Consider the following 122,006-nt stretch of genomic DNA (forward strand, 5'->3'; position numbering starts at 1 on the left):
CAGGTCCGCAGGAGAAAGTATCACTAGGCCCAGTTGAGCAAGGCCATCTGATCCCCTCTAAGGAGCTGGTAATTCTCTGTTAACTGAGTTGGTCAGATATGAAGGCCTTAATTTTAAGTTTTAAGGGCGTAAAGTCCCAAATAGTTCAGATTAGACACATAAGAGTTATACGCTTGGTAAGTAAGACCTTTGGTGAGGAAGTTCCAGCAGGTTTCTGTTTACGACGCCTAAGGTCCATAAGTTTATGAATATTGGTGAGCTACTTTTACCGCAGAGCCCAAGTCTAGTGCCCGAACAAGGCCCAATTTCATTCCCCTATAGTGTCATCCATATGAGTTGCATGAATAATTAATTTTACATATTATTGATTATTATCAACTTATTTTTAAGCATTAAGGATCCACCAATAATGTGAGTTTATTTTTTCGGACATGCTATCCCAGGATCTACAGAGGTTACGTAGAGCCTTGAGGAGTTGAATATTAGTATCGATAATGTAAGCTAATTAGTAATCTAAGCGTGATTTGTTTTTAATTAGTTTTAAAAAGACTCTAAATCTTATAGTGGAAAAAAGCAAAGTGGATGGCAGAATACTTTGAACTCCACAAGTTAGGTGGTTCTAATGACTCTTGTGTGCAATTACACCACTATAGAGAATTTCCCATCTAATTCCTAATTGGGCATAAACAGGACATCTAACCATTGGATTACGGTTAGGGAGGGACTTAAGACTCTCCTGGTGTAATTAAGCAGAGGGTCCTACATCACTTGGGATTCTCGATGACATGTTTTCTATGCTAATTCAATGCCACTTATAGTATTACGCCAAGTGTCATGTTATTATTTACACTTGTGTTAAACCAAACCAAGTTGAATTATTAGAAAATTAAAGTGTAAATAATAATAAGACACTTGGTGCAATACTTTAGGTGACATTGAATTGACATAGAAAACATGTCACCGAAGTGGGATCCTGAGTCTAGGAAAACAAAAACTACCATTCCGCATTGGAACATGGCGAGCAGAGACGCAAGTGAACATGTTAACAAAATAAGAGCCGTCAGTCTGATGCGAATGATTTGCTTTTGATACGAAGAATATGAGCCAACTTTCCTTCCTTGCGTGAACAATAACTCTTCTAATACGTATCTCAAATACAAGTTCAACTTCCTCCAGTCCATCTCAAGAAAAAATATACTGCAGAGAAAGGACACTATGGCTAGCAGTATTAAATTAGGATCCTAACATCATATCTTAGACTATGGCTTGGAAAAGTTAATCCTTATTCGTTTACATTACTGTCATAGAATTTTCAGTAAGCACTTACACTAACCCTTTCACTCTCGTACTTAAAAAAAAACTTAGTTAAGCATCATATCTTAGACACTCATTGGACAATTATATATGGTTAGTAGTATTAAATTAGGATCCTAACATCATATCTTAGACTATGGCGTTGAAAAGTTAATCCTTATCTTAAAGCCTATATTATGGCTAGCAGTATTAAATTAGGATCCTAGCATCAAGTCTTAGACTATGGATAGAATTTTCAGTAAGCACTTACACTAACCCTTTCACTCTTGTACTTAAAAAAAAAAGCTTAGTTAAGCATCATAATTGTAGGTTCCTCCAAATAAATTTGGTGCGTAATTTTTCTTTCTGTGCATACAATGGTAGGCACAAATTAACTTATATTTATAATAATATAAATTGTAGATTCCTCCGGTTGCTAATAAACATGTTCCAACGCAATAGGATCGATTATTTCGTACGTTACTTCTTTACAAATTTGGATTCCCATTTTTTCGCGCGGAGAAGTCCAAGAGTCTTACGCAACAAAATTCCTTTTTTCTTTTTTTTTTTTTAACTAATAAAGATTCGTTCATATATAGCTCTGTCTGGCATTCGATCACCGTTAATTGGTCAAATAGATACTAACAGATTCTGAAGAAAGAAGTGAATCTTTTTTCCGTGTGTATTCAATTCCCTTTTCATACTCAGCAGTCAATACAATAGAGAGAAGAAGATAAATAGTGTGCCATCATCATTCTCCTCTCAAGTCTCAAAAGGCAGGCAATCTCAGCTGACCATCTTCTGGCTCTCTTCGTAAGCTTTCAGGTGACAAAACTTCATGCATTGTCAGTTCTTTCATGGGTTTTGGTTACTATTTTTGTCAGTTTTGTTTGCTGATTGTTTTTGTCTGGTGTAAGGACACCGATATCCCTTTGTGGTGAAAGTGTCTTAAGAAAGCGATTTCGTGTTTTATGCGATGGATGTGTCTGTTTCCTTGAATATTTTAGAATCCCAATACTTCCATGACAATGGTTTTTATTTAATATAAAAATTGTCAGAAAAAAACACTGAAGTTATCAAGTTACCGTCTGCAGTAGAGCAGCCATAACAATGGCGGATATGAACGGCTCTCCAACGCCTGCCAGGCTCGAGGTTTGTTCTCTTATTCTACTTCTTCTTCGTCGGCATTTTTTTTAACAGGCATTGAGATTTTATTATGTTTTCTCAGAGTGCCAATTTTCTTGAAATTTGGCTTTAATTTCAGGGGAAGTTGACTGCAATTGTGGTGTGTTGGGTTCTTGGATTGGGAACCCTTGTTGCTTGGAATACTATGCTGACCGTTGGAGACTATTATTATGCATTATTCCCGGTAAGTAGTATCTCCGGCATTGTTTTTTTTTTGAATCATTCTATATAAATTCGTGGTTTGATTATGAGATGAATTCATGTTTTCTTCCTTGAGCAAATTGATATATGTTTCTGCAATTTCGTGGCCTTTTAATTTTCAAAGCTGGCCTTGCCTTTCAGAGGACTGTGTTTATGGGTAGATCAGATCGAACTTTCTTAATGAACCATTGAGCCCTAAAAGTTGCAGAGACCTTTCAACTTCTCCAAGGAACACATGAATACAAAAATGGCCACTATTATCATGAAACTTTCCTATATTTATTTTCTATGACGGATTCTCCCGTGAACGGAAAAATGGCCACTGGAGGCTGAAAATTACTACTGCTTTCTGATTTACTGCTTTCTGATTTCCTTATTTTACTATTCTTTTCCCTTATTTTCAGCGGTATCATCCTGCAAGGGTACTTACCCTTGTTTATGAACCATTTGCACTTGGAACGATTGCAATACTTGCATATAAAGAAGCTAAGATTGATACAAGGAAGCGTAACTTGGCAGGGTTTACTCTTTTCTTCCTGAGCACATTCGCCCTCCTAATTGTAAGTTTGCCATTTTGCAAAAATTGCAGTTCTTATTTCACGTTTCTTTTTCTCAGCTATTTCTCTTTAATCCTGGCTTTAAATGTTTTCACTTTTGGCAGCTGGATTTAGCCACCTCAGGAAAAGGAGGAATCGGAAATTACATTGGTATATGCATCATTGTTGCTGTTTTTGGCATAGCAGATGCCCATATTGAAGGTGGAATGGTTGGAGACCTCTCCCTCATGTGTCCCGAGTTCATCCAAGTAAAAGATTGCTGCATACCCAGTTCCTTCTACCTTTCTACTAAACATGTTCATGAAGTTAACTATCATTCGTTGTTCTTGGAATCACCTTGCAGTCATTCTTTGCTGGTCTAGCTGCCTCAGGGGCTTTAACATCTGCATTAAGAATAATGACAAAAGCAGCCTTTGATAAAACAAATCATGGTCTCCGCAAAGGCGTCAGTATGTTCTCTTCTTTCAAACTACATAGATTTAGAAAATGTTGTCATGTGTTTTTGTATTTTTGACCTCCTTACTTTTTCCACTATCTGGATTTAAGTTAAATTCTCCCTTTCTCGGATTTGGGAGGGTGGGGGGGAGGGGCGGGGAACTGAGAACACAGGAATATATGTTCACATTAAGTTAGTCCAAATGGGATAATTCATGCAAATTCCAGTGATAGATAATACCCAGATATGGTCACATTAACTTATCGAACGCAGGATGATTCGTGTAAGTATCAATATAGATGGAGACTATGTGGATTTGGCAGTCTCTCTGCAGAGTTGGTCCTAGCATAATTAGGTACAGCATCACAGGTCAAATCAGATTCCAAAGCTCTGCTGTTCCTATAATTGAAAAGACACTGCACAACTGTTGGCCTTCTGAAGTTGTAAATAATCAGCTTTAGTTAGACTAGTTTTTCGAGTCCCTGATTATGCTTATTCTTCATTAAACTTGCATACTAATCATTAGTCCCTGTTTGTACACAAGAACTTCAATTTGATCAAGATCTGTTGGACAATTCTTCAAATTTCTAAGATATATATCAGTGTGTGTGTGTGTGTGTGTGTGTGTGTGTGTGTATGATGTTTCTAATATTCTGGCTTTGATGCTTGTGCAGTTCTATTTCTGGCCATCTCCACATTCATTGAGCTTCTGTGTATTTTCCTCTATGCATTCGTCTTTCCTAAACTACCTATTGTGAAGCATTTCCGTGCAAAAGCTGCATCGGAAGGATCAAAAACAGTTACTGCTGATCTTGCAGCTGCTGGAATCCAGACACAGGCAAGTCAGGAGTACAAGTAATTTTTGGATCTAATACTTGAACTTTTACTGTCTAGCTTGTAATGCTGAGAAAATCTTTTGTTGTCTGTGAAGGGTGATAATGATGATAAACAGTTGAACCGGCTGAGCAACAAACAGTTATTTTTTCAAAACATTGATTACGCATTGGGCGTGTTTCTTACATATGTCCTCACTTTGTCTATCTTCCCTGGATTTTTGTACGAAAACACTGGGAATCACAAATTGGGATCATGGTAAGTGCTCATTTGTCAATGAACTATGATTTATGTTCTATGAAGTTTTTGAACCAGCCATGGAGTTAGATTGCTGTGTACAAATTTTGAATAGGCATTGCTGATAGGTGTTCACGTCTCTGTAGTAGTTACTATCATTATCATTTTTGTTGGTCTTAGGATTTTGTTGCTTGATGCGTTGTTTTTCTGTAGATAAGGAGTCTCTTTGCTATACAAAAAACGTATTTATATTGAAGTTGAACGCATGAAGATTCACCACAGTTCTTGAAATACTCATCTACAGCAGATAAAGCCTGCAAAATACTTAAGCTTAGGAAAAACAACATCAGCAGAAGATTTATATGCTCTTTCCTTTCCTAAAGAAAATGAAATTACCTACAGAGAAAAGAAACTGAAATCAGTTTGGAAAAGGAAAAGAAAGGAAAAGTAACTTTTGGATACTTTCTGAAAACAAAACCCTTATGACAGATTAATCATCTGCTAACATCGAGTTCCACCAAAATTATTCTGCTGCAGGTATGCTATCGTTTTGATTGCAATGTACAATGTGTGGGATCTTATCGCTAGATATATTCCTCTAATTGAATGCCTCAAGATAGAATCAAGGAAAGGCCTTATGGTGGCAATAATATCTCGTTTGCTGTTCATCCCTGCATTCTACTTCACTGCAAAATATGGTGATCAAGGATGGATGATAATGCTCACATCCTTACTGGGATTAACCAATGGCTATCTTACAGTCTGTGTCTTCACAGCAGCCCCTAAAGGTTACAAGGTTAGTGCAACTATAACTGAATTAATTCATTCGTTTTGATACTGTTTATCATCTAACATGCTTAAAATGCATAAACTTTGTTGTTTCATATAGGGTCCAGAGCAAAACGCATTAGGGAACTTGCTAGTACTATTCCTTCTTGGAGGTATATTTGCAGGTGTAGCCCTGGATTGGTTGTGGCTTATTGGCAATGGAAGTTTCTGAAGGTGCAACACTTGTATTCATCCCTGCATTCGAAGTGACACTTCCCAATTTCGAATAATGATGCATACGTTGCTGAGATAGGAAGTGGAATGAAGATAGTCGATTGTTACCAAATGTTAGATGATAGATGTTTTATTTATAGAATCTGTTGTTCAAGGTTTTGGAAAGGCATCATTTCTTTTCGTCACATGGTTGAATTCTTGAAAAAAAAAAAACCCGGATAGTTAGTACTTTGATAAATATATTTTACCAATGAAGAATTGTACATAGAATTGAAGTACTAGTTCATTCTGTTCTTTCATTCGACTTGCTCCAAAAATATGAGAATTTCTTTTTTATGATGATTAGGTCTTCTCTCACTTGCTAAGCTTGATGCTTTACATTTGTACTACAAAGATTAAAAGGAAGAGACCAAAAAAAAAAAAAAAAAAAAAGAGGATAGAGACAGAGAGAGAATGAGGAAACAACTCGTAGAGCTGTTAATCGAGCCGAGTATTTGGCTGCCGAGCTCGACTCGAGTTTAATTCGAGCCGAGTTCGACTCGAGCTCGTTAAGAAAACGAGTTTTAAAATGTGTTCGAACTCGGCTCGTTAAATATACATGTGGCTCGAGCTCGAGCTCGAGCTCGACTCGTTTGTGATAAACGAGTCGAGCTTCACGAGCTCGAGCTCGAGCTCGTGCAAATTAACATTAATAAAAATTTATAATTTTTAATTTATATAATTTTGATTTCTAAAATGACAAATATGCCCTTCATTAACGAGCTCTAACGAGCTACTCGAGTATCAAACGAGCCGAGCTTACTCGGCTCGTTAACTAAACGAGCATGTTTCGAGCTCGAGCTCGACTCGTTAACCAAAATTAACGAGCCGAGCTCGAGCCTTAACGAGTCGAGCTCGAGCCTTAACGAGCCGAGCTCTAACGAGCTTTCGAGTTACTTGATTGGCTTAACAGCTCTAGAAACAAGGGATGAGTAGAGAGTCGCAAAAATTTTTCAAATGAATTTTGATACAAGGCTAAAAAACAGAATAAAAACATCCAAAGTTCATCCCTTTATACATTTTTAATCAAAGGTCTACATTGCTGCTGTCGAACTACGTTGCTTTCATCTCTTTATTTATAATCTTAATAAGCAAGATGGTCTAATGCTACAATGTTTAAATAGAAAATAAAAAATGTAGAAAGTTATCCTCTCCCTGTCATTATTGTCGTTTTTATCCATTTTGTGTCAGCAATAGGACCCTCAACCCACTTGCTTGATTTACACTAACCAAAGATTTTCTCGACAAATGAAAGATTTTCTCGACAAATGGTAGATTATCTATTCCTACTTCATTGCACACTTTGTAGTAATATGTCATAATTATCTATTCCTACAGTCCTTAAATTTCGTGCAATTAGTAATCACACGCTACAAAGTCATCGAACACCTTCAGTCAACCGATACACGTCACATTCCACACAAGAAAACTTCAACAAATAAGTAGAGATTCTTCCCTTCCTTTACGGAAAGGAAAAGATTGAAGATTCTTTCCATGGGAACAGCACTCAAAAAAGATTCTTAGCATTTCGACTCCCCCGTGCCCTTCCAAGAACGCAGTCACAAAAGATTCCTAAAAGTTCACAAAATGCCACTCTTTTAAAAGTATTCAACCTTTTATCAGTCTACTTCAGTGTTTTCAGATTTTGCATTGGAGTCAACAATAAACTTCCAACAATCATTTGCAACTTGCAATACCAGAAAAGAACCAGACTAAGGAGTCACGTAGCTCCCGGCTTTTAATCTTCAAACAATTGATAAGGTTTCTCTTTTTATTTTTTTATTTTTTCTGATTTTTCATAATATTTAGTGTATAAATGTTTGAGCTACAGTAGTGTTGCTTACATGTGGAGCTGGGCCTGCTGTCTTCTTCACGGTCATTTTTCCTCTGCCTGGTTTTTCTTCCTTTAGATATTAGTACTAATGTTAGTTATTGCTTTCTGAAGCTGCCAATTCTACTGGACCATCATTTCCAACAAGAAAGGCTCCAATAGTCTCTCTAATATATCGAACCAATAAACAGGTTTGAAGTACGATTCAGTTTTCCAGTATTATCACTTGTCAAGGTTTTTCTCTCTGAAGCTTTTCTGTAATATGTCCTTTAATGCAGTGCCAAAATGTCTTGATTTAGACACACAACTATGAATCTGAGATTTCTTATTCGGCCCTTTTCTTCAAAGGGATTGAAGATAAGGAGTCTTACTTTTAGTGTTATGCTAGTTGCAGGCTGAATTAATTCTTCGAAAGTTAGCTGCCTGCTAAGAGACGAACAGCTATGACTGAAGCTGGCTCAAGTGGGTCTCCCACTCCAGGCAGGCTTGAGGTTCATCCCAACATTGTGCATTAGAAATGGAATGGTATTAATTGCCAATTAATTCTTGACTGGAATTGTTTGATGATTGGCATCAGGGAAAACGTGCTGCGATGGTAGTGTGTTGGTTTCTTGGACTGGGATCACTGGTCTCATGGAATAGTATGCTGACTATTGGAGACTACTATTATGCCTTGTTTCCTGTAAGTACTCCTATGTGCTCTGTAATCCTTTTTGATACAAAACACCACTTTTTGGTCTGGCATGTATGTTATTCTGCGCAGTCTTTAGTTCCAAAATCAATGAGCTAGGAATTCTGTGTAGACTTTCAATTTGAATTTTCTGAGGTGACTTAATTTAGAAGTTGCACAACTTGGCCTACTTTTGTTGAAAAATGATGATGCAATGAGACATCAACATGACGAAATGCCTAAACTGTTGCGCTGATGGATTTTTCTGTACTGGATGTTGGCCCTGCCATGAATAATCTCTCTGCCAGCCTTGAGTTACTACTAGCTAGCAAAACTTGTGGCACATAAACTGTTGCAGATGGATACATAATAAAAGAACATTCATGATAATCTAATCTGTACTGGTAGGCAAACACTTTAATTTCCCATCAATGATAACCAATTTCTAATTCCCAATTTTTTCTGGGCCTCAAGGCGAACTGATCATATCTTCAATATTTTGCCATCAAGTTAGTTCATCTAGAATGAGTTGCATTTGGAAGAACTTAACATTGGTTTTCTCCGTTTCTGTTTGAAGCACTATCATCCTTCAAGGGTACTCACCCTAGTTTATCAACCATTTGCCGTTGGAACAGTTGCAACACTTGCATATAATGAGGCAAGAATTGATACCAGAAAAAGAAATTTAGCAGGATATACTTTGTTCTTTCTGAGCACATTAGCGCTCCTACTGGTAAGTTTTCATTTCAGCAATGTTTAGTATTCAATGTCTGAGTTATTTATTATGCATTTATTTTGATGTTAAACTCCGCAGCTAGATTTAGGCACATCAGGAAAAGGAGGACTAGGAAATTATATTGGCATATGTATACTTGTTGCTGCTTTTGGAGTTGCTGATGCCCATGTCCAAGGAGGAATGGTTGGAGACCTATCCTTGATGTGCCCTGAGTTCATCCAAGTCAGTCTTAAAATCAGATGTTCCATTTACTCTCTAAGATTGTATTTCTTTCATATTGTTTAGAAGTACTATTCATAGCACACGCGTTTTCATTTTAATCTTATCATATGTAACTATGCAGTCCTTCTTAGCTGGTCTTGCTGCATCAGGGGCACTCACATCTGCTTTACGGCTAATGACAAAAGCAGCCTTTGAAAATTCTAATAACGGCCTTCGCAAGGGAGTTAGTACGTAATTTTCTCTTCGTGCTTTGTGAACTTCCAGGCACTTACATGTCGTCTCGTTCCTGAATGATATGGAATTCTGTTTCTCCAATTTGCAGTTCTATTTCTTGCCATCTCGATATTCTTCGAATTCCTATGCATTCTGCTGTATGCATTCATCTTTCCTAAACTGCCAATTGTAAAGCATTATCGTGCAAAAGCAGCTTCAGAAGGATCAAAAACTGTCTCAGCTGATTTAGCCGCTGCTGGCATCCAGACCGAGGCAAATGAAACAGTACGAAAGTTTCTTTTGATCTATATGTCCAAGTTTCTGATGAACTGTTCATTTGACACCTTAAGACAGCTTTTGCCATCCATGCAGGTCGATGATGATAAATATCCTGAGCGCCTGAGCACCAAACAATTACTCTTTCAGAACTTTGATTATGCTTTGGACCTCTATCTGATTTATGTCCTAACTTTATCTATCTTTCCTGGCTTCTTATATGAAAATACTGGACACCACAAGTTAGGCTCCTGGTAAGTGATAAAATTCTTTCGTGATTCAACCTGTTAGGTGGTTACCTTTATCTTATGTCAAGTAGGATGAACTGATCAATAGTTTTGGAGAATCAAATACAGCTATCCTATACATTCAAACACTAAAAAAAATGCTATTTATTCATCGCTTTGATAAGTTTTTCGACTTAGACACCTCCATTTTTTGGTTATCCATTATTACTACTAAAAGTTTAATTGCTTTCATTTTACTATCACTTAGTCCCCTATTTTTAGCATGCTGCTCATACAAATCCATGTACAGGCTGTCCAATTAGCCATTTCTTGAATTAAGTTCCCATCAACCTTATTTATTTGAAAGATTTGAATAGGGTGGCCCCGATGTAGTAACTATATTCACTTCATTGATGGTCATCCCATCCCAGGTATGCTGTTGTTTTGATCGCAATGTACAATGCGTGGGATCTCGTATCAAGATACATTCCACTCATGGAATGCCTCAAGTTAAAATCAAGAAAGGGCCTCATGCTGGCAACATTATCTCGTTTCTTTCTCATCCCTTGTTTCTATTTCACTGCAAAATATGGTGATCAGGGATGGATGATATTTCTCACGTCCTTCTTGGGACTGACCAATGGTTATCTCACAGTATGCGTCCTCACTGCAGCTCCAAAAGGGTACAAGGTTGGTCAAATGTAGATCATCATGAATGAGTCTCAATTTCGTCTTAATTGCTTGGTTTTATCATTGAGTTAATTGCTTTGGTTTTCCTCTGAGCAAGAAAATTTTACCATTTTCTGGTACTGCAGGGACCTGAGCAGAATGCACTTGGAAACTTGTTAGTCGTATTTCTCCTTGGTGGCATATTTTCTGGCGTAGCCCTGGATTGGTTATGGCTTATTGGCAATCGGAAATTCTGAGGAGGCAATATTTTGATGATATTTTACCACGAAGCATCTGTAGGTGAGTGTTGAATATTGATGCATGGATAGTCGCCAGGATGTCTGTTAGGGGATGTCAAATTGTCTTTTCAAATTGCTATATATGCTGAATTCACAACTGAAATTGTTATGTGTTTTGTAAATCAAAAACCAGAACTCAATTCTTAGTGCCTTCCATACATATGTTCATTTTGGGCTAGGAAATTAAATGTGCCTGCTCCAAAAGATTATGGTTAGAATTATGGTACGGTTAATTACACTGAACCAACTCAACTATTACCTAAATTGCACTTTACTCCCCTTGATGATTTTTATTGGCACTTAAGTCCCTTTTTTTTTATATATATATATATATGTTAAAGGTAAAACAATCTGTGCTATTCTATTTCTTTCAGTTTTCCTTTTACTCTTTCAAAATTTTTTTCATTTTTTTCTTTTCTTATTTTCCCCTTCTTTTCATGCCACTTGCCACCTCTTTCCCTCTACTACTATTAGAGTGCTTACACTAGAATTTTTAATTTCTTTTACTCATTCCTTTATTATTTTGTTAAACTTCATTTGTTTTTAGTATTTACTATAGGGGAAGGTTGGGTTGGGTGTTAAGATGGGAGGAATTGTAAATACGAGATCTTGACTTCAAGATTTTCCACTTACCAAACAAAAAAAAAGTCTTTACTTACCAAACAAAAAAAAAGTCTTTACCATAAGCTCTATTCTACCGCACAATATATGTTCATATCATAAGCACATTTAATCAAGTTATTCAATAATTTATTTACACGTAAACTAATTAGAGTAAACATTTGCTCAATCATTAATAGCAAAACCAACATATTAATAGCGCATGCAAGAATTAATTGTTAACAAATTATTAATTTTGAATGCATTAAAAATGAAGAAAAACAGTACTAACTGATTTGTGTGCTTACAATTTTTATTGTAATTTATTGATCATTTATAAGCTGGACTTTCTATTTAGGAGAGGGTTGGCTTGATTGATAAGGGAGGAAGTATTGCAAGTAGGAGATCTTGGATTCAAACACTACCACTTACAGAAAAAAAAAAAAAAAAAAAAAAAGGCTGTGCTTTGTATTTATGTGTTTAAATAATTCACTATCTTAGACTACATAGGCTTTGCAACGTAAGAAACATAGATAATGTTATGATATAGATTTTGTTATTAATTGTTAATAATAAAAAAGGGAAAACTAAAAGACAAGAAAAAAAAAGGAAGGAGGAGAAAACAAAAAATGAATAGGTGAATAAGAACGAGAAAAGCAATTAATGTAGCAAAGATAATTTTGTCTAAGAATGTCATAAAGGGGCTAAATTGCCTATATAAAAACTTTAGGAGGGTAAATTACAATCCGAGGTATAATTGAGGAGGATTCAGTGCATTTTACCGTAAATGGCCAGCATCGTCTTGTTTAGAGCTTTAGACGTAGTTTTACAAAAATTTAAAATGTCAGCAATGAGTTTAAAACTAAGAAAATCGGAAAGTTATTTTCTCTAACACAATTAAGTCTTTACTGAACATTGAAATACGAAATATTCCTTTTTTCGGACTCCAAATATTGCATCCTGAACAAAAATGTAACATCACAGCCCAAATATTTTTGCGTGAAACAGTGAAAGAAAAAAACTCAAAATCTTTTTGGATAGACAACGTCGGCCGATTAATTTCCATTTTTTGTGCTCTACTACTAATTAGTTAATAAAGTAACTTAGTGGCCTTCTTTGATCTAAGTTGAAAGACCGAAACAGGAACAGTTGAATGTCAATGGTCACCATCATGGTTAGCAATATCGGCCGATACCGATATGTATCAGCCTGAGTCGTAACCGAAACGGAGGGGATCGGTACGATACCGAACCCCGAATTACGGATATTATCATATTCGCGGCGACTCGCTCTGACTCAATCGATATTGGCCGATTTGAATCCGTGATGCATGATATCAGTCGATATATTGGAGTCGATTCGAATATTTTTTCAAATTATGTCTTTTTGGTATTTTCTAATTTTAGTAATTTTTTCAAATTTTTTGAAAACTTTCATGTGCTATAACGTGCGTATCATCCGATATTCAACCGATATGCCGCGACGGATGTAGAACAACCGAAACCGTGACGAGACTGCAACCCGCGATGGCGAACCATGGTCACCATTTGATAAAAAACTAGTCCACTAATATTATCCATGCATGCCCATGCCCAATTTTGGTACATGGCTTTCACGCTTTTGCTACTTACAAATTCATAATGCAGATTAACGACTTCAATAAAATGTTATAAGCTTTCCCCTACGAACAAAGATTCTTGAATTGGATTTTGAGTTCCGTCAACTTCCTTGCTTTGTTAATGGGAATATGCTTAAACTACCTTACTTTCCCCATACTCCAACTTTTCTTTGCAAGAATGCGTGAATTGCTGGGCTAGTCTTCTCAATTCCTACGGATATTTTTACTTCTGTTGCGTCCGAAAATGTTCAAGTGTTGCTCACGTTGAGTTTTCATATAACTTAATTAAACCGTTCATGTCCTTCACCATCTTTTGTACGTCTACTCGTGGGCAAGCATCTCTTAAAGGTGTTCCTTGCATTTTTGTAACGTGGTTAAGGTCACATATTTCTTCCCTTCCTTTCAAGACCCTTTTTGCATGGAATGCAGATTCTTCTTCATAAATGGTCTTCAAGCTTAGCCATTTTCACAGTTTTAAGCGCTCAAGTTCTTTCTTCATCATTCTTTTGAAGTTAATAAAGAAATTACAAATCGTTAAGTCAGGAAAAAAAAAAAAAGATAGAGGGTAGAAGATGAAGCTTATTTTTACTAAATCATTCGGATGTGGAAGAGCATTGCAGAGGCCGGTTGGGCTTATAGTCAGAAATTGGCACAAAGAACCAGTTCTCGTGGCATGGAAGAAACCAGAGATTGGCTGGACTAAGTTAAACTTTGATGGTTCTTGCAAGTGCAGGACAGGGAAAGCAAGCATTGGAGGCGTTCTCAGAAACCATGAGGCTGAATTCTTGCTTGGATATTCTGAATTTATTGGTCAAAAGAACAGCACGATTGCAGAATTGGTCGCCCTTGAGAGAGGCCTGGAGCTTGTCCTGGAGGATGGTTGGAGCGATGTTTGGGTTGAAGGAGACTCCAAGTTCTTAGTTGACATCATTGCTAAAAAGCGACGAGTTAGTTGTGCGGAAGTACAAAAACACGTTGGCCATATAAACTCAATTATTCCAGCACTCAATAATTGCATGTTGACACATATTTATAGGGAAGGAAATAGGGCTGCTGATAAATTTGCCCAGATGGGCTATCATTTTGAAAAACCTCAAGTTTGGCGCCATAGTCCTCCGAAGGAAGTGCTGCGCATCGTACAGGAAGATGCGCAAGGTAAGAAGTTTATCAGAAGAAGAAGAAGATGAAGTGGATCTCACATGCTAGAATTTCTTTCTTTTCGTACAGAAGATTAGTCAGTAATATTTAGATTTAAGTGATCTAAATTTCTCTCCGTGGAAAGTGATCACCACTGTATGCAAAGGGATACCACAAAAACAAAGGAAATGTAAAGTCTTTCAATTCAAAGGAAATGTAACATTGTTGCATTTCTCACTACTGAAGAAATTCTCTATCAGCACACAGACAGCAAGTAACGGTGGTCCAATCTCTCCCAATCTTTTTCATAGAAAACCTGAATTTTTTATTCCAGATTTCAAATCCTTCTCATCCAAATACATAGACAAGCACAAGAATAGAACAAAGAACTCCCTGATGGCCTGACTGAAGCATGTCAAGGTGATGATGCCTTCCCTCCCTCCCTCAGATGTAGAAGCCAAAGAGTTTAAGTGACCACGTCCCTCTAACCATCCATCACACGCAACATGCAAAAGATAGCATATAACCAATGGTTAACTGGGAAAAATTAATACTGCAACCAGTGTTAAAAGCTGATCTTTGACAGTATAAATTATCAGAACTGATAAATCTGACTTCCACATGATCGAAGACATAATTGCCAATGTTGCTAAATCACCTTTTCTTTTGACTCGCAATTTTTTTTTTTTTCCACAGTTTCTTTCAAAGTCATCTCTACAAGATAGATAATTTTGCAAGTTGACAAGTTCGACACACATTATTTTCCCTTTTTCAGCATTCTCGTTAAGAACCAACAAATCAACATATCCAAAGAGCACAACTCTTACTACATCTGAAAGCTCAGCCTTGCCGGATGCAACACAATGCTTACTGGCCTGTTAACTTACTCACTGCCTTTGAAATACTACCAAAACCAAAAATCACCAATTAGGAATCATGTTATGCAGAGGATACAAACAATATCAAACTTCGAACACGTATAGCATGTCTATGAGAAGCAGCATGAATATGCAGATATCTGTTATTAATAGATGATGCATTAGCTGCACTAGATTTACGTATATTATCTCTACAACCTGCACCAACATGCAAAATTGGCAGGCACTCACTTATTTCAGTTTGAAAATCTGTTCCATTGAAAATTAAAACAAGAAAATAAAGGAATAGTGCATTAGCCCAGAACATAACCGAGAAAAGCAGTGAACTGGTGACTGGATAGAGGCAACACAAAGAAAAAGTGAAGGAATATCGATTAACATACTAATCTATGTCAGAAAAGAACAAACTAATTCCAGCCATATAAGTCGAGCAAGATGAATAACCACAACAAGCACAAAGAAAGAACCACAGAAAAAACTACACAAGGACATAGATGTACCATACACATGGTGTCACAACCTGAACCGAAAATACTCATCCTGCATTTATTTCCAAGTCCACAAAATCTCCTGCTATGATTACACTGAAAACAGTAAAAGAATCAGAAAATGCCAAATACAGTGAAAAATGAAGTGTGCAGTTAAATAATAAAAAAAATAAAAATAAAAACATGCATAGAGGGGCAGCAATGCCGAGCAGCAGAGTCTCGTAACTATTAAATGATAGCTGCAGTTGTGCAACTCAAGTGCATATTATATGGTTGAAAAGCCGCAAACTTTCAGAATTGTTAGCAAGCAGGAGAATACAATTCTAGGAAAGAAGCATCAGGTTACATATTGAATGCGACAATATCCAATTTAATAAACATTTAGGGTCCGTTTGTTTCGGGTAAAAATGTTTTCCAGGAAAATATTTTCCTAATTTCCCGTGTTTAGTTGCACAAAAGTTACTGAAAACATTTTCCTATATAAAATATTTTCACTCATCTTATGGAAAACAACTTCCCTTCCAAACTTACTGAAGTTGTTTTCCGAAATGCATGCGCCTGTAGTATGTTCCAAACTTATTGAAAACATCTTGTAGTATGTTTTTTTTTTTTTAGTGTAAACAGGAGGACTCGAATCCAAGACCTCTTCCTTACACTCCCTCCCCCGTACCACCCAACCCAACCCAACCCTCCCCCTAGTATATTCAAAATAAAAAAAAAAACTCATCCTGCTCATCCTATACTAGTAATTAATTATGTATAATAGGGACATTCTTTTCTAGAGAAACTTTCAACAGTGAGAGTGCAAGATATATGTCACAATAAGCATTGCATGTGATTGATATTTGACACTAAGTGGCCAGCAATTTATTTAATGCTTAAGGAGATATTTTTTATTCATATATACATTTCTCCAAGATTTTTTAAAGTTAAACAATGAGATAAATTTTTTTATTTTGCATGGGAAGAAATATGTAGTTATAATTTGTAAAAAGTAAATATAGAGATAAAAGTGAAAATATTTCAAAAGTTAAACAAACACCAGAAAAATGAAGTAAGAAAATATTTTCAATAAGCTAACCAAACACCTGAAAATGATGAAAGGGAAATGATTTTCATGAAAAATTACTTCCACGGAAAATATTTTTCCAAGGAAAACATTTTACTTCCAACCAAACAGACCCTTAGTATAACATACATCATGATATGTCTGTAAACACACACCCAAACAACTTTGTGTGTGTGCTTTTAAATGGATAAGGCAATACTTAAATGGAACTTATGCATGTACACCTGCATTGGAACTTATATGCATGCAACTGTGATGTACAAAGCACAAGCACATTGCAAGTAAAATATCATTTCATATTTGATAACTAAACCCTTTTTTTAAAAACACTAGCATTAGGATATACTCCAACAACTAACCTGGAAATAAATACAGTGGTGAATGGTGCAGATACCGTGGAGCGGAGGAGAAAGGCACCTCTATTACAACCAAAATTAGCTTTACTGGTTCCAGTCCAGCCATATGAATCAAAGAAGATTTAATACCACTACAAGCACAAAGACGAACAAAGAAAACACCATATGTAAGGACATTAGTGCTCCCTTAGAACTGGAGACACAACCAGGACTGAAAAATCCTAGTATTCAAGTTCAAGTTATCAAAAGAATAGCCCATAACTGAATGCTAAATGTCTGTCCGCCTATGTTTACAAGCAAAAAATTGAGAAACAAAGGTGTGAAGCCTGAAAGCAGCAGCAAATCAGCTTACTTGTTTCACCACAAATAATGAAGCAGCATTTGATATATGAAGAAAACTAACATTCTGAATATGCAACAGAGATACAAAAGAATCAGATCCATAAAGAGTGAAACCTCACCAGTATAATCTCCAGCTCTCTCTCTTTAGCCAAGTAAAGAATAAACTGTAAACAAGCACAGAAACATCCAAAAACCTCACCATTCAGAAAAGAAAGAAAAGACCAATCAACATCCCATGATACAAGTAATAGCATGATCTTGACTTACTATGCTGGACATATTTCACAAAGACTAGAGCAAAGATGAACCCGCTTCTTCCACAACTAAGAGAACCACCAAATGTAAACTGACAAAAACCTTGTTAATTGGCACACATAACATTTCTTTTTCCCAATATTAAACCAAACTGTTGTCTAGCACCAAAGCAACTCAAACCATATAATATGCACATATTACTCGAAAGCTAATCCCGGAAGCAGGAGAAAAAAAAAATTGCAAGTCCACTTAAATGAAAGAGAAAAAAGTTGCAAGTCACTTAAATGAAAAACCATTAAGAAAAAATTCCAAAATATGCAGGCAAGAAAACCTCTAGGGTTTGTAAGTAGGCATCAGTTTATATTGTAAAAGAAATCAGGCTCACTATTTAACAGCTCTTTAGTCCACAACTCTGCTTTCATAGAGCAAAAAACAAACAAAGCCTCGATGCAGGGGAAAAATGTACAAGTGAACTTTTGATAGTGCTTCTGAATACAACAAAAAAATCCACTTTACCAGGTACTGACTGGTGAAGCAAACCTAAAATTTTGTTTAATCTTCATAGACAAGTCAAATGCCATAAACCAAACCAACATTAAGCGTTTCGACTTCTTTTAAATCTTGCAAGGGCTCCAAGGTGACCTTCATCCTCATCTTTTCCTGCTGCAGCATCATCACCATTTTCAGGGTTATCAGTCTCTTCTCTTTTCCGGATCAGACCTCCAAATACAGCATTAGGAACATCTTTTTGTGCTATCTCAACCTTGTCATCATCTTCAGAGTCACTTTCCTCGGGTAGTTCAACATCCTCCTTATTTTCTGTATCCTTAGGTGCTCCATCACCCACAGACTGTACACCAGCACTTACAAAGCCAAGCACGCGATTGGAATCTTTAGTTACAGCATCATTAGCAGATGGCAACAACTTCTTTTCTAGAGCTGCCATTTGATCATCAGCAACCCCAGCCTTCTTTAGCACATCTTTTGCTTCCTCAAGAGTCTGCATCTGATCCTTTTGCATCAAGTACTCAGGAAGAATAAAGTGAGTCTGGATAGAAGAACCAAAGTGGATTAGCACCTATGGATTTTTTTTTTTTGGGGGGAGGGGGTTGTTGGGGTGCAGCAGTTTATACTAGAGAAACCATAAAGCTTTAAATGTAACATCACAACATCTCAGAGGATCCAAAATTTTTGTACAAAAGAATAGAACCAAAACTGACTTAGAAGAGGAAAAGAAAAACCAGAATCTCCCTAGAAGCATAATAAGGAAGTAACTTCTCTTCCCAAGTCTTATGGTTGCCAACCACAAAAACAGGAAATAAGAAGTTCTTATGTTGTAGTTGATATGAGTAATTATAGAAGCAATATTTTCCCAATAGCATCTAAAGAAAAGGAAAATAACTCGAACAGGTTGCACTCCATTGAGATTCACCAGCAGGGACAGAATGTTTCACCAAACTTTGAAAAAAAAAATCAGTAAAGACAAAACACACCTGGCTATAGCTTGCAGAAACGCTCCTTTTAACACGAAGCATCTCACGGAAGGTGTCTTCGTTACCATGCTGCACTTCAAACTCATGCCACTTCGACCAGAAGTCAGGGTCAGATCTTGGGTCAGCAAACTGCGATGCATGCTTGTATAGTGCACGAGCACGATCAACTTCTCCAAGGCTCTTCTCAAGCTCAGCATACCTCAGGCACATGACCTTCACATCCTTGTCAGGTAGACCAGATTCAATTGCCTGTTCATATATTTCCCTTGTTTTCGGAACACCAAAAATTTCAGCTGCACGAGCTATGTAGATTTCATACATGCTTAATTTCTCAGCTGCTGGAACAGCCTTTGTAGCTTGATCGTAAACCCTCATGGCTCTCTTTGCAAGACCACAGTCCTCTTCCAACTTGGCATATTGTAGATATAATGGCTTTACAACCTCCGCAGGGGCCTAAATAAAAATAGTATTAATATCTTCACTTGATGCTTCAGCAGCAGTCCCAAGATCATCGAAACCACAAGAGACAATAAAGCAATCATATCAAAGATAAACCATAAACTATTTAAATGCATACTCTACTGGTATGAAAAGTCACAAAAAGTAGAAGTTCTTGCTGGTACAATGTTCATGGACAGCTGCTTAATATGGATAGATATAAAGAAAGTTTCAGGTGGTCAGCACTGCAGAAAATATTATGGTCTTCTATAGGACAATTTGCAGCATCATATTTCCAGTAAGGATCCCTACACTAAATACTTCAATGGAAGAATCCTTAAAATCATACAAGTGACTTTTACTGACTGCTACTTGCGCAATGACTTAGCAATGGTATATGAGTACTGGATTAATCAAATTAACTACAAAACAAAAACCAATACCAACAATGAAACCCATGCAAACAATAGAAAGAGACAACTGTTCTAGACTTTATTTTACAGGATGTCACTACTAATAGACAAAAAAAAAGAACTGAAAATTTAAAAACAAATGTTGTGTGTTAGTTTTGGACATAATCTTCATACACACTCTTTAAATTTGCCTTCTGTTTTCTTCTAAAGCTTGTTTCTTTTATATTAGAATGCCCCTAGAAGAAAGAAAAGTGAATTAAGATCAATACAAGTAATCACAGGCATGAAGCATACACCAGAATGCAAGATTCTGGAGAATGAGACAAATACTTCCATACCACTTCAACCGCATGCTCAAACAATTCTCGAGCTCGTTCTAGTTTTGACTTTCCATATCTCTTCACAAATTTGGATAGGTAAGTAACCCATATATCCTTTGCATGTGGATATTTGAAAATCTTCACACCTCTCTCGTAAACTTTGAATGCATCCTCAAAGTACTTATGATCCTGACAATTCAATAACAGAAATTTAGATCAACAAAAGCAAATAGAAATTAAGGCAAAGATTACCTTTTCCATTTAAAAGAAACAGACAAACATGAAGGAGAAGATGATGATGATGATGGAGAAAAATAAACTTTTGGAAGAGAAGGTCTGACAAAGGTCTACCTCTAACAGCATAGCATAGTTTATTATGATTTGGGGTGTGGCTATCCTCAGATCCAATATCCTCTCATAAACTGCACGAGTGGACTCCAAGGTTCCCAGGCTTTCCTCCAAGTCAACATAAAATGTCCAAAGTCTTAGGGATTTGTGAATCTTCATCTGCACTGGTTCATTTCCATCAGCTGCCACTGTAACATGTAGCAAATGTTTAGGCGCCATTGTACTCTTAATGCCCAATTATTATTAGAATAAAATGCATCCTAATACAACCAGCAAAAGACACAAAGTATTGCCCTTTGCTTTGCAGAGACCTTTTGCTCTTCCTTGTCTATTTACAATTTCCAAACTAGCACATCTCAAAATTATATATCTGTTTTTGAGAACCCTCTTTTGACCATATCTTGTAAATAAATCATCTTTAGAAAATGGGGATCATTAATCTACCGTAAGGAATTTTATACAACCCCTCAAGCTAGAAGCATACAAACCAAAATAACATTAGACATCTAGGAAAGCAATACAAGAAGTGTTAGCTTTTATTCCAATCAGATTCTTTTTATTTTCTTACCTCCCATTTTTAAAAATTTTGTGAACCATAATAGTTCGTTTCCCATGGAAAAAGAAGACATAATGTATTTGCAACCACAAAGTTCAACAAATCTCCAAATTATAACACAAATCTGTGAATTTTTTCCAAGAGGACAAAAGTACAGTGCAAGGTAAATTGGGATCTAATGTTTGAATCAGCAAAAACCACAAAAATCATAGAAATAACTGGCTTCATGCTTGAAACTACCAAATCCTGATAAAATCATACTGATGCATAATGTGCACTAGGACGAGGAGCAAAGAAGAACTCACTAAAGTGGTAAAAAGAAGCTATAAGACTAAATTAAATGCACACTTAATGCAGCATATGAATTGGTGCCCATTAGAATCATTACTCTACTAGCATCTAGAAGTTATTTGCAAAATATTTTCTTGAAATTTATGGTATGCTAGAGAATAGAACTGGATACATTCTTTCAAAAAAAAATAACTACTAGTTCACATGACACAGTATGCTAACTGACTTCAAAATACAGTATTGTCCTCTTGACACCTTTCTTGAATTCACAGCAAGAGAATAACACTAAGATACTTTGATTTCTGGTTACATTTCTAACTCAAGTACCACTTCTTTTCTGCTTTTGATATTCAATTATGTCAGTCCACAGCCAATTCTATACAGAAGTCAACATCATATGCACTCAGAATACAAGAAGCCATACATTTTATCAGGAATTGAATATATAAAAAAAGAGTAAGGATGGATTACCTCTTCGTTTGACTTCAACTGATGGCTCTGCAGTTGCACGCCTCATCAAGTCCAAAGCACCCTTAAAGTTTTTGTGTCTGAGTTCCATCTCCGCCCATTCACACCAGACGCTAGCCAAATGATCTACATTCTTGTAATTAACCTGCACCGCCTTGTCAAAAATCACCCTGGCATTTGCAATATCCTTGTGGGTCTCATAAAGCTTCGCAAATGCAACCCATAAAGTATGTGGCTTCCCTACAGCCTTCATGGGGTCAACTGTCCTAACTGCTTCTGTGTAAGTCAATATCTGCTTCGTGGGATTACCCTCAAAAAGCTTAACCCTCCTATGCCACTGCTCCACATTATGTGGATTCTGTCTAAGCAGCACACTGTTTGCCAGTTCTGGTCTTCTGTCCATCAAGTGCTCCAACCTTGCCAACCTCAAATCCACATCCTTATCATCATTCAACCAGAACATTTTAAGTTTCCTCTCCAACTTTCTTATATCCAAACGATCATCCTCTTCTTCTTCCTCCTCCCCACCCATAGTCTCATTACTATCTTCCTCATCATCCAGCTCACTGCCACTCATCTCCTCCATCTTTAAAGCAAGCATACTCTCCTCAAACTGTGAATAAGCATCAAAAATCACGCTAAAATCCCTAACCGTCACCACTGTAGTCATGCCTTCCTCAAAAATATCCCTCGCCTTCTCCACCAACTTCCTCCGAATATAATAATCAGCCAGAGATGTCCACAACCTTCCAACCTCATCCGTAAACTTCCTAATCCCACCTCTAATGATTGCATCCACATTCAACCCAGAGATATCCAAAGCGTGCTGAGTCAACAAATCACACAACTCCAACCACAGCCTGTGTTTTGTCTTGCCCTTTATCGAATAAAACTGATCATCATTCAGAACCCCAGCCAACCTCTCTGCAGCCTCCTGCCACAGCTCAGAATTCAACAAAAACTCTATAAAATCCTCAATATGGCCAGGATCATACTTCAAATACCTACGATAAACTCTAAGCGATGTCTCAATCGGAATCCCCTTTTGGCTAACGAAAAATAAATAAGGAGCCCATATTCGATCATGCTGAGTAACGGGCAATGCACAAAGCGCCCGATCAAAAGCCCTACGAGTTTTGGTCACGAGCTTCTGATTAGTTAAAGACTCTAAGTACATAATCCAAATGCGAGGCATTTTATGCATTGTAACAAGGGCCCGTTCGAAAGTATTATTCAGAGATTGATACTGAGAATGAGTAATTGGAAGGTTCCTAACCAGCTCAAGCCGTTCGCGAAGGTAGGCATGCCATAGCTTGTAGCTTCCGGGCAGGGCTTTTAGGGCTCGCTCATAAATTATGGCCCGTTTTCGAAATGGGGCTTCGGATCTGGCTATCAAGTAACGCCACCAAAGCTTCAAACTGAAGGGGTTGCGGAGCAGCTCTTCTTCGTAGGCTAAATCCTCATCAGCCGGGTAGAGTTCCTGGGGTATAATCGCCGACGGCGCCGGCGCCACCACTGCCATGGTAGGGATTTAGGAATTCGAGGTTTAGGGTTTGGAGAGAGAAGTGGAATTGGGGGGGGGAAGGGTTTAAGATTTTGGAAAGGAAGCTTGAATAGGACAAAACTGAAAACTGGCGAGAAAAAGAGACGAGGTTGGCGTTGGGGATTGGGGGGGGGGGGGGGGGGGGGGGGGGGGGGGCTTTGGGGTGGGATATTTTACCGCACCTCCACGCCAGACGTCTGAATTAGGCGGGAGCGTTTCTCAGGTAATAGTTGTTGTTGCAATCCGAATGAAAGAAACTTGTCGCCGGCACCACCAGTAAACCCCAAAAGCGTTGCTACAACATGAGAGAGATGATAAAGAGTAAATATTGAAGTTGACACAATAAAAATAAGAGGACATTTTTTGGAGCACGGGACGAGGATAAATAGTCATATTAGTTTGTTATAATTGACACAATTGAATGGATTTGAGATTGGTGCGAAAATTTGATCTCAAATTTGATAGGGTGTAGTAAATTGCTTTTTTTTTTTTTTTTGATAATTAGAGTGTAGTAAATTGTTAAAATTAAAAGTTTAAGGGGCAATCTACGATTTTGAAAAACTTTAGGATTATGAGCAGCAAGTTATCCCTCGTTCTGGGAAATGTTTTGTTGTACTAATTAATTAACACACATGATACAATTGAGAAGCAAGTTATTGGGTTCTTTCGCTCTCTCTTGTAGTTCTTCGTCAAGTGGTGTCTTGAAAGGAAATTAACGAGTAAACAGCATTGTTTCAATTCAATATTAGTTAAAATTTGACTTTAAAAAACTCTGAAAAAATTTGTGATTAAATTGAAATTTTAAAATCTTTAGCATGCAAAACCATACTCTATATGAAGCGTTCACTTCCTGTACAGCTCACTCTCTTGTAGTTTTTCGTCAAGTGACGGTTTAAAAGAAAATTAATGAGTAAACAACATTATTTCAATTCAACATTTGTTCGAGTTTGATTTTAAAAAACTCTAGTAAAAATTGTGATTAAGTTAAAAAATCAAAATCTTTAGCATGCAAAATCATATTCAATATGAAGCTTTCACTCCCTATACAAAAATTTATATCACATTTAGTCAACTGTAATGTACCTTACCTTTAGTTTTCATATGTCAATATACAAAGTTTTGGCTCAAGTGGAACTGAACTGTGGATACTCTATTTTTGCTTATTCGAGCCTGTCAGGATCCTGGATTCAGCATTAGGGATTCTACACTCGAATTTGGGGAAAGAAAGAGAGAAAACAGAGTAGAAAAGAGAGAGAATCAGAATTAGTGAGAGAAAGAATGAAAAGAATGAGATTCTGCGATTCTTCTTGCCTGCCAATTCTGTTGAATGTTTACGTACAAATAAGTGTGGTTAACCGACTCTAACTAATCCTAACTGAATTGATAAACTGAATTGATACGCATGAAACGCCACCGTTTCACTTATTCTGAATGCTACTAATTGATCATGAAACGACACCGTTGCACTTATCCCTCTCCCTACTGATTTGTTTGATTAGTTACAAAACGATGCCGCATGATGGCTTAACTTCTGCATCCTGACATTGCTCTCCCCTTTAACAGTCTTGTCCTCAAGACTGAAACTGAGGGAATTGCGCGTGTATGAAGTCTTTGTCTTCCCAAGAAGCTTCATCCTGATCGAGTTGGCACCATTTGATGAGGTATTGTATCACTGATTGTCCATTTCGCATGATCACCCTCCGTTGCAAAATGGATTCTGGTTGTAGAGGACACTGGTCATCAATATCAATCTCAGGCAGTGTCGTTGAAATAGGCTGCAGAGGTCCCAATTTCTTCTTAAGCAAAGAGACGTGAAATACGGGGTGAATCTTTGCCTGTGCAGGTAATGCAAGACGATAAGCCACTGCCCCTACTTTAGCTACCACCTGAAAAGGGCCATAGAACCTTGCAGACAGCTTGAGGCACTTCCTGATAGCCACTGACTGCTGTCTATAGGGTTGAAGCTTCAGGAAAACCCAGTCACCCACCTCAAAAGTTCGTTCAGTACGTTTCTGGTCAGCAAAGAACTTCATTCTCTGTTGTGCCTTGAGGAGGTGATCCCTGATGCTGCTGGAGACCCTCAATCTCTCCTGGAGTAGGTGGGAAGCAGCTGGTATGATCGTGTCAAAATGAGGTCCTAAAGGCAAGGGAATAGGCTGGTACCCATACAAGGCTTCGAATGGAGTCATTTGCAGACTGGAGTGATAGGAGGAGTTGTACCACCATTCAGCTAGTGCTAGCCACCTGTTCCAGCGATGGGGTAATTCCCCAGTCATGCATCTCAGGTAGGCTTCGACACACTGGTTGAGACGTTCAGTCTGCCCATCAGACTGAGGGTGATAGGCTGAGCTATAACTCAATTCCGTACCTAGTAACTTAAAAAGTTCCTGCCAGAAAACACTTGTAAAGATCCTATCTCTATCAGATACTATAGATTCTGGGATGCCATGTAACCTGAATATGTGATCCATGAAGAGTTGAGCCACTTGCTTGGCAGAGAATGGATGCGCTAATGCGAGAAAATGTCCCACCTTGGTGAATCTGTCGATCACCACCATTACTGTGTCATAGCCTTGTGACTCTGGCAGACTCTCTATGAAGTCCATAGTCACATGAGTCCAAGCCATGCGAGGAACTGGCAATGGTTGCAATAGACCAGGGTAGTGCACATGCTCAGATTTGTACCTCTGACATGTATCACAGGCCTGAATAAGTCTGATAACATCCTTCTTCATCGTAGGCCAATAGAACAAAGCTTTTAACTTCTGCCAACAGCCCCTTTGTCCCGAGTGGCCCCCCACTGCTGATGCATGGAGTGCTTGGATGAGCTTGTCCCTCAATCCACTGGTTGAGCCTACATAAAGTTTGCCATTGTACTTCAGCAATCCCTTGTCCCACTCAAAAGGTTGGTGAGCTTGCGGGTCCAGCAGTAGCTGAGAAATAATGTCCTGGCATTGAGAATCTGACTCATAGCTTTTCTGGAGTTCTTGTATCCACAGTGGTTGGACAGTTGAAAGGGCAAAACATGATCCTGGTTGAGTAGAGTGTTCTTGAGTCGTACCATGTAATCTGGACAATGCATCAGCTGCCTTATTTTCTGTCCCCTTCTTGTATTGAATTTCATAGTCCAGCCCCAGCAGCTTGGCTAACCATTTGTGTTGTAATGTAGTAGTGAGCTTTTGATCTAACAAATACTTCAGGGATTGATGATCTGTCTTAATAATAAAGTGATATCCCACCAAATAATGCCTCCACTTGGAAACTGCCATCACTAATGCTAGCAGTTCCTTCTCATAAGCTGACAGTCCCAAATTTCTGGGAGACAAAGCCTTGCTCAGGAATGCAATGGGATGGCCTTCTTGCATCAATACAGCTCCAATGCCACTCCCACTAGCATCAGTTTCGATTGTGAAAGGCTTCTGAAAATCTGGCAGCTTGAGAACAGGAGCAGTACTCATAATATGTTTCAGTGATGTGAAGGCCTTCTGTGCTTCCTCGTTCCAACAGAAATTGTCCTTCTTGAGCAACATAGTAAGTGGTTTGCAGATAATGCCATATTGCTTGATAAATCTCCTGTAATAGCCAGTTAACCCCAAAAATCCTCTCAACTCTTTAATTGTACTAGGGACAGGCCAGTTGATAATGCTCTCCACCTTGGACTGATCCATGGACACTACATTCTCAGAGATAGTGTGACCAAGGTAATCCACAGTATGTTGTGCAAATGAGCATTTTGATCTCTTAGCAAACAGTTTGTGGTCCCTCAACACTGTCAGGACTATCCTCAGATGCTCTAGGTGTAATTCCAGGGTGGGACTGTATATTAAAATATCATCAAAGAAAACCAACACGAATTTCCTTAGATAGGGTTGAAATACTTGATTCATAAGGGCCTGAAAGGTTGCAGGTGCGTTAGTCAGTCCGAAAGGCATTACCAGGAACTCATAATGGCCACAGTGAGTTTGGAAGGCAGTTTTGTAAGTGTCCTTGGGTTTGACTCTGATCTGATGGTAGCCAGAAGTGAGATCCAGCTTAGATTTATACCTTGAGCCTGCTAACTCATTGATTAATTCATCTACGTTTGGAATGGGATAGTTATCTTTGATGGTCATTTCATTCAGGCGCCTGTAATCCACACAAAAACGCCATGTCCCTTCCTTCTTTTTAACCAAAAGCACTGGTGAGGCAAAGGGACTGTTGCTGTGAATGATAATCCCATGCTGCAACATGTCTGTGACCTGTTGTTCTATCTCACTCTTCTGGGAATGAGGGTACCTATATGGCTTCATTTTAAAAGCCTGAGACCCCTGTTTTAGAGGTATCTCATGATCTATTTCCCTGGCAGGGGGAAGGTCAGAGGGCGTCTCAAAAACATCAGCAAAGCCATCAATGATGCCTTGAACTTCAGTAGGCATATTCCCCTTCTCTGATTTCCCATTCTGTCCCATCCTCATTGCTAGACACATTTGCTTCTTATATTCAATAAAATTCCTTAGATCACTCCCCCTAATAAGATCCAAGTCACAATTCTCAGCTTGTCCCCTTAGCTGAACTACTTCCCCTTGATTGTGCAGAGAGATTGTTAATTGGTGAAAATCAAAAGTAATTGGACTAAAGCGAGTCATCCAGTCCACCCCCAAAACGATATCCCAGCCACTCAGGTCCATTACCTTTAAATCATAGCAGAATTTGTACTGATTGATCTCCCATACCACCTTAGGACATATGGCCTTACTAGTTACACAAGCCCCATTACCTACTACCACAGAGAAAGGTTCAACCATTCGATAAGGAACATCAAAGGCAATTACCTTTTCACTGCTGATGTAGCTGTCTGAGCTTCCAGTGTCGACTAGTATCAGCATTTCCTCCCCATCCAGTTTTCCTACCAGTGTTATGGTCTTCCTTTGCAATGCATCTGACAGCGTATGAAGAGACATTTCCATGATCTGTCCAGGATTGCCCGTGGCTTCATCTTGTTCACCTACTGCATCCTCAAACTCTGAATCCTCTTCCTCTTCTGTGACCAAAAGATTTAGGTGACCTGATTTGCACTGATGACCTTGTCCAAATTTTTCTCCACACTTGAAACAAAGTCCATGGCTCCTCCTGTACTGTAACTCCTGAGCTGATAGCCTTTTAGGTTCAGTATCTGCAGCAGAAATTGGCTTCCCTTTGAAAGAGGTATTCCTGAAGGTACTGATAGAAGGAACTTTATAGTGAGGACTATGGCTCTGTTGTTGGGAAGGACTCCTAGAAATTCCAAACCTGCCTTCAGGTGCAGTTTTCCAGCTTCTGGCCTGGAGTTTCAACGCATCTTCTTGTAATACAGCCATCTCAAGGGCTTCGGACAACGTTGCAGGTTTCAACATTTTCACCATTGTCCTGATCTCATTCTTGAGTCCACTGATGAAGCTAGATACAAAGTATTCCTCGCCTAGATAGGGATTCTTAAGCATCATAAGGGTCTTGAGCTCTTCAAACTTTTCCTGGTATTCCTCCACCTGTCCTGATTGTTGCAGTTTATTAAATTCTTCTACCACATCCCTGCCACATCTGTTGTCAAACCTTTTGTACAACAGTTCTACGAAGTTGCCCCATACTAGACCTGGTTTCTCCAGTTTTACTCCTTGAAACCAGTTATCTGCCCTTCCCTCTAAGTACATTTCTATAACTTCCATTTTATGATCTTCAGGAATTTGATAGTTTAAACAATACTTGTTGCATTTTCTAATCCATTCCCTCGGATTCTCCCCACTGAACATAGGCAAGTCAATTTTTGGAGGATTAGGGGCTAAGAACCTACCTACCTCTTTCCTGGTCATCCTGATGTTATCAGCCCCTACTGGTAGCCTCTGATTCATTGGTGGAGTTGGCAACAGCGGTGTTTGCTCGATTCTCAACCTGTCTTCCTCTAATGCCGCCTTCTCCTTGTTCACCAGTGCCTTCATAAAGGTGCTGAGTTCTTGCTTCATTTCTGCTACCAAACCTTCCATCCTCAGGTTGCTCCCTTCCAATTCCGTTCGAAATTCCTCCCTCATTCGCATCTGTTGTGCCTGCGAGGCTTGCAATCCTTCCATTACTTCCTGGAGCTTGAGATCTTGCTTCTTGATTTGTTCCTCCAAGGTTTTGAACCTGGTGCTTTCTGCCATGGAATTCTACTTCCTCCAAGGATCCGTCCTGCTCTGATACCAAATGTCAGGATCCTGGATTCAGCATTAGGGATTCTACACTCGAATTTGGGGAAAGAAAGAGAGAAAACAGAGTAGAAAAGAGAGAGAATCAGAATTAGTGAGAGAAAGAATGAAAAGAATGAGATTCTGCGATTCTTCTTGCCTGCCAATTCTGTTGAATGTTTACGTACAAATAAGTGTGGTTAACCGACTCTAACTAATCCTAACTGAATTGATAAACTGAATTGATACGCATGAAACGCCACCGTTGCACTTATCCCTCTCCCTACTGATTTGTTTGATTAGTTACAAAACGATGCCGCATGATGGCTTAACTTCTGCATCCTGACAGAGCCTTGTTGAACCAAACAAGTAACGTTGGAGCTGTGGATGATTGGATTGAACTTGCACGGTTGCCCTGAAGAAAATAAAAATCGTGTTTTTACCCTCTATTATTCTAAAAGTTCTAGTGAAGTCCTTTTAGAAATTAAAATTTGCCAAATTGGTAAAAAAAAAAAAAAGAGAAATCTTATTACAACTTTTTGTTCTTTCAAATGTAAACTGACCAACCTAAGACAAAAGAATTTTGACTTCGCCTAGGGTCTAAGCTAAGATTGTTCAAGGTTTCTATCGTACTCAATCTCAAGTTTGAGTTTTTCTGCTTAGTTTGGATGGCATGCAAAAGATGATGTAAATTACTAATTAGTGTAATAGTGATACTTCATTTAGATATTGAGAAGCTTTAATAGTTGTGACCAATACCTTTCTTCTTCTTCCCAGAAAAAAAAAAAAAAAAAAAAAAAGGTTCGACCATATCTAGGTTCTGATCAATATTAGCCTGTACTCACCAAGTCACACAGATATTGACATCTTGCTCTCAGGTTGACTGATAACATACCCTGCGTTATACTTATTGCATCTTTTGTTTGTAAGATTCGGTGGATAAGGGCCGAGGATAGTTTTTGTTGTCTGGTCTTCCATTTCCTTCATCAATGTGAACTAAAAAATGGAGTCTGCACCAAACAGATCCAGAAATTTCAGTAACTTCAGTCTATGTATGTTAAAGCTGCCTCTGATGTTTTGGCTAAACAGCTAGTCCAGCGCAGCAGACCATTTGAAGGCGCCCCCGCAGCACGTTACATGCCTATTCAAGACACGAGGAGTAGAATTAACGGAAAACCCCGCCTTTGGTCATTGACAATTGAAGGCGTGGACTTTTTATGAAATCCAAATTTCATCCTTTAGAAGTTACTGTTGGGGTCAGACGTTGAAGACTTAAGTGCGTTCGATAAAACTGAAATTTGAATCCATTCAATTTTGATGAAACTGAAATATGAAGTTTGAATCCATTAAATTATTGAATTGATAAGTATTAAACCAGATACATTTAAGTGTGTTTTACATTCAGTGATAAGTGAATAACTTATCACTTATTTTTGGGAGTAAATTTTGCCTAAAAAATTCAGTACCACTTAATTAATTCATATGTTCAATTTTTAGTTATCAGACACGTCTAAACATATTAAGATCTAAATTCATTAAATTTAAGTGCTGAATTGGATTATCAAACAGGACCTAATTAGTGTCGATTTCGACCTTTGAAATTGGTAAGAATAAAAGCCTTTATAACATTTGGCTGTAGAGTGTAAGGTGGTATTCATTAACTCAGTTTTGAAATATTAATTGCTTGTTTATGTAAAATAAATAAGATAAAATTTTATATGATATCAGTGTCTATATTTTTTTAATATTAGCAAGTTTAAATCATGCCACATAACTCGAATTCAATTTTGAAATTTAAATCATGCATATGTGTCAAACATTCAAAGCTGTTAGTGTAAAAAATTACTACACTGATTGTTGATTTATAAAAAATTAGTTCAAATAATTAATACCCATATCCTTAAATTACTTTACCAATGACATGGTATATAATATCGTTTCAATTTCTTTTGTTAGCAATTTAAGGATTTAAAAATTATTAGTCTCAGAAAAAGTAACCACTTGTACTATGATAAAATTTATGTAATTGAAATTCGAATATAGTAGCATTACAAATGTTGTAAATAGATTTTGCATATTCGTATGGATGTTTAAAATTCAGAGAATGAAATACCAATATTTTGAGGATAAGGTGATAGACTAACAATGGGTTGAGAAAATTAGCGATTCACAAGAGTTTGTAACTTTCAAAATCACAATAATCTTTCGACTTGCCTTTGATAATGTGCATACCGGCTGGCAAATAAACAAAGCATGAGTTTTACAAGGTTTAACAAAAAAAAAAATTTCCTTGATCATTCACGAGACGAATATAGACATACTGTACTGGAGACCAATGACACTAAATTATACTTGGTAAGGACTTTGCTTATGATGGAGAGAAGAGTCTTATTTCCTGTTAGCCCCCATGGAATAAACGTGAGTTTACAATTGTGCTTAGGGATGTCTCTTCAATTTACATTTGTGCTTATGATAGAGTATTTCTTTCTGTGTCTATATATATATATATATATATATATATATATATATATATATATACACATACATGCATGCATACATACACACACATGCATGCAGTGACGGAGCCGAGATTTTTTTAGGAGGGGGGCCAAAATTTTTTTCTAATAAAATTATTTTAATATATTATGTTCAAAATAATTTTCTTCTATTTAAATATATGACATCTAAAAATATCAAATATTAAATTTAATTATAAAGGTATGTCCATTCATAAATATGCGGTATAGTCATAACAAAAATTAACAAAAAAGATAACTTTTGATTAAATATCTTATAACATTACAAACCATCCAATTTGCACATTATGAGAAGATGCTCTCCAATATGTCACCTATGCAATATATATATATATATATAACTATGTAATATAAATGTAACTATTTTCAATTGAAAAAAGATAAAAGTTATGTTAACATAATTTGTAATTTCAACATCTTTTTTTAGAAGTAAATTGAGCTCTACGCTCTTTCATAGAATTAAATTCATCTATGATTGAATAACTGCTAAATTTTTCAGCAACTTCATTTTCTATATACACAATTAGACAATCATTCAAGAAATTATCTTCCATCTTGTTTCGGAGTTTTGTTTTGATTATTTTCATAATTGAAAATGCCCGCTATGTAGTTGCAGTTGATATAGGAAGAGTAATAACAAGTCTAATCAATATGTCAATAAGAGGATATATCACTGATTTTCTTGTTTTCACCAAATCTTGACATAACTCATGAATACCAGATAATTCTTGCAATTCTGGATGATTTGGATTGTCAAGCTCAAAATGTTGAAGTTCTATTCTTAGACGTACTAGTTCTTGCTTTTAACAATTATAAATTGGGTCTTTTTATTCTAATACATCACATTGGGTCAATTTACTGTGGAACATCAAATGATATGTTTAATTTTTGAATAATTAGTACAATAAAAATAAATAACTTTTTTTGAAGAAAAAAATTAATTCAAAGATGACTAATTCATATATATATATATATATATATATATATATATATATATATCAACTCTGATAATATAAACTAAAATTGTAAAAATTTAGGGGGGGCCAATTTTATTTTACACACATATTTACATATTATGAATTAAAATTTTCAAAGCCCCCTGGCTCCATCATTGATAGACTGTTAGGGTTTCTTGGTCATCGACCTCGATGTTATCCTGTACTTTCCAGTTTCCGGGGTCCCTTTAGGCCTTTACTCAGAGTCTTTCCCGTGTAGTATTCATTTCGCAATTAATAGACCCTCCATATGAGCATCCATCGGTCGTAAGGGTTTCTGGTTTCCTTGCCTCAGTCTATAATAGTTGTATACTACAATTTTCTCAAATCTGGCATAAGAAAGTAATTACTAGAGAATATAATCCCTGTATAGTTGATGCTACCCTTTCATGCTTTGAAGGAACGTACTGGAGGAAATAATGCTCGTTTTTATTTCAGAACTGTTATATTCTAGTGATTGTTTTCTTGATATTTATTATATATTCTACGGCTAAATATCCAATATGACAGTCACTGTACAGATCGATAACGAGCCTCACGTACGCATACCTTCTTTTCTTTTTCTTTTTTTTTTTTTTAAATTTACTGCATATAAATAATGCTTGCTTCCTCGGGGACCAATTTAATTTGTTCCATCCTCAGGAATTTTTCTGTTGCAATCTGCAGGTGTTTGCTATAACGCAAGCTTCAACAGCTCATCACATATATAATAGTAGGTTAGCAATGGTGCTGGTTTCCGTGTAGTACTCTATAATGGGAACAAGATGTCCTACAAAGATGGCCATGCTATATATATATATATATATATATATATATATATATATATATATATATATGCCACGGATTTCGAACATTGAACATTTTTTTATATTGGGTTTTACTTTGTTTAATTTAATGTGATATTATTGCTTTTTTGGGTCCATTTTTCGGTAATTTGGACCTAGTTTTTCATAAATAGCGCGACACTGGAAAATTGCTGACACAAGAGATGAAAGAAATTAAAGAATGGATTTTTCTGTCGATTCAGTTTGTCATCTCAGATACATATATTAACCTCGTCATGCAACCAGCTTTAAAACATCCACGATCCTACTGAAGCTGTCGAAGCTTGCTTTTACGTTTTTTTTTGTGGGTGGAACACTTGTCTGTCTGGTTATATAACTGCAAGTTTTCAACCTATCTTTTGCCTTTTGTCCATTTTGTTTTCCCCTCGTAGATTTCAGCTGATGATGATGATCAGTAAGCAAAACATAGTAGTACAACTTATCTTGATACACGGGATATATAAAAGCAAGTAGAATGAACCCGAGCATCTACTATACACATAAAATTCTGAATTCTAATTTATCATCCAGGCATCTTCTTCTTTTTTTTTTTTGGCTCATAATTCGGATTGTCCTTCTTGCATTTACAAGATTAATTAGCCTTAAAAGGGAAACACAAAAAAAAAAAAAAAGAAGAAGATTGGCTAGCATAATTTTTTGTCTCTAGTACAATATATAGGTGATCGGATTTGAATCTTCATGCAGGCCTAGGGTTAGCCAGACGGAAATTTGCATGTGTAAACCTGTTCATGGCAACCCCCGTTTGTAGTTTCGGGGCATTTATGCATGCATGTGAAGAAATTCAAATATGTATGTATATATTTGATGAATTATCACTGGAGTTGAGAAGGAAAAGAGGCATCAGGTGGGTGGGGTATATAGTCAAGACTAGAAGATCCTGATAGTCAATACTCGTGCATGCATGGATGGATGGAATGGATTGTTCAATTGTATCTGTTCCTTTATTCAATATTCAGTACATGATCAATTTAACTGGTGGAGTAATTGATCTGTTTAGTACTGATGATATAGTCCATCATATCGCTGGCAAATCTTTTACTGACATTGTTAGAATCAAAAGCTTAAATGGAAGTGTTTTTGTAATCTCAGACACGCACCTGGTCATCAAACCAGCTTGGCCTAGTTACTGGCCGGTTTCCTCAGTAACCAAGCCAGCTTGGCCAATGCTGATTTCAGACAAGAAGGCAAGAGGATCAGTTATATAAAAGCATAATGTAGGGGCACAGCTTGGACCATTTCTCCTGTAAAATTTGAATCATTCTTCTAGTGCTACTTATAATTTTGATCTGACTCCAATCTCTTGCACAATCAGGTTGTGTATTTAGGTTTCAGGGTCCGTGACAATTCAAAAGCCAAATGGGATTTGCATCAAAAAGCCTGTGCTGCCAAATGGGATCTCATCACATCAGTAGTTTCAGCTAGGACTTTACATCCGCATGCTTGAAGATTCATGTATACCTGCTGAATAGTTTTGCAATTGAAAACCAAAGAGGCACTAAATTACTGAATAGTATAACAGACAGCTCGGTACCCACCCACAAGAGGCCTCTTTTTAAAATTAAAAAAAAGAAAAAAAGAAAAAAAGATACTGCTCCAGCTCAAAATGCAATTTGAAGCGAAATAGTGTATTGGACATTGATGATTCTGATGTATACTTCTAATTTTCCCCATCCGATGGCACTAATTTACTGCAAAACTGCGGCCAAGCTAACTATTTCTACCAGCAATATATTTGCTAGTTCTTGGGCAGTTTCTTTCTGATCTTTGCAACGAAAATCATGATTCAGTAATCAACTGACACTTCACCATATTTGACAAGTAGTAGTAGTAGTATTTTTTTCTACTTTCACAGGTGCAACGCCACCTTCGAATTACCATCCAATCCATCTTCAAGAACCTAAATCACCTTTTCAGAAATAGAACTGATATGATATGCCTCCTAGTAAACTCCGAGCAAGGAATGCTTGTCTAAACACAATCATTTACCTCAAAATCCTGTTTTTTTCCTATTTTCACCAACTACTTTTCAAAGTTGCTCCCACATTTCATCATCCCTTTTTCGATCAAATCCAAGCTTTTCACCATCAATCATGAAAAGAACTACGAAATCCTAAAATCGACCATCTTTCATATACTCTATGCTTCTTCCCTTTTTAATTTCAGAGCATTCAGCAGAAATATCCATTTTTTTTGCATGCGTGAGGCCCTCCCTGTAAATACTACTGTGTCTTGCATTGGCAAGCCATTACGAGTACCAGAGGCTTATTTGGCTTTTGCGATAGACAGACTCCTGCCTAGACATTAAAATTGGAAGCTGATCGAATGTAACAGAGGCAAAAAATTAGGCTAATTAATTGTTTATCCATTGGGCGCATGTCATGGTCCAGAAGACTACATATCATGTTGATAATGAGCATCATGCGTCATAATGCAGAGTACCAACCATGCAAATTTGACAGCAAAATACACATTATCAGACACGTATAGTAAGTGACATTTCGAAATCTTGCAGACTGGCCACAGCCCAAAATGCACAATTGCTGCAAAATCCAGCCAACTACTACTAGCAATCTACTACCTTTGCACAATTACTGCAAAATGCAGCAGACATGCTACTAGCAATCTACTAGCTTCTGTGCAGTTCCCTCATCTGATCCTGAAAATCATGACTGAGAAACCTGCCAATTTGAAAGGACTTAGAAATCTTCCCTCCCTTCAGAAAAGAAAAGCCCCCAATTTTCTCAACAGATTTCCACTCTCAGAAACAATATCCATCTTTTTGACAAAAACCAAGCTATGCCTAGAAAACAGGAACTCTTATTGAAAAAAGAGAACCACATTCTTTGCCACTTTTCAAGATGTCATATCTGTTTCCAATTCTTGAACTACTGGCCAGACTCACCCTTCACATATCATCAGCCATCATCCCTCTTTTGATCATCCAACAATTCCACCACCAATCATCAAAACAACTCCAAAAACCCAAATTGATCATCAGCCAAAAAAATTAGTGTCAATCACAATCTTGAATATCCTCTCTCAATCACTGTACTGCATTCATTGTCTGATAAGGATCAAAATTCAACAGACACAAAATGACACATGACATTTCCAAGAAAATGTCGTATTAAAAACTCCCACAATGGCCCCCACTCATGCTTGTATACCAGATTAAAGATACAGGAGGATAAAGCTGGTGTAGAAAAATACGGATAAAATGATGAGAATAATAAAGATTGACAGTCCAATTAATTGATTGGTGGCAGCAGAGTCCAGTGTCCAGAGTCCAGAGCCGAGTCCCCCTTAGATTCCCACCTCTGAAAAAGTTTTTTCCCAAACAGTCTCCAACCCACCGCAGGACTCTCTCTTCGTCACTTCGCCCCGCTATTAATTAGTTAATTACCACTACCACACGCACTTCACGCACTGATAACCACAGAATCCACCTAAAACCCTAATTCTGTGAAAGCTCTGCTTTTTTTTTTCTGTGAATGGCTAAAAAGGAGGATATTCCGCCGGACGAAATCCGGTGCCGGAGAACGGACGGTCGGCAATGGAGGTGTACTCGGAAAGTAGTAGAAGGGAAAAAGCTCTGTCATATTCACTATCTCCAGGGCCGGAGAAGGCAGCTGAAGCAGAAAGTTCCGGAGTCGCTGAAATTGGAGAGGAAAAGCAAGAAAATTAGTAAGAAAGATGGGGAGAAAATCAGGGCTTGTTCGTCAAGATCATCGTCCAGGAGGATAGTGAAAATGGCGTTGGCGGCTGCCGTGAAGAAGAAGCAGAAGAAACGGTGCGTTTCTGAGGTTTTGGATGAGGCGTTGAGGAGGATGAAATTGAAGAGAGGTGATTTGCATTTGGAGTTGATCAGGGAGTTCTTGAAGAGGCAAGTAGAGAAGAAAAGGTTGAAGAAGAAGAATGAGGAGGAGGAGGAGAAGGAGAATGAGTGGAGTGGGGAGACTGAGTTGACTCGCGAGTTGCCAAATGGCATAATGGCGATTTCGCAGAAGAATTCCGACAATGCTGGTGGCCATGATGCTGTTGATGTGAAAATTGGAGAAAATTCGTGCTCGGGATGGAACACACAGAGGAGTTTTCGGTCCAAGAATATTGAACCCGTACCATTGAGTACAATGCAGGTTGTTGCAGTTGACATTCAGGATCTTAAATCGCTTATCTTGTTTAGTCATTTGTTTTTGGTTCATTTTCAGTTGAATTGGTGTACTTTTATTCTTCTTTTATGGCTATTGATTTTCTTGTGGAACTTTTTGGCTCCGTGGAAAAAGGTTGTACCATCTGTGAATGATTTGAGGAGAGTGAAGAAATGCCATTGGTGTAGGAGGAGTATTGGTTGTAATTTGATCAAGTGTTTGAAATGTAGGAAGCAACTCTTTTGTTGGGATTGTGTTAAGGAAAGGTACTTATTTTCTCTCTTGCCTTATTTGCATACTGCAGTTGTTTATGTTGATATATTTACGTAATTGTTATTTTGTTTTCTCTTGCATTTTTGTTGATCAGCATGCATGTTCTTGAAATAGAAGTTCTATGGACAAAAGTCAGAGTGACTTGGAGTTGGATGTGTAATTAATGGATTACCTTATTTAACTGGTTAAGCTACTTTAGAAAATGCAAAAATTATAGCCCATTCAAAAAAAAAAAAGTGTCTATTTGGATGCAAGTAATGTTTAATTGGTAGATTTGCTAGGATTAAAATGGACGAATAATTGGATAGAGTGTAAGAAGGTGATCAGATTTAGATATTACGAACCAGTATATTAAAAGAATTAGAACCTTGTTTATCCTAAATCTAAACCTGTCTGGGTTCTCTTTCCCAAGTATGCGATGATCGCTAAACTAACAAATTCACAATAAGATGAGGGGCTGTTTGGTCCCTACATTTTTTATTGTTAACTCAATCTCAATTGTAAACAGCATTTAGGAAAAAGAAATATGGAGCAATTAATAGTTTTAGTTTTCAAAATTGGAACTGTGTGGTTAGAAATGGACTTCTGTTTCTGACAGAAAGAGTAACTGATGTCTGGTCTAGTGAGAAGTTTGCTGATGGTTAAACTGTGTCATTCTTTTAGAGTTGCAATATATTCTGTTCCAGAAGCATACATGAGAATGTGTATTATTCTAGATTTGAACAGCTGTGTAATAATCACATTTGAACCGGACAGGTAATGCTGGTCTGGATTTTATTTCTCACATTAAATGGTGTACATTTTTCATTCTTAAATTAGTCTACATGTTTCTAATTAAAACCGGAGCCAAACTGAAAGCTATGGCATCTGACTGTGATCAGATACTTGGAGAAGAAAGAGATTAAGGTGGCGTGCCCTGTTTGTCGTGAAACTTGTAGCTGTATGATCTGCCTAAAACGTCGATGGAAGGAAATGAGTCATAAGGTTTGGTATATGAGATTTTAAAGTATGAATTAGCACATCCATATATGTACTTTTTGACTACTCAAGCTTCTACCTTTCTGCAATCTATTTGCAGGAGTTTTATAGGGATAAAAGGAAAATTGCGAAAATCCAACTACTTCATTATCTCATTTCCTTGCTTCTTCCTGTTCTCAAACAAATTAACCGAGAACAGAACATGGAGCTTGAGATGGAGGCCATGATTACAGGTACATACAGTAATTGGTAGAAATCAAGTTGTAATTGAGGCATCGAGCACCCTGTTTCAAGTTTCACGTGTAACAGGAGAAGTACCATCCAATATCCAGATTCAGCAGTCAGAGATGGGAAACAAGAAGTTATGTCGCTGGTGAGTTCTGAAATGCTGAAATGTTTTAATGCTGTTGAAGAATGTATACAACTGTCCTGCTGCGTGTTTTTTATGTGGTGTTTTCAATCCTGGATCAGCAACAATTGCAGAACTTCAATTGTGGATTACCATAGAAGCTGTGCGAACTGCTCGTATAATCTCTGCTTAAGTTGTTGCTGGGAATTTTGTCGAGGAAATTTATATGAGAAATTTTGTTCCAAAGGTTGCAATGGTAGGGAAATTCATCGGTCTGCTGGTGAGCTGCGATTGAAGATAAATCACATTAGCACTTCTTGCATAAGTTCTTGCAAGGCGCCCCTTTTGTCTCCGATGTCACTGAAGAGCTTGAAAGCTTGTTCTGATGGTAGCGTATTTTGTCCTCCAGTGGATTTTGGTGGATGTGGTGAGAGAAACCTTGATTTAAGATGCATTTTTCCCTTAAGGTGGATGAAAGAGCTGGAAGCAGGAGCAGAAGAGGTGCTTCAGTGCCATGACTTTCCAGAAACTGCAGTTGTGTGTTCTTGTGACTCATTGTGCAAGGGAACTGAGGACAAAGTTGAAATTCAGCCACTGCAAAAGTTGGCTAAGAGAGTAGAATCCAATGATAATTTCATCTATTATCCCACTTTAAGTGATTTAAACAAAGAGAAACTTGGACATTTCCAGCTGCACTGGGCTAAAGGTCATCCTGTTATAGTGCGAAATGTTATTCGAAGAACATCAGTTCTGAACTGGGATCCAGTTGTGATGTTCTCCACTTACCTTGAAAGAACAATTTCTAAGTCTCAAAATAAGAAGGAAGTGATTGATGGAGCTACTTGCTTGGACTGGTGTGAGGTCAGTGTTTGAGTTTCTCCCTCTTTACATAACAGACATCTAGTGAACTTCATTACAACTGTTGTTGCAGCTTAACAATAATTTACATTTCAGTTTTACCATTGAAAGTTAAGTATGCTGTGAAGATGTTATTGATTGTCAGCAGGTGGAACAACTAGTTATGTGACGCCCAAATAAATTATAAATAAATTGTGGCTGCATGATTTTGAAAAGATATAAGATCTGATTACCAGCATGGCAAAGTCAATTTTGTATGTTAGACAATTTGCCATTGTCCTTAGATCTAGTGAGGCATTTCACATAGGATAAACAATCCTCATATCATAAATTACTGCATATGTCACAATCACATTTGTCTATGTTATTAGGTGAGGACTGCTGTTGTTCTTTCTTCTAATTTCTTTGTTTTTTCTTTTCGTTGTCTTTTCCACTTCTGGTTTCTGTGCAAAATTGGGCTTGCAAGGGTAGGTTTTCTAATGCTGCTTTGATGTTTGTAAAGCAAGCTGCTGGACAAGTAGAAATGAGAAATGTTCAAGTTTGTTGCCAAAGTATTCTGTCAAACTATGTAGGAGAAAGACCTATTGCATGCATTTGGATCTTCTTATGTCTGTCTCATGCATCCCACTTTCTTCTGGTGCTAGTTGAATCTCTTCTGTTACTGTATCTTTGTAGTTGAATCTTTTTCTATCTCTGTCTCAGTCATATTTTCTTTTCCAGGTAGAAACTTCTGCCAAACAGATATTCATGGGGTCAATGGTGGATGGCACACATTTAAATGTGCAGCATCAGACCCTGAAAATTAAAGCCTGGCTTTCTTCTAGCGTATTTCAAGAGCAATTCCCTTCTCATTATGCTGAGATCTTGCATGTTTTACCGCTTCAGGAGTATCTAAATCCAATTTCTGGCCATCTGAATATAGCACTCAAGTTGCCAGAAGAAGCGGCGAAACCTGAAATTGGTCCTTGTATTCATATTTCATGTGGTGGTCTGGAGGACTTCATGAATGCTGATTTTTTGACAAAACTCTGCTTTGACTCAAATGATGTGGTAAATTAATATTTTTGTGCACGTTCAAAGTTCTTTTACATTTGAATTTATTTGCCTTCACGGTCAGTACAATTCTTGTGAGTATGCAATTTAACTTGCTGCAATTAGGTTTCATTGTGGGAACCTCTTTTCTTTTGTGGAGCATTTTAATTGAGCTTACTGCTTGACAGGTCGTTTAAAGTTGTGACCAGCTAGGTAGGTGCATGTCATAATTTTCTGCTCAAGAAAACTTGTCATGGCAGTTCTGTCACTTTTTGATATGTTGCAATAAGGTGACCTAATATTTATTGGTTTATTACATGTTCATGTTTTCTTCAGTTACAAGCATCTTATTATCTAATTGTGAAATCAGACTGACCTTCCATATTTGCATATTAAGTGTAACAATAACCATTATTGCAAACACTAGAATACCCATGAATACAATTTCTTTCAGTTGAAATGACCTTTGCATCTGCTTCTCTCTTTCATTCTATATACTCTCGGTGACTGAGCATACTTGAGTGCACGCACTTATTGGCTGATACAGCGGAAGGCAGTCGTTGCTGGAAGCAGAACATTCCCTGGTGCTGAATACTTGGGGTTCAAAATAAATTGCAATTGATAGTGTGCTGTGCATGTTAAAGTGGATTTCGACCGTGTTATGTAGTTGCACAACATGCGGAAATACTCGTGCATGCCTTGTCTAATATGATTCTTCCCATCTCAAATTTCATTGCTTTGTTATAGTGTTTAAGAAGCAATGTGTGATTAACATTGTTCTTACGGTGGATATGTTGAGAAAATATTCTACTAGGAGGATCTGGGCTTCTTTGAACTTCATTATTGGAAGAGTTCATTTCACTTGGATAAAGGAAATGTGTACAATGTCTTTTTATGCTTTGCTGCCTTACTAGCTCTCTGTCTGAACATATAAAGGATTAAAGGAGGGCTGTCCTGCAACTGCAATAAAGAGATCATCATTGCTCCATCTGTTGCATGTGCACATAGACGAAAGCATATACATCGACCCACCTTTTGCAATAATATCTTGGCTATAGCAGCTGTACTTGTTGCTAAATCGTGGATACATGATTTTTTTCTGTTATCCTGCACTTCTTTTGTGCATCATCATTACTTTCAAATCCAGAATATTGGTTACTTCCTTGATTGATGTCTATGTTTTGGCTATCACTGCAATTTTTTGTTGATTTTTCTGTTGCTACTGACTATTTGTGTTTGACCTCTTGAGACTTAATTTCAGTTTTCTTATTTTATTAAGCAGTAAAATGAGTAGACTGAACATTCTACGGTCACTTTTAGTTTACAGTCACCAGGAACCATACACTGTTTTGGATAAAAGGTGGTCTTCATGTACTTGCATGTGATATCTGGTGTGGATAGCCATAGGAAAAGATCCTGTTTCAGTAGGCTTTTTGTTAATTAAAGATTTAAAGCAACACATCTACTGATATATGGAGGTGCTTGTATTTAATTTTCTCATCTAATCTTTTGAGAGAGAGAGAGAGAGGGGGGGGAACAAATAAATGATGTATGAGATTGTGCCCCTCAATTTTGCAGCTGTGTACTGGTATCGTCAGAACAAATTCTAGGTCAGTCCACAATAAATTGGCAGGAGGATGTGAAACTAATTAAGATATGACTTATAATTGCTCCTTGACTCATCAACTTTCAGTCTAGCTTGCATATCAAGTTAGGATTCTTCTGAAGTTGTAAAATTATTTGCAGCTAACTCTATCTGCATTTCAGGTTAATGTTCTTGCATGTGTTACGGATGTTCCAATCACCAGAGAACAGTTCAAAAATATTCAAACATTGATGAAGAAGTACAAGGGTCAAGACCATTCGCAATCAAGCAGAAAGAACAATAATCGAGGTCATTTGCCTTCCAGCAGTAATTCTACCGAAGTAAAAGGAAAATCATCTTTACACAGCGAAGAAAGTCAAGAATCAGGCTTGCAAGATATGATGGAAGAAAGGTTAAGCTTACCTAATGGAATTGCGAAAGTGCCTCTTTTCACTGGCAATTCAATTAAAGGACAAATATCATGCTTTGAAAATGGGAATATACCCTTTGATTCTGAAAATGAGTCTGAATTTGATTCTGAGTCCTCAATGCTTTGTTCTGGAAACATTCAAGGATTGGAAGATTCAGATGATGAGACTTTCTTTAGGGATATCGAGAGCTCAAGTTCTTCCTGCGAGAAACAAACAGCCAATCCATCTGGTGCTCAATGGGACATTTTCCGTAGACAAGACGTCCCAAAACTTCTAGAATACCTCAGACAGCATTCTGATGAATTAAGTTCTGCATACTGCTATGGTGGACATGTAATATATTCTGAGACTCAAGCTTCTCAAATAAGATGAGGATGTAAGAGCATCTTGATTAAGTTGTTTGTGTCTATTGCAGGTGGTTCATCCAATTCTGGATCAAAGTTTCTTCCTCGATGCATATCACAAGATGAAGCTTAAGGAGGAATTTGGTAAGCATAGTTTCTTCTCCGTTAGCTACTCTCTATCCATACGAAGAAGAAATATTGTAACCGAGGCAGTTCTTATTCGTACTAATGGTACTTCAAACATGGAACATTCCTTATCATGGAGCTGCTTTTCACTGTTGCCAGGTGTTCAGCCATGGACCTTTGAGCAACACCTAGGAGAAGCTATCATGATTCCAGCAGGATGTCCATATCAAATTAGAAAACTAAAGGTGACGTAAACCATTCAGTCTAGTGTTGCAGATATGATTGAGTGTGAAACTTTTATGGTTGCTCATAATTCCTTTGTGATTTAATTGCTTTTACCAGCATGGAAGGTTGTCTCCTGTAGAACATTCTCTAGAAGTAGCGAAAATTGAATATCAGTATTAAGCTCAAAACTGTCACAAAACTTCTATATTCTACATTTAGGGTTGTCCTTTGTTATAAAAATGTTTGCTTGACTTCATTGAAGGACAGTCTCTGTTACTCCATTGTGAAATCTTCAACCAAATTGCATTATTACTGAGAGTTTTGCTTCTTGAAATTTGTATTTAAGCATTGTACTTCTCGAGTAATAGTTTTTGGACCTGGATGTTTAAGGGTTCGCTATCATAGTTGCTAACTGAATGGTTTTCTATATCCTCTAAACTGCAGCCATGTGTCAATGTAGTCCTAGACTTCATCTCACCGGAAAATACAACTGAATGCATTCGTTTAACTGATGAAATCCGTCTTCTCCCACTGCGCCATAGAGCCAGAGGAAAAGTGTTGGAGGTGACTTTGGATCAAACTCACTACTAATTTACTTCTGCAGAATTTGAGCTGCATTTAACAGAAAAAGAAAATAACGTGGAATCACATCTACAGGTTAGGAAGATGACAGCATATGGAATCAGCAGTGCAATTGAAGAAATCCAAAAGCTAATGTGCACAGAGTAAGTTTTCTTGGAAATATCAAAACGTGACAAGTAGTTTGTCATGCTTTTATTGTTTTACCTCTATCTCTTAGCTATTGAGCATTCATTTGACATGCAAAAAAAAAAAAAAAAACGACTGGATAGCAACTCAGTGTCCGATTAAGACAATTGTAGGGGTCCATCTCAAGTTCTTAAATTCAGTTGGGTGAGTGGTGAATACACATTCTTCACCCTTCTCTTCCTCCCAACCCCCCCCCCCACCCCCCAAAAAATAAAATAAAATAAAAAGAGAAAAGAATTGAATGTAAAGGGCTGGTGGCTGTGGTTATGAGGTGTGAAAGGAAATATTAGCTTCTTGTTTACTGGAAAATTCTTGTCTGAATTTATGTAATGAGTATTTGGACAAAGAGAAAAATTATTAATTTACTTCCATTAGTAGTAGATCGATCTACATTATGGTCTAATTGTAGATTATGGTCCTCTTAAAGTAGTTCAATGTAGTGGATTACAAGTGCATCTTCTCTGACCAAATTGGTCGAAGTCTAGTATTTAGTCAATATCTGTCATCCTTACTGTGACGTATCATTCATTGAGGTTACTGGCTGTGATTCTTCTTGACTAGTAAGGCTTTTGGGTCCAAAGCAAGAACTCTGAGAATAATTATGAGATATCTTCATTGCTGTAGTTACTGGTTGTTAGATGGACAACATGGCATTAATTCATGTAAATGGCTAATGGAGTTAGATAAGAACAGTTTTTCTTCTCCAGTTGTTTGCTGACCCTGTTGAGTCCAGGACCGGTGGCAAGCTTGCTGAGTGATGATGTACAAAGGGTAGCAACTATACTTTAAGCAGCTTCTTGTCCGAAGATAGGAGCTTTCTTTTTGATAACTAATGGCCTTGTCTTGCTACAAAGCTTGTAACGCTGAAGGTCACCACATCAGTTAATTGATGGCCTACAGTTAAGCAAGGGTCTTATGCCACCAAACTTTCAGATTGTAAAGTGGTAGTAGTCCTTTGCTGAACGAAACACTTCGTATCTGAGTCTTTGCCTTACATTTCTTACTTCTTTTCATCTGTTTTGAGTTGGCATATACGTCATAATTTTTCTTTATTACTTGCAGTTATGTGTAACCTTTTGGGGTGCTTCGCTAGCTTGATAAGGCAAAGGTTGATTGCATATCAACTGGGAGGTATTTGACATTCAATTAGAGCTAGAGCTTTGAGCTTCACAGAGACATTTGGCTGCCCCGTTTCTCTAAAGGAGGCTGTGATTTGATTCCCTGATGGTTCAGGATAATTGTGCCTGTGTTCTTAGTATGGGTGCAGATGGGGGGATATAAGCAAAACTCGAGAGAGAGCTTAATCGGTGATAAAGGAGGTTTTGATTGAGAGAAGACTAATTTGTTCTGCGCTCTTTCCCAAAATCTCCTTTTGAGTGAGATAAATGATCCGCATCTTCAATTAATATACCGCGAGTTGATGCCCGATATTGAATTGTACATAATCCACGATTATTTTCTTTATTTTTTCGAAATATGTAATTTTGGAAGTATAAATGAAAACTCAGTCAAAATGAAATTTAGCTTATTTTCCGACGCAATTTTATAAAGCTTGTAAATCGTATTTGAGGTACAGCAGGTAGTTTCAACTTTCAAGTCATTCTGCAGGTACTCAAGAGCAAATCCTTGCATAAAAACTAGAGGAAAAAAAAAAAAAGGGCATGGAAATTATAAGAACACGAGTAAGTTCAAGATCATCTTTGCCGAATGTAAAAAGATGAAGAGATAAGCTGAGAGATATGAAAAAAATAAAGGAATTCAATTTATTTCTTCACATCTTGTGTCTCTCGCGAGGCAGTATCTTTGAAAACAAAAATTTATGAATACAAAGACAAAATTTCCAATTGCAAAATTTGTGACGCAGCACCCCAAAAGGATTGAGTCTGTCTAGTTGGAACAGGTCTAAGTAGATACACGCAAGAAGAATACTAGTACGCTGTGAGATGGTATACATTACTGAAGTTCTATGCGATCAAAAGAATTGCTATGTAACCATAGCAGCGGTTAGAGATTTCCTTAAGGAGCCATGAGTCCTTCAATCGTGTGAGAGAGTGACTTTGCCCAGTCCGCTTTGAGTAGCAGCGTCTGAAGTGTATGCATTACATCATAATCAGGATCTAGCTTTCGCTGCCAACCCTATAAACAGAAAATCAAAGGCATAAAAGAAAAATAAAAAGTCAAAACTACAAGGCTCATACTAACACCAAAACAGTGGCAAGAAACATACCGCAAGAATAACCTACCTTAACAATAATAAAAATGATAAACGAATGAAAAAGGGACATGAGAAAAACCAGAACCAATATCAGCCAGTGAATAATTATTGGGAAGTTCTGCATTATCATTTGAATGCCGCAATATGACAAAAGCTTCAAAAGAGAGACAAATTTAATGCTAACATTTTTCAAATGTGTTGTCTGAATGCTGAACGCCATGTCAGCACCCGATATTACATCAAAAGCCCATAATCATATGAATGGACTAGTTATGGGGCCGTGGTGAAAGTTTAAAACTAAAATACAGGCTCTCACAGGTTACTAGGGTTATTGAAAGTCAACTTTACCATAATATAATTTTTTTTATTGGCCCAAACTGGATCATCAAAATGCCCACTACAGTGCTTGCAACAATGAGCATGGGATAAATGGTTAGGCCTAAAGCACATTATCCTTTTCCCCAATACCCAGGGCGGTTCTAGTTATCCATTCTAACTCTTAGTTTAACGAGCAGCAGAACTTCTTCGAAGCCTCAAAACATGAAAGTACAAATTGATGAAATAATTCTTCCAGAAATAATATATCTTTACAAGGGGATTTCAAACGCTTAAGAGCATAGGAGCATTAGTGGTCTTATTGAAAGCAATTATTCTCTAAGACCTTAAACTTTAAAGTCTCTAAGCATTTATTAATTATTTTCATTTTCTTTTCGGGCAGAGGGTGTTTTTGGAGTGGAGGAAAGGACAGCAAATTTGCTCAAGCAACTAGTCACATTTCAGTAAAAAAGCAGCATGAGTACTTCCAACACCTGAGGGCATGGGCATGACATGCATACAACTGTCAGACGCCAATCAACAAGAACAAGCATGCACTCCATCAAGCATCTTTTCACAAAATGTGTCATAAATCACACCAACATGAAGGGAATCTATACCTCAAGAACCAAAGTTGTAACCATGACTGTGCACACATTGCCATCGATGTTTACTCTATGACGCCGAACTTGCTCAAGTAAATGCTGCATGCAATCAGCCGGATGAACCAAATCACCTTCTGGAGTACCCCAAAAATCAAACGACTCTTTCACTTCCTAATAAAAAGCAGATGATTAGAATGATAACTATGCTAAAATTAGGAGGATCACTAATCACAAGCTTTACGCAATAAAAGTCTATTCTTTGACCCAAAAATACAGAATCTTTTCCTTGATTTTCTATTTGATGAACCAGTAGGAAATTGAAAGTTACAGAAGATAATCCTACACAAACCAGATAAAGGTGTAAAGGATAAGAATTCCAGAACCCCAAGATTATGTCTGTTTCCAATGCAAATGGAAACACAAAAGCAGGACTAGGAACTATCCTTTAAGGAGGTTCGCTAATATCAAACATCATATGTAAGATGCTGACGGAAAAATGTGGAAGGGTCCTTTAGTCCATAACCCTCCTTGGTTCTCCATAATAGTTTAGATGCTGGCACAATTTTAAACGGTATCAAAAGCTATATATAGTAGAAAACACTAAAAGAAATAATATAGCAGTGTTGAGTGTGATGATTGACGTGCCAGGTCAGCCTCCTACTTCCTATGGCACATAATAAGAGAATTACCTGGATAAAGTCCTGTGGGCTGGGACAATTCTGTTTTTTTGATAATCTTAGTGCGCACTCTGCTGCTGTTTGACCATCCCGACGAGCAACAGCCTTGAAAAACTCTAATAGATTACTTCGATCACTTTTAGAAAGCTCAGCAGTCATTCCTACATCAACGAAAATAACATGAGGCTTTGACTTGAAAAGGCGCTTCCGAGAAGGCTTGGTCTGAGCCTCCCTAACAAGGATGTTTCCAGGATGCATGTCAGCATGAATGAAGTTGTCTACCTGTTAAATACATGGGAAAAAATTCTCAGCCATGAGAACTAACACTTAATGTTAAAGACTAAGTAAATGTTCGTATCTTCCCCCAAATGTGTGACCAGACAATCTCAGCATTGTTTTAGGAAGGTAGGTGTTATTTACTAAAATTCAACTTAAGAGGGTGTTTTTGGAAGTGACATAGGATTCAAAATTTGTAACAAATTTAAACAAATAGATCAAATACCACGTTGCCCACTATATCAACATGGTTAAACTTTACTTGCAACAAAGTCAACAAAATATTGAAGCCTGCTTTGCTTCCCTTTCCCCCCTCCCCCCAAAAGGGGGGCACAGGAACCCAAAGAAAAAGGTAACAACATACATGGATTGGACAATATTAAAAAAAAAAAAATTACCAGAAGCATTTTCAGTAGTGCATGAGTTCCAATGTGAGCAAGTGAACTTTTAAGTCGTTCATGCCCCACAATCTCGTCAACATAGTGTGAAACACATTCCCCTTGCTCAAAGGTTTCCACCAACACAGCAGGATGCACCAGTGGATACACAGGCTTTGGGAAAGAGACATCCTTCCATCTGCGAAAATTATAAATGAAGCGGCTGAGATGGGCAGCTTCTCTTGCAAGATCAACTTGAGACATCATAAAAACTGCAAATTGCTGAACACTCTCATCCAATCTCAACCAATTTAGTGCCGGAATGAATTTTGATAATTTTGCCACTTTGTTGATTATCTCAAAATCTCTTTTAATTGATTCACCAACTCCAGGATGTCTCACCTTCACAGCTACCATCATAGGCTTGGTGTGACGACCACGATACCGATACTTCAAAGAAGCTCGGTGCACCTGAGCAATACTTCCAGATGCTACAGGTACTTCCTCAAAGTCATCAAAGATTTCAGTTAGCTTTCGGCCAAAAGCCCTTTCAATAGTCTTTTTAGTGTATGCAAAGCTATGTTCGGGTGCTTTGGTGTGAAGCTTGGAAAGCTCAGCACATAAATCTCTCGGAAAAAGATCTGGCCGTGAAGCAGCCCACTGACCCCATTTTATGAAAGCAGGACCTGCCCTTTCCAGCGTTTGATGGACAAGCTGAAGCCACACTTTCCTGTACCGAGGTCCAAAATAATCCACAAACGGAGCCATGGAAATGCTTGGTGAAAACAAAATCGCCAGATACAGGGCGCGAAGCAACAAAACAATCCCTTGTAATACAGCAAGGACCACTTTGACAACAAAAATATGCCCATCCTGAGCCCGCATGTATATTGTATTCCTTGGCTGAAAGAAATTCACGTCTACAGGGGCTTGTGCCCATGCTAAATTTCTTCCAAAAGCCAAGGCGAACATTCCAGGCATAACCACATAAGAGCGGCTCAATGCTAAGCTAACTGCCTGAGCAATCCGACTGATTGGCTGTGGAGTTCCTGTATTGCAGGAAGGTCTCCGGACAAAACTTTTCCAAGCAAGTTGGGCACGCTGTGCTAGTGTCCTACCAGGTGACACTGCTGAAAACTTCTTGACAAACCCGCTATGGGTCTGATTTCTAGCTCCCCACAATGAAGATGAAACTGGTCTCCTAGCAGGAAGCCCATACTGTGAATATAGTCTATAATTCTGTGAATATAATCCTGGTCTAAAAAGTGGTCCATATTGCAACCCATCAGAGTATATAATGGTCGACTGATTCTGACGTACAGATTGCACACCTCTCTTAACACTTCTAACCGTCAAGAATCTGCATTCCCACAAACAGAGCTTAAAAAGGCGGTAATATATCCAGATTCCTCTCATTTTGCTCTATAACATAATAAAAAGCATGAGAAACAATTACTGGGTTGAATGGTTTGCTAACCTTGTCCCAAAGAGTAGGAACAAAAAAAGAATGATACGTAGTGAATCAAATCCATATTCTAAGCTAGAGAACTACAAACACTAATAATTTAAACCCTGAAGGCCTATCTCATCAGAAGGTCCATATTCTAATGGCCAGAAACCAACCAGAGCACCTCACCATACAATGCTAGAACCCCTCTTACTTTCCACATGGGCAAAGCATAAATTTGAAGTAATTTGGGGGCCCAATAGCAATATCCACAACAAAATTCAGAAATAATAGAAACTAATGATTTTGCCCATCACATCCGATTAGTTATAATCAACGAATAATCAAATACGAAACCAGAAAGTGGGGGAAAGGGAAGACAATTGGAAGGCGGAGGCGAAAGAGGAGGGGCGAACCTTGACATGGCGAAGAGACGGTAAACGAATGAAGACATGAGAGGTCTAGGGAGCGGCTACAGCTACGGCGGCAGAGGAGGCTAAGATCGGCGACGAGCATTTTCTACGGAGGATTATCGGCGGCGGACGATATATTTGAACCATGCGGTTCATAAACAAAAACTAAACCCTCCCAGAATTAAGGAAAAACATATTGCCCAATAATATTCCACTTCTGTATTACTTCTATTATTAGGTGTCTGGATTTATTTATTTAGTTTTGATATCTTCTTGTCTACGTTGATACTTGAAAGAAAGTTTCTTTTTGACTCGGACAACTCAGCTATGGTTCTTTCTTCTTTTTGGGCGTAAGACCTAGGCCGAGAATAGTATTCAAGCTGGGCGGCGGCGAAACAACGCCATTGGAAATTAGAAGGAAAGAAACCCAAATGTAAATCTAGAAACAGAATCGATTGTTTTTTTGTGAAATTAAAAATAAAAAATGAAATATTAGTTGGGTCAGGGTTGGACCAAAGACCGAGGGTTCGAGCCCATGGTCGGTGCTGGTCTAATTGACTTCGCCGACGCGGCTCAGTTAAAGCTAGAATTGGGGACAAACAAGGACACGTATCCTTAGGTACGGCTGATTGCGAGCCGACAGCTTGGTCAACGCTCGGTTCAAACTCGATTTTCGAGCCTCAGCTTGAATAGCTTGAGCGGGCATGTAAGTGGTGTATTTTTTAATTTAAATAATATATATCTTTTTAAATATGAAATTACCACTAAAGATTTATGCTTGCAAATAATTTACAAGATGATTTGTATACTTAATAAAATTTTTTGATGGCAAAAAGGTAATAGAATTTGAAATAAATATAATCTAATTCCATTTTCCATGTCTTGAGCTTAAATGCTCAAAAATGGGATCTAATCGAACTTTTATACTTAAAAGCAGCATCAAGTACTCGAGCTCGATATGACTCGTTTTTTACTCGAGTCATATTGAGTTGAGTTCGGGTTTTTTTTATCATTTCATTGAGTCGAGTTCAATTTCCAATTTTTGAATTCGATCAACCTCGAACTCGAGTCAAGTAAGGTGAGCTCGAGTCAAATATGATGCTAATAGTGTTCGAGTCGAACTTGAATATAACATTATTCAAACTCGACTCGTATACACCCTACCCTCAGGGACCTAGGAATGAGGTAGGAGTTAGATTTTTCTCCCCCTGTATTAAATAGGGTAGGAGGCAAGGCTGCATACCCCCACCTTATCCTCCATCCCGCTACTGCCTATACTTTAATGCTATAATATTATTATTATATAAATATATTGTATGAAATAAATAACATGTTATGTTATTATGATAAAATGATGTAATTTTTTTTGCTAAAATTTCAAAATAGTGATTAATAAAACTATTAATAGATCTATATAAATTGAAAAAATTAAATTAAGTAAAAAATAATAATAATGATAGTGAGAAGGCAAAGGTACACCCACAAGAATATTGGAGCCCGGTAAGGGCGGGGCAGGACAGCGAGCGTGGGGGCCGGGGCGGTGGAGAGGAGTATTGTAAAGAGTTTATTGCCAAAATAACACTCTTGTTAAAAAATATTCTCAATGTGATTTACTTTCAAAATTTATTCCCATAATGATGTTATAGTTGCCATCTAGTTATCCTGATTACCATGCACGATAACAAGAAAAGAAAGTTCAAATCTAATTTAAAGTATCCAACATGAATTAAAATTTTAAATTTTTTTATTACAGAGGCACAAGAAGATTGCATAACTTTTATAATTTCTTTATAAATATTTAAAATAAATTCTACCATTATTGACCTTGCTATTATTGGACTCTAATTTTTTAAAAATGTATCAAACCTATTGCATATATATTTTTTAAAAAATAAATTTTAAAAATACAAAAGTTGCAACAAAAATTTCAACAAAAATTGTAAGCAATTAAAAAACTTCAAGACTATCATATTTATTTATGTTATCATTCCTACTCCTTAAAAAGACACGAGAATAATTTTCATTTGCCTTGAGATTATCAACTCAAGAAGCATATTTTTTAGATGCTGTTAATATAAATATTGATTTCTTAGAATTACGAGTGTGTTTGGATTGAAGATTATTTCACTTTATTTACACACACTGACTTGCTTATATCATCAACACATTTTTCAATCACATTTTTATCTCACATACATCATATCAAAAAAAGTGCTACCGTAAAAATATCTCAAATATAGGTTTGACAAGGGAAAGATAATGAAACAAAAAAATGCGGGAAGATTTAGAAAGAAAATTGGAGAAGATATTAGATGAAAAAGAGAAATGGAATGTGCTTTTATCTCCATCCTGACACATATACTGCCTAAGTGGCAAAAAAAAGGATTATAAAGGTAATATATTATAAAAATAGATTACTTTGGGTATATGTTTTGGAATAAGAGTTATTTTGGCAATAAACTCGTATTGTAGAACGGGGGCAATTTTGGAGTCGGGCGTTGCATCCCTTGCTAGGACTTCAGTTGATTGGATCTGGGACAGGAGTTTGGACTTCGATTAGGTCGGTTGACCAAGTATGTGCTTCGGTAAGAGATTATTTGAAAATTATTTTTAAATAATATTTTAATATTTTCGTGATGTGATATATATAAAATTTAAAAATTTTAAAAATGATAAAAAATGTATTGTGATAAATCTCTTTTTTTTTTGGTCAAATGATGAGCTATCCTAACAAATACTTGTCTCGATAAAACAAAATGAAAAAGGATTTTTTTTCTGTCTACATAATAGGGGTGCAATCACTATATTAATCACTTTATTATTTGGGCTTGGCTCCCATTGTAACTTCTTGTCCTTCATTGGGCTAGATGAGTGCAGTTACAAATTTTTGAATTCGTACTTGAGTTGATGTGAATGATGCACTATATTTATTTATTTATTTATATAAGTATAATTAATCTCGAAGAGCATTTTGATATTCAAGATGTGCTTGGTCGTAGCCGAGTTAACTTGAATTTTAGAGTTTAATATCACTATCTATTTATGCTTTTCATGGATTATATTTTACGGTTGCAATATATTTTTATTTTTTGAAAAAAAGTTTCCTGTTTAGATGACTATTTTTATAACTTTTTGTAGGAAAATGTATTGTAACAATTTAATGCATATGGGGTAAAATGGATATTGAAAAGTGCATTCACGAAAAATGTAAATTTTTTTTAAAAAAAAAAAAAATCACAATCCAAACTATGAAATCCATTTTTATTTTTCCTTCTTTTGGTTAGAGAAAATGACGGTCATGTGGCCATTTCGGAAACTACAAAAAGTGGGAGTACCATGTAAATTGATAGTTCAATATTGGAGTTTTTTTTTATTTTTATTTCCCCCCCTAACATTAATTATATGGAGTTATGGACTGTTCGAGTTGAATCATAGAAAAGTGAAACATTATCTGTAACATTAAAAGTTTTTGGACTAGAAAACGGGAATTCAAGTCAAATCAAGCACTCCCAATACAGTTAAACCACTAAAGATTAGTATCTGCAAATCTTTCAACACTTCCTCCTTTTCTTTTTCTCGTAATCTTTTGACAAGACTACGGTCTAGTTATATTCTTAGCACTTTTCTTATAGATGCTAAAAGTTTTTAAATCATATTAGTTTGAAAATATGACCTTGTCAATAGGTTAAAGGAAAAAAAGGAAATAATAGGAATTAATGAAGAAATAGTAGCTATTGCCACTGACAAATAAATCCCTTTTTGTTTTTAATAAATAAAAGATTTTAAACTCAGAACGTCTTGCTACTAATTCCTCCTAACTTAGGATCCAATTCAATCCGCTTGAATTTCTTACTTATAATCCCTCCCTCCTAACGTACAATCAAGCCTTATTTCTCAATTCTTCCACTGACAAGTAAGCCTTATTCCTGGAAGAATTGAGAGTCTTTCACCTGCTGCGACTGCAAATGAGTCAAGAATTCTCAAAACATTAATCATGTGTCAAAAGACTCGAAACTCGCATCCCTTGATTTGCTAAGCATCAAGGGAAAAAACACCGGGCCCCCGGGTGGGGTGGGGTTTAGGAATTAGGATTAGATATGCTTTGTGTTCAAATCAACATGTGAGATCCCAGCTGCACTGTGGGATAGCTACCCGTCAAAACGTGAAGGATGATATTTTGGAGCTTTTGATAATTTCAGTACCCGAACTTATAATTGTGATTATCTCAAGGTAATGAGTCAACCGAGCATGCATATTTTCAGTGTAATTTTCTAACATTTCAGGGACCATAATGACAAGTTTTGATGAGCTAATTCTGCTATTTTTTTTCTAGCTACTAAGCATTTAATTGGACTGTACTAGTTAGCTAGGTAAAACTATAAAAGTGATATAAATAAGCACGTCAATGTTACAATACATGTTCATATCTCGGATTGTCCTGGAGCGAATCTTCTACACACGTACATAAAAAAGATTCTGAATTCAAGACCTCTCAATCCACTTAAAAAAGTAAAAGGCTATTTTTAAATAGCGCTTCGAATTATATTATACGTACTACCCAATTTAGATACTACAATGACACGTACGTACAAGAAGATAAACTAAAAATAAAAACTTGACTGCGGTTGCACATCCCTTAAGAAGCTCTTAATGACCAAAACGAACACAAACAGCACACAGATTATACAACCACCTATAGTGATGGACACGTGTTGACCATGTAAGTGTTCCTCGGCTTGAAATCCACAAAACAGTCTGAAAACGAAAATTCGATGAGCTGTAAACGGGTCCAAAAAGAAAAAAGGTAAACGGATCAAATCGAATCAATCTTTTGGCTGGTTGAATTCGATTCAAGGTTTTGGGCTTGATGCGACTGCCAAAAATAAGATCTGAGCTGAGCTGCGACGGGCTGAGCGAGCTGGCGAGCTGGTCAGGTGAACGAGCCGACCTGCAAATGGACAGACGGTGGAGCTAACAGAGAGTGGCCGAGCTGATAGGCCGAATTGACGGGGAGAGAACGGACGACCTGTCCTGCAGAGAGGGAAATAAACGGAGGGACTAGAGTCCCCGGAATAACTCCGACGGCCAAGTCAGTAGAGCTCAAGAGTAGAGCAACAGTAGAGAGAACTGTGGATGGCATACCTTGTGTCGTCTTGTGGTGCTGTATATATAGGCTTAACGGGTGGTAGTTTCCATATAGGAGTCAAAGTCCCCTTAGGGTTCGGAGTCTTCTTAGGGTTTCGTGCGGCGGCTCCTACAAGTTCGGAGACGGCGGCCCATAGGCCCATCTCAAGGATCGATAAGTAAGGCCGAGCTGGCCTCCATATGCCGAGTTAGCGCCTGCGAGTTGCGAGGTCTCACAGCCGACCTGACGAGCAAGACCTGCCGAGCTGACACGTGGCACGCGCAGGTTCACCCCACTACACTAGCCCCCTTGAGTCTAGAGTCACTGATGAGCCATGTGGGTCTGGACCAAACTTCGAAGCGTCACGTCGGCTTCGTGCGGGACCCACAATCCCACGATCACGTATCTCCTCCGAAAAACTGCCACGTCCGCCGTCGTAACCGTCACTTCAAGGGTCACGTCCTTCATGATGGCGGTTTGTCAGCTCACGCGTCTTCCAAGGTAACTGCCCCCTAGCCATAAATTCGAACTTCTTCCTCGGGACTCTTCGGCTTCCCGCCCAGGGAGCCTATAAATAGGCCCCACCAAACGTCACTCTCAAGCCTTCCTTCTCATTTTCTCTTCTCTTCCAACCTTTTCCAGCTTGCTCCGCATTCAGTGAGGTCGTCCGAGAGTAGGATTACCCTCTAAGCACACCTCAGTTCTTCCCCCTCATTCATCAGTAAGTTCTCCTTTCCTTTTATGTCGTCTTCCTCCACACACTCAGACCTTACCAGCTCAGCACCTAGGCGTAGGATTACCCGACCTGTATTCATAGAAATACCCGACTCCAGTCCTTCTCCTTCCAGCTCGTCTGGGTCTGAATATCTTCCTCCCCCAATCCCAAGCCTTGCTATAGCCATGAACCGACCTGGTCCATCCGCTCAGCCCGAAGCTGGCGCTGCTGACCCAGAGATTCCTCTGGGGGTGGCTCCAGCTCGCGCCAGAGCAGGTCCCGTTAGGGGACCAGACATCGACTTTGGGGAAGTCGAGATTATCCCCCCCCTCCTCGACCAAGGGGATGTGGATGAACTGGTGGGGAGGTACGACATTCTCCCCCAGTTCGAGGCTCGGGCCGCCCAGCCAGGGGAGTACGCTTGCCGACCTCCCCCTGGGTTTGTGGCTATCTACAGAGATCAGCTCGTGGCTGGTCTTCGCCTCCCCATTCCCCAATTTCTTTACGACATCCTAACCTTCTGGGGCATTCGAATTACCCAGGTCGTTCCCAACGCCATTCGGTCCATCCTCGGCTTCTTTATTTTGTGCCGAGCTCTTGAAATCCCCTATTCTCTGGACCTATTCAGGTCTTTCTTTCAGATGAAGGTAAGTGGCCCAGTTCACGGTTGGTTCTACTTTGCTCGCAGGAGCGGAGGGGAACTTCCTACCCGCGAACTGTTCACTCATATGCCTTCTTCCATCAAGGGCTGGAAAGCCTACTTCTTTTTTGTGAAGAATACTGGGTTTCCTCCCCTAACCTGGAGAGAGGATACCCAAGTAATCGATCCAATCCCTTCTCCTCTGCCCGAGGCCGAGCTAGACCGGTTGGTCAGTTCGGAAGCTCAACTGAAGGTAAAGGAATTTAACAATGCCCAGCTCTGGTCGGCGGGGCTAATCCGAGCAGAGGTGAACGACCCTGCCCCCGATCTCCGACCTATCACCCCCGAGGAGCTAACAGCTCGTAATTTTCTCGACCTGCTCCTATCCATGAGTCCCCATCATCCTGACTGACCAAGTGTTTTTGTCCTGCAGTGAAGAGGTTTTCCCAGCTGCTGAACATCGGCGGAATTGGCAGTGCGAGCACGCCAACTCCTGCGCCTTCCACAGCGCCGAGCAGCACTGTGCCTCTACCTCCACCTGTGTCCACTCCCCAAATTGCCGCTCAGTCTTCACTGGGGGAGGGATCAAAGAAGAAAAGAAAGAAGTCCACGGCCAAAAAGGCCAGGACAGAGGCGGCTTCCCCCCAGTCCCAGGAGGAGCCCTCTACGGCTATCGCTTCTCATTATGGGGTGAGCTCCGCCGAGCAGCAGGCTTCGTCACAATCTCCCCCCGCTATGTGGCGCATGAGGAATGTGATTCCCCTGAAGCCCCCTACCGAGCTGGGCTCACACCCGCACCCCCACCATTTCTGCCCGAAGTGGGGGTTGTCGGTGAACGACCGAGCTCAATTCCCCGAAATGGCGAAAGAGCTCGTCAAAGGCGCGGTACTCCCCCGCGATCACCACTTCATCCAACTTGCCTCCAACGCTGAGCTGTTAGAGCACTTTTACCTCAGCACCACCCAGGTAACTTCTTAACCAGCACTTTCCCTGACATCCTTTCGAGCTTTGCCGACTACTTATCCTGTACCTAATATGCAGCTCAACGTTGCGGGGGCCGAGCTGGCTCAGCGGTATGAGAACATGGGGGTCAACCTGTCCCAGGTTGATGCTGCCAAAGAGAAGTTGTCGAGTCAGCTCGAAGCTGCAGAGTCCGAGCTGGAGACCCTGAAGAAGCAACTTGCAGATGCCAACTCCTCCTGCGAACTGGAAAAGAAGAGAACGGCCGAACTGGCTGCGACCCTGGAGGCAGAGCAGAAAAAATCTGCCGAGCTGGTGGAGGCGGCAAGGGAAGAAGGGCGCCAGCTAGGCGTCAAAGAGTTCAAGAAGTCTGAAGTCTTTATGAACGACCTGGCCCTCCTCAACGGCCCTGTCCTGCAACTCGGCTACACGAAGGCCTTGATGGATGTGGAGTCCCTGAAGTTGCCAGGCTTTGACCTGAGCAAATGGCCTGACTTCAACCCCCAATCTACCAACCAAATTGACAGGCTCGTCACAGGTTACTCCAATGGGCGCGACCTGGCTGCCCTGATTGCCGATCCTAATCTTCCTGCCCTCTCCCCAGAGCCAGAGCAAGAGCAACAAGGGGAGAGCTAAGCTGATAGGACTTAGACTAGCCTTGTAGGATGTTAGGCTAGAGTAGGGTCCGAGCTGGCCAGCTCGGTTTTGTATGGCCCCCTACCTGTACATGCTTTTTGATTTTGAATATATGCGGCCTTTTCCTTTCCCAACACTTATAAAAATTTCTATTTCATTTCAAAGCTTTGAATACATTCATAATTCCCAATGCCGAACTACTAAAATAAAAGCAGACCTGTCCAGCCGACCATTTTCAGCTCGGGCAGGATTCTTAAAGAAAAAGCCTTAAATTCGAGTTGTGCCACGTGCGTGGTACTTCGCTTCCATCCAGACGAGCTAGTTTGCAATAGCCTGCTTGGCCAACTTCCTTTACTTCGTACGGGCCTTCCCAGTTCGGGTCTAACTTGCCTGTGCCTACAGCTCGGCTGACTGAATTTCTGCGTACTACCAGGTCCCCTGGTTTAAAAGAAAGATGCCTTACCCTGGCATTGTAGTAGCGTGCAACCTGGCCCTTATACTTTGCCATCCTTATAGCCGCTTCTTCTCTTCGATGCTCGAGCAAGTCTAGATCGAGTCGCATCTCTTCCTCATTGCTTTGGGCCACGAAGTGCTGTACCCTGGCCGAAGGCATCCCAATTTCCGCAGGGATTACTGCTTCCACCCCATATGTTAGGACAAACGGAGTTTCCTGTGTGGCCGTCCGAGGCGTAGTCCGGTAAGCCCATAGTATGGTGGGCAGCTCGTCCAGCCAACCCGTCCGGGCTGATTCGATCCTTGTCTTTAAGCCGTGCAGGATGGTCCGGTTCACATTCTCGACCTGCCCATTGGCCTGGGGGTGCCCTACTGAGGTGAAGTGCTGCTGGATACCGAGCTCAGTGCACCACTCCTGAAGCGAATGATCTGCGAACTGCCGGCCATTATCCGAAACGAGAACCCTGGGAATGCCAAATCGGCAGACTACGTTCCTCCAGAGGAACTTATGTATCGACCTACAACTGATCGTGCTAAGTGGCTCAGCCTCTATCCACTTGGTGAAGTAATCAATCGCCACCACCAAGTACTCATGGCCACCGGGAGCTCGGGGAAAAGGTCCTAACAAGTCGATTCCCCACTGGAAGAACGGCCACGGGCTATGAAGAGGGATCATTTCCCGAGTTGGGGCATGATGAACTGGAGCATGTAGCTGACAAGACTTACATCGAGCTACCAGCTCGGTCGAGTCCCTGAAGATGGTGGGCCAATAGTACCCGGCCAGCATTCCCTTCTTGGCCAATACCCTGGAGCCAACGTGATTGCCACAGATGCCCTCATGCAACTCGCGCAAGACATAGCTCCCCTCCTCAGGTGTCATACACCTCAGCCAGGGCTGCAAGTAGGACTTCCTATACAGGACTCCCTGCACAAGCGTGTACCTCTGCGACTTAAGGAGGATTTTGCGGGCCTCTGTCCTGCTCGGGGGGAGTTCCCCCTGCGCCAAGTATCGAACAATGGGGTCCATCCAGGAGCTCACCACCTGGATGACCGCAGTACTGACCTGGTCATATGCCCGATTCCTGACGACCTCCACAACTATCTCCCGACCTAGGGTGCCAACCGAGGTGGAGGCCAGTTTGGACAGGGCATCAGCTCTCTTGTTCAGACTCCGCGGGATCTGCTCTAGCACAAACTGCTCAAACAGGCCCTTCAGCTCATGTGTCTTGGCCACGTATTTTCTCAGCGTCCCCTCTTTGACCTCGTAGCTTCCCCCTACCTGGTTAACTATCAGCTGCGAGTCGCTATAGACTTTCAACGAACTGGCCCCTAACTTCCGAGCCATCTCCATTCCTGCAATTAGAGCTTCGTACTCAGATTCATTATTAGATGCTCTGAAATCAAACCTTAACGCGTAAGGCAGCTCCTCTCCCGTAGGGCTGATTAGGAGAAGCCCTGCTCCGCATCCTTCTTTGCTGGACGCGCCATCCACATACAGCGTCCACGTGGGCTTTGTTTGCTCCGCTGTTTTCCTAGCCTCCCCGTCTTGGGCTGCTGTCCCGACCAGTTCGGCCTTGGCAGTTTCTTCGGGATATGCGACCTCAGCTGCGTCTCCGACCTGTTGGACCTCCGCTGCGTCTACGGCCTGCCTGGCCTCTGCAGCCTCTCGGGTCGGTCTGGTCTCCCCAGCTTCTCTGGCCGATCCGCCCTCTGCTACCTGACTGGCCTGTGCGACCTCAGCAGCGTCTCTGGTCCGTGGGACCTCGGCTGCCTCTCTGATCTGTACGGCCTTGGCAGTCTCCGGGGTCTGTATGGCTCTGGCGGCGCGCGCGTCCTCAACCTCCTTATTCGGTCTGGCCTGGTCTGTCTCCCCTCCAGTCGACCCAAAAGAGATGCCATCTGCTATGAAATCTGCTAGTGCTTGAGCTTTGATGGCCGTCCTGGGCTGATATCCCAGGTCATACTCAGACAATTCCACCGCCCATTTTACCATTCGACCTGAAGACTCTGGTTTGGACAAGATCTGCTTCAGGGGCTGGTCCGTTATGACTACCACGGGATGAGCTTGGAAATAAGTCCTCAGCTTCCGAGCTGCGTGAACTAGCGCCAAGACATATCGCTCTATCGCCGAGTACCGGGATTCGGCCCCCTGCAGGGCGCGACTGACATAATACACTGGCTTCTGTAACTTGTCCTCCTCTCGCACCAGCACTGCGCTTACAGCCCCCTCTCCCGCAGCTAGGTAGATGAACAGGGTCTCCCCCACCTCAGGAGAGGTCAGAGCTGGCAACCTAATGAGATGTTCCTTAAGCTCGTCAAACGCCTTCTGGCACTCCGGGTTCCACTCGAACTGCCGACCTCCTTTCAGGGCCTTAAAGAAAGGTGACCCCCGAACTGCCGATTTGGACAAGAACCTGTTCAAGGCAGCCATCCTTCCTGTCAGACGCTGCACCTCTTTAATATTCCGGGGTGGAGCCATATCCATGATGGCCTTAACCTTGTCCGGGTTGGCTCTCACCCCCTCTTTGGAAATCATGTACCCCAGAAATTTTCCCGACCTGACCCCAAAAGTGCACTTCTTTGGGTTTAGTCGCATGCGTGAGTGTCGAAGGATCTCGAAAATCTCCCTCAGGTCGGAGACGAACTGCTCCTGGGTTCGGCTTTTCACCAACATATCGTCCACATAAACCTCCAGGTTTCGACCGATCTGATTCCTGAACAACTTGTTTACCAGCCTTTGATAGGTTGCGCCTGCATTTTTTAAACCAAACGGCATGGTGACGTAACAATATGTGCCATCCTCCGTGATAAACGAAGTCTTCTCCTGGTCCTCCTCGTCCAAGGCTATCTGATGGTACCCTTTGAAAGCATCCAAGAAGCAGAAAATCTCATAACCTGCGGTTGAGTCCACGAGCTGGTCAATCCGGGGAAGTGGGTAACAATCTTTAGGGCAAGCTTATTCAAATCTGTGAAATCCACACACATCCTCCAGGCTTTCTCCTCCTTTTTGACCAGCACAGGATTAGCCAACCAGGTCGGGTAGTAGACCTCCTTAACGATCCTGGCCTCCAGCAGCTTACCCACCTCGCTTTTGACGACCTCCTTTCGTTCAGGAGCAAAGTTCCTTTTTTTCTGTTTCACGGGTCGGACGCTGGGATCCACCTGTAGCCTATGAACCGCCAGCTCGGTGGGGATTCCTGGCATGTCATCAGCACTCCAAGCGAAGATCTCAGCATATTCCTCCAGGAGAGCTTCAAATGAGCTCTTGACCAGCTCGGCTAGGCCCGTGCCGACCTTCACGGTGTGCTCAGGTCGGCCCTTCTGGACGGGCAGATCGGCTAATCCCTCGTCAGTTTCCAATCTCTCTCCCTTCTCCATGGGCTCCCAGGGCTCCAAGCAAACTGTCTGGGCTACTAACTTCTCTTTACCCTTGAGGGTAGCAATGTAGCATGCCCTGGCCACTTCCGGATCCCCGAGCACCTCAGCCACCCCCTCGGGGGTGGGAAACTTCATGCTGAGGTGCAACGTAGAACAAACAGCTCGGAGGGCATTCAGTGTGGGCCGTCCCAAAATCATGTTGTATGACGACGGCTCCTTAACCACCGCGAAGTTTACCGGCACAGTTCGGCACTTCGGGGATACCCCGACCGTAACCATGAGGGTGATCATTCCTTCTGGCCTCACGGGAGGGCCTGCGAACCCGATCAATGGAGTCCGAACCGGTACCAGCTGCCTATCCTCCAGCTGCAGCTCTTTAAAAGTCTTGTAATACAGCACGTCTATTGCACTCCCATTGTCTATGTATACCTTCTTCACCTTGTAATTGCAGGTGATGACCTCAATTACAATAGCTTCGTGGTTGTTGGAGGCCAAAGGGACTGCGTCCTCTGGTCCGTAGATAATTTCCTCATACATCTTCAGACGCTTGGCCGAGCTCTCCCCCGCGGGGGGAGGCCGATTGTGCCGCCGAGCTGTATGACTATCCCCGCCAGCCGGTCCTCCTGCAATGGTATTAATCACCCCGGCCAGATTCTGCGTTTCCCGTTCAGGAGCTCGCCCATGAGGCCCCTGAGGCCGATCCCGGAGGTAACCGGGTCGTTCTGACCGGGACCTCCCTCGTTGCTGGTCAGCTCGGTCCTCTCGTATGAACTGCCCGAGGTGACCTCGTTTGATTAGTTTCTCAATGTCCTTCTTGAGATGACGGCAATCCTCCGTGTCATGCCCCACATCTCGGTGATAGGCGCAGAACAACCCTTGGTCCCGTCTGCTTTTGTCCCCTCCCAAAGGTCGAGGAGGTCGGGAGAGCCCCTCCTGTTCCATGACCGCCAGCACCCGAGCTCGAGGTGCAGTGAGATTAGTCCAGGGCTTATCTCCCCCATTGGACGGCTCCTGGGGAGGCGATCGTAAGTGCTCTTTCTTCCCTGGTTGGAACGAGCCTCCACCTGGTCGGCTCCTCTCCTACGTTTGTCATCCCTCAGCCTTTCTTGCGCGCTCTTAAGGCGATTAGCCTCCTCCGCATTGGCTTTCTCATGAGCTCGGTCCAGCATTTCCCGTACCGATTTGGGAGGTCTCTCCACGAGCTCAGTGTAGAGCTTCTGCTTGCGCAGCCCGTTAATGAAGGCTGCCATAACCACCTTGTCATCACGATCCCTGACCTGAAGGGACTCGTTATTGAAACGCACCATGTATTCGCGTAGGGATTCCTCAGGCCTTTGCTGAATGGTCATCAGGTGCGCCGTGCTCTTGGAGAAGGCTCGTGATGAGACAAACTGGGCCGCGAACAGCCGAGCAAGCTGAGCAAAGGACCTAATGGACCTGGGGGGGAGCCCCTGGAACCACTGACGTGCCTTCCCCTCCAGAAACATGGGAAAAGTCTTGCACCTGACTGCATCTGCGGCAGTTTGCAGACGCATTTGGGTCAGGAACGCAAACAAATGATCCTCCGGATCCGAGGTCGCATCGTAAGGCTTCATGTTGGGTATCTTGAACTTCGCGGGCAATGGATAGTTCTCTATATCAGGCACGAAAGGGGACGCGATGTACCTGTCCGCCTCGGCATCCAAGAGCAGGTCCAGCTCGTCTTGCACCTGAAGCTGCTCTTTCCGAGGTGAGGGTTCATCCCTAGAATACCTCCGGACAGGCTCCGGGTGCTCAGTTCGGGAGTGCTTGTGAGTGGGCTCCCCCATGTCGGTGTGCTCACTTGCGGGCTCCTGGCGCACGCGTTTGAGCTGGGGGTTGGGGCTCCCCGCCCTGGACTCGGTTGGGCCTTCCGAGTTCTCCGGCTCCTGGCCCAGGGGCCCTCCTGTCTGCCCCCTAAGATAATCCACAATGGCCTCGAAAGTGGGCAAGTTTCCTGCTACCGCCTGGACCAGTTGCTCCGGTGGAATCCGCGAGAGTCCCGTCCCCTCACCTCCAGGGGTCGGACTCCGGGCAGACTGTTGGGGGCCGCTTCCTCCGTTCCCCTTAGAGCCACCAGCATTCCTTTGAGACCTCGTTTTTGGCATGATTCGCAAGAGAAGAAGAACGTGTTCCCACAGACGGCGCCAATTGATGCGACTGCCAAAAATAAGATCTGAGCTGAGTTGCGACGGGCTGAGCGAGCTGGCGAGCTGGTCAGGTGAACGAGCCGACCTGCAAATGGACAGACGGTGGAGCTAACAGAGAGTGGCCGAGCTGATAGGCCGAATTGACGGGGAGAGAACGGACGACCTGTCCTGCAGAGAGGGAAATAAACGGAGGGACTAGAGTCCCCGGAATAACTCCGACGGCCAAGTCAGTAGAGCTCAAGAGTAGAGCAACAGTAGAGAGAACTGTGGATGGCATACCTTGTGTCGTCTTGTGGTGCTGTATATATAGGCTTAACGGGTGGTAGTTTCCATATAGGAGTCAAAGTCCCCTTAGGGTTCGGAGTCTTCTTAGGGTTTCGTGCGGCGGCTCCTACAAGTTCGGAGACGGCGGCCCATAGGCCCATCTCAAGGATCGATAAGTAAGGCCGAGCTGGCCTCCATATGCCGAGCTAGCGCCTGCGAGTTGCGAGGTCTCACAGCCGACCTGACGAGCAAGACCTGCCGAGCTGACACGTGGCACGCGCAGGTTCACCCCACTACAGCATCCGCCTTCTTTGGACCGATGGTGGTTAAGCCATTCTACTCATTATTGTTAGTTTTGAGACGTAACTTCAGGTTATTTTGGAGTACTATTAAAGCTGGGCCTTTCTTTTCCTTCGAAAAAAGCTACGCCTCAGGCCTTCATCATCATTGCTCACTGTTGGTATTTCAATCGAGTGAAAAAAGAAGATAGTAATGGATGTCTTGAGGGGCTCCCATCCGATCCGACCTGGTGCCTTTTAACTTTTGTGACCACGTCAGATTCGCACCAAAATGAAAAATGTTAGTGCTTCTAACTTTTGTGACCGTATCAGATTCGCACCAAAAAGAAAAAACCAAATCAGATATGCTGGATAGTTGATGGAAGAAGATCCGTTTAGTTTGATTAAAATAAAATTGGACGAATAGCTGGAAAGTTGATATTATATTCCATAAAGGATTGATTGAATGACAAATTAATGAATTGTAGAGGGCTTTTTAGTACAATGCACTCATTTGAAAAAGTGCAAGTATTTTGTTTTCACGCCGTTTGCTTACCCACTTCCGATAAAAAATTTTTTGATGGGTTCCTCTCTTGGAATTTGGAAGCCTCTCCACCACTAAAAAGAGGGATGTCTGGTAAGCTCCCACGTCAATTGAAGACAGCAGTTTGTCAAAGGAAACACCAACTTTTTTGTTTAAAGACAAAAGCAATTTCTTTTTTAATGGGAGATGAATGGGATTTAAGAAAGAAGGGAAATTACAAACTCAAGACATCTAAGCCTTGGAACCTGAAAATGGTAACTGACGAGGGAGTCAAGAAAGCATTATTAAACTCGGCTCAGCTCAGCCTAGCAGTTAAACCGCTCAATTCAGTGAGTCAGCCATGAAACAGACTGGGTAATATTTATAAGTAATTTACTTGTAAACTCTACATATATTAAAATAATTAATACATTACATGTATTTATAAAAGATTATTTTAGTTACTCACTACTGATTGAACTAGTGACTCGTCCATGGACTTTTTCATTGGGTTCCTTCCCATGTTGGATTTAATAACTATGCACAAAAGCATTAAAAAATAAAATAATGACATCAAATAAAACAAAAGGCACCAACGGTTATTGAATCAAATAGCAAGAGACGTGTTGCCCTTTAAGCAGGGTCTCGAATTTGAGTCTTGTGAATGTAAAAAAAATGTTAGGAGAGTCATCTCTTGAAATGGTTTCGACAGTGCTCGATTTTAGACTAATCGGAGTCCAATACAGTCACTAGACATTGGGAGTGCGCACCAAGAAAATAAAAAATAAAAGGAAAGGCTTTCTATAGCAATTTAAATTGGGACTCCGAATGGCTTAAAAAAATTTTTTAGGCTTTCTAAACTAATATCCAAATACACCCAGATCCATTGGGTGAATATATGGACCTTGGCCTGTCGTCCTATAACCTTTCTCAGTCTTGGGCATGGCAGCCGAAATATGTGTAGCAGCTACGGGAATGGTCTTGAGGCCCACCAGTGACCTTGAAAAACTCTTAAGAAAAATGGGAAAAAAAGAAAGAAAAAACTTCATAAATTGTTTGTTTGCAAGAGAAAGTGAGGGAAAATTCTTTTTTTTTTAAGTTTAAGTGGGAGGTCTCGTATTCTGAATCTTTCATTTATATGCCCTTTTTTGTACCGTCCAACCCATCACTCATCTAGAGGAAAAGCTAGTCATTTCTTCTTCTTCTTCTTGTGTTTGTCTAGTAGAAAAAGTAGTGTTTGTTATTCCTGTACTTTTCCTTAATTTTCGCCAAGATTTTGGAGGAAAATTATTGGTTACTAACAGTATTTCCATTAACGATTCTAACTACTCATTTTCTCTTAGAATTTTCTGATTAAATAAACATACACGGAAAAGTGATTTTTTCTTTCTTTTTACTTTACGGCACTTTACTTCAATTTTCCTCATAAGAGATGTCTTTTGGTTAACGTAGATGCACAATGATTTCCACCCACCGTCCAGCAGCACCGATTGCCCAGTTCTTCATATACGTCTTAAATAATAGGGTAAAAAACAAAAAAAATCCTGTAATAAATCAAATATACAGAAATGTCCCCGTGATTTTAAAATATACAATACGATAATTCATTCTTTGAATTAAATTATAAAGGTGATGGAATTCGTTAAACTTAATGGAAATGATTTATCGGAACCTAAAAACAAAATTTATACCTAATTTTTAACAAATATACCTATTTTACCCCTTAACCCTCAATTTTCTCTCTTTAGAGAATAAACCAAATGATTTTATTGAACTGTCTTTTGCTAATTATATCAGGATACTTTTATCATTTCGTCCATTTCCTTTAAGTTTAACGGATTCCGTCATCTTTACAATTTAGTTCAAAATATGAGGTGTCATGCTGTACATTTTGAAAACATAGAATTTTTTTTTTTTTTTTGTATATTAGATTTACCATAGGGGACTTTTTTATGTTTTACCCTAAATAATATGTTCGAGTGTAAATATCATAAACTTGACGGATATGACGGGAATTTTCTGAATTTTACCGTATTAACTATGTTGTCGGTTTCCTCCAATTAACCTTGAGGTACTACTATTATTAATATGGTTCTGGCACACTTCAGGTCTATTTAACTCAAAAAAGAAAAAAATGATGGATATTCTTCGAGCTATTTTGAAATATTAAAAGGGGCTACTGCTTTTGTTAATAAGTTGTTTGAGAAATTTATATAATTTTGTTCTTCATTATGGGGTAATAGTCGTGTCTCAAAAAAAAAAAAAAAAGAAAGAAAATTTTAGCATCGAAGAAGTTGTTGCTTGGCTTCATATAGTTAGATAACGAGTAAAAAGAACGCATGTCAATTTGGCCCATCGACACATTTATTTTTACCAAAAGTTTCTTGTAATAAATCACCTAATCACCTTTCTTTGTTTACGAAAAAAAGACGTACTTGTGCGCTTTTATTTAAGTTTATTTCTATGAAAATGTCTTCAACATATTTTGACATATCAGGTTGAATTCTTCTTCTTTTTTTTTTTTTTTTGCCTTACGCAATTAGCTAGATTGGATTCTTGAATTGGATTTGATTGAAAATAAGTCCAAAGTATACTGTTATACGCAATCAACATGCATGATAACCCATTTGATAAATCAGAACAAGCCATTTCTGTCGGAATCAGTCACCCATACTTCTGGCTCGTGCTAATTCCTATTTCTTTTATTCAAAGTGGAAGATGAAAAATTTTGAAGCACTTTTACCTTTGCATGACTGAGTTCAAAAATATTTTGGCCAAAGGTCGGTGGTGTAGATGCATGGTGGCAATCCTGAGTCAATTCCCAATTTTCGTGTCCACGATGGATTTTGCCTTTCAACTTTGTCATTGCGTCTTTCACCAATCTATCCTTCCCACAAAAGCACCAAATAGTAATTGGGCAGCCTCGATCATGTATCCACATGATAAATATGGTGTCTTTCACACTGGGTGAACCAGTCCTACACGGGAAAAATACAAAGAACATCTTTTTTAGTGCGTTCATTCCTGTCTCAGTACACCACGCATGCTTACTGTTAGCGTTATCTCTTTAGGGTTACTCGCAATCTGCTCGCCCCCCTGGGTGCAGGCACTAAAAGTACGCGTAATTAAAGGTCCAAAAATGCCTTTATGGTCCAAATGCGCTGGTTTTGCTAAGAAGAAATGTAGTTAGTAATTATCTTCAACTTAAAACTAAAGGTAACAACCCTATAACATAAAGCTTGGAGCATCCTTTAACTGCACCTATATCCCTGTATCCCCGTAACTTGAATTTCGACTCTAAATTTTACACATGACATACATTTAGCTAGTCTGATTGGTATACATACGTCGTTACTGTAAAAATAAATTTGTCGTTTCTTCCGTTGATGGCCCGGAATTTGATACCAATCCCCAGGGGAATAGGCCAAATTATTACATGGACGGAGCACTACAGTAGTTGTCTTTTTCTTTTCTTTTCTCTTCTCAGTTGTCAATTTTCAAGAAATGAAGAACCATGTTTTTAAAACCGGAGAATGTCTACTTATGTACGTATGCACTGTACCTTTCCACTAGGCACGAGAATTGTTATCTATTTGTGCACGTATGCACTATTTCTTTCGATCGACTAGGCACGATTGATCACGAAATTCCTCAAGATTGATCACGAAATTGTCCTTCGATGATAAAATCTTGGCCAATTCTGATTCTGTATGGAAAAGCTATCTCGTTGCTGATGTATAGTAGAGCATTAATAAAGTCCACACTGATGCCTTCTCCCTTTCGAGTTTCTTTGCTTTCAATGAATTTAACCATTTATTTCATCGCCTGTGCAGGGAAACTAAAATAACAATATGGCTCCATGAATTGCTGGAAATCTCTTGCTGATGTATTGTATTGACAACTTCACACATTAGCAAGCACAATGAATTAAAAAGGAATTAAAGATACGATCTAATACTGTGGTGTTTATCACGATCCACCACCAAGTCAAATTTGTATTTCGGCTATGACATAATTACAGAGAGTGATTCAATACACATGCATCTACATCTCTTTCTTAACGTGCTTTGTTTGATCCTGGGCGGATCTTGCTAGATTTTCTGTGGTGGCATAAACGTTTTTCTTTGTCATCACACAAGAATGCTGTATATTCTCGGAATGAAGAGGTAATTATGCTCAAAAAGGACCTTTAAATCCGACATCCTTGACTATAGAGTTGGTGATAACCGATAAGGTCATTAGCTCTTGGGCCACATGTATACCGACAAGTGTACCCTTTTTTGGAGTTTGAAGATGTTAAATTCGGACCCTCAATTTATCTTCAAGGATAAGTGATACTTATTAGCCCCTTGGGATTGGCTCGGATGGTTTCAAGATAGTTTAATTAGGTTTCGAAATCGTGTGTTCGAGTCACCTTTCTATCGCTTGTGTATCCTTGGAGGCGGGGTGTACAGGTACAGAGAGATTAATCCGATAAAATTGAGATAGTCCCTGTGTTGAAAAAAAAAAAAGAAGTGATACTTATTATATATGTAAAGGAAATTCCTGCAAAATTCATAGGCATGTGAAAACACGACAAGTTTAGTTTCAAAGAAGTCAAAACATTGCTCAAAATCGAGGATGGTAAAAAGATGTCAAGAATTTGAAGGGCACCGAGGAATTACTAGGGCCGGAAAGCTGGAAAATCGCGTATGGCTCTAAGCATTTAACATAGTGTTAGGAAGCAGCTTTCGCTTCGGCCTGAAATTATGCCACTAGAAAGTCAACAAGATTTTTTTTTTGGGGCATTATTTCGTTCCAGTTAAGATCGAGTTTACTATGCATCGAGGAAACTTGAAGGAGCTGATCCATACTTCATACATTTGCCATTGACTAAGCTGCTCAATAATAGGCCTGAAAGTTCAGCTAATGTCGAAATGTGTGGGATCCACGTTCTGATTTCAACACAGCTTGTCTGAGAACGACAAGATTAGTTCATTTTAAATATAATAAAATATATATATATACACTTATTATTATCAACGACATTGTTGATAGATTGTATAAAATGCAGTAATATCAGGCTCTGGAGATTTGTATGACAAATTTGCACTGATGTTTTTCTTCAGTATTGGACCACTTTGGACTGACATTGCAAGGATAAACTTGTTTATCAATGTCCAACTTTAATAATGTAAGATGTAAATATAAAATTGGCCAATAATCCAACAAAAGTCACGCCCTCAAGCCTTGCCTAACTTTAACCCCACAGTCTCAACATTGGCAACAAACGAATATTTAATCAATAATCAAATGCTGCTCCTCTTTTGAGCCAAAAAAGGGATCAACTTGAACATGTACGTCTGTCTAATCACCCAAAAGCTTCTACAAAATGTAATGATACGATCTGTATTTAGTACATACACTTCTTGGCACTAGGAAACGAACGTGAATCACAGTCATGGTCATACATTACCAAGATCAATTTACCCCAAAACAACCAAACAAAAAAAAAAAAGAAACCATATGTCTCGTTTCCCAGTTTCTTTTGAACACCAACTTCCTTGATCTGAACACAGTTTTCGTCTAGTGATGTACTGTCAAAGGAGCCCAAACTTTCAAGAAAGTCGAGAAATCATGAAGGGGGGATATTTTTTTTTTTTAAAAAAAAAAAAAAAAAAAAAAAAACCATGAGAAAGGGAAAAGACACAGACCAGCTTTTGAAGTCTAGGATTTCAAAACATTTGACGGGCTTTTTCTTTGGGCGGTCGAGGAGAGAGGGACTGAAAAAGAGGGTGCGTATCTGATTGCCCCTTTGCCCTCATTTGCGTGCCCCGGTGCCCGTGGTCGGTTGATGGTCAAACATACACCAGCCGTATCACCTTAACATTAAAACCTGAGATGCTTCGACACGTTAATACCTTAGAGATACACATCATTTTCGGTTTTTCTTCGATGAAAACAGCAGCATTTGTTCTTTCTAAGAAGAAAGTTGCATGATTGTGTATTTATCTTCACCGCATATATTTGACGCACAAATGACGTGCAGCTGACGGACGTGCATGGAGACTTTGATCCCCAAGAAGGGTTTGACTTAGAGTGTAGCACTTACCATTTGCAGCTCCCGATCGTACGACTAGAAGATGATTGATTGGGATTGTGGGATTTCCAATTTTGTGGTTGTTCTTCAATCTCTTTATAACTCATCAACTAGGCCACTTCTTTGTGGCAAGCAACTGTGTGTTGTGTGTGTGGACTTGACTACAATGTGTACGCACATTTCATGCAAAAATATTGGGGCCACAATGTTTCGGATCCTCGCGTAGAAACTAGCTGGATTGGTTATTTTTGGAAAAGTAATTAGGTTCATTAAATTGGCGGAAGAAACCCGGCCTTAGGGTCCATTCTACAGTATGGTACAATAATTGGCTTCACTCCAATCATTTGGATGATCGGGTTCTCTTCTCTGGTGTACCAATCTCACCATTGTTTTCATCTTTGTCCATTTTCTCAACAGCTCCTTGCCCGAGAGTCGCACAAGAAAAGAAACGTCTAGAATCAGATTGGAAACCATACATGCCTTATATTACTAGTCATGAGAGGCTGGGTGATTAGATAGCCTTGCTGGTCACGATTGGTTAGTGCAATTATACGACATTTTCCCAACTGATAAGTGTCGCTATACCCTAAACCACAAAAAAGAAACTTAAGCAGATAAAAGTAGCTTGTAAACACACATGTCACGAAAATAATTGATTGTCCTGCTACTGCATAATATGCTTGTGGCCGATGTGAGGCCATACTGTCTGTCATGGTATCTGATTAATAACATGGCACGAAATGAACTATGATTCAAAGCTTCAGGGCATGCATATAAATTAATTAGCCTTGAACATACATGCGATCGGGGGATATTTCGATATGAATGAACTATAGATATCTTTTACTATCTACCTAGGGTCGATATTTCTTTTTCTATGGTAGCAATTTTACACAGAAGAAGGGATCATCTACGTATTTGATCTCTCATTTTATCGAAACTCAAGCACTTATACGAGACATCGGCCAATTGTTTAGATTGCCATGTTTTCTCAAAATATTTACGTTTTTTATGAATACATTTTTTTAATCGTCTCTTTATTTTACATGCATAAAATCGTTATAATTTATTTTTTACAAAAAATTCAGAAAATAACAATCAAAACGGATTGACCATAACCTATACTAACTTTTAGTAATTGAAGTTGCACGCAAGCACGATGATGGCCGGATATGCTAGGGGGGGAAAAAAAGGCATAAACAGTTGAATTTGGAACTTAACAAAATGAACTTTCCCTACGTACCACGAGAAGTTTCCAGATGTACTACCAATTAATGAACTTCGGTGGAAAGTTAAAACTGCATTGTGGGACTCGATTTCTAAATTAGGAAGCCAACCAACGAGCTTATATTCAAATCCTTGCTCCTCAATCAAATGTAAATTCAAACCAAATAAGATGTTGAAGATAAATGTGTAAAACTTCTTCTTCCTTTGGCTTGGCATATCTTAACAGGGATGCTTTCGTTTTAGAGGGCGTGGAAAAAATTACATGGACGACGATGCTGAACAAAAGTAGATAAGGGCCCATCTAGATTTCGTGTAAATGAGTTTCCACGTGTCTAGGATGATGACGTCACCAATAGTTTGACACAGCCGCATTAATTACATGGAAGGACAAAAAGGACAAAAAACACCACAAGCGGCACGCCATGATTTGCAATAAAGCCATCTGCAATAATTAAAAATCCTTTTCCCGAGTGGTCCCCACTACATTATCCACCGCTGGCACTTTGACACGTGCAGTATTTAGTCAACGCTTTACATAGCCCAGCCAAGCAAGAAAATGAAAATCTTTAGTTTATTACTACGTGAACTGACAGTTATCGTACAGGTGGCGCCAAGCCCTGCGACGCTCCCATTCTCAGGCCGAATTCGGCGGCGGTGTCGCCGGAATCTGACTGCTGGGATCTGTGAAACACCCTCCGCTAGATTTTATCTTTCTACTTTTAGTTTTAGATCATGATTGGCCTTTTTGCTTAACTTCAGCAAAAGGAAAGGTCTGCATGGGAGCTTTTACTTAAATGTATTGCTGAACAGAACTATCGGTTTTAATATGTTGTCGGATCATTGTTGGAAAGCTTCTGGTATGATGATGGCATACGTTTCAATGTTTTTTTAATCCATGCAATTATTTTTTTTTCTTACTTATGTCAACTGAACAACCTTATTTTACGTGAATATGTGTCGTACTAACACGTATGCAAATAAAGTAACACGCTTTTTTTTTTATGTTAATCCTATAGGATACATAATTACGTACCAGTAACGTATAATTTCGGTAACGGACCGAAGAGTTCTTGATTTGGATTACTCGTGTTTGTCCATCAATAAGGGAAAGACAACCATACGATAATGTTATCAACGATGAAAAAAAACCACGAAAGGACATTATACGAGAAAATTGATCAGTTAACTTGATCGGACAATTTCAACAAATTCTTAGTAGTAGGAAATTATACAAGAAAGAACAAGCTGTATGACAAACCCCCCAGAGCACTTAAAAAGGCCTCTCTAATTAATCTCTGATCCTTACAATTTTACATGAATTGATCAACATCCAAAAGCTCTGGGATTTCGTACTTCAAGATGTTGCTGCAATAGCTTTCCCTTTCGTCTTCAGTAGTGGTAGTACTGCAGCTGTTGATGTAAGTTGAATTTGATTGCAATGGTGTAGGGCTTGACGAAGGCGTCGATAAAGTTGACAAAACGGATTGGAAGCTGAAACTGTTGCTGTTGTTGGATTGGAAAGTTGAAGTAGTCTCAGATGGAGCTGTGTCCAAAACGGATTGGTTGTCGGAGCCATAGCAACCGTAATGCTGTAGAGGTACATAATAATCTTCTGAGAAATTGGGAGGCAAGAATTCGCTGTTTTGCCACTCGTTAAGTTCGCAACTTTGTTGTGAATTAATGAAGTCGGAGAGATTTGCTGATGAGAATTGCTCCGCATTGGGTTGCATGAGTTGTGCTTGATCACAAGAAAATGGAACGCAGGAAGTACTTGTCCTCAAGCTTGTGCCCAGGTTGTCGGATGTAGGGATATCTTGAACTGAGGTCTGAAATTCGCTGGGCTGTATTAATGGGGGCAATTGGTTTTGCACTTGGGGGGCAGTGTAGACTACTTGATTTTCTTGAACATCATTTTGGGTCGGGATATCTTGATGATTTTTCTTTTGGGAGGAGAAAAGAGAGGTGGCTAGCCTTAGGAGTTCTGGATTAACCATGGGTTGCACCCCTAATAACCTGGAAAGGTTGATTTGCTGAGATGAAGAGTAGTAGATTGACGAGTTTAGAATTGAGGAAAGATCAAGAAGATCAAGTCGAGGACTATGAGTAACCGGATCAATTCCCATTCGAAGAAGCCTTTTCCTAATGTGTGTGTTCCAATAGTTCTTGATTTCATTGTCAGTTCTTCCTGGCAACCGAGCAGCAATTGCAGACCACCTAAGGCACAAGAAATCAGTTCAATATGAACCACAAAAGGCACAGGCCATAGAGAAAAAGAGAAAGAAACGAAATAAACAACTTCTTACTTGTTTCCTAGTATGCTGTGCAGTTGAATGATTGTCTCTTCTTCTTCAAATGAGAATCGTCCTCTCTTGATGTCAGGCCTCAAGTAATTTGTCCAACGAAGTCGGCAACTTTTTCCACATCTTTGAAGCCCTGTACACAAAAGTCAAGAAAATTGGCCGCATAGGCGCCCATAAGCTTTAATTCTCGCAAGAATTCCTACTACTACTATTTATCTAATTCAAATACATATGTTTAAACGAGATGCATGCTACGAAGAACAACGGAATTAGCTAGCTTACCAGCATTCTTTGGAAGTGTTCTCCAGTTTCCATAGCCATGCTTCTGAATATAATCAATAAGTTTCTGGTCTTCTTCAGGTGTCCATGGCCCCTTTTTGAGTCCATTTTTGTCACAACATGGTGATCTTCCCATGATAATATAGTTGTACAATGGAGAGATGATCGACACTGAAGTGAACCTTGTTTGATTTGGGTGGAGTAGTCCGGTCGCTGAGAAACTTTTGGGAGCAGAAGAAAATGAACAGAGAGACAGAAGAGATGCAAGGTCCGTAAGGAAAATACCAAGGTATATATATAGCTGGGATGAAGGGTTAACGACAAGTCAAAGGGATTCGGTGCCGTCCTCTTTTTATCGCGAACGCGACGTGTCCCCTCTTTTTGAAGAAAGTGTGAATTCAACTCCCTCCCCCCCTCCCCTCCTTTCTTTCTCCTTCCTCTTTTTTGTGTGTGTGTGTGTGTGTGTGTAATGTCCCTCTCTTTTCTCTTTAGACGATTAAATCATGATGCTGAATTACTAGAATCAGTTAAAAAGCCATGAAGGAAGATGGACCAGCAGACAACAAACTCTGATGTTTTAGTAAAGGTAAGCAATTGAACAAAGAAGGATTGTTCTTTAAATTTTAGATTGGAGGAGGAAGGAGCAAAGAAAAAGCATCGAGGTAAAGCGATATTTTGACAGTAAATGATACACTTGTTTTATGGATTGTTTGATATCTCAATTCTAAACTTAAATTATTTAATGGATTCACATTTTAACATATTTAGATGCATTTAATAGCAAAAAATAAGACATCTGAATTAATTACATGACACTAAATTTTTTGAGTAAAACTTGCTCTAAAAATAGGTGCTAAACTATTCACTTGTCACTTAATATGATATACGCTTACTTAAATATATCAGATTTAGTGCTTCATAATTCAATATATTTTAACGGATTCAAATTTCAGACTTCAATTTTATCAAACATATCATTAATATTAAGGAAAAAAAAAACTTTGAAAAGTGACTTGTCGTCATAGTAGTAGGAAAGAGTTCTCATGCACTTGTTTAGTTTACCACTAATCCACATTCATCATATAAAAAATGCAAATAAACATTAAACTAATCAATCATAAAATCTCGTGGTAATTCTTAAATAGTTTCCTCTCACATGTAATTATCTGTTTGTAAAATGTAAAGTACAACTCAGGCATTTCCATTTTCCAAGAAAAAAAAAATAAAGGAACTACAACCTAAGGTCATTTTCCAGTTGGGGCGTGAGCAATCTTGCTTCCTGGAATCAGATTAGCTGTCATCGACATGAAATAGGGACACGTATAACCCAGGGATCTCCTTACCTGGACCTTCGTGTCGCAAAAGCGTGACTAAAGTCCTGCTACTTCACGGCGTTTCGTCTTTGTGCATGGCTTGAATTCAAGCCGACTTGAGCCATGTGGAATGCGGAGCCGAGCTGGTCAGGCAAGTAGGGTTTCTATATAGCGGACATTACGTATTAATCTAGGTGTTTCATACGTAATTATTACTGTATGTTAATATATCTCAACCATTTTTACAATTAGTGGCAAAAGTTTTTTTTTTTTTTTTTTGCAAAGCATTATTTAGCCAAATGGAAAGGCTTCGTTAGTTCAATCATACAGGGGGATTGTTTATTATATAAAATAGTGTAGTTAATAAAACGCTCCACCTATGATCGATAAATTACGAGTTCGAATCATCAAAGGATAAGTAAGGAACTATCATTAAAAAAAAGAGAAAAAAATACAGGGGATGGTTAGCATTCCTATTTTAATTGGATAAAACAAAAGATGGTAATCCAAAATATTAGAGGTGTTGACATCAAAAAATTTCTTGTTCAAAAAAAAAAAAATCAAGAATATATGATTTGGAATGATGCGGCCGTCTAGCGTTTAGTTGGACTCATAAATGCTCATTTCATCATTTTGGACTGAGACAAAACGAAAAGGGAAATAATAATTGGATAGGGGTTTGAACGTTGAAGGGAGAGCATTCAATTCAAGGCGACAATAATAGAGTTTGGGAAGTGCCGAAATATAAGCAGGAGCATTTATTGAACATGAGATTAATTACGGGAGTTGAGACCAAACAAGTTCATAAAAACTCATGGGAGGGCAAGGCTTTTTCTAACCACCGAATCTTCTTCTCCACCGCTGTCCCCCCCCCTCCCCCCCCCCCCCCCCCCAAAAAAAAAAAAAAAAAAAGTGGTACAGGGGAAGAATTTCACCTTTGCCTTCTGTAAGAAATCAAGAATCCTTGGTTAACCCTAAAAAGAAGGGAAAAAAATAAAAATACATTTTTGTGGTTTTGCGGCCCCGGAACCGCTTAAATTAAATAAGGAAATGATGATTATATTTAAGCCTTGGTCAAATATGAAAAGAAATCAAGAAGTGAAAATGACATTTGATGGAAATTGTGGACGGGAGGTGATAAATATATATGGAACAAATGCAAGCAGAGTTAGGCGTATTACCCACTAATTCAACTTATGTCTTTGTCTGTTTTCAGAGATGAACAGCTTCTTGCAAGGGCCTTGTATTTCCACATGGAGAATTGACCAAAGCAAATGAATTGCCGTCATATCTGGCATCATCCGTGAAGAAATAAGATCAATTAAACATGTAGTCAACATTTCTAATTAGTAAATTAAAATGCTGAAAATTTCACAGGCTCCGTACATATATAGGGAGAAAAAACTGCAATTTCTTATCATATATGAGTACTTTTTTCTTGCAGTACTATAGTCTACGGCTCTATATATATATATATATATATATGTGTGTGTGAAGATCAAATCTTCAGCAGCATGGTCTTGAAAGATGAATGTAGAACTTATTAGTGATGACCAATTGGATGCTTGGTATTAGTGATTTATAATGTCAAACATTTTCAAATTCGATTATTGACTTTATATAGCAATCAGCATCCAAAGTATGAGTAGACTGCCAATGATTAACGAACTCCTCCGCATGCTAGCTAGATCCCATAAATCACCTCCGCAAATTTTTGTACCCTATGACCTTCTCTGCATTCGTGTTGATCGATCTCCCACCCTCTCCCGTCTCATTTCAGAGGCGAAATTAAGCACTGGCCGGCGGTTTGAACAAGCTGGAAATTCAAGATCATTTCTTGAATGTATGCGTACAGACACCTATACATATATAATACATGCACTATTGCAATTTTCGTATGTGGAGCCTTTTCCATTTTATTAAAATTATATATATATATAGAGGATATGGTAGGTGAAACATCCCACACCTAGAATTGAAGCATGCAGAGATATCAGTACTCTTCAAAGGGTTCACTTCATAATCAAAAAAAGTGCAAGAATTTTACATTCTTGATATCTTGGGACGTGACATGGAAACAGGAAAAAAAAAAAAAAATGGGGCATGATTAGAGTTGATGATTATATCGGCTACTTGGCTGAAACAGTAGCTTTGTTGTGCCATGTTAGGAGGACATCTTTTAGCCTAGCCTAGCCAAATTCAACACTAGTATTATGAGTATTGCATTAACCTTCTGACGACAGTCAATCTGACTACCATCAACTCTTCCAAATTTATCTGTGATTGTTCCTATTAATTTAATGAATGCTTAAGATGGAATGGAAACATTATTATTGTCATTAAGGAGAATGCTTATGGCGGGTATGACAAAAACCTAAAACACCTGGTACGTGGCTCTATGCAATACCCTAACAATCCCCTTCTTGGAGGGACCGCACCATGAAAAACTGGGACTCTCCGGCCCATCAAGAATGGGACACGTCTACACCAAGTGATGTAACATCAATGCCGTACTTTTTGAGGTCTGATTAAGAGTTATTTAGACCAAATTAGGAGCATCATTCTACTGCATTGACGAACGCAGTTGTCACGTACTTATCAGTGTGCTAATATTTGATTAGTGGACATCGTGTCATAGCCTTTACTTTTTCTTTTCTAGCTTGATTTCTTAATTTCAGTAAAAGAATCAAACTCTTAATTTTATCTTCTTTTTTTTTTTTGACCAAATTGATTTGGAATTAATTTATAACCAATATATACTTTTGAATTGTTACTGTCAAGTTGCAGACACAAAAATCCCGGATGCACCGCACCATACGTAGAATGAAAGTTTGATCCCATATACCTTGGATATTGATTCCATTAGTGATCTTGAGAAAATAAAGTCTGGATCAGCGGAATTGTGACATTGATCCTTTTTCTTTAAAAAAAATGAAAGCGTAATCCTAGGGTACAAATCTACGGTTGTTAGGTCAAGTGATAAAGAAGCTAATGTCCCTTAAACAAGATTTTGGTTCAATTCTTATGAACGGAGAAAATAAAATCGGGAGAATCAGCCGTGAAAAGTGTTTAACAGTGCTTAATTCTGAATTAATTATTTAGGGTCCAATACTCTATAAAGTTTACACACAGACAAAAAAAAAAAAAAAGGAGCCCTAAGGTACGAAAAGAGGCAAGAGTCGTTTATCCTTTATTATTGAAACCTGGAAAATTAGGATGGAAAGAGAGCATTTGCAAGAGAAAGTCAAACGCCTTCGCAGTTAACTGGTTACGTTTGGACGCGTATACGGATTCTACATTTTATTTCTTTTCCTTTTTCCTGTGCAAAAGTAAATTCATGTGAAGCTGAGTTTGCAGAAACAGTGAAAATCATGTGCAAAAGTGTCTGATTATCGTCCCACTTTATTGCTTTGCTCAGATGGTCAAATATTATTTTATTTGTCTACTTGCTGCATATGCTTTAGGTTCTTTTCTTATGTACAACTTTGACCAAACCCCATACAGCTTGCTTGCTTCCGTGCCCTTCCTCTTCTTTCTCTGATTGAGAAAGCTGACATGAAATCTAGAAAATTTTCGCTCCCTTCTATGTTTTTTTTTTTCATGGAAGATTGACCTCAACGAATCAAACTATGGCAGCTAGCTCTATCGCACATATTACAATTTCATAAACTTGGGTTAATTAATGTCTCCGTGCTTGCTGTCATGACTAAGGCACTCACAGCATAAAAAGAGTCGCAAATGCTTACAACTTTTTCTATAACAGAAGAAGAGACAACAATTTGTCCAAATCCGGGATTTTCTTCCGCGATGTTATGCGTAAGTTTCCAAATCGACCGGCCTACGCATAGCATAGATATTAGGTGGAAATACATCATCGAAAAATGCAATGAGTTTCTGTTTTGAGCTGCTCAATTGCTCCCAACAAACCCTCCTGAATTCTAAATCAAGCTCATGTAATTTTCTATTTGTTGCCATATCTCCAGTTGTGGGCGAGACTTCATGATTTGTTTAGAACTATTTTGAGGTGTATGGAGTTTAAGGATACTATTTCAAGAAATCCCGTGCATATTGTTTAAGCTATAGGTGTGGATGGCGTTTTCATGCATTTGACTTGGGTGGGATTCAGTCACCATTACATGTGGATGGAGTCTGTGTTAATGGAGAATACTCTAATGGGATGATCAGAACGTGGTGACATATTACAAGGAAGAAGAAGATTACCTGGCTGTAATTGAAATTCGAGACCATTCCCTGAAAAGATCAAAGATTAAATTAAAGGAGTAATGGAGGGATACGTGGGAGCTTCAAGCAAGATGATAAATAATTAAACGGGAGCAGAGCGTGTCATCACAGGATTATCATGGCAGAATGCTTAATCTACACCATGAATTTTATATATATATATATATATATATATATATATATATATATATAAAGAGCTGCTAATGTTGAACAAGCTACGATGTTAGGTTGAATTTAACTGAAGCCAAAAGGAACCCCAAATTTTAAACTTGTTGTGGTAAGTAATAATGGAGACTCTGATGAGAAGGGACAAATGGAAGATTTCTTATGGTATCTAATTGGCCACAAGACCAGTGAACTGTTCAATTTTTATAACACCCCAAGTAGATTACAAAATTAGATTAATTTTGCACTCTAGGAAGAGGAAATTTTAGTTTATGTAGTTTTAGTATTTCATTATGAAAAGCCAATTTTGATACTTGCTGTTTTGTCAATTGCAATATTGCAAACTTACCGTTTTTATACGAGAGCCTCGAAGATTAGGGGAGCAACAATTTGTGTTTGATGAACAAAGTATGCGAGAAATATGCCATCCATATAACAAAGACAAAGCCAGGGAAAAAGTCCGCAGAGGCTTTTGCAGTAATAGATTGTTTCATCGGAAATTGCAAGCATCCTAAACTAATTTGTTACCCTTGGATGGAATTGAAGCGCTTACAGAGAACGTCTTGCTCTCTCATTAGACTTTCGACAGACAATAATTCAAACAAAGGACTTTTGACATTAGAACACTAAACCAGACTAATAAATACTAGTTCTTCTGTTCACCAGGAAGTTTGTTATTGACTTAAAAGCCAATTCATGGGGTTCAATTTCAAGAACTTGGACGACTAAACGCACACAAAAAGAAAAAAGGGGACAAAAAGCCTGTACTTAGTACGAAAAGACGTACAGATTACCAGAAAAGGCTCTCATGTACGACAGGAGAAAACATTGACAACGAGCCTACAAACTTGAATGAGATTAGCGTCAAGTATTTGCCAAACTAATGCAAACTTTTGGAGTTGATAATGTACTCAGAGCAGCCTAGCTGGTTAGCAATAGCAACAAATGCTGGCAAATAAATATCACAAACAGCACGAAAACGAGTCTTCAAGATAGTCTGGTGGAACGGACATCTAATCCTGGTAGCTTAAGACAAGTCGAATATTCTCATTTAATAAACCATATCAATATCCAGAGAGAGAGCTACCTCAAGTTCAAAAGTGTCTGAAAATCATACAAACAAAAAATATCTGATGAATAATATGAACGAGAGTAGCTTCAGAACCTCTTACAAATAATGAACCCTTACTACTTGCAACAACTTCCTCTGCGGTCTGCAATTTTATTGCATGATGATTCATAACATCTGTCTCTGCACCAATGAACCTCAGTATGGTAAAACAAGGTATTTGGTACAATAGCAGGAATCTGAAAGAATGAAGCCATCAAGGGCACATAAATGTAGAAATCAATGTGAAACAGGCACCAAAAAAAAAGGGAATGAAGGATGTTGTCAAAAGAGGTCTCAAGTGCCTTGTACTATGAATCCACCAATGAACCTGATGATATGATCTCTAGTATAGCTCGGTGTAAGCTGTCGTTTGTCACAAGAACACCACCTGACGGAAATATGATTCTCCTTTTGACTTGATCTGCTGCAAAATCAAGTTCACTCCCTCTCCAGTCAGTCACCTGTTAACAAGCCAATCCTTTCCATCTTTCACCAACAATAAAGTAGAACTGTATAAAATGCAGATTTATACTTGTGGACCTATGAATTCTGCATCAGGAAAATAACCAACTTTTCTTCTGTACAGCACATAATCAAATGAAAGAGAATAAAAGCTTCTTTCCAAGCGTACAAGTAGACTACCTTAATTGACAAAGATACTACCATATTGGCATGAAAGAACAACAAAAGGTAGGAAAAGTTGAAGGTTCCAAGTACAACCTCAACAAAGCAGCCCACACTGAGGCTAATGGAATATGAAAAAATAGTTCGCTTTAAATGTTTGCCATGCATTTGCATGTCCGTTCTCCTGGTGCATGTATGCAGCAGAACTAAGTTTCAGGTTCCAATCCCTTCTGTATCTTTTCAAAATTTTCCCCTTTTTTAAAAAAAAATAAGTAAGAATGTTGTTCCACTATATGCTGCAACAGATTCATTCAAATACAATCACCAATGTAGATTTCACAATCTTTCAGGTGCGGAGTTTCATGAATTAGCTATTCAGTCCGATGGGGTAAACTAGTACACACAGAAAAAGAAATGAAGTTGGGTAGTGTACCTTTCCCCCTGCTTCATGGACACAAATAATACCAACTGCATGATCCCAAGCCTGCATTTTCAATGTAACGACATCAATGATGTTACTGAAATCACTCTTAACAATGGCTTGAAGCTGTTGTAATACCTTTATAGCTTTTCCAGCTTTTGCACCTTGGATGAAAACAGATGCCCTCCCTGAAGCCACCATCAGATACTTGCACAAACTGTACACAGGAAATAAAGACCATCTGTTTAACTATGAAATTATTATTAAACATCTCATCAAATTGTTTACACATTCTACTCATCTTTTTATTTTTCTGGAATAGATTTGAAGAACTCACTGAACTGAGGAGAATATACAAGTTTAGAGGTTATTTGATCACTAAAGGGACAACAAAGGAGGTTGAATTAGATCATGTGCCATGTTTTATTGACAACTCCAGATTGCCCACAGAAACAGAGAAACCAGGGGAATATGCATTGGACGGATGAGGACAGAGAAAAACACGTCTGACACTAGAAAACTGGACAAAGAAGTAAAGATCTTGTGGTGCCATTGTGAAATTCTCATGCTTGAGATTGATTGTGACATCTGACAGAACCCCAAGGAATAGGGAAAAGACTATGGTGAGATGTATGAAACGGTCAAAGAACAGAACAAAGAATGATGGTAGATTATATATAGCACTTGATATAACGGACCACAAGTAAATGATGCTGCGCAAAATTTTTGTTACATCACAGATCCATATTATCCTTGAGAAAACGCTACTTCAGGTTGGAAATGGTGTAGTGGAGCTCACAGCAGAACAATCAGACCAAGGATTGACTAGGCAAGGGAAAATTCCAAGATCTGATGCACTGAGTTCTTTCGAGGTAGACATAGAACTAGGCATTTTAGTGGAACATTAGCAAACTAACAAGAATCCTTACAAAGTAGCGTCTGAAATGAAAGTACATGCCGAACCTTCTGATACATCCAATAAAATTATAAGATATCCAAAAAGAAGACATGAGAATTTGCTCCCCGCTCATCCAATGACAGGATAAAACCAATTGAGTTCACAGCTTTAAGCTATTTCAAGTAAATCAAATAATTGAAGAATGCCATTCTAATAATCCATGAGATAAAATCAAACCTTCCACAGCAAGCAGGTAGAAGGAGAACCTCCTTACTCCCAACATACTCAGCTTCAGTTGTTGCATTATATAAAAGCGATAATGGCAGTGATTCCCATGTTTGACTATCAGGAATACAAAAGCGTGCTTCATGAACTATCTGACAATCATCAACAAAGCATCTGATCCAATTATCTAGTAATCCACCCATCATATTGGTTGTTTCCCACAAAGTGTTTCTCCATGTTCCACACCCTATGTGTGAGATCATAATTATTCCAGACATGGAGACAGCATTTTCATTTTCCTGGTTTTTTGAGCTAGACTTGTCAGGGTGGCTCTCCTGCCAGTTAGGGCAGCCCATGACTCCTAAAACAATCTCTCCATCAACTACAAGAGCCAAGCCTACCTGAAAATTCAGTTCACGTGCTTACCTCAATTTGAAAAAGAGAACAATTGAAATAATTGGAAATTCTACTCCAAGTGATTGCGGAGCGTATAAACTATTCGAATTGGCACGAAAAATGCATAAAGGTAGGTGCTACTAAGAAAGTGAAGTCAAAGAGTTGACTATTTATATCTTGCACAGAAAATACATTAGCAGAACACTGGATTGTAAGCAACCCTACTATTATCTATAAGATGTTGTCTCAATAGATGGAGAACCACTCGAGCAAAGCACAACTTACCACATAAAGAGCCTCACTACCTCTTACAAATCCTCTGGTACCATCTATGGGATCCAATACCTAAAACATGTCATTGACAGTAATCATTAGGAGAAGGCTATGAGAAAGAAACTATAACATCAAATGTAAAACAACATTCATATCATTTTCACGTGCAGGGAAGTAATTGGATATGTTATACACATTTCAACATTGTCAGAGGATCCGCCATCAATCACACATGCAGAGAGACACAAGGACAAATTAACTGACATATTTGGGAGTTAAAGGCTCAGGTTAACAGCTAAAGAGAAGCTCTGCAGCCAATTCTATTATTTCAGCCTTAAACACTATTTAAATACCAATTTTCTCCTTCCTCAAGCCAACTCTTGTTTGTAACTACCTCTATCTTCTGTCTAAAAGTTTTCACTCAGTTCTGATTTTTGTTTTAAATATGTTATACACATTTTCGAGAACAATCTCGTCCGCAAAACAAAACAATGAAAAGCATAACAGCTATTTATGGTATCAACATAGCTGTTCTGGGTTCATTGAATAAGAATTTAAAAAGTCAAAATAACTCACCCAATAAGTGGCTGGCTTAGGTCCAAAAGCATAGGCATCCTTGCCCCCTCGGTCAATTGCCTCTAAAACATCATCTTGTGTCAGTTTATCTCTGGAAGTTGCTATATCAGCAAGCACATCAACCACAGCATCAACCAGATTGTTCGTACGCAGAAACATGGAGTCCTCTTCTGCTACCAGAGGAATAGAAGGAAATAATTTGCTCATTTCTACAAAAGCAAGGGGATAAAAAGTCATAAATACCAGACAGAGAGGAGCAGTTGACGTAAATCATTTTCCATGGACAAACACGAAGTTTCTGTTTCAAGATTTATTGTATAACTCGACAAATTTGTTTAAAAATGAGTTTCCAGAACTGGCTCCCTGAAAATCTTACTTTAAATGAAGCAAGCCATGAAGCATAAACAGTGCTAAACCCAATAAAGCAGACGGAATCTGTTATTCATCACTATGCAAGTCTTGGTGATTCTATGATTAGCTGTAGCACTACGCCCAATTCTCTTGTCAATGCAGTTCAGTAACAATGATGTATCCGATAAAAGAAATTTGGCAAAAGTCACTTTATTAGTCATCTAGGCATTTATAACATGGACTAAAATGTTAAAAGAATGGGCTAAAGAAGTTTCAATGACTAACAAAAGGAAGCTCTGAGTAATCTTGTACACCATTCGTGAATGCAGCCTCTGGAAAACTCTTACTCCTATGTGTACTGAAGACAGTTTTCAATCGGGTCAGGAGGTTGTAAAGTACATATCTTCTTGCAATATATCTCATGACTCTAATGTGGATAGAGTACATATTTGTTGTACTTATCTGTTGCTAATCAGCACCAGAACCACAAACTCACAAGAATTGTGAAGTGCAGTACTGCACCAAAACTCGCAAACTTTTATATAACAACTAAAACTTTAGATCTGCTATAGATGCAATATCCTGTTAAAAAGACGAATGTGGTGGTACTCATGCAAAGGAGCTTAGTAAAATGCAATAATTTCACCACCATGGGTGGAGGGCAGGAGAAAAGACATTATTACCTAAGCTAACAAGAGCCTGCACCCCAAAATCTGCAATTGTCACAGGGGTTTGATCATTTTTCTCGAGGATACTTCCATCACTCGAGAACAAAGATTTTTTCACCTAAACGATTTGACACAATCCCATGTTCTCAATAAAACAAAAATGAAATCATTTTTTTTTTCCACCAATAGAACCAACTGCTAACTTGACGAATGAACTTATAACAAAAATAATCAAGATAAGTACTGTATTTTTTTTCTGGGCTCATGATGTCAAGAAATCATAAAATGATAAAATAGATAAACTAGTTTGAAAAGATATGCGTATTTCCAGAAAAGATTTGAAACTAAATTTTTTTCTACGGAAGGATCCATTTGACTGTGATATTGAACACATGATTTTCCATGCACTTTCTTCAACTAGTTATTTTATTATCTCACAAATACGCTTGTGTCCGAAATGCAACAGTGAAACTTTTTTGTAAAACTCTTCTAAGAAATACCATCCAAAAGTAACCTAAATTTTGGGGAAAAAAATTAATATTCTGCTCCAAAGCTTTAATTACACTATCCATAGTATAAATAACAATGAAGCTATGAAAGCAAAAATGAAGTCTTAATTTTGTCTCAATAAATTAAATACCTGGAAAAAATAGGTTCACAAATTGAATATGAATATCTCAGCTAGCAAAATGAAAAACAGTAATCATATACAAGCATCCGAAAATTAAAGAAAGGTAGGGAAAGTAAAAGGTCATATTACTATAAAATAAAGACCATAGTTATTAAAATTGAAAAAAAAAAAAAAAAGAGTTGCAGAGATTACATGGACGCAGAGACGACAAGCTCTGTCGACGACGTCGACTGCAGCTTCAAGATGCTTGTAATACACTGCTTTCTCCTCCGAGAAAGGTAGACTCAAGCTCGACCTGATGAAGGTAAAATTTCAAAATGTAATTTAATTCACAGAATTAACTCTGAAAATCTAGAAAATGTGCCAAATTTCAGAAATGAGAAAAGAAGAGTGGTGATATTAAACCTGACTGTGAAAGAGCGTCGACGAAGAGGTGCAGGGAAGTTAAGGTGAGGATTAGCCGTAGGTAATCGGGAGATTGAGTAGCGGAGGAGATCCATGAGGTGCCTCAATTACAAGAAAGATGGATTTGGATTTTATTTTGCCTTTAATTGGTGGCCCGCCGGTGATGTACAACACCTGATGCCCGCGTTACTTGAATTATTGGCGGAGGTTTACTCAGGATAGGAGCCGCAGCGCGGGCGAGGACGGCCAGTTTGTGCGTGTTGGTTGCCTGGTTGGTGTCCGGACTTTTCAGACTTCAACAAATCTAAAGCTTTTTTGGGCTTTTGCATTCGAGTAATTCAATGGTTTGGATTTTTTTTTTTTTCCAGCTACGATACATTTGTATAACCTATTCTATCCTAATCTAGGGGGAGGGGGAAGCTATTGTAGGGACTAGTGGATATACAGACCCAACTAAATCAAGGGAGTACTTTGACACAACCCTTAAATTTTTTTGCTGCTGGTGAGGTTTGAACCCTCACCTCCCTCCCAGGTGGCCACTGAACCATTGGCCTAGTGGTTAATTCAATGGTTTGGATCGATGTACAGTTAAAACCAAGGGTCTGTTTTGTACCCTTGCTTTTTCCATTTTAGACAAAAGATCCGTATTGCTTAGGTGTTTTTGAGTGCATTTCTAAAAAAATTTGTATTTATGTATGTAAAAAAAACTTTTACGGTAGATGATTAGATATTTTTGATGTGTTTTCAGAAATGTATATTATGATACTTTTAAAATTAAAATTTTTGAAATATTTTTAAAAATTATAAATAACATCACCCACCACTACTATCAATGATCACCACCACCATTCTCCTTCCTCCCTCCCCTTTTTCTCTCCCTTCTTTATTCTTCCTCCATTTTCCTCTTCCTCTCTTCTCCTCCTTTCTCTTCTTCCTCTCCCTCCCCTAGTCACACCCCATCTCCTTCTCCCTCTCCCTAGAGTCGCTTCCTCCCCCTCCATCTCAAATTTATTGGGGGGAAAGGGAACTAAGGGGAGAGGAGGAAGAGGAAGAAATAGGAGAAGGACTGAGGAAAGAGAGGGAGGAGAAGCGGTAGCGGAGGTGTTCGCAAAGAAAGGAGGAGGCGAGGGGGTGGTAGTGAGTGGAAGAAAAAATGTGATAGGTTTTTCATTTTTATTTTTTAATTTTTGTAGTTGTATTTTAGATTGTGTGTGTTTTTTGAGTTGTTACTGTAAATTTTACAAACAAAAGTAGTTTTTGAAAAAATAAAAGTGCAATCCAACCAAAGTTTTTCTCCAACTTTTGCTACAATAACTTGTAAAAACAAATCATTGGGTTGGTCCAATGGTCAAGGGAGGACTTTTAAGGTTCTCTTTACTATTAAGTTCAAGATTCCAAGGTGGAAGGTTAAAATAGAGAAAAACTTATAAAAACACCATTCAAGTCATATAAAAACACACTCATTTCCCTTTTCTACCACCAACTTCTCTAATAATTTCCACTTCAACCCGCCTCTGTACTTCCCTTAACGAACAACCATTGTTGCCGTCATCGCCACCTTTCCCCTATTGTTTTTTTCCTCCCTTCCTCTCATTCTTCTTCCCTCTCTTTTTCTCTCTTCTTCTCTTCTTTTTTTCAGAAAGGAAAGGGGAGGGGGGCAGGAGGAAAGGGAAATGAGAGGGGAAAAAGGGAAAGGAGGAGATAAGGAGAAGGGAAGAGAGAGGAGGAGGAGATTGAGAGGTGAGAGAGGAAAAAAAAGAGGAGTGAGGTGTCAGCTGCAGCCAGTGGTGGGGGGAGGTAGGAGGAAGAGCAATGGTGGTGCAAGGAGGAATAAGAAGAGAGGAAATAAAGGAGAAAAAAAGAAAGAAAAAATAAAAGGGAAAAAAGAAAAAAAGAAACTTTTTCTCCAAATCCTCAAATACATAGAAGTTTATCTATAATTTCTATAATAAATTACAAAAAAGCTTTATACAAACTCTTAAAAAAAAAACTCCATCAAAGTGGGCTAGATCCATTACAACATATTTAGCCTTAGCAACGAAAAAGGAAATTACAGTTTTGATACCAAATATTTGGCATATGATCATTTTTAATTTCTAAAGTTTGGATAAAAGCAAATGTAATTCAAAATGTTTCGATTTTTAGGCACATTTAGTCGTAATGATTGATTTTTATCAATTACTAAAAGAATCTAATCATGTGCCAGCAACTAAATTTTTAAAAAATTTAAAAAAAATCAATATAAAAATTGCTGGTCATAATCTGTAATAAAAATTGACTAATTACTCATATGCTAGTCATGTAAGTGACTAGTTTTAACCTAATTTGTTGTTCATCAACTGAATTTTTACATTTTTGGGTTAAAGATTTATTATTCACATCATTATTACGCGATTAATGAGTCCTCTTTTAGTATAAATTAAGGTCAACAATTTTTTTTTTCAACTTTTCTAATTATTTTAAGAAAATTAGTTAGTGCGATAACAACATGTAATTAGATTTTGATAGCAATTGATAAAAATAAGTCAATAATACTAAATGTATTTAGATATTAAAACATTTGGAACTTCATTTACATTCTTTCAAACTTTAAGAACTAAGAGTGCTCATGCTCCAAATATTTGGCATCAAAATTACAATATCGGGAAAAAAAAATCATCAATTTGCAAATGCTGTGCTCCCTTTTGGTAAGAAATGAAAATCAAATTGACTTGACCTCTCTTTGTGCTTTGACTTTGTGACTGACAGATTATTACGCAGGCCGCGGTTAATTCAATACTAGGGTAGCGGGTGCTGGAGGATCTTTATTCAATATTAGATTTATTTACGTAAATTCTTACTTCTGTAAGAAAATATCAGAAAGAAAACTCATTCTCAAGGACTTGGGGATCTTTATCTCTTAGCAGCAGGGTATTCTATGGGATTTTCTATTCCACATCGGTATTGGAGGGGGAAGGGTTTGGGTAGATAAGTCCCTCACAGGACTTCAAAAGTTGCCGATTTTTTAAGTTACTGGAGAGATTAGGTTTATCTACGTAAATTCTTATTTATGTAAGAAAATGTCAGAAAAAATAGGGTAGCGGGTGCTGAACTTTTTCCAACAATCTTGTGTCGACGTGGATATCCTTTGAACCAATCAAATCTAATCCGGATATGCTTGAGGAGCCCACTTCCTGGACAAATCATTGATTAATTGCCGTCTATGTGGATAAGTTTCGAAACAAATCTCCTTCCAGTTCCAGGTGTGTGTGACATGGAAATATCAAATACAAATCTCCTTCCAGGTGTGCGTGACATGGAAATATCATATGTGGATAAGTTTCTATTAACATCTCGTTACTATTAAAAAAAAAAAAAAGAGGTTGTTTCCCATCAAGACCCCAGTGTTTGCTTCTCGAGTTCTCTGTTGCTGGAATATGTTCTCCATAACCTTCATGTTACGCTTACGCCCCAAAAGATCTATTCCGCAAGGTGTATTGACAAAGTAAAAACTAAAACCGAAATAGGTATCATGCTAATTTCATTAAACGACTAGATCATTGTCTTGCTATTAAAGATATTTCTAAACATTAACAACCAGCTGGGGGCGTGCAAATTACTGCAGGAAACTCCGCCCAAGGTAAATACAAGGCTCAAGCCTGACTCAGCAAAGAGCCGGTTGCTTGACTACAAACCTCCCTCGGTGGACGCTAGCTTCCAAGAATCCATCAAATCAAATAAATCAGCCTCTCACTTATCCCATATGAATTCATCCCAATATATAAACCCTTCAATACGGCTGAAACAAAAGGAGTCGTCAAATTCCCTTCCATGCACAACCATTAATTAATTGCGAGAAGTTTGGTGCGTTTTGCTCATATTATGAGTAGGGTGGTGTACCAGGCAGGAATGAGGGCGGTGCAGGGGATGAAAGAGCAAGCATCAAAGCACGATTCTGCCGTCAAGACTTTGAAGGACTCCACTTGTGGTTCATCATCATCATCAAGGCACTGCTCAACGAAGGTCTCTGCAGGTGCTCTTGATTCTTCAACTATTAACAAGGTTGCTGCCAAGACTGACAAGCTGAAACAAGCTGAAGAATCTCTGCGGACGGTCATGTTCTTAAGCTGTTGGGGTCCTAATTAACCATATGTTTCTCTTAACCTAGAATTCATTTCTTATGTTTTTTTTTTTTTTCATGTTTTTGTTTTGCTGGAGTAAAGTGTAATATGAAACAGCAAGAAATGTTGAAATCGTTGCTTGCTCCTGTACATAACCAACATATAACCAAAACATGTGATAAAATTGTAGTCAGTTCGGTTCGCCAAAACTTGAGCGATTAACCAGGATTCCATCTCGAAACCTTTTTTTTTCTTGGGTGAAAATTTTCCAATCAGTTGGGTGCTTAATTGTAATTTTACCTGTCAATAAAACTATAAAACGTTTGTTGGCGTTTCGAATTATTAAATGAAAAAATCAGCGGAAGATGATCGAGTAAATGGTTTAAAAAAAAAACATCCCGGGCATTGTAGTTGCAGAGTTTGGGTCCTGCGAACGAAGCTAGAGCCTAGATGTCTGTTGATAGTCCAGGGAGTCAACAGGCCCATGAGCCTTATGGTCCAATTTGCACAATTTGACATGTTAGCGGAAAAAAAAAATTGTTGTCCTGCTATGGTTTGTGCAAATCGGACAAGTCATAATTTCATGGCCATGTTGCAACTTTTCTCCTAAATTTCTGAAAAAAAAAACACTAATTTGGTATATGCTATCAATATATATTATATAAATGTATGATATATATAATTAAAATTAAAATTAATTAATATAAAACATCCAATAGTATTAATATATATATATTCTCAGTATATACAGAAAATTAATCTAAAATAAATGTGATACATTGGTCTTTTGTTCAGGATAGAAATGAAAATGCCGTACTTGTGTTGTGTAATGACTAGAGATGATGAACATTCGTACCAATAAAACTAATAAATAAATAAAAAGATGATGATAAACATGAAATGATGCAAATGTCCGATTCCATTTCAGCCACACAAACACAAACTCGATAAAAGCCTTCGATAAACCCCCCTCAATTCTGAGCTTCGACCCCTCTGCCATTCTTTAGCCGGGCGCCAAGAAAATTACAGTCAACCCATATGCATATATCTCTTCGTCCAAACATCTCCAAAATGAATTCTGCACTCAAATATCCTTCTAAAAGACCATCATGTATTTCCAATCATTTCAAGCTTCCAAAAGCTTGCATCAAAAAAGGGCAAGCGAATTACGCTTACACCACTGCTTATTCAAGAAGAGAACTATCAGTAAAAGCATGCAGTCCTAGTAGCAGTGGCGGAGAGAAAAAGACTGCAAGGCGCAGCTTCTTGTCTCTAGAAGAAGCGGGTTTAGTGGAAGTATCCGGCCTCAGCCCTCATGAGCGTTTTCTATGTCGGTTAACGGTATGCTTCTTCTCTTGGTACAATTACGCAAAAGTTAAAAAGCAAAAAAAAAAAAAAAAAGGGGTGTCCATGCGATTCATTTAATCTGAGCTCTGAGTGTTTTAAGTTTTAGCAGTAATTTATTTAGTTTACAAATGAAATGGTGCAGGTATCGTCACTGAATCTGCTAAAAGTGATAGCAGAGCAGGAAGGGTGTGCGATTGAGGAGCTGAATGCGGGGAGAGTTTGTGATTGGTTTTTAAAAGATAAGCTGAAGAGGGAGCAGAATTTGGAGTCTGCGGTCCTGCAATGGGATGATGATGATGGTCCAGATTTCCAATTTTAAGCCTTATTCACGTCTACTCCTAGGTTCCTACCAAAAGCAGATGTGTCATTACAAAATTTTCTCATGATTTGATTTGATATTCACTACTGATTGCTCCTCCAAGAAATGACATGAACAAATCTTGAACAACTTCTGCAGGTGATTATTGACTAAAGGAGGATATTAATGCGTTGAGCTGTTGATGATAATTAATTAGGGGAGGCTCCTATTCTGACAGCTCAAAAGTACTCAACGATCTGTTTTAATCCTAATCCTAAACATGAGTTGCTTTTTGTTTGTTCTCCAATTGCATGTCCACGTAAAAGTGTAATGGGGTAAGGGATGATATTCGTCTATCTCCTTATATATTAATTATCACTGGTAGTACCTGTTTAAGTTGGCAGATTCATTTTCTTGCACAGCACAACTGATAGCTTTTGTAGTTTTTGGTCCACTGGACAGCTTCGGTATGGGATTCTTTCTTGGATTGCCATTTTTTTTTTCTTTTTAATTTTCCCCCCAAAAATGTTTGTGAGGAATATTGCACCAGAGAGCATGTAATTTTCATCAAAGTCACTTGCTCCGAGAGGTGCTAATTAAACCAATGTAGTTCTATGTCCGCTAAGAACATCATCCCAAATAGGGGTGCAAACGAATTGAGCCGCTCGATTCGAGCTCGACTCGAGCTCGAGTTCAAAACATTAAACTCGTTAGTTCGCGAGCCGGGTATATATATATATATATTTTTTTATATTTTTATTTTTAATAATAAAATTATATAAATATTCTTAATATTTTATTATTTATTAAGAAAAAATATTATTTTATTTATTTTTTAAAAAATAAAATAATTATTTTTTATTTTTTTCGAGCTCGATTTTGAAAATTATCAGCTCGTCGAGTTCGAACTCGATGAAATTAAGTCAAGTCTCGACTCGATAAGGCCAAAGTTTAACTCGGCTCGACTCATTTGCACCCTAATCCCAAACCAAACCACAATAAAGAAAAATCCCCACATTCTCACGCGAGAATAACAAGAGAAGTATTGAAGTCTACCTTCAGCAGCCAGAGGGCCTTTTTTGTGTTAAAATAGAAGACTGGTTCAACAGCAACAAGAGAATTACAGTTGTAGTCCTTTGAATTTTCAAATAGTTTCAATTTACTGGTTTCGTGTTTTAGTTCCAAGTTAAAATTATTCTCAATACTTTAATAGTTTGCACAGTAGTAGTAGTAGTTGTTGTTGTTTTTTAATTATAATTAACCCGAAAAAATGACTAAAAACAAGAGAAGTTACTTTACATGGGTTTGTCCATCTGTATAAGAAATAGGTAACCAAATTTTATATGCACGAAGAAATTAATTAAATTAAGGATAATTATACTCGTGGGGTTCATTCAAACATCTCGAATTTGAACTGAAATTGCAAATGGGTTAATATTACTGTTACGATTGGATGGATGGATGATGCAAGTGTGTAAATTTACCTCATCTCAATTAGTAAAATCATGTTTTGCAAACCAAACACTAATCCTCCCTTTATAGAATCATATGTCTAAATCGACATTATTATTTGAATAGCAGACTCCACTGACCACAGAGAAAAAATTTAATATGATTCGGACATTCACGGTCAAAATTCTCAAGTCAATACGCGGAGTCATTTTATTTGGTGACCCACTCCCTCAAATTCCAGTGCTATAAAAATAAAATATTAAAATTTGAAAACTGGTACACATTGATCGCATAAATTTTAGACAAAAAAGGGGAGAAAGTCCAAGTGAGATTGATAAAACCGCGTGAAATTTTCATTCTCAGCCCCACTAATGCCTAATTCTATTTCATCTTCCTCTCTCTCTCTCTCTCTCTCTCTTCTTTTTTTTTTTTTTTTTTTATTGGGTACATATGATGCTTAAATGCAGTTGCATCCGTAAAGAAGAAAAAAAATTTCTTCCCTAAGAAAAGGAAAATGTTTTATTCGCACTTTTCAAAAAATTTTAAGGATCATTCTAATAGTGTGTACGCTATCATCATTGGATAGATGATAATTATGTAAAATTTAAATTTAAAATTTAACTTTTGCATATATATTATAGAGGTGATGGTATTTAAATTATTAGTGTATATAAGTTTATTCAAACGTCTTAAAAAAATTTTTGACTCAAAAAATATACAATTTTCTTGATTCAACAATATCAAATTTTTCTGTTAATAGTGTATAAATTGTCAGTGTATATAAGATTTACTCAATATTTTAAAGAAAATTAATATCTTGACTCAGCAATATCCAATTTTCTTTATTCAGCAATGTCCAATTTTCCACGAGAAAATCTCTTCCTTCCCTTTTTTTTTTCTTCTCATTTCGCATTGCTATCGATTTCCTTGTTAAGCAATAAATTATTGCACTTGTGTTGGCATCCCCATGAGAAATGTTAAGTATTTAACCTACTTAGGCAGCTCGTACGTAGACTCATCCATCCATTAAGATTCTATCTTTATTCTTCTTTCTTATCTGCTTCAAATCCAACCTGTTATATTAACTACAGATTCTCCCGAAAACTTTCCCGTTAGAGAACTGATTGCCAAAGCGCCGTCGCCTCCACTTCATACTCACCGGTAAACAAGCTAAATTGTTGCTTATACCTCCGGCGAGTAATGGCAATCGCCGACAACAAGTCGGCTTCTGATGGAAAAGTCTGGGGCCTGTTTAAACTTCCCTTTCGAAGTTCCAATTCTTCTGCTTCGTCTTCGCAATATGCAAGTCAGCAGCAGCAGTACAACACACGCGCCGATGGATCGAATGCAAACGCGAGTAACAGTTCCAGCTCCGTCTCCTCTGTCGCCAGATCTCTTCTCCGTACACGACGTCGTCTGAAACTCGATCCTTCCAATAAGCTCTATTTTCCATGTAAATTACTCGCCTTTTCGTATTTTTCCTACTACTTCAAGTCAACTATTTCTTTTACGTTTTCCTACTTTGCCTATTTGGTAAAAGTTTAAGTTGTACTGTTTATCAGTGCAAATAGGTAATAAAGTTATTAGCTGTAATTTTTTTTTTTTTTTGGTAATTTTCGCATATAAATGTCCATATGTCTAAGTGCTTGCTTTAGCTGTTGCTGTTGGAAATTTTACCCCTGAATATGAATTTTCAGTTAATTGTATTCGATATGAAGTGTTAAATTGGTATGGACACTAAATTTCACTAATTAATGATTGTTGTAGATTTCGTCAAAACAGGAATTAAACAAAGGTTTAGAGATGGTAAAAGCTTAAGTAAGTTTTTCACGTAGATTTAGCTTTTGAGGAGAAATGAGGAAGTATATGGTTCTAAAGAAGTAGTATGATTCTCTTGAGAATAATTGTAGCCTTTTAAGATAGGCTTCGGCTTAGTTATTGTTAAAAAGCCAATGTCAAGTATATGATTGTGAGATTTCCTGTTACTGTTGTCTCTGGTGTTTCATGTGTGTGCAGTGTGCCATTATTCCTTTTCTTTGGATGGCTATGATGGAATGGAGTTTATGCTCTGGTAAGGTTGGGGTGGGGTGTGTATAAGCTTCTTGATTCCCTAGGAAGAAAACTTCACTGGGTCAACCGATCTCTCTCTTAAAATGCGGTCAAATTAGAGAATCCGCAGAATTATAAATTTTTATTGAATGCCTTGCCTGTGTTACTATTGCTTAACTAATCTAATGGAAATAAATTTTTTACCTTTTGCTAATCATTACTTTATTTCTGCGCCTGCTTCATGGTGTTTGCTGATATTCTAGCAAAAGGACAGAATTTGTTCCACTGATTGTTTTGGCAGCAATTATTAATTGTGTCGTATTTTGTCGCTAGCTAAAAATAGCAAGAAGGTGAAGATTCGTGACAATGTGCCTTCTGTTTGGAACTGGCGCATTTGGGTGAAGAGTTGTGACATTGTGTCTTCAGTTGGGACAGGGTTACAAATGTCAAGAATCGGTCTTTAATTATTAGTTCAGCACAAGTTTTTAACTAGTTAGCATTCTGCTTTTTGTGCCTTACATGCAATTTGTTGTATACAACAACTAATCATGTTAATGATCAAACACTTTTGCAAATAAACATTGTGATACCACATGTTCATTTTGGTGTCAAATAAACATTGACCTCCTGGCTGCAAATAGTTCTCCAGTCCTTTTTCCCAATACTGATATTGAATAATCTCTTTAGATTGTTTTGGAGGTTCATTTTTGCTTTGCCTACATTTTTATGTAGTATTTGGAATTCTGTATTTGGTAACTTGGAATATTTACCTTTCTTGATTGATCTTTGTGTATTGAGTGATAGGCGTCTTTTATTTGTTTCTGCCTTTTCCCAGATGAACCTGGTAAACAAGTACGAAGTGCAATTAGGATTAAAAACACCAGCAAATCTCATGTTGCCTTCAAGGTATGTACCATGAGTACTTCTGATGCAATCTTTCAGAATATGTAAATGCTTTAAGACTGCTGATAAATGGTAGACAAATGCATTGCTTAACAGCCTCTTCCTTTTTGTTTGGTTCGAACTATCTAGATCAGAGCTCTATAACCGTTTGTTTTTGTTGCTTCTTTTATCTGATTAGTGGAATTTGTCTATTTTCCTGTAGTTCCAAACAACTGCACCAAAAAGCTGTTTCATGCGACCTCCTGGAGCTATTTTAGCTCCTGGTGAGAGCATTATAGCAACAGGTAACCTGATCATTATGTTAACCAATTTGTGCTTGCTATCTACATTGCTTTTTTCCTTTTTGACAAGTGTGCTTGTGAATCTGACAAATTTGTCTTTCTTATTTTGGGTGTTTCCAGTATTTAAGTTCGTAGAGCAACCTGAAAACAATGAAAAACCTACTGATCAGAGGAACAGGGTGAAGTTTAAAATCATGAGCCTAAAGGTGAAGGAACCCATGGATTACGTACCTGAGCTGGTATCAACATTCGTTCTTTTTATGCCTTTTATCCTTTATCTTTGCTTTGCTGTTTGGCTATAAGTGAAAAAAATGGAGCGACTTTCAGTTAACCACACTTTTGTTTATTTCAATTGAGATATGTTATCTTGGTGGGCGAACTGAAAACCGTTCTTTGAAGCCACTATCTACTTTAGATTATTTTTGAGTGTCGACTTCTAAATCCATAATCACTAATGGTAACTTTAATATGCTACGCCTTAGCCATAATTAGGTTCTGATATTTTGAGAGGAAAAAAAAAATTGGCGGTCAGCTTACTTCATCCACTATAAAAGTGACTTGTGGATCACTACCCAGCTTTTTACGCATGCATGTATGCAATATCTCGTTCACATTTATATTAGTAACCAGCAAGATGTGGTAACCAGTATGTTTTCCTTGGTTTTTACGAAACAGAAAAAAGCGTCATTTTGGGATTTTTCCTATACATTCTTGTCATTTTTTGTGTTTGTGGGCTCAGTTTGATGAGCAGAAGGATCAAGTGGCTGTGGAGCAGATACTGCGGGTCGTTTTTCTAGATGTAGAACGTCCAAGTCCTGTAAGCCAATATTAATTCCCACCTTATTAACAACTCTAATGACATAGACGATAATAAGTACTTAATAAATCTGTTAATTTTGCTAGGCACTAGAAAAACTGAAACGCCAGTTGGCAGAGGCAGAGGCTGCTCTTGAGGCTCGCAAGAAGCCTCCAGAAGACACAGGTCCAAAGATTATAGGTGAAGGACTGGTTATTGATGAATGGGTGAGCAATCTTCTAACATTCTTCTATAATCATATGACCCTTTGTTTGCGCATCTTCCATAATATTTACTGCCAACTGTGTTTTTAGTGAAATAAATACTCACTTTTGCTTTCTTGCTTGCATTTACTTTCAGAAAGAGCGAAGAGAAAGATACCTTGCTCGACAGCAAGTTGAAGGGGTAGACTCTTTGTAAATTATGAAGTGTGCATCTGGTTTTACTATGTTAAAGCATCCTGTATTTGCCGTGACTGGTTTGAAGATATCAGTGGACAGTCAAATGTAAAAAATGCTAGTGTGCAGTCCTGTAACTTGAGGCGCTACAACATTTGGTTCTTGTAGATAGCGTGGTTTGTTTTGTAGAAGGCCGAAAATGCCTATCCAGCCGAATGTAATCCAAACCTCAGAGAATCAAATTCTCTTGGGTTAAGGCATGAGTTGCAAATTTTATGAATGAATTTATGGTTTTCAATTATTGAGACTATGCATTGAACAAGAAAGCCCACCTTGACCTCCTTAGCTTTTCTTTCTCGTGAAAAGCTATTTCCTATTTGAAACTAAGGATAAGTTGCAAATCTTATGACCGAAATTCTACGTCGCATTGTTGAGCCTACGTCGAAAGAGTACACCTTGATGTCCTTAGGTGTCATTCTGGACTGGTACAGCTTATTTTTATCAGTATGTATCTCTCTATCTAATTGTGGTTCTTTGTATCATCAGAAAATAGGAGACAGTGCATGTGTTTGAAAAATGCAAAATGCAAAAGAGTTACGAGGGGAAAAGCCTGATCAAACCTGATAAGCAATGCACTTGTGATGCATTATTACGAAATCAATCCGTTAAGGCAATGTTATGCTTTAGGTCTTAAAATTTTGCTTCAATTGTATACGTATGTCCTAGAAAATAGAAATCACACTGGAAAATGCAATAATTCAGCCTGAGTGAGAAGTGAGACGTAGTAGCCGAAAATGGCATTGGGGGACGGTCCAAGCACACAGAAACATATTTGGACCATTTAACTAACTTTGGGCATTGGGTGGGCTGTCGACAACCTGTGTTAACAGAGAGCTAGAGGCCCCATGACTCGGGAGTGAATTTTTGCAGGTTTGTGGTCCTTTTGAATTACTTTTTTAATGCAATGAGAGAAATTTCGGTAAAAAGAAAAAAAAAGAAAAGAAAAATGGACTACCTAACTGTGGCTTATGAGCCCAGTTTTTTTTTTTTTTTTTGGGAAAATAAAAAATCATAATTTTAAGATGTAAAGGGACATCTGAATTGGAAAAAATAAAGGGAAAAAAAAAAAAGCAATAGCGTAAAATGAAAGAACGGAAGGCACCTCATAGTTTCAATAGTCATGATAATTGTTTTAAGGGGAAAGGAAAAAGTCATCGTGGAGTTGAATCAGGCAAGCTAGGCTCAAGAGGCAAAATTAGATTTTTATTTTTTGTGAAAAAAAGGATGGATTTGGCTCTAGTAACCACCATGGGACAAGGCATGCTTCCGAATCACGGGTAGTCCTTCAATACAATTCTCACACCTGCAACACATGCTTCCAAATTATAGATAGCCACCAACACAATTTTCACATTTGCAGTGAAATTGAACATACAATCTTTTATAAGGAAGTGATCTATTCTTATCAATTAAGTCAACTTGTGTTGATAAGGCAAAATTAAATAGATTTCGTGACAATGTCTGCTAGAAAATAAATGGATCTTATGGAAACACCAAATTTTCGGCACTTTTGTCACGTTTTCCATCGCTTTTTTGCTTGCAGATAGGTTGTTTTGATAATTTCTATTTATTCTTCAGGTTCCTATTTATGTCAATTTATGCCCCCCCTAAAAAATTAAAAGATGTTGAATTCTATTTATTTGTATCTCTCGTATATTTCAACTTCTCTAGATTCGACCTCAACCGACTAAATTAAACATTAACATTCTTTTTTAACAAAACAAGAGGAAAAAAAAAAGAAGACGAAGAAATGGAATCTAATTCATTTAGATACCCCATCTAAATTCTATCCATCTATTTTATAGACGGGGTGTATCCCATTGAAGTGGAAAACAATAATATGTATTTATTATGATCTAAACTACAAATATGAATGTGATTCATATCAATTAATTTATAGAAGAGAGACTTGCACAAATTAATCATGCGCCAGGAACCAGGTTTGAACCAGTACATCAGATAACTTTCAATTAAAAAACAGAACTAGCGGAGACAAAATTGGTGATATGTCGCCGTACAACTACGAAAAGTGAGGTAGATATCCAACAATCAATAGTCAGACAAAATAGGTCAGTTTTCAAGCCACTAGATATTTCTAAAACCACTGTCCCTGGCCAACTGATTATCTTCCTAGAAGTCCTATATATCAACAATTGGTCACTCGATCTTAAGTATTGAATGAAGGACAAGAATTTGCGAGGGAATTGTTGATTGAATTGATCAATAAATGAGTTATGTCAGCAGAGTTTCTAGGGGGGGAACTGGTACAGCTGCCCAGGGCCAAGAGGACCAATGCTCCAAATACAGCAGCTCTAGCCTTTTCGGTCTTCCTCCAAGTTGGCGTAGCAAAAGGTCCTCCCGTACCAGTAGTATTGTGCAAGAAGATGCAAGAATTTCGAGAGCAGGTGGTCAGGGAGAAGAAGAAGATAGGAAAAAGCTGGTGGATGAGTCTTTTCAGAAGGTCATGTTTTTGAATTGCTGGTCACAGAGCTAGCATTTTTAGACTTAATATTCGAGCAACTACAATTGTGTTGAAAGGAATAAATGCGACTATAGCAATGAGATTCAAGACAATAATTTCATTACCATTGATGTTTTGCTGCGTTATTATTTGTTTAGATGATTGGCAACCAATTCCACTCTAAACTAGTACATAATAGCTGCAAAATACCTTAAAAAGCTCATGTTTTTCAGAGCCATCTCAAGTTTGCGACACGCCCTGTTTGATCTCCTCTTCTTCTTCTTCTATAGTCTATGCGTGAAGCCCACAAATGATGTGGCCAAATTTGCTGTGATAAGAGTAGTATTCGCTCAGCGGCTTTTTCTATTCTAGTCAATAGAGGCCAAATTTCCTCGTGCGGTGAAAATCATGCGAGATTACGACTACTAGTTAGATTCTGCAGTTATAATGTCAGATTATATATATTACAGCAGTATTTCTCAAATCCCTCCTTGTACTTCTCCCGTCTCCACCTTGACATGGTTACTTTGTTGTCACCGGCTCCAATGATTAGATAACGGTGCAATTTTTTTCCCCTTGTTTTCTGGTTCATTCAACTTGTAGTACTATAAACTTGTAGTGAAAATATCAATATGAGTTTGTTTGGATAGGAGGTTATTTGAGATAATTACTGTAATACTTTTGATGATGTGATGTATGTGAGATAAAAAAGTAGTTGAAAATTGTATTTATGACGTAAGTAGGAAAAAATTTGAAATTTTGTATCAAGGAGGGGGGTGTAGAAGATGGCCAAAGCCACCGAATTTGTGAACATGGCTGCTTTTATCTTGCTTCTTTTCATTATCACGTCGGCTGATATTGGATTTGGATGGACAGGACCAGTCATGGTAAGTCTTGGCATATACACAATCCATCCATGATCCCTACTGGTTTTCTCCTTCAGCATTTCCGTCCCCTAATGATCATCATAATGATGCAAAAATATCCAATCACTTGTTAACATTTATAGATTTGAATTTCATATGACAAACTTTCTTAATACCATTCGTATCTGCTGTTGAAATGAACTGATCAAGTCCAACATGTGACCAAGTGGTGCCCAAGGATTTCCCCATTATCTAAACTCGCATTCTTGGCCAATAGCCTGTTGGCAACCCCCAGACTTTAGAACTCTTTACCTTCCACCAAATTTATCATTTAATTGTGGCTGCCATTTTCGAGTGATTTTTTTCGACTGAGTTTTCCGTTAACTCCCCTTTCCTTAGACTAGATTAGAATAGGTTATATAACTATAATCGCTGCGATTAAAAAAAAAAAAAAAGGCCCAATCTCAACTGTTTTATAGGCCAGTGGCCTTGCGTTAATGGACGTTCAGATTGAGACCAATTGATGTGGCCTACTTTGAGCTAAACTCCTACTTCTATAGATGCTGGAAGCCCTTAATCGTATTAAATAGTATGAATGGGCCTTTGATGAGGTTCATGTATTTTGTTCAACTAGACACGTTTTCCAATGGGCTACGAGAAGATCTGCTGTAGGCCGCGCCCATGCGACGTCGCTCAAATTGACCCATGTCCAACAGTGTAGCAGTCGCTGCACCACCCACAATTGGAAAAACAAAAAAAAATTTTTTTGTTTTGTGGGAGATATGCATCCATTAAAAAAATTTTGTTTTGTAGGAGATATGCATCCATTAATTGTTTTAGGAAATCAAAGTACTAAGGAATGAGTTTCGAAATTAATCGCAGTAATACATGTAATTTGATTAAAATTTGGAATGAATTAACGGGTACAATAAGTCTTTTCTCCAAAAAAAAAAAAGGGGGGGGGGGGGGGGGAGAGAAAAAAGAAATGGCAGTTTTACACTGGTCCCCTCATCCGTCGTTGCATCCATCGAAACGCCTTGTTACTTTATGATGATCCACATGCCCCCAGCTAAAGTATGCTAATCATCCCTTATGATTTGCTATTGTTTGGATTGCATTTTTTAGGATTTTTTTGTAGAAAAATTACTGTAGCGATTTGATGTATGTGAGAAAAAAAGATAATAGAGAAATGTGATCACGGAAAACAACAGAATTTTCCGACGGAAAATTGCTGTCCAAACGGGTCATCATCTACATGTGAGAGATATTTCCATTATGATTTGATAATAATGCATCATCATCATTTATATATATATATATATATATATATATATATATGAGAGACAATTCCATTATGAATTTTCTGGGCAGACCATTTATAGCTAATTCCAATAATTTGCTTCAACCTTATTTGTGAGATTCCAGAGAAACTGTGTGTTATCATCAACCCAACCAATTATGAGATAACGAATCAATTCCTCATTCAACCACATCTCCTTTGGACAAAGGCACAAAGTCGATAACGAGACCTTTTTTTTTTTTTCCTTTTCTTAACCTTTTTTTTTTCTTTGGCTCGAAAGTGGGAAACAAGATTCTAGCAACATTGTGGTTCCGAATGCTTCCCTCATGAAAAAAGTTTAATCTTGGAAGATAACTACGTACGAAAAGCAGCTTCCAAAGCCAAGCACAACGTCTTTGCGTCTCCTTTTCGTCTAGCCTTTCAATGCTTTTTCACGGGAATAAACCAACCCCCTGCGCGCATATATATATATACACACACACACACACAATGCATATGCATCTTTAATTACCAAAAGAAAAATACATGTACATATATATATGTATGTATATACGTATCACTGACCCTAATTCATTTATGAAAACCATCACAAATTCTCAATCTCAATCATATCTATTAGTATTTTTTTAACACTAATTCAAAGTCTCATTATTTTGTTATTTTGCCTAAAAGATTATTAAAAAAAAAAAGGCTATATTGAAGCTTGGTATATACGTTTCAAGAAGAAAGAGACCGTGTATTCATGTTGGTATCAAAATTCACCATAGTGAAGAAAAGATCCAAAGCAAAAGGAGCCATTAATGTATCCCTACTTGCTTCCTTGCAGTCGTGAGAACATGCCATATTTGCTGGTTAATGGCGAACAAGAACAAACCACACAACTACCTCCTCTCAAAATCATCCTTATCCAAAAATTAGTATCAATTGCAAGATGCAAAGGTGCTGTCCAATTGGAAAGCTGTTCGTGGAATCATGTGATTCATCTTTTCAATCCGTATTTGCAGAACCGTGACTTAGCTGAGTTTCCAACTTCCTACGTTCTTTATCCAATGGTGGTTAAGTGAACAATATCGTGACCAAATTAATTTAGCCATCCGTCCTTTGATTCCCAGATATAACACCAATGCAATGAAGATCAACATTATTGTTCTTTGTCACGAAAAGGGTGGAAAAAGTAGAAGATGGTGACTCGGTCAGTCTAATCTGAAACGTGAGTTTTTTTTTTTTTTTTTTTTCCCGGTTTCGTTTCCACTTGCAGATTGTGAAATTGTTCGGAAATGGATGTCATGGCCTTAGGGCCTCCATGAATCATGATCAGAAAGAGCAACTTTCGGAATTTCTGCTCTCTGTCGTCCATTACCTGACAATGCACATTTCTTAAGTTCGGTTTCTAATGATGTATAATGTTTGGATAAAAAGTTTTTAGAAAAATTCTACAGAATGGTACCGTATCTTATCTGTTTTGGGGTAGTATTATTGTGTGTTTGAAATAAAAATTTGATTAAAAATAAGATGATGATTGAAGAATGTGTTTAGGATGCAACGAAAAGAACTTTCACAGAAAACGGACAATCTAATTGAGCAGAGTTTTAGTTTAGTATAAGGCGTAGCACTCATCCATATAGTGTTCACTAAAAATATTTGATGCCATTAGGAGAAGTAATTTAATGTTTCCTTTTGTATACAACAAAATTAGTAGTAACTTTGAAGGGTGTGGAGAGTGAGCGCAGTGTGACCCCGGAGCCATTGAAAAATTAGTAGTAACCAAAAACAGATGAAATGAAAACCAAGCTGGCAAATCAATAATACTATAGTGTAATTTATCGAGATTCTGAGGGCCGGCACGGAACAAAGAGGAGGAGGAGGAGGTTGATCTCTTCAACTTTTCCTTCATTTTCTATTCTTTAGTCTTGGATTTTTGTAATTTTGTTTTTGACAAGAAGAAAGATATTCCCTCCTACCTTAAGCAGTTAACAATTTGAATTCAAATTGTATGTCATTACTTTGCTTTAAAAAAATTTTTTTAATGTAAGTGAAAGGTTTTAATTCTCGAATTTGGAACCTCTCACCTACACTCTGTTTCTCGCACCACCTAACTCATCCTCCCACCTTTTAAAAATTCTCAAGTTGATCAGAATTAATCAAATTGTTTTAGTTGACTCCAATTAAGGGTGTCAACAGGTCAGGTTTGAAATGACATTTAAAATTTCGGATTCGGACCCATTTTTATGTAGTAAATCTGAAACCGACTCGTATACTCGATGGGTCTTGACCTTAAGAGTTTCGAAACTAGGTCCGACAAGTCCGGGTTGGATCCGGATCTAAAAGGTCCAAATTTAAATATTTTAAAATTAAATAAAAAACAAATCACAAATCTAATCTCCAAACTTAAACAAATCAAATTACAAAACTAAATCACAAATACCTCGCAATAGTCAATCCAAACTAACCACAAATCAATCTACTAAGTCATTACTAAATTGTTAATTTGGAAAAAGAATGTATTTAGAAATATTTATATTTTATAATTATTAATATATTATTCGGATCCGAGTTGAATACGGGTCGGATTCCTATATTCCCTATCTACCCGTTTTTGTTAGAGTAAACGGATTCGAATTCGGATACGGGTATTGGAATTATTTTTCAATCCAAAGCCAGAAAAACTTATCGGATCTGGGTCAGATCCTGCCAAAACACGATCCGTTAACACCCCTAACTCCAATCTCCTAATAAAAATACTCTCTCTCTCTCTCTCTCTCTCTCTCTTCTTTTTTGGAAAGTGTCCTAAATTGCAAATACCTATCAAAATTTCTGGCTGTTGGGCAGGGGGACATGGAAGGCTGCAACTTCAATGCCTGATCCCTTGTATTTTCTATCTTCTTTACTATAATAGTGCCATACTCGTGTACCCAAGTACTTATTTCTGCCTAGTTTTTGACCTTTTTTTTTTCCCGGAGGGGAAGATGAAATAAAACAGTCATGTTATCCCTGCCATGGCCAGTTCAATATGGCGGTGAGTTTCGGTGCCATAATGCCCTTCCCATTGCCTGCATTAGTAAGCAGCGGAAGTACTCGCTTTTCCTGTGTTACAGTATTCTGGTAGAAACATAAATGCAAACAATAGAAAAATGTGGGATTTTCCCCACGTTTTGTAGCTATTTGACACCTCTATCTCCATAAATACAATTATCTTCTTCACCCCAAAAAAAAAAAAAAAAAACCAAGAAAAAAAAAGTGGGTTTTTGGTTGGTACAAAAGGGGCAATTGGAGTATATGACCTCAATGGTGGGCTAAGCTAACCGTTGGGAAAAGCCTAGCAAAGTGCTGTTTGAATGTCCCGCAAGAAAAGCATATACAACAGGATTGAAACCGGGAAACATGCATTCTGTACCTCGAAACACTTTCCTTGCTTAAGCAAGGTTTTAGCACCGAATCGATTTGGCTAAATTCTATCTTTAAGGGGAGCCTACCGTTCGATCTTTGATAGTTTGGTTTGGAGCCCATTTTTTGAAAGCACAATTGCAACAGAATTTTGTGGATCGATGAAAGATGTGGACGGTTTCTTGCTTCCTTTTTGTTGATTGGTGTTTTTTCTCCGGAGAGGATACAGTAGACAAGAACATTATTACCGTCACTATGGAGGATTAAAATCGATAAAATAAAAAAGCTAGCAAAGAGGGCTGGTAAAACATAACACAATTTACATATAGCATTTTGATGTTGGGATTCAACAGTGTCTAATGCTAACATATTTAAATTTGAAAACACTTGTATATATCACTGTCAATCAATTATAACAGCAGAAGGGACGAATTTATACTTCCTAACTGAATAAAAACAATGCAGCTTCTTCGTCCTCTTCACTGAGTAACTTTTTTATACTCGCTTGGTCGGCCCCAGCTCAACGTCCTTGATGCCTCCATTGGGATAATCAGCTTCTGTCACGTACCTGGACCAAAACCAGTGCTGCTTCCAGACCATATGCATCTCTTCAATTGGTATGTTCTTGGTCTCAGGCAAGAAGAAGTATATGAAGATGGTCATTATCAAGACAAATCCCCCAAAGAAGAGGAACAGCCCAAACTTCATGTGACAAAGCATATTCAAGAACACTTGGGCCACCAGAAAAGTGAAGAGCATGTTCACTGAAACGTTAACACTCTGAGCAGCAGACCTGATCTCAAGTGGGAAAATCTCACTAGGCACCAGCCATCCAAGGGGTCCCCAAGACCAAGCAAATCCAGCGACGTATATGCATATGAACAGCACCACCACAACTGCATACCACTTTGGTAAATGGCCAGGTTCTCCATTGACACCAAACTTCACACCGATGCAAATTGACACGATGATCTGCAAATCAAGCAAAGTTATTCAAGTGTTAAAACCAGAACCAGAACCATTTTCGATTCCAAAAGAGAATTAGGCATTAATTGGGTGGTTTTTTTTTGGTTGGGGGGGGGGGACGCGGGGTACCTGGCAGATGAGCATTTGTACGCCACCTTCAAGGAAAAGCGCTCTCCTACCCCATTTATCCACACCGTAAATCGAAACCATAGTTGCAACAACATTCACAATTCCAGTAATTACAGCAGACATAAGAGAAGCGTTGCTTTTAAATCCAATTGTTTGGAAAAGGACAGGAGCATAGAACATAATCACGTTAATCCCAGTAAACTGTTGAAAGAATGGAATGGCGATGGCCATCGTAAGTTGTGGCCTGTACTTCCTCTGCAAGATGTTCCTCCAGGGGTGTTCCACCATCTTGGAGGCCTCACTAGCTGCAACCAAGTCATTGAACTCTTCATCAACGTTGTCAGTACCCCTGATTCTTATCAGCCTGGCTTTGGCTTCATTTGTTTGTCCGCGTTCGATCATTGAGTTAGGTGTCTCCGGAAGGATTAGTGATCCAACTGTTATGATCAGGGCCGGCACCATTGCACCTCCCAAACTTAGTCGCCAACCCCATCCACCTTTAATTTTTGCAAAGAAGTAATTCAACACATTTGCCACCAGAATACCAATCGTGATGGACAATTGAAACCCAATGTTCAATGCGCCTCTGTACTTGTAGGGAGCCATTTCAGACAGGTACAAAGGCACAGACTGTAGAAAAGAAAACCAGTAAAAATGTCAATTTCATAACCGCTAGCTAACTTTTTACTCCTATATTTTCATCATACATTAAAATCACTGGAAAACAGATTCAAAAATGTCAAAAAAAAAATATAAAAAGGATGCCGTGGTCTAAGGGACCTCATGTTCTTGTCGTACTTCGAGGAGGAGGAGGACAATTTTATAATTGAAGCCAAGAAAAACAGAAAAGGGGCCTTTCATTTTCAAGTCAATTTGTCACTTTTTGCAAATATTAAACGCCGTTGCCATCACTGGTAACTAAGGTGGGGAGATGAGGGCCCTCTGCAGAAGTCATATGCGAAGAAAAACGTGCACACCTACAAGTACCACCCAACCATTTACCAGGAGAAAAAAATGGTAGTGTTCCATTTTTTCCACAACCAGAAAAATGATGGATTGCTATTTTATTCAACTGAGTCGACCCCATGAAAGACTCGACTGAAAAATTCTACAGCTCATCAAATCTTGAATTTATACCAGTGTAGGTGGCGTAGCAAAATCAAGCGAAATAGCCAGCCTAATTTTAGAATTAGACGAGTAGATTAGTACTCATCATAGTGGCCAAATTCCATTGCTGTCCTGTGTGTCAATAACTTAACATACTTAAATCGCATGATCTGTGGACAAAAAGAAACTCCGAATCAGATCTGGGACACACAGCTTTTTGACCAACAACTTGTAAGTTCGCAAGTCAATTTTTGGTTCAAAACCTCTATACTAACCATACAAGGAACAAACCAAAAACTGAAAAAAAAAAAAAAAAAATCTTGAGACAGCCAAACAAGCCCTCAAAATTAGAAGATGCGAATTTTTAGAAAAAGGAATTTTTTTTTAAAAAAAAAAGGTTCTTTGTTCCGTATAAACAACTCATACCACATCAAAACAAAACAGACCAAGGTGCCATCAAAACATGCAAATCTCTTTATCCGAACCCAAAGAAAGCAAAGAATTCCACAACTTTTGTTTTGCACACCAAACGCCGAAACTCCGAAACTCACACTGAAAAAAGGAAGTAAAAGAAAGGTTGATTTTGTTCTCGAGTAAAAAAGAGAATCTGCACTATATTATTACCTGATTGGCAAATCCAATACCAAAACCAAGGAGAATACGACCGACAATCAGCATCCAAACCTTCCGAGCAAAGCCATTGAGCAAAGCCCCGGCGAGAAACAGAACTCCCCCGAAAAGCATTGACAACTTTCTCCCCATTTTCCTGGTCACAATTGAAGCCACAAGGGATGAAGCCAGTGCAGCCAAGTACAAAGATGACGTGAACATGGTTAGAGTTTCACTGTCAAATTTGCAGTACTGGTTTGTTGACTTGTCATTATTCTTTTTGTCATATACTGATCGGAAGAACTTATGCAGAAACGAATCCATGGTTGTCACGCCACCTGCATCAATATTCAGTCCAATCCATGATCAGTTAAAATCATAATCAAAACTAACAAAATTTTAGTCTTCAAATAAGGAAAAAAAGAAAAAGAAAAGAAAGAAAACAGTTTTGGGAGGGGTTATGTTATTTTTTCCAGTAGGACATGGATAAATGCAGACCTGAAATACCAATATCGTAACCGAAGATCAATCCACCCATGGCTGCAACGACGCATGTTACGGTAACAAAAAGAGTAAGGTTTCCGGGATATGCTTTCCCTCCGTCGGGACCTACGAAGCCACCTCCGGCCATGTTTTGGCAGTTCTTCGAAGCCCAACCAACTCTACAATATTATCAACACAAGTTATGCAGAAACAAGTTTCTCACAGAAAAAATTGATGAAGGGCTGATGGAGAGAAGGACTAATATAGTATAAGGGAGACCAGAAAGAAATATAGATGTGACAGCTTAGAAAAAGGAACCAGTAATGGGAGGTCTTGCAAGGGAGTTGTAGGGAGTATATATAGATGGAAAGAGTGTGCAAGTATTTCGTAAGCCGACGAGAATTTAGCTGTCAATAAAAAGATGAAGGCCTATTTTATCGTATTTTATCAGATTAAACCATTCGTCCCAAGGATTATAATTATTATGGTAATAGAATTATCTTGGGTTAGTATACAAGACAAGTGGACCCAAAGCAAAAGGAAGAAAACAAAAAGTCCTTAATTGTAACGGTACTAAAGAGTATCTTTCAATATTCTTTGTCCAATTGGGATGTAAAAAATTGGGTAATGTTTGGCTTAATTTTGTGGCATTGCGATGTGGATAAGATATGAACCGAAAGATCAGACTTCTACCGTCCAAGTAATCATAGATCTTTTACAGTTCATAGGACAGTGGGAACTCGGATTTCGGAGAGTTGCTGCAAATTGCAAAGTGAAGCTGGGAAGTTGCCATCTTGGATTTGCTGGCACGGACACATCAGTGTTTAGTCATCGTGCTTTTTTTTTTTTTTTTTTTTTATCTTTATCTTTCAAAGTTGGGAGTGGACTGAAATCTAAAAGTCTTCACATAAAAAAAAAAAGTTGTTTTTCACAGGGACTTTTTTTTTTTTCCTTGTACTTCTTAGTTATAAAGGCCTTAAGGAGGGTGTGTTTGAATTATAATTTTTTAAAATTTTTATAAAAAATATATTATAGTAATTCAAGTGCATTAATAAAGAGAGGTAGGAAAATTGCAATCCAAACGCAAACTTCAGAGTGCGTCAACATCACTAGTGGATTAAAGAGAGGTAGGAAAAGCTAAAAGCTTTTGCAGAGCTGGAACTTGTTGTAGGCTCTTAATGCATTGACCTCAAATCACGAAGATTTGGATGACTCGAAAATCTTAGGTTCAAGTTCAAGCTAATTTATGTGAAAATGCTATACTATACTAAGCGATATGATCTAAGCAACAAAAATAAATTAAGAGATTTCCAACTTCTTGATTTTAGAAATTTCATATTTGTGCCTATCCTATATAAATATTGTCATTTTTAGTCACTTTTTAGTAGATAGACTAAAAAAAACAAAGGGTCCAAGATTAACTGTTAATATCTCTACTAATTAATTAAATTGGGTTTTAGAGGTTGACAGATTGGACTTTAAGAAAAGACAGGAAAAAGAAAACAACAGAGGATGGATAAACAAATTAACGTAGAAGCATGGGAATGGAAAGAAATTTATGATTTGGATTAACTATTAATCACTATTGAGGAAGTTAAGCATACTAGAACTATAACATCTCGGTGGGAGATATGACTCCTAAAATTCCCCGAAAGCAGTGCATGTACATGTAGGAAATGGATTATGCTGAGTCATCAAAATCACTGTCCACCTAATTTTCACCTTTATCTTTGTTTGGATAACGTCGCAGTTAGTGGCACAGATTTCCCAAACGTGACTCTCTTCAACTCCTTTCCTAAAATTGAAAAAATTCGGTGCCATCATGTCCATCAAAGCACACGCTTTCTTATACCAAAAAAAAAAAAAAATTTTTTTAATAAATAAATCAATGCACACGCTAGGCATTTCCCTAATCATAACGACTATTGTCTATATTGTGTAAGACATAATTCTCTTGTGTGGATTACCATTTACACGTCCATTTGGTATCACAAAAACAATTTCAGTTGCATCGCCAAAAAAACAAAAAAAAAAAAAAGAGAAAGATCTTCACATGTTATGGAAGTTGGACCAGCTTGAAACTATTATAAGGTGTATAATGAAAAATCATCAAATTAATTTCATCAATACACATTAGGGAATAGTTCATCACCTCAAGTTTTTCTTTTCGTAAAGTGATCAAAGTCTTGAAAAAATTTTCAATTCGAAGATTGCCAAAAATTTTAACAAACATTCTTCTTCTTCTTTTTCCTTTTTTTTTTTGTTGCATTTTTCTATTGGAGAATCAAAAAAATAAAAGTAAATTACAGCTAGTTCTTTGCAAATTTTATGCACCACCACTTGCCTAATGTCGAACCTCACCATATATGTCTGTGGGACGGGACTCTTTGCAATGGCAAAATACAGTTGATAGCTTAGAGTTGACTTGAAATTAATTGCATGTGTTTAGATTGCCAATTATTCCATTTTCTTTACACCTTATTTGCATACACTGATTTGCTTGCATCATCAACACATTTTTCAATTATCTTTTTATTTTACGTATATCATATCAAAAAAGTGTTACGTTACTTTTTTTTTCACAAAATTATCTCAAATAATTTACAATCCAAACACATAATTTCACATAACTCGTTATGTCTTAAACACATAGATGTTTAAATGTCTGCATTTTTTTTTAATCATAGTGTTGTAGTACATTATAGCATCTGTTGTGTTAGTGTTGTACATCATATTATATATGGGGCAATTAGACTGATTATTTATCCATAGATGTGCTTGGGTTTTCAGGTTATAGTCACGCTGTCTATTACTACTTCATTCTACTTAATTATTCTATCAAACTAAGTAGAAAAATGCAAAGGTTAGTCAAATTGATGAAAGGTATCAAGATTTAAAGCACATGCATTATCTCAAGCTTGACAGGTTCCTCTTCTTTAATGCAATATATGATTAACAAAGTGGAGCTACCAGTTTCTAAACTAAAACCAAGTGGTAGCAGCATGATTTAATTTGGTGTTTACTGAGTGGGATCACAATAGACCGCCCACTTGAACATTTTGCGCTGTCAATTGATGTATGTATGATTTTCTTGAAGAAAAGCTTGACAGGTTCCTCTTCTTTAATGCAATATATGATGTTTACGCAGTTTCCCTGTCCTGATGTCCTCTTCCAAGTTCCATGGCAGAAAGAAAGCAACTGCATTCTGGTAAAAGCTTGCATCAACCAACCACAGGAAAAAAAAAAAAAAAAAAAAAAGTGGGACAAAACTCCAAACTTCGCATCACCATTTACAGGAAAAATAAAAATCACGAAGCAATGGGGCCACGTTTAATCACCTCCAGCCCTGCATTTAGACCTGGACGTCTTGTCCCAGCCTGCGAGTCCCACTACAGTTTAATTGCTTTTTTTTTTTTTTTCTGGAATAGAAGACTCGTCGGTCCCGCTGACACCATCCCCATACACCAGGAGCAGAGCAGGTCCTTTTCCTGACCGTTGAAATTACGTTTTAGACTTTGATACTACAGTCTGAGGATCAGGTTATTCATCATTCAATAAAATGTAAACGATGTTAATTATTTCTCAAGAGGTGAACAGTGAATCAGAATTAAGATTTCAAGGAAATTTACATATTTTATACTGTCAAACACTGGATTGGGCAAAAACATATCTTTCACTTACCCAAAGATATGTGAGTTCTGAATAGGCATATTTGCATGCAGATAACCACAATGAAACGGGAATTTTTGATTTTAAACTTCTGAATTATGTACAAAAAGAAAAGGCAGGCATTTATTGGCCTGCCGCTCAAATATGCCGGAAAATTTTTAGCGGTGGTTTTCAGAATTCAACCATGGTGGCTTGACTTGAGCCTAAAAAATAAAATACTGGTCAACAATTTTCATTGGACGTCCCACTTAACTCAAATTCTGCTGCGGTGGTATCAGGTATGGAGTAGCATTTACTATTCCGCCGCACGGGCGTCTGTTTCATCTCCTTCACCCCAAGTTTTGCCTGATCCTTTTTATTTTTGGTGCTTGCTATTGAAAATCTTGGCTCTTGAGGTAATGGAAAAGACAAGAAAAGATTTTTTTTTTTTTTTTAAAACAATCTGTTTCTTTTTGTTTTCTTTTTTTGGGTTCTCCAGTTTATCCCAATTTTGGTCGAGTTTTAATGAGCAATCGAGTTTAAGCATTTGATGTCGATTCCTAGCTTAACCAGTTGAATCGAGCAATCGGTTCTGAACTTGTACTAAAAAAAAAAGTGCATTTCCTAAGAAGAAGTTAAAATGCAGAAATATTTTTTTTCCTTTTGGGTTCTTCTAAAGGGCCAATTTTGTTGTTTGAGATGCAATATACACTCAACATTTCATTGCGTTCTTTCTATTTAAAACCTAATTTCACTTTACGAAGAAGCCAGCTGCGAGAACCAAGAGCTACCGAACACCTATCAGGCAAAAAAAACTTTTTGTCATTAAAAATCATGTTCTGTGCTATTTCACTAAATTCGTTACTTGGGGAAAAAAAATACGATAGATTGATGCTTTTCTTTTGTAGCAAAATAGATCGGCATCCTGATTTAGTCCCCAGTGTATCATGGCGTAATATTGAGTATACTTTCTAGGCTCAAAAGTAGCAAAAAATGTAATTGGAGACTACAAATTAAGTTGTGTTTTTTTTTTTATCACCTTTAGAGATCCAAATGCATATTGCTTTACATTAATTAGGGACTAGCCTCATGCAGAGGCAATTATGATCCAAATAATTTATTCTAAAGTTATTGATATCTTAATTAATCGATTGACATTTTGTCGATGATTAATTATGTAGTACTCCATCAACAAGACAGTAGTCATAGGCTAGAAGTTCTCTTACTCTAAATACTTTGTTAGAATAGACCAAAAAAGAAGGCAGCAGGAAGAAAAGAAAATACACGGGATTAATTTCTATTCGATAATAATGGCTAGAGATAAATTATTTAGATTTTCATTGCTTAATATATGTTGTTTGTACTTACTATTTGGTTTAACATAACATAGAAAAGGATTAATGGTGAATTGAGGGACCATTTGTGCTATACTTCCTCTGAAAGAACATAAAACAGGTAAGCCTATAAGTTTGCTTTCTTACTATGGACGGTTTAACCTGAAAGCTCAGCTCTACGTATGTCTATGTGGGTTGCGCAAGAAAATCACGCGCAGAATCTCTAACATCGATATTTTCTTTTCTCTTTTTCTAACAAGAAGAAATCAAGAAAACAGGAAGTTTTGTATGGAGCACTTGTTCTTCTGTTTTGGGCAGCTCTGTGTGCTAGTTGAAACCAAGTAACTCATTTTGGCATTAACAGAGTTGAATTCATGCCAAAGATAGCTAATAGCTATAGTCTGAAACCTTGAATGCAAAATCATCTAAAAGTATATAGAAGTATAAAACAACTGAGCATAGAAGAGAGAATTCAAATCTGACACCTTCGTTGTCGGGCTAAATGCAAATGTATCTACCCATTTAACGTAGACAGTTGAACCCCCAAACAAAAAAAAAAAGGAAGAAGAACCAAAAAGGGAATTTTGGTCGCAACAAGGGACAAAAATGCAACCATCTTGATTTCACACTAGCTAGTCAAAGCCAAAGGCATCAAGATGGCAGTCCATCCATCTTGTTTGAGTCTAGAGAGTTGAGACATTAATACAATTAAGAACTACTTAAGATCAACTCAACAAGCTTCTTTTCGTGATGGCGATTGCTTTTGATGCCATTACATCCTAAGAAAATAACCTGTCAATGATATGGCAGCATACTTGCTTTTGTTCCAAACAACATTATTTAAGGACCCACAGCTTGGCCCATTCGTAAGTTGCAGGATTCAAGCATGTTGTATGTCGGTTTTGCGTGCACTTGATCAATCATCAATTGATTATATTTTGCAAAACCAACTTGCTTTTGGTAAGTTGGTAATTAAGAACCGATCAAAATCTCTCTTGAATTGTAAGTTAGGCGTTCGAATCATTAAATTTGTTGTTGTAAAAACACAGTGTAGGTATAGCAATATATTTCTTTGATCTAAATGGATCTTTCTCTTTTAACCCTTCGTATAATTCAATTGGTCTCCCAGTTCAATTAAAAAAGACGGATAGATTAGGTTTTAAATTTTGTCGCATGAGGAAAAAAATTGATCAATTTACGATTGAATATGCATATGGGTGTTAATCTTGAATTCGTGCTCTAAAGTTATGAACAGAAAAGCAAAGTTTTAAGTGGGTTAAAATGAAAAAAAAAAAGTAAGTTAAAACATGTGTTTATGACATAGGTAGAATAATATTTGAGATAATTTTCTATCCAAGAATTCAATTGCAGCCAAGAAGGGACAGACACATATTTCTAAGCTTCCCTTCTCTATTTACCGGTAAACATTTTCTTGGTTGCCCCCTGTCTGAACTTTGATGTTGTTCGAAGCTACAAGCCTACAACAAATTAATTGTCTGGTTGCTGGCCTATTCCCAATCAAAATTACATAGAGGCTGGTGCATTCTTGGCATCCCCCATGCTTGATATCTCGTAGTATAAAAATGCTTCAACGGATAACAAGAAGATGATTAGGGCAAAATCTTTACATGACGAAGTCAACTGCTGAGGCACCCACCATCATGTGGCAAAGTCAACTATTGTTTTTAAAACCCTATGTTCCATTTTGACGGACCATCCCCTGATTAAACCCCATAGCCTTCCGGAAACTTGGGCCGACCACATGCCATCATCCTTTTTTGGTAGAAACCATCAAGTACTCAAATACTTTTCTTTAAATTCCGGTGGCTGCTTTTTTTTTTTTTGTCTGACGTCATATAAATACAGGCTCTCTCATTGTATATTTTTTTTCTCAGTGATTAGGGATTTTCCTTCTTTTCTTCCCCACCTGATTGCTTTAGTCCTCGGTTTTTGAACAACATGTTCAGACTTCATAAGCATTCAGTCTGATGCTCGGGACCATTGCCAAAAATTCAAGTCATGTGCATTATTAGGTCCGGACCCGTTGCCAGCTGAGCTTTTTCTCATTGCTCCTCCGTTCACATAATCCAAATTCTTCACTGCCTAATAAACCTTGCTGATAACTAATAATATATGGTCTGATTCAAGATTCTTGAACCTTAGTGTCCTTATTCAGTCATTAGACATCCCTAGTCTGTTAAATAAGCTTTTTTCCGCCTTTATGGCTAAATGGTTTACAAATAAAACACTACTGCTAATTTCTAGCTAGTGACGTGCTATAATTTTGTATCTGCATCAAGAATGGTCAGAAGAGTTGAATATAAGCTTGTAGCCAATGAACAAATGTGAATGTTGTAGGCCTTATCTTTTTTTCTATTTTTGCAAGTCAAGGGTTTGCAACGAAAGAAGATAATTCTCAAAATACCGTGACATCACATATTTGAAATGCGACTACTCTTTCATATTGGCCATAAAATTTTTCAAGTATTTTTTAGTAATAAGGTGGCATTCCAATATTGGATTTGTAAGATCTTCCAAATGCTTTTTTTATCCATAGTATCTATCCATGTCTGTGTCATTACCAAAAGAGGCGAAGAAAAATTGGGATTATAACAAAAGATTACCTGTCAATATTAGAGCTGATTCAACATTTGACAAATTAATCTAGGGTGATTGAGCTTTACCATTTAATTTAGGATAATTGCATAAACCTCCCCTAACATGAACTTAGGCCTATAATTGACATAAAATAGGGTAAATTTACTTCCATACCCTATGAGGTTAAGGTTGTTAGTAAACAAATTTAGAGCAAAAAATTTAGGTTAACTAATTAAACAAGTTAATGGTTATTTCTTACCTGATTAGGCATTGTAAGTGCACTTACAAAATGGCACCACAAAATAGTGCTAATTGATGCTCCAACATGGTGTTATTTTGTGATTGACAACACTTGAAAGGACAATCCAAATCATATACTATATGCATAGAAGAGAAGCAGAAGCAAAGGGAAAGAAACCTCCAAGTAAAGCTCCATAACAAAATAAGTTCTGGTGGTTTTGGTTAAACTCACTTCGTCTTAAACATTCATGAAAACAAAAGGAGAAAGAAAGCAAAAATCAAGGCGAATTTTGAGAATTTTTCTGTTAAAAATTTGCGGTAATTAGAAGATAATATGTAAATAATCCTTTGTAGTTTCAACTTAATACACAAAGTTTCCATGCACACTAGTGAAGGCGAGTTTTTGAAGTTGGTTATACACATTCTATGCTTTAGAATCTTAGATTTCTGAACATATGTTCATTACTTCTTCCGGTTGTTACTGCTGCACTTGTTCTCTTTACATTTATGTGATTTTCACTAATTATTTCCAACTTTTAATTTTATTTATTCTTTTAGTAATTCAACCTCACAAGAGGCAAAAGGGGTACAAATGGAACAAAATTATTATCTTTCTCCTAAAAAAACTTTTTTAATGCAACTTTATCTAACATGGGCTGAATATGCTATCAAAATTTTAAATTCAGAAGAGGTTAGTGCTATTTTCGAAACCTCAAAAGAGGTGAGTGCAGCTATTAGTAATCTACAGGGAGGTTTCTACAATTGTCCCTTTAATATAACAGCGATTGTGGAAAAACCAGTAATCGTGGTTATGGAAATTATTATGGTATGCACTCAAATATTTTCGTTTAAGAGCATATGCCCGCTGGGAGAGAAACCATGAGTACGCGCAACTATTTGGGTCCCAATGTTATATTAAAAAAAAGAAAAACATATTATGTCCGATGAATTCATGTCTAATTTATAATTGAAGCAAAATTTGTGATGAAGCAAGATTTTTATTTTTAGTTATCCACGGACGATGTATATATAAAAATTTACGTGCCACATATCTCGTAAGCTTTAGGCATTGGAAAGAAACTGCTCTGCTGCCAGTTCATAGCCTGTCTCATACTGATAAGAAACTAAAAGTCCGTCCCTATCATATTAATTCCGTTCCGATAAAGGACCACTTGGGACGGTGGGGATATTTTACCTCCATGCTTGATTACTGGATCTATATATATGACCAGTGGACTTCAAAAGATTCGTCAACTTGAAAGTTGCATTTTGTTCTCGTCGACCACAAAAATAAATAAATAAATAAATAAAAAACCTAGTTTGTTTTACCCAAGATTAACAAGTGATCAAATTGATAGTGAAAGGTATTGAAGTAGCTAAACGTGACAGTTTATTGTGTAAAATGGTAGGTTGAGAGATGCATAATAATTGCATATCAAAATTAACCCTAATCTATAGTATTTTGTTAAGCTACATTATAATCATTATTACAGTTCGGGCAAATTCTTGATTTTCTCTCATCAATCCTTTGCAAATGCTTAAATAATTGAATAAACACAAGCACACGCAAGCTGTGAATGGGCACAAGTACGAGAGAGGACTAATTCCTACCTAATAGGATGTTTCGAGTTTGACAATTCAGAAATCAGAATAAGGAAAATTGATGCAACATTGACCCCCTAACCAATTAAGTGATGGGAAAAGGATGTGTCATCATATGAATACTACACCACATTAATTTGGTTGTTCCGAACAGGCAAGTCTATATTGTGAGGACAATTTTTTATATTTGACCGTTCCTGTGTAACATAGAGATTCTTAGTTTCGCCATTTTCCACAGTCTTTGGTAATTCACCAGAAGTTATTGAGTTGTAGCAATCTTTTTTTACCAGAAGTTATTGAGTTGTAGCAATCACACCAGAAGTATATTCCACGAGATGGATTCAGGCAGCTGCTTCGTTCGTATGAGCCTTTCTTTTTTTTTTTTTTGGGGCCAAAAGATCGGGATTATAGCCCAGAAGCGCATTTAATATTTTAGATCACTAGTCGACATCCATGCTCAATAGTAAATTTACCAGTATTTTTTTTTCTTTTCTTAATAGTTCTCTCAATTATTTGGGATAAACCAAGAATGCATTTGAGTAAACTTTTCACAGCATTTTGTTGGGGCCTTGGAGGTAAACAAGTCACTTACAGATCGCTCACTTACACAACTCTCGCATCAGTAATAGAATTCGAATGCATAATCTGTTGTGAGAAAACGACTTATTTTTTATCAACCGAATCAATTTGTGTTGACATTTATTCTCATTCATTAGAAGCAACCCAAAGTTAAAAT

At 38.2% G+C, this 122,006-nt stretch overlaps 10 protein-coding genes and 1 long non-coding RNA gene across 22 annotated transcripts; 5 read left to right on the top strand and 6 right to left on the bottom strand.

Moving 5' to 3' along the window:
• The first annotated feature begins 1,828 nt into the window (after window positions 1-1,828).
• On the top strand, window positions 1,829-6,084 carry LOC113725907 (equilibrative nucleotide transporter 3-like). Its single transcript, XM_072074300.1, has 10 exons — window positions 1,829-2,118; window positions 2,352-2,445; window positions 2,558-2,662; window positions 3,084-3,239; window positions 3,341-3,484; window positions 3,580-3,685; window positions 4,347-4,510; window positions 4,604-4,764; window positions 5,281-5,539; window positions 5,633-6,084. The coding sequence occupies exons 2-10, from the start codon at window positions 2,404-2,406 to the stop codon at window positions 5,741-5,743; spliced, it is 1,248 nt and encodes a 415-aa protein (XP_071930401.1). The 5' UTR covers window positions 1,829-2,118; window positions 2,352-2,403; the 3' UTR covers window positions 5,744-6,084.
• Window positions 6,085-7,395: 1,311 nt separating this feature from the next.
• LOC113725908 (equilibrative nucleotide transporter 3-like) lies at window positions 7,396-11,081 on the top strand. 6 transcript variants are annotated; one of them, XM_027249339.2, is made up of 10 exons: window positions 7,396-7,545; window positions 7,730-7,806; window positions 8,004-8,106; window positions 8,193-8,297; window positions 8,863-9,018; window positions 9,100-9,243; window positions 9,365-9,470; window positions 9,566-9,986; window positions 10,391-10,649; window positions 10,775-11,081. In XM_027249339.2, the coding sequence occupies exons 3-10, from the start codon at window positions 8,059-8,061 to the stop codon at window positions 10,883-10,885; spliced, it is 1,350 nt and encodes a 449-aa protein (XP_027105140.2). In that variant the 5' UTR covers window positions 7,396-7,545; window positions 7,730-7,806; window positions 8,004-8,058; the 3' UTR covers window positions 10,886-11,081. The 6 variants fall into 6 exon arrangements, with proteins under 6 accessions (XP_027105140.2, XP_027105138.2, XP_027105139.2 ...); XM_027249337.2 differs by having other exon boundaries at window positions 8,010-8,106; XM_027249341.2 differs by lacking the exon at window positions 7,396-7,545 and having other exon boundaries at window positions 7,651-7,806; window positions 8,010-8,106; window positions 9,566-9,741; window positions 9,811-9,986.
• Window positions 11,082-17,986: 6,905 nt separating this feature from the next.
• LOC113725909 (uncharacterized) lies at window positions 17,987-23,865 on the bottom strand. 2 transcript variants are annotated; one of them, XM_072074302.1, is made up of 6 exons: window positions 23,274-23,822; window positions 22,001-23,124; window positions 20,686-20,870; window positions 20,353-20,523; window positions 19,164-19,616; window positions 17,987-18,718 (listed from the first exon to the last, which is right to left on the bottom strand). In XM_072074302.1, exons 1-6 carry the CDS (start codon window positions 23,300-23,302, stop codon window positions 18,266-18,268), a joined length of 2,415 nt encoding a protein of 804 aa, XP_071930403.1. In that variant the 5' UTR covers window positions 23,303-23,822; the 3' UTR covers window positions 17,987-18,265. The 2 variants fall into 2 exon arrangements, with proteins under 2 accessions (XP_071930403.1, XP_071930402.1); XM_072074301.1 differs by having other exon boundaries at window positions 22,001-23,865.
• A 12,823-nt stretch (window positions 23,866-36,688) lies between these two features.
• LOC113725911 (lysine-specific demethylase JMJ28-like) lies at window positions 36,689-46,751 on the top strand. Of its 4 annotated transcripts, none has more exons than XM_072074304.1 (14): window positions 36,689-38,229; window positions 38,377-38,507; window positions 39,396-39,498; window positions 39,593-39,725; window positions 39,802-39,865; window positions 39,964-40,702; window positions 41,420-41,749; window positions 43,499-44,080; window positions 44,163-44,235; window positions 44,377-44,462; window positions 44,887-45,006; window positions 45,100-45,167; window positions 45,918-46,154; window positions 46,273-46,751. In XM_072074304.1, exons 1-13 carry the CDS (start codon window positions 37,585-37,587, stop codon window positions 45,997-45,999), a joined length of 3,156 nt encoding a protein of 1,051 aa, XP_071930405.1. In that variant the 5' UTR covers window positions 36,689-37,584; the 3' UTR covers window positions 46,000-46,154; window positions 46,273-46,751. The 4 variants fall into 4 exon arrangements, with proteins under 4 accessions (XP_071930405.1, XP_027105148.2, XP_027105150.2 ...); XM_072074305.1 differs by having other exon boundaries at window positions 36,752-38,229; window positions 45,944-46,154; XM_027249347.2 differs by having other exon boundaries at window positions 36,750-38,229; window positions 45,918-46,751.
• Window positions 46,752-46,950: 199 nt separating this feature from the next.
• LOC113725912 (uncharacterized) lies at window positions 46,951-51,993 on the bottom strand. Of its 2 annotated transcripts, XM_027249350.2 has the most exons (5): window positions 51,539-51,989; window positions 49,697-51,035; window positions 49,035-49,304; window positions 48,361-48,516; window positions 46,951-47,346 (listed from the first exon to the last, which is right to left on the bottom strand). In XM_027249350.2, the coding sequence occupies exons 1-5, from the start codon at window positions 51,574-51,576 to the stop codon at window positions 47,227-47,229; spliced, it is 1,923 nt and encodes a 640-aa protein (XP_027105151.1). In that variant the 5' UTR covers window positions 51,577-51,989; the 3' UTR covers window positions 46,951-47,226. The 2 variants fall into 2 exon arrangements, with proteins under 2 accessions (XP_027105151.1, XP_071930407.1); XM_072074306.1 differs by lacking the exons at window positions 46,951-47,346; window positions 48,361-48,516 and adding an exon at window positions 48,626-48,898 and having other exon boundaries at window positions 51,539-51,993.
• A 10,915-nt stretch (window positions 51,994-62,908) lies between these two features.
• On the bottom strand, window positions 62,909-63,979 carry LOC140035493 (uncharacterized). Its single transcript, XM_072076739.1, has one exon. The coding sequence runs from the start codon at window positions 63,977-63,979 to the stop codon at window positions 62,909-62,911; it is 1,071 nt and encodes a 356-aa protein (XP_071932840.1).
• An 11,163-nt stretch (window positions 63,980-75,142) lies between these two features.
• Window positions 75,143-76,840, bottom strand: LOC113725914 (transcription factor MYB102). The gene is made up of 3 exons (XM_027249352.2): window positions 76,564-76,840; window positions 76,285-76,414; window positions 75,143-76,195 (listed from the first exon to the last, which is right to left on the bottom strand). Exons 1-3 carry the CDS (start codon window positions 76,694-76,696, stop codon window positions 75,292-75,294), a joined length of 1,167 nt encoding a protein of 388 aa, XP_027105153.1. The 5' UTR covers window positions 76,697-76,840; the 3' UTR covers window positions 75,143-75,291.
• A 6,467-nt stretch (window positions 76,841-83,307) lies between these two features.
• On the bottom strand, window positions 83,308-89,192 carry LOC113725915 (putative 3'(2'),5'-bisphosphate nucleotidase, mitochondrial). Of its 2 annotated transcripts, none has more exons than XM_027249354.2 (9): window positions 88,860-89,192; window positions 88,647-88,749; window positions 87,839-87,941; window positions 86,805-86,974; window positions 86,241-86,300; window positions 85,572-85,960; window positions 84,575-84,653; window positions 84,449-84,499; window positions 83,308-83,852 (listed from the first exon to the last, which is right to left on the bottom strand). In XM_027249354.2, exons 1-9 carry the CDS (start codon window positions 88,952-88,954, stop codon window positions 83,700-83,702), a joined length of 1,203 nt encoding a protein of 400 aa, XP_027105155.1. In that variant the 5' UTR covers window positions 88,955-89,192; the 3' UTR covers window positions 83,308-83,699. The 2 variants fall into 2 exon arrangements, with proteins under 2 accessions (XP_027105155.1, XP_027105154.1); XM_027249353.2 differs by having other exon boundaries at window positions 86,805-87,013.
• A 4,759-nt stretch (window positions 89,193-93,951) lies between these two features.
• On the top strand, window positions 93,952-95,007 carry LOC113725917 (uncharacterized). The gene is made up of 3 exons (XR_011838953.1): window positions 93,952-94,300; window positions 94,449-94,648; window positions 94,764-95,007. It is a non-coding gene; the product is annotated as an uncharacterized lncRNA (long non-coding RNA).
• A 2,007-nt stretch (window positions 95,008-97,014) lies between these two features.
• LOC113725918 (vesicle-associated protein 4-2-like) lies at window positions 97,015-100,781 on the top strand. The gene is made up of 7 exons (XM_027249358.2): window positions 97,015-97,509; window positions 98,941-99,011; window positions 99,211-99,292; window positions 99,410-99,528; window positions 100,029-100,106; window positions 100,193-100,312; window positions 100,446-100,781. The coding sequence occupies exons 1-7, from the start codon at window positions 97,257-97,259 to the stop codon at window positions 100,503-100,505; spliced, it is 783 nt and encodes a 260-aa protein (XP_027105159.1). The 5' UTR covers window positions 97,015-97,256; the 3' UTR covers window positions 100,506-100,781.
• An 8,073-nt stretch (window positions 100,782-108,854) lies between these two features.
• Window positions 108,855-112,224, bottom strand: LOC113730892 (sugar carrier protein C). Its single transcript, XM_027255873.2, has 4 exons — window positions 111,864-112,224; window positions 111,381-111,703; window positions 109,650-110,279; window positions 108,855-109,526 (listed from the first exon to the last, which is right to left on the bottom strand). Exons 1-4 carry the CDS (start codon window positions 111,994-111,996, stop codon window positions 109,050-109,052), a joined length of 1,563 nt encoding a protein of 520 aa, XP_027111674.2. The 5' UTR covers window positions 111,997-112,224; the 3' UTR covers window positions 108,855-109,049.
• Between the last annotated feature and the right edge of the window lie 9,782 nt (window positions 112,225-122,006).

This window comes from Coffea arabica, chromosome 2c, assembly GCF_036785885.1.
Source record: "Coffea arabica cultivar ET-39 chromosome 2c, Coffea Arabica ET-39 HiFi, whole genome shotgun sequence".
NCBI classification, from domain to species: domain Eukaryota; kingdom Viridiplantae; phylum Streptophyta; class Magnoliopsida; order Gentianales; family Rubiaceae; genus Coffea; species Coffea arabica.

Bases quoted from the DNA above. Each gene is read 5' to 3' on its own strand.
- LOC113725907 (XM_072074300.1), top strand. From the start codon at position 2,404: ATGGCGGATATGAACGGCTCTCCAACGCCTGCCAGGCTCGAG. The intron at 2,663-3,083 runs GTAAGTAGTATC...CCTTATTTTCAG, and splicing joins ATTATTATGCATTATTCCCG to CGGTATCATCCTGCAAGGGT. The intron at 4,765-5,280 runs GTAAGTGCTCAT...ATTCTGCTGCAG, and splicing joins AATCACAAATTGGGATCATG to GTATGCTATCGTTTTGATTG.
- LOC113725908 (XM_027249339.2), top strand. From the start codon at position 8,059: ATGACTGAAGCTGGCTCAAGTGGGTCTCCCACTCCAGGCAGGCTTGAG. The intron at 8,298-8,862 runs GTAAGTACTCCT...TTCTGTTTGAAG, and splicing joins ACTATTATGCCTTGTTTCCT to CACTATCATCCTTCAAGGGT. The intron at 9,019-9,099 runs GTAAGTTTTCAT...TAAACTCCGCAG, and splicing joins GCACATTAGCGCTCCTACTG to CTAGATTTAGGCACATCAGG.
- LOC113725909 (XM_072074301.1), bottom strand. From the start codon at position 23,519: ATGGCAGTGGTGGCGCCGGCGCCGTCGGCGATTATACCCCAGGAACTC. The intron at 19,617-20,352 runs GTATGGAAGTAT...ATTTTTATTTAG, and splicing joins TTGAGCATGCGGTTGAAGTG to GCCCCTGCGGAGGTTGTAAA. The intron at 18,719-19,163 runs GTGTGTTTTGTC...TCTTCTATCCAG, and splicing joins TTTCTGCAAGCTATAGCCAG to ACTCACTTTATTCTTCCTGA.
- LOC113725911 (XM_072074304.1), top strand. From the start codon at position 37,585: ATGGCTAAAAAGGAGGATATTCCGCCGGACGAAATCCGGTGCCGGAGA. The intron at 39,726-39,801 runs GTACATACAGTA...CACGTGTAACAG, and splicing joins GATGGAGGCCATGATTACAG to GAGAAGTACCATCCAATATC. The intron at 45,168-45,917 runs GTAAGTTTTCTT...TTTCTTCTCCAG, and splicing joins CAAAAGCTAATGTGCACAGA to TTGTTTGCTGACCCTGTTGA.
- LOC113725912 (XM_027249350.2), bottom strand. From the start codon at position 51,576: ATGTCTTCATTCGTTTACCGTCTCTTCGCCATGTCAAG. The intron at 49,305-49,696 runs GTAATTTTTTTT...TGTATTTAACAG, and splicing joins CACTACTGAAAATGCTTCTG to GTAGACAACTTCATTCATGC. The intron at 48,517-49,034 runs GTAATTCTCTTA...GCTTTTTATTAG, and splicing joins GCCCACAGGACTTTATCCAG to GAAGTGAAAGAGTCGTTTGA.
- LOC140035493 (XM_072076739.1), bottom strand. From the start codon at position 63,979: ATGTATGAGGAAATTATCTACGGACCAGAGGACGCAGTCCCTTTGGCC.
- LOC113725914 (XM_027249352.2), bottom strand. From the start codon at position 76,696: ATGGGAAGATCACCATGTTGTGACAAAAATGGACTCAAAAAGGGGCCA. The intron at 76,415-76,563 runs GTAAGCTAGCTA...TTTTGTGTACAG, and splicing joins AACACTTCCAAAGAATGCTG to GGCTTCAAAGATGTGGAAAA. The intron at 76,196-76,284 runs GTAAGAAGTTGT...CTTGTGCCTTAG, and splicing joins CACAGCATACTAGGAAACAA to GTGGTCTGCAATTGCTGCTC.
- LOC113725915 (XM_027249353.2), bottom strand. From the start codon at position 88,954: ATGGATCTCCTCCGCTACTCAATCTCCCGATTACCTACGGCTAATCCT. The intron at 88,750-88,859 runs GTTTAATATCAC...TACCTTCATCAG, and splicing joins CGACGCTCTTTCACAGTCAG to GTCGAGCTTGAGTCTACCTT. The intron at 87,942-88,646 runs GTAATCTCTGCA...CAAATCGTTTAG, and splicing joins CTTGTCGTCTCTGCGTCCAT to GTGAAAAAATCTTTGTTCTC.
- LOC113725918 (XM_027249358.2), top strand. From the start codon at position 97,257: ATGGCAATCGCCGACAACAAGTCGGCTTCTGATGGAAAAGTCTGGGGC. The intron at 97,510-98,940 runs GTAAATTACTCG...GCCTTTTCCCAG, and splicing joins CAATAAGCTCTATTTTCCAT to ATGAACCTGGTAAACAAGTA. The intron at 100,107-100,192 runs GTAAGCCAATAT...TAATTTTGCTAG, and splicing joins ATGTAGAACGTCCAAGTCCT to GCACTAGAAAAACTGAAACG.
- LOC113730892 (XM_027255873.2), bottom strand. From the start codon at position 111,996: ATGGCCGGAGGTGGCTTCGTAGGTCCCGACGGAGGGAAAGCATATCCC. The intron at 111,704-111,863 runs GTCTGCATTTAT...ATATTGATGCAG, and splicing joins TTACGATATTGGTATTTCAG to GTGGCGTGACAACCATGGAT. The intron at 110,280-111,380 runs GTAATAATATAG...TCTTTTCTACAG, and splicing joins GTATTGGATTTGCCAATCAG to TCTGTGCCTTTGTACCTGTC.